Raw genomic sequence first — 137,524 nt, forward strand, 5'->3', positions numbered from 1 at the left:
CTTCATTGGAGCCAGGTAACTTCCGATGAGTTAGCCAGAAACGTCGCATATAGACCCTAGGACCATGAGTCCCAAAGGAACACAAGACTATCTAAGACAGTTCAAATGAAGACGCCACAAGTGGAGTAAGGCTAACCCTTGCAAGGATTTGGGAAAATGAAGAGGAAAAAGGCACATTCAAATCTCATTTTGGATTAAATAAACTAATTGGTCTGTCAGACACTCTTGATCATGAAAACACCAGTTGTTATGCTTCCTCCATATGAAATAGATCATTCCTTGAACAACGATATGGTTTGCTACTTCCACAAGTGTTTGCTACTCCGCTGACCAGAGCCATCTAAATTTAACCCCACTCTCAAGGAAAATTCTCATTTTAAATAAAAACATATAAGCGACCATCTTGATATGTTGTATAAATTCTCGTTTTATATGCTTACATTTTAAATTTTGAACTGACTTGTTGATAAAGTAACTCTAAATTATAAAAATGTCATGATCATATTATATTCAAATAATATTAGCTAATACAAAAACTAATCCATAAAGATATCGTCTTCAACATTATAAGTTGGTAGCTACACACTAATCTTTACACCCACCAAATTTCAGTCGGAACAATTCTTACGGCCAACTCTATCCAGCACTGGACACACAAAGAATTAGGAAGAAACAGAACCACCCCCATGGAGTTCCATTACAAGGATTCATGCCCATAAAAAGAGAAGAAGAAAATATACATATACGCGCACATATATATATATATATATTTATAATTGAAAAGAATCTACAGAAAAGGTAAGTCTAGCTAGGAGCTTCATAGATTATGAGGAAGGAAAACTTGTTGCCCTGTTGAATTGGTTTGCTCCTAGTTTTGCATTGGGCTTGAGAGTTGCCAAGTTGGTTGAATGCCTCAGCTTCTGGTGAAAGGGGCGTTCAACTCCATTGCTTGCATTCTTGATCTTGAGCCTGTCAAGAGTTTCTATGTACTTCTGAACTCTCCTCACCTTCAAAAAGAATCATCATTCAGAAATGGAATGATTGATTTCAGAAGCCAAGCTTGGATATGAATTCCAAGAGAGAGAGAGAGAGTTAATGGAAGAGATGTGTGTGTGTGTGTACCTGCTCTCTCCTTTGCATCTTTGCATCTCCATTGGCTACGATCTCGTCCAGCTTGAGCAGCTTTGTCATCAACACTTCTGTCAAATTCACAACAGCGGCTTCTGACGCCTTCTTCCCACCACAAATCTCCAGTTCCAGAACACTAACCTGTGAAATTTACAGAACAACTCTAACGGGATTAGGTCTCCTGTACCCAAAATCATCTGATTGTGTCCTGTTGAGAGACAGTTATCTGAATCATATATGAATTGAATTTTAGGAGTTATCATATCTAACAAAAACGGTACACCTTCTTGGCAAGCGTGTCAATTTCCAGGCCTATTTCTGCTATGGCTTTGGGCGCCTTGTCCATGTTGTCATTGAGAAGCCGCCTCTCCCGGGAAGTCACATCCTCAACTAGCACAATCTTTGATCCATCAGTCACTCCCGCAACATCGAGGAAAGCCTTCGAATTCCTCTCCTTGTCTCTGTAAATGAGCTTCTGATCCTGAGGGTGCAGCCCAGTTGGCCCGGCCAGCATCTTCTTCAGCTCCCCTGAATCAATCCCAAACACCAAACACCAATTCCCATCACTAAACCAACACCCAAATTCAGCATAACGAATGCAAGTCTGTTTTGAGTTTGAGAATTGAAAGTTGAAGTGGATTACCGAAACTTGCTTGGGGGCTAATGGTGAGTTGATGAAAGGATGATCCGAATTTCACCGCGAGTTTTATCTTGGAAGAGAGCAAGGCGGTTTGATCCGAGTTCCGCTTCTGCACCAGCATTCCCCCAGGCCGGACCTCCCACCCCGCCGCCTCTCCGGCACCTGGTCTCGCTGGCGATGACACTCCGGCGGACACCCTTGACTTGGTCTTCAACATCACTTCACTTAATTTCCAACACAAGCAATGAAGCTCCACCAAATTGAAATTCAAGCACTTGCTAAATTTGCAAGCTAAAGAGGAAAACCAAAGGCGTAGAAAGAACCAAGTTCTTACCCACAAACCCAATTCGGTTTCTCACTGATCACACTGCAAAAGAAGGAAATAAGAACAGGGTTTGTCTTAGTAACTCGGAAGAAGATGATTTCAGAGTATAAAGGCCAGAGAGAGAGACAGAGACAGACAAAGAGACAGAGAGGAAACGAAAAGGAGACTAGACGAGAAAAAGGTGGGGGGGGGGGGGGATTGGTAGGTAGAATGAGCAGGGTATATGGTTAGTTATATATATAAATATTATAATTAGATATAGTTTGCTTGGTTGATAAGAATTGAAATGAATGTGGTGGCATTGCATCAAATTAAGTGAATGAAAATGTCAAATTCTGGGAACATTCAGCTCCTTGCGGCGGGCGACTGCTGTTGGCTGTAGAAAGGCACTGTAGTAATTGCATTTATCCACAGGACGAATGATTTATGGAGCAGAGGGAGAGGGAGGGGGCCAAATAATTGGAGAAGATTGAGACGGACGAAGGCAAAGAGCCAACAAAAGCAGGACAAGCCACGCGGACTAACATGTTTAGGGCTTTTCAGATAACAGTAGCAATTATAAACGAGAGGTGGGGTTATGGCCAGTTCATCGCCCATGGTGGAATGGCCCCAATTCACCAATCCCTTCTGGCACCATTGCCCACCTCCACCTCCCTTGCTACCTTATCCGCAGCACCTTTAATGTTCTTAGAGTTTGGCTTGGCTTAGTGATAAGAAATTATAGTAATCTTTTTGCTGCTATCAGTGTTGAGGGCCGAGGGTTGTTTAAGTTTTCATTTGCTTGTCCGGCGAACATGATTTGTGAGCTATCATCCCTAAGCGGGGGGCTTTAGTGGGAAGAAAGAAAAGGACAGTGCCATGAAACCAACAGCAGTCATTGTTGGACGCCAGAAGGTTTTCAAGGGCATGGCCCGGCATGATATGAGCAATATAGGCTGAGGCTGAGACTGAGCCGTGTTGGCCCGCCAGGCCAGCACAATGTTTTTTCAATTTGGTAGTGTTTGCAAAAGTAAGTAAATTAAATTTATATTAAAATATTAATATATAAAATTATCAAGATATAGCTGAAAAATATTCTAAATTTTTATGACTATTTGTTAAATTTTTTGTAATATATTAGAGAGATATGTGAGTCATTTTTTCTTATTTGTAAAATTTTAAATAAATTTATCTAAAAAAAATGAGAAATAAATTTATTTAAATAATTTCACACAGAAAATTACATGACTTCTTATATCTCGATTAACAAACATTATTTTAGTTAGCGTTTGTTAAAATGAGTAAGATAAAATTTTATCAAAATAAAATTAAAATATTTTTAAACCAAGATATAAAATGATCGAGATAAGAATAGAAAGCATTTTAAGATTTTTATCAAATTATTTGTTAAATTTTTTAAAATATAACAAAAATATATGATTATTTTTTCTTATCTATAAAGTCTAAAAGCTAAATTTATCTAAAAAAAAATCTCATATAAGAAATCATATAATTTTTTTTAAATTATGAAATAAATTTAACAAATATAATAAAAAAATATTTTTTAAAATATTTTTCATATCTCATTTTTTCTAACTCATAAAAACTCATATCTTAATTAACCAGCACTATGTTAATAAATACTTTCAAATAATATCCCAATTCTTTTTTTAAAAAATTAGTTGCAAGTTGTTGGTGACAATAGAAAATCTGGGCAACATTTTGTCCGTTTTAGCTTGAATATAATATAACATTTTATTTTATTAGAATTTTAGCATTTCCAAATTTTATATCATTTTTGTTATTACAAAAAAGGGTCTTCACATAAACTATACAATTTATGGTTCCATTTGTTTTCACAAGTTCAAATCAAAGAAACAATCTACTCGCATTTCTCAATAAAGTTAGTCAAGATCTATTAGCTACAGGACTTGCACTAACACTAGCACTAGCACTGGCACTGGCAGAGCCGATTGTAAAGATGCAATACCACCAAGCCAACAATCCATTAAGAAGTTAAATGCTAACAGAAAGAGTTGAGGAGGTTCAACAAAGTCAGACCTCCGGCTACAGGAGGAAACAAAGAGAGAGATACACAGACAAGACAGAGATATAATCAAATCCGTCCAATCACAAAGGGAAGAAACCTCTATTTGGCAGTGAGAAAACCTAAACCCATCCTTGGACCTGAACCTCCTCCTCCTCCTGCTATCCCTGTACCACTTTGCCTGGAACACTCCATTCCAACAAGCAACACCTGCAGACCTGCAAAGATGTAATTTATGTGATACTTGCTTACCGTTATCTGGGACAACCAATCCATTACAAAATCCGAATACTAGTAGCTACAGCCAAATCCCTACTGCTTGGTGCTTTTTCCCTGTGCCTTTAGCTTCGCTGCCACTTGTTCATCAGACAATGGTAAGTAGTAGATTCGAGGGGTCGCTTTAGTTTTCCTAAAGAGGTCGTCCAAAGTGACGATTGGTGGGTCGGCTTTCTCACTAGGCGGCGGTGGGAGAGGGGGTCGTTCCCTTGCTGGAGGGGGGTTTGACAGAGGCGGCGGAGGCGGGAGAGGTGGTGGAGGTGGGAGTTGCTGCCACTGGACCTGTCGGCTAGGGGCAGCTGGGGGCTGCGAGTCAGATGGAGCAGGAAGCACAGTTGGCCCAGTACTGACTGGTGTTGCAGGTGATTGAGGAGGAGGACCATCCAGTCGCATTTTCACTTCCTGGGGGTCAACAAACTCAGCTACAAGAAGGCGTCCCCCATTTGGAGGCCATTGCAAGTTATATACAGCATTCCGAGTCTCCATGGCTTCTTCAACAGAAGAATACTGCACCAAAATCGTGTTTAGGTTATCCCAAATTCATTTCAAATGCCTGGACCAACACTTCTGATAAAGTAAAAAAACAGAAGCCATGCATCTTATCTTGCCTCAACACAATCCCCAAAATCAATTTTATATCAGACAAAAGAATGGCAAAAACACATGGACATGATGGCATAAAGACAGAGACCTGTGCACATGGATGCATGTATCCAGTATAACTTACAGTGACATAGCAGTGGGTTTTGATGTGGTCCATCCAGAAACTAGTGACATTCCCAGTTTTCCCCAGAAGTTCTTGCACAGCTTTTAGTGTAAATGGACGCAGAAAGCGATCAATTCTTAAAGAATTAGTAGGAGCCTTTGGTGATGGTGGAACTGCCAAACAAATAAAAAAGTGAGGAAATTCTAATTCTCAACAAATCATTTCTGAAAATGTCACGATATTAGATTAAAAAAAACCATGAGAACTCACCCACACGTTCTTTTGGAGCATCTTCACTAGCTGTAGAATTGGATCTAGAGAAGTTGCGCTTAGTAGATGGGATACTGTCCTTAGGAGTAGTAGTAGTAGTAGTGGGAATGTTGCTTACAGGTTCAGGAACTTTAAGGTTTTCAGCATTCCACCTCCTTTGTCTCTTGGAAGCCTCATTGTTACCAACTAGTTCTTGATCTGCAGAAGCAGCTTATCAAGCAAAATAGGAAAAACAGACAACCAAGTTCATGAATACAAAGAAAGCTACTACTAAGTGAACAAATAAAGTGAAAAACAGGTTTCAAATTCCAATAGAAATAGTTGTTGGAATAAGCATTACAGTGACAGTAAACAAGAAGACCCAGATGTATTTGTAGGCATGTCACTAAAATGCGTAAATATTCCATGTGTTTAACAAGGACTAACAATTGGCTACCAAATGTTTCTAACAGAAGAGAGATTATATAGATATGAACTTTCATGGCAAGATAATGATAAGCTAACTTGTAGAGAAATGATACTGAGAGTCCAACAATGAAATATTCCCTCAAATTGATCAAAAACTGGTAGGTCAGATATCTCATCACTTAACATTGCATTAATATCATAAGCATTCCAGGATCAGATAATACATTGCTCACAGCTTTCTATTTGCATTTATTTGTAATTGGACTATAATCTTTATTAAGTCATATATATTCTCATGACTGTTTTGCTTGGTATTGAAATCTAATGTTCTTTTAAACTTGTGCTACAATGCTCAATAAAAATGTTATTTCAGTTCATAAAGAATTTATATATCTACAAATTGAAGGGCACCTTCTACATTGACATCCCTGAGGCATCCATATCATATTACTGCCAAATAAGCATACGCTATCTCTTTTTGTATCGATGCCCCTACATACCCATGCTTATTAGCTCAGTGGTTTTTTTTTTTTGGATCGTATAGTACGCTAGAAAACAATAAATGCTTGAAAATGCATATGGTTTCACAATTTACAAGAAGACCAAAAGTACTGCTCAGCATTGACCCCATTAATATATGAACAGCCAGAAAGGATGGAGTAGATAGAATGAATTTGTAAGTCTTTAACTCTTGCACTCATCTACACTTCAATGCCTGACATCTAAAGTTTTTACCATCAAACCTAGGAACCATGATTAGAACACATAAATCTTAGCTGTTGAATAAAAATGGGGCTGCTTAGCCAAAAGAAAAAAAAAAGGAATAAAAATCGGCCCAAAACCAAAATTTTCTGCACCCATTTCAAATCACTTTTTAATTTTCTCAACAGCTTAGGAAAATCACATAAAATAAGTTTAAGAGAGCACATTAGAGAAGTAAGATAAAAAATGATGTCCCAAATGTGACCAATTTTCAGGAAATTCACTGAAGCAATTTAAGAACCATGTAGTTCAGTCACTCATATAATCAATATGAAACACACAAAATTAGAACATAATCGTTTTTTCTTCGCCGATTAGACTACCAAGAGTCTCAAATGTTATAGGCTCAAAGCTGGAGTCGATGCTCCATTAGTATAGCTCCTCCCTTATGAGCTGTAACGTAGAAGGTGTTTTAGAGGGCTGGCAGAAGTCTGCATGGGATCATCAAATTCACAGACAATATGAAGGGAGATAATTTTTTACCGACACACACACAGAATAATGCCACGGCAACATAATGCTTTCATGATCCAATAAAATAGGATAAAACAACAAAGAATACAGAGATGCAAAACATGTAATTGGAATATCACTGAAAATGGAAAAAAAAACAAAAAAAGAGGCTGAATTTTCTATTTCCACACGCAACAATGTCTTGCAAGCAATGCAAAACGAGATCAAGACAGTTAGATGAAAACCCAAACATATATACACAATTTTGCTAATGAAGAATCACACACGCGTATTGGTGAAGTAAATGAAAATACATATGAGTGAAGAAAATACAAGAGATGGAAAAAGATTACAGAAACAAGCTTACCATGAAGCTTCCTTTTCACAGGGGGTGTAACTGCAACATTCTTATTTTCATCATGAATGTATTTCTTGTCTGAAAGATTATCATCCAGCATAATATCGACAGGAGCTTCCTCCTTCACCACAAGAACTGAAGTTTTCTCACTCCTATCTTCCACATCATCTGAGTTATACTTAGAATCTATTTGTTTATTCTCCAGTGCATCTTCCTCCAAGTAATCTTCACCAGAACTTCGGTCCAAATTTAACTTTTCTGAAGAAGTTACATCTGCACCATCATTTTTCTTGTTCACCTCCGCTTTAGCAGCATTGCTGTCATCTCTCTCCTCGACAGGTGCCTTGGTCTCATGTGGCTCTTCAACATCCATTGGATGTAGTTTGCCACCATCTGCGAGCACATTGCTTGATGATGGCTGCACCATCTCAGGCATAACATCTAATTCTAATTTGACATTATCATCAATTATATTATCCTTTAGTTCATTCTTTTCATTAATTGAGACACAATCACTAGAAATAGAATCAGTTTTTACTTGAAACCCTAAAACAGTGCTGACCTCGGATACCTGGTTTGGATCAGAAGAGTTGAGATCGACTTCCTCATGGGAGATCTTCATTTCCTCATTCTCCAACTGGGATTTCAAATCCCCCCTCTGGTCTTGGGAGTCGTCATTCACAGTCAATGCTGTTCCAGATACCACATTCTCACTTACTGTGATATTGCTAACCTCAGATGCCTCATCATTTGGATCAGAAGAGTTGAGGTCAACATTTTCTTGACTAAGCTTTACCTCCTCATTCTCCCGCAGGGATTTTGAATCCATCTCGTCATTTTTTGAGTCACTGTTCTGAGACTCTTTCACATCTATAGCTATTCCAGATACTGTATCCTCCTCTATTGCAATGTTTTCACCAGAAATTGCGTTAACTACTATATCCTCATCCCTAGCAGAATCAGTACCACCTGTTACTTCTGCCTCTTGAACTTTCTTTTCACCCAATGACGCTACAGCGTCATCAATGTCGGCTTTCTTTTCAGATACCAAATTATCTTTAATTGTGATGTTAGTGTCAAAAGAACTCACATTAACTACTGTCTTCTCCTCCCTAGCAGAACCAGTGCCATCTGTTCCATCTTCCTCGTAAACCCTTTTTTTACCCAACGACATTTCAGTATCCTCAATGTGAGGTTCATGTGTTCCACCATCCAGCTGATTTTTGTTATTACCATGATCCCTTGTGTCCCCACTTGTTTCAGAAACAACTGGGCATGTCACTACATCTCCAGTCCCCACAACTTGGGAACTCCCATCCAAAGCAATAATACCAGTATCTTCCTTAGGAGATTCAGTTTCATTTCTAAGTGCTTCATCCAACCGTTTCACCAGATCTTCTTTCAACCCCCTAGTTATCAATTTCCGCCTCTTAAGCTCTTCCTTTAGTTCTGTCACCCTCCATTGATCAATTGGTCGATTGTCAAGAACGGGATATGTCGATGGCGTCTTCATAATTTCCAAAATTCCTTCTCCAGTAAAAACTCACCCTGATTAAATTGTTGAAATAATCACTTACTACCAAAGATCATACCATTAACAATCAAATATTATCTGATTAAAAAAACAAATATTAAAAAAAGAAGGGTAGAAATTCAATCTGGGTATTATGCATCCGGGTCTCGAATTGTAGCAAGCCACCACAAAATAATGCACATGAACTGGAATTTAAGAAGATAAATTCATAAGAAATTAAAGGATGAGTAGCGGATGTGAAGAGATAGAAGATAGGATGTGAAAAGAATAGGAGATTAGTAAGAGTATTAAGTGTGGATGATATTACAGCACACTAGGGGATCAAGCCATACCAAGAAAACATCTGTTCAAATATCATGGATTAATCATCCAAAAAGACAGATTAATGAGGACATTACCCATAAAATTAAGGCATTATGATTAAAATGAAGATGTGCATCAAACATTTTATGTGATAGTAAAATTACATTAAAGCAAAAAGGAACAAATTTTATAAGAAAACTATAAGACCAAAGCTGTTTCGTGGCACAAAATGTTTGACAATAAAATACTGACATGCAAAATGTAAATGCAAGGAAGATGATGATATTAAGATGAAGATGCATCCATGCAGGAAAAGATACAACCAAATAAGAGGTTATTCACAACTATAAGACCAACTTTGTTTCATGGAACAAAATGCTGACAATAAAATACTGACATGAAAATTGGAAAATATAAGGACAATGGATATGAGGTTGTTAAGAACTTAAGATGGAGATGCAGCCATACAAGAAAAAGACAAATAAAAATGAGGTTATCCATAATAAGGTTGGAGTAGCTCCTACTAAAAATAGGATACATGATACACAATTAAGATGGTTTTCTCATGTGAACTACTATTGATGATAAGACATTTAAGATGGTTTGGTCATATGAGTAAAAAATCAATAAAAGCTCCTATGAGAAGAGTTGATAGAATAGAATAAATATTTGCAAAAGATTTAGAGAAAAGCTTAGCAGAAGACACTTATAAATTATGTGAGTTATAAAGGCTATACAGAAACTAAAATTATAGATAAAAAAGACTGACTAACTAGAATTCATACAGCCAACCCCACACGGTTGAATAAAACCTTCATATGTTGTTCTTGATTATGGTAGTGATTTAAGAAAAAATTGATTTGCTATTGAAAGGGAGCCATTCTCATTTTGTTTGTGTTTGAAAGAAAGCATTCCTTTTTAATTAACCTCCCTTGATAAGTTCATGGGCCTAGATGAGTTAGGTTTGTTTGGACGAGTTATGCCTTAATGCATATACATGGGCTAAATATATTAAATTACCAATACAAGATTCACCTCTTGAAGCATCTTCTTTGCATTTATTCACCAAAAAAATTACAAAGGAATACTAAAACCTTAAAATTCCTAGCAATTAGGATGATTTCAACATTCTAATGTGGTTCCATCGTATTGTCTCATTATAAAAAATCAACAAGACAGGCATGTGACTTGTTCTTCCTAATATATTTCTTGCCATCTAGGAAGAAAAGAACAGGAGCTCAGGTATAAAAAAGATTTAATTCAAGAAAAATTTAAAAGACAAATAACAACTGGCACAATGTTCAAAGTGAAGGGCTCTAGGGCAAAGTGAAGGATGCTGAGGTGATAGGCAGGGGTAAAGGAGTCGATATTTATCTTTTCCAGTTTGTTCTTAAGAGGTGAAGTGGAGGTGCAATTCAAGTGGCGAGGGGGGATTTTCTTTCCCTCCATAATAGGAATAAAGTGGGAAAAAAAGTGACAAGGAACATGTAAAACAAGCAATAGGGATTACTACGGTAAGGAAAAAACAGTATGTCTGGCCAAAAAAAGAGAGAAGGAAATATCATGCTCCCCTAATTCTTCTAGTGTAACAAAAAAATAAAAAAATGGTCACCCCCCTTTGCTTCCCCACAGTCCAAACCAAGTATTACCAGTCGCATGCAGTTAAATTGACATTGACCATGCTACTTGCCACAACTAAGAGTAATCATTTATTGGAAAAGAGAAAAAGTTTCGTCAGAACAAATTAAAATCCAGGCGAAGGCTTCACGGAAAATAAAACTTTCCTTTTTTTTTTTTTTTTTGGGGGGGGGGGTGTGGAGATAAATGGATCTCAAAAAGAATAACCGTCATTTAAAATCTCTACAACGAAGCAAGTGAGTCACACCGCATAAACAATGAAGCCGGCACCAGTACAACCAATTAATCAAACAAAAAAGACAAAAAGAGAGGGAAAAGGTGAACACATATGGAGTTTTGTACTCACAGTTCCAATCTTCTAGCCCTTGACGGCTGAAAACAAAACCAACAGTCCCCTCAGTAGCCGGGAATGGCGATATCAAACCCTAATTTCATCAGAACACAGAAACGACCAATTACAGAAGAACACAAACACAATCGCAGCAAAACTCAGCTTTGGCTCTGTTTTTGTTTTTCTCTGTTCCCTGAAAACAAAGAAACGAAAACATGAAAAAACATAAATATGATCTAGGCTTTGGAGCTATGGCGAGGATATGTGTTGAAGATTTCAGCCGATGCGATGCGCGAATCGAAGAGGGGGACCCGAGAGGCGTTCAGCCGCTGCGACTCGCGAGAGAGAATCGAAGGTTTTTGAAACCCTAACTACGTCAGGGACAGAGAGGGAGTCGGAATGTTTGGAAATCGAAGAGTGAGTACGTGAGGGCGAACGCTTACGTTTTTATCTCCTGCGTGGCAAACTTGTAAATAATGACGATTTCGGGGAAAAATTTATAACTTAAAATTAAAACGGGTCCAACGGATCCTTAAACGGATTTACGCCCCAAACCCGTTTTCACCCGTTCAATAAACTTAAGGTTTTTATCTGCTCGTATATACGTATATATGTACATGTATCACCGGAAAATCACAATAAACATCCGGAAAATGATCAAAATTGCTTACCTTAGAATCAAACTGTTACTCCGATGGGCTGTTGTCGGTGTCCGGGGGACTCATCGGATGTAGACATCGAAATCACAATTGAGGAGATCAAAGTCGATTTTACAGTAATTTTAATGTTGATTGTCCAAAACTCTAACCTACAATTGGCCAAATTAAAGAGACGAGAGATGGAGAGGAAGAGAGAAGGGCGACTTGACTAGGAGTGTGCAAAAATTCGGATAAATCGATTTAATCGAACCGAACTGACCGGTTCGATCAGTTCGGTTAGTCTTAATAATCGATTCGATTTCGGTTACCCATTTAACAAAAAATCATATAGTTGATTCAGTTTGATTATTTGGGTCAAAATAACCGAACCCAAATAACTGAACCACCTACCCGTTCTTAGCCCCAACAACGCCACACCCCCTCCCCCAAACCCAAGTTTATTGTTCAGGCCCTGCACACCCAATAGCCCGAGAGTCGCCCCTTCCCCCACCCTTCAAAGGCGACAGCATCGAACCCTAGGTCCCTAACCGGCTAACCCTCACCTTGTCGTTGCCGTCGAACCCAAATGCCCTCATCGATGTCGTTGTAGGCTTCTCCCCCCCTCCCAACACCCAACCGCGTGCTCTACGTTAGATAGCTCAAGAGTCACCCCCTACCTGTCGAAGGTGAGAGCAAACCGAACCCTAACCGACTAACCCTTACCTCGTCGTTGCCGTCAAACCCAAATGCCCTCGTCGTCGACTTCTCCCTCCCCAACACCCAGCCCCTCTGCTCCAGCCGCCAGATAGCTCTCGAGTCATCCTCCACCCGTCAAAGGCGAGAGCAAATAGAACCCTAACCAACTACCCTTCACCTCGCCTTCGCCGTCGGCTGCCTTCCTTTTGTCCCTTCGTTGTCGCCCCTTCATCCCTTCTCTCTCAAGAGACCGAGAGTGAGTGATTTCGAAACCCTAACCCTAACTTGTTTCAGATTTAGTTTGCTCATTTGTTAATTTGTTTCTGATTCAAGTTTGTTCATGTCTTTCAACAGTGATGTGCTTATAGCATTATATCTTGGCATTGGGGACTGCTGTGATGATCCCTACATTTCTTGTTCCCTTGATGAGTGGAATTGATGTCAATCGGTTATTCCTCCTCTAAATCCTCTTGGTGTAGAATTTGTGTTTTTATATCATTCTCCAAACACCAGTTTTGGTTCATTTTCTGTCACTCAATCTTCGATGTCACACATTGTTGTTTTCGTATTTGGAATAGAGGTAATAAAGTCTTATTCTGAATGAATGTTAATTACTTGGCTACTGGTAATCAAGGTTGAATGAATGAATGTTAATTATTTGTCATTCGATTTCAATTAGGTCGGTTTTTGTGTAGGTTCAGTTTGATTTTTTGGGTAGGCTTTCGGTTCGGTTAGCTCAAATTCATAATTGGTTAGTTCGGTTTTAGTTAATTCGGTTAGTGTAGATTTTCGGTTCGATTCGGTTATAACCGAATGCACACCCCTAGACTCGACTAGGCTAGGGTTTGAGAAAAAACGAAATGCCTCCCCAGCTTTGTATAGCCTGATCTATTTGGGTTAGGCCCAAATCTAAGGATTGGGTTGATATGTGTGGTGGTATTTTTAAGAAAAATGCTATTTATACAGAAACATCCTTACATAATACTTTACATGGATGATATATTGCAATATATTTTGTCTATTCCCTTCTCCCTTTCTCCCTTGTCTCTCCCTTCTTCCCTCGCCCCTGCAACCGACCACTCGCCATCATTCTTCGCCTTAGTCGCCGCCTTGCCTCAGTCGCCTCGCCTCGCCGCTGCAACCTCTGTTGCCTCGCCCCGTCGCTTCTATCGCCTCTACCGCCTTGCCACCTTGCCGCTACCGTCATCTTGCCGCTGGGGCCAATGGTGTGAGAAGGAGAGCGAGAGCAAGACATAGAGAAAGAGATATGGCATTGGGCATTTGGATCATTTATTATAGAGGTAAAATGAGTATTTTCATTGCCCTGTAAATGTTTCTGTAACACACCTTCTGTTCAAATAGCATGACTTTATTTTTAATATAGAACACTCTACATTCAAAAAATAAATATAATAATAATAAAATAAATTAAGTTGTGTTTACGTATAATTATAAAATTAGACGTAGTTTTCTTGTAAATAAATAATAGTGATATTTGGGTTATATTTTTTATAAATATTGTTAGTATTAATTTTTTATTTATTTTAAAATAATTTTATTTTAAATATATTATAGATTTTGTTAGGTTTGTAAATTAGTGTGAAATATTTTCTGTTGTTTGATATTTTTTTATATAATATATATTTTTAAAATTTTAGTATTGTGGTTAGATGATCTATTTGTTTTTTTTTTTTAAGATTTGAATTGAATTTGTGAAAATAAATAATATACTTTCAATTGGAAAAGGGTTTTAATAAACATAAAATAATGTGTGTGTGTGTGTTTTTTAATTAATTTTTAGCATAATACCATTATTGTTTTAGTTATGCACCATTCAATGTTTTCATAGTAAGTGGATGTGTATAATTGAGGTGTGATTGTTGATATGTTTTTTGTTGATAAATATTGAAATTTAAAGGTTTATTATGTTTGAATGGTGATAAATTGAAAATATTATAAATTATGTTTGAATAGTAAGAAATTGAGAATATCATAAATAATAAGAAATACCACATATTTTTATTATTCGCTATAAGCACTTGGGCTATTACAAAATGCATAAATAAGATACGAAGTCTGATATTATAAATAATTGCTAATTGAATTAAAATTTTTAATTTTAAGTATGAATTATAAAAGAGATGCAAATTTTATTAATACGTAGTATATGAATATAATCGTCACATGTCTATACATTTAGACTTGTGTAAAAAATATAATTATTATAATATATACAATTTCAAATTTTAAATGACATAATTAAGAGTAAAATTATTTTAAAATTAAACCTAGACGGAGGCATAGCATAAAGTCAAATCATAATTAAAGTAATTTGTAATTATTATTTTTAAATATTAATGACTTTGATTGTCTTTTTCTGTTTTTATAAATTTACTAACGTAATATATAGGGGTGAATATTCGGTCTATTTAATTATCGATCGCAAAAAATGTTTAAATTAAACAGATCGAATCTTTTAAAAAATTGAACCGAACTAACCAAATAGTTGCTCCAAAAAAAAAAATGATTGATTAATCGAAAAAATTAAAAATTAAAACTGCAAGTTTATAAGAATTATAAATTCATATTTGCTTGAAACTGAAGCCAAGCATAGATGAAAATGACGATTTGCTTATAAGAGTTCATTGGCATTGAGTCGTAGATGTGTGCTTGAATTGGTCAATGGTAGTGAAATACAAAGCATAAGGATGAAGAATAGAAGAAGACGGGAACAATGTTGATAGGCATTGCAACGAGTCATGGGGTGCGTGGGATGAGTTAAGGCAAAAAAGATAAAAACAAAATGAAAATTGAATAAAACATTGGCAAAGTCTAATGGCGAGACATACAATGTCGTGATGGTCAGTCAGTCAAAAGTCAAATAAAAAGAAATAGGAAGAGTTAAGATCGATTGAAGAACAAATAGGAAAGTTTAAGATGAAAGACTCATCATTATCTTCACTTGAATAACTTATTTTTATGTGAAATATATCATTCTCTAATTCTTAATGTGGTAAAAAATGACATTATTTTTAATATTTCGGTGAATATGGTTATTTTAGTTTTTTTTAATAAGAAAACTAAATTGAATCGATATAATCGAAAAAATCAAAATTAAAATCAAATTGAATCATTTTACAAATTGAACCGGACTAAACTACCAATTTTGGCTAATTCAATTTGTTTATTTCTATTTATCCAAAATTTTGCTCACATCTAATGATATATGTATTTTATCAAATTTTTATAATTATTTATTTTAAAAAATAGTTTGCTTTTGTATTATTAAAAAAAAAAAATTTAATCGGGGAAAAAAGAAACTAAATCTAATACTCAGTCGTTTATGTGTTTTGCAGACGAAACAGTTTGTTCTTTTCAAAATTGCAGATCCGTCTTGGGCTTCAAATCCATCTTTACTGTTGAAGCTTCGTCTTCGTCATTATCTGTCTGCAATTCGCCAATTGAGCAGCTGAAGCAAGCCCTAATACTGTCACAGCCAAATGTCTGCAAACGCTGCAGACTCCGAACCCACGAACGGAGCAACCGAGCCGCAAGCAGAAGTAAGGGACGATGTGGATCTGAAATTTTATGACGCAATCCAATCAAATGAAGAACCAGAGGCCACTGACGTCGATTCCAAGCTGGACGAGCCAAAAGACCGATCCGTGGCTGATCCCGATGCGGAGCCCGAGGGGCCAACCTACCAGCCGATCCAATCGAATGGCGCGCCCGTGCATGATGCGGAATCCTCCCAGATTGACGAATCGGAAAACCAACAGACGCTATCTAACGGCTCCGAGAATAAGCGGCCGGAGCTTAAGAAGGACGAGGGAAGCCGCACCTTCACGATGAGAGAATTGTTGAATGAATTGAAGAATGGCGAGGCCAACGATGACTCCGAAGCAGAGAAGCAAGAAGCGAGCTCTCCGTATGGGTTAGTCTTCGTGTTTAATTTGAAACAATGCCAAAATCTTGTGCTCTTTTTTATCAACAAATCCCAGCTCCGACGCTGGGGATAGTTTTTTTCTTTAAATGATCAGAGTAACTGAACATAGTTTAACTAAGATGACTCTGATGATCAATTCGTTAAAGGGGATTCTCGAAATTGCCTTGTGATCGCTACTTTTACGAGTAATGTTACTGTTTGGGTGTTCCCATTATCAACAACAGAAAAGTGGAGGTCCTAACAGAGGTAGGACAGATTTGTTTCATGGTCTTTGCTCTAGTAGAATCCTCCATGCAAGGATTTTTAATAACATTATCGTCTATACCATTCAATCTGAAGATCTCAAATAAATTCAGAAAATTGAAATCTGAGAACACGTTGAATTGTAAACTGTACTTGGTGAATCAGTTATACAACATCCAAGAATCCAAACGCAGCCTTACTTTCAAACCAAATTAGTCATTTTATCATTGCTCTTAATCGTGCATGATTAAAACAAAGCCAGAACTGGTATAATTAGGGATGTAAATGTGTCCCAATTAACCCCATTTAAAGTTAAAACAAGTATAAAAATGTTGATGTAGGCATAAAGGTTATTTGTAAATTGTATTTCAGTTGGATGTAAATGCGGTTAATTGGGGGGATGTAAAATAGCTTGATCTAGAGGCTAAAGGTACAAGTTTAAGTGAAGTGCTTGGTACCTAGCAGTCTTGAAGGCACGAAGGTACCATGTCTAACCAGGCATTGGAGGAAACTAATTTTGCTTTTTCTAAAAATTTTAGCACTGCTGTAATGAAAATTGTAACTGACTTGCACCACATGCAGGAAGGGACCACTTCCCATTAGACTGGTCTTATCCCAAAAGGTTATGCTTGTTTAGGCACCGAGAACATTTCAAATTCTGTTCGCGTACCTGATTAGTCTTATGAGGACATGTGTTTTGCGCTGAATAGCACATGCCCGAATCTACATGTTGGCTGTACCTTACTTTGCCTATAAAAAGAAGTTGCAACCTTCTGTGAACAAAAGAAGACTTGCACAATTTTTGCTATAAAAAGACCCCAAAAGATACCTTCTCCTCCCTTTCTCCTATGACTGTCTTAGTTTTCTCTGCATTTATTCTTCAAGAGGCTCTAACAACTGGTTCTAGCAACAACCTTTGCTCCCTAACACTAGTCTTTTCTTACAATGATTGATCAGTTGTAGAATCCTTCTGAACACCTATTATGGTCCACTGCAAGGTAGGGGACTTGTCCGATATAAGAAATTTAGGCTCTTGGTATGGGGTTTATAACCTCTTGGACACCTTCCCCTTGATAGCTAGCTTTTGGGGGTGAGTTCTACCCAAAGGGTTGTAACAGTGGTATCAGAGCCGGCCCCATGGCTCTTAGCGCAATCGAGCAGCAATGGAGGTGACGTTGGCATTGCAGTGTTCGTCCGGGACTAGCTGGGCTAGTGCATAGCCTGCTATCATGGGCGTCGGGCTGCGGAGTGTGGTGGTATGTTATGGTCTACTGTAAGGTATGCGACTTGTCCCATACCAGAAGTTTAGACTCTTGGCGTGGGGTTTATAACCTCTTGGGCACCCTCTCCTAGACAACTAGCTTATGGGGGTGAGTTTTACCCAAAGGGTTGTAACAACACCATTAGTCCACACCCCACCAGCCTACAAAACAATTCTATTCATTTTTAATTTCTTTTAATGCTAGCGTAGGCTATTATATCACTGATTTTATAGTCAGTGATAGAGTGTCAGTTTGTGCTGTTCTAGGAAGTGGTGATAGTCACTGAAACAAGTGAAAGCTAGAACCTTTGGAGAAGGGAAGAGGGAGGACCAAGGTAGCCAAGAGAGAGGGAGCAAATTGTATTGGATGCTCATGTTTTCTAGCAAATTCTTGTTGTTAGCTAAAATTGGGTACTCCTCTTTATATAGGTAGAGGGGAGTGTGGCCAGCAACTAGATAAGGCTGAGATTATCTGAGTAGGGACATCTGGCCTTATTTGATTAGTTGTGTGGATTATTAAAAATCAAGTCTATTCTGGTGCCTAGTCAGGTATAGCCTTTTCTGATAGGTCTAGGTGTATGGGAACTAAGGTTCCTCCCATGTGGAAAGAGAGAGATGGCTGCAAGACAACCATAACGCCAAGTTTGAGGGAAAAAAAAACTCTAATTTGTATTTTAGTGCCTCTTTCTTCATGGCTGGTTGCTTGTGAATCCTGTCTGGCTGCTAAGATAAGGACATAGTTCTTAGCAATACCCTTAATTTGAGTTTCCAAAGCTCAAGTCCAAATAACGATCCGAATTGAAAGAGAACGACCTTTTTGTTTTACTTTGGACCAAGCTACTTAAGTTGAAGCAACTGAGAGGGGCTGTTGAAGAGGTAATCTAGCTGATGGGAACACCGGAGAGATGCTGAGGGGATGTTGTTTCAAGGAGATGCCAGAAAAAAAATCATTTTAAGGAGATATTCTGAGGCAATGTACCAAAAGGATCTAGGCTGTAGCTTTGAAGAGCTGAGGAGGTTGGCTTTAGTACAAATGGATGCATTGTCTGCACAGCCTTTGATTGAGGCAATCCCTCTCGAAGAGCGGCTCAAGAAAGGAGTATAATTCTATTGCATATCACCTTATTAAGCTGATTCATGATGTTTAGGTCAAGCTTTGAGATAAGCTGGAGTATTATGTGGAGATCCATTTGCTTGACACGTGGTTGGATATGATAAGTGCATCAACACATAGTATATAGTTCCAAATCACGATCATAAATTATCAAATATATGAAATAGATTACATTGAGTGGCTTTAAGTTCCCCTACCAAAGTGATGTCATAATGCTGATCTTATCCTAACCTATTTTTTTGCACAATGGAACACCCACCAAACTCGTCCGATCAGTTTCCTTAGTGTCCAGTTTGAAAGAATATAGCAACCAAGCCATAAATTACAGTTTGTGTATCCTAAACCATTTTTAATATTGAAACCAAAACATACTATAAAAGTATGGTTTAGTTTGATTCAAACCCCATTTTGGACAATGTAAGAATTATATTAATAAAAGAAGCAAAAAGAAAAAGCTATTCAAAAATTTTATGAGAAGTTAAAACAAAAACTATTTTTATAAAAATTTCTATACAAACTTTTAAGCAAAAAAATGGTTAAAAGTTTTATCATTAAAATGTTTTTGTTTTTGGGTGATATATTTTTTAGGTAAAATACATAGTATTTTATATAATATATACTAAACAACAAATATTATATTATATACAGAACGGTTTACAACAGTTTGCGAGTTTGGTTTTTGTTTCTTATGACACAAACCAAAACTAAACGTAAATTGTTTCTCTCAAAATTTTCAAACCAAACCAATTTTTTTAAAAAAACTTAAATAGAACTAAACCAAACCAAACCCAATTAATTTGTTCGATTTAGTTTAATGGTTTGGACCAGACTATGCACACCCTCAATTTTCTGTAGCTTACAGCACGTGTAGCCTACAGAAACTATTACTGAAAGCAGATGCTCAGCTTTTACTATAATTTTACTTCATTTGGCTTTGCCATATCTTCGTAGTTTTCTTCAACTGACATTTCTGCTTTCATTTCTGGAAAATGTGTGTGCAATAAATGTACTGGTGTTTGCATTTGTATGCTTCATTTCATTGATAGTTCAAGTAGCAATATAGTGTTATCCTATATTTATGTTTTTATTACTACAAAAAATAAATGCCTATCCATTTCATGTGTTTGAACTGTTCCAGTCAAGAAAGCACCATGCAACAAGAGCAGCAGCATATAGACCAGAACAATGCTGCCATGGACTTGATGAATAGTGTCACAGGTGCTGATGAGGAGGGTCGCTCTCGCCAACGGATTCTTACATTTGCTGCCCGGAGGTAGTCATTGATTATGTTGTTTCTGTATCAGCTTGTCAGGCATAACTTTTACCCCTCTTTCTTTTCAATGTTTTTCTGCATGACGTACAGCATACTAAATTACCGTATAGAATTATATATTAAAAATTTGAGTTCTATTGAAAAGCAAAGCATATTGAACCTTCCATAGCCAAGTATTACTCTTACAACTTTGGGCAGTTGATCATGGTTGAAGCTTACAGTTCATTCTTGATTCCTTATCTGCCATTTGTCTTTACTTTGCAAGTGAGTGACAATCTATTTTTTTCTTCTCGCTTGAACTTGGAACAAATAATGTTCTTCTCTTATTTTTCTTTTCAGTTTCTATATCTACTATATTGGTATTTATTTTATTTTTCAAATAATAGTTTAATATTAAACTATTGTGAAATAATCAATTAATGTAAAATGTCTACGTGAAATATCTGGAATTCTAAAGCTGATGCTTAATGTCACATGACGATGAATATTGTTCCTATTACTCTACAGATATGCAAGTGTATTAGAGAGAAACCCAGAAGATTATGATGCACTATACAATTGGGCGCTGGTCCTTCAGGTATAACATCATGATCTTGATATTGTTTTGAGACAATATTTTATATTTCAGATTGTTAGGCTGTGCTTGGGATTAGTTTAAGTCACAAAATTTTGTTTTTGTTGGTCCTACTTATCCAAGAAAAAGCTTTTGGAAGATTTAACTCATTATTTAGATTTTTAATGTATTATTGATGTATAACTTATTACTCTTTCCTAACTTTTTTAATTTGTAGCTTAACATTATAGCTTTTCTTTCTTTTGTTGGAACAAATGTTGTGCTTGTTCTAGGCATGGTTTTTTCACTTCCAAAGTGCAATTAACCTGTCACACAGAATTCAACTTGCATAAAAATCATTCTTATGCAGGAAAGTGCGGATAATGTTAGTCCTGATTCTAGTTCACCTTCTAAAGATGCTTTGCTTGAAGAAGCATGCAAAAAGTATGATGAGGCTACCCATCTTTGCCCTACACTTCATGATGTATGTATTCAGATCTCTTATTTTTATTATCTTGTTGAATGCTTAAACAAATCTTAAAAAGTTCACAACAAGGACATTACCCTAGAGTGCCTTCCAGATAACAAATTGAAGAAAAGGCTGGCTGTTAACCCTTTTCTTCCCCTCCCCAAATGTTTTTGGAACATTAAGTTGTTTGGAAAATTAAAAGAGGGTCCTACTGTTCAATTTTATGTTTGTCTCATGTGTACATTCCTTCTGCCCCAAATTTCTCTGAACTAGCTGAGATTCATTTCCCAAAAGAGAAATAAGGGTCCATTTGGCACCAACTTTTTAAGCTATTGTTTTACTGTTATGCTTAAAAAAGGCTGAAGCATTTGGAAGCTATTTCTTTTCTTTTTCTTAAAAAGGGCATGACTTTTTTCCCAAAAAGGGAAAAAGCACAAACAACAGATGTATAAAAAATGATGACTTTTATCTTCTATCTTTTTTCTGCTATTCTTTTTCTTTTGTCTTTTGAAAAAAAGAGCTGGTGCAAAACAGAGAGAGACCCAAATTGCTTGTCTAGCTAGTAGGTCCAACATTTTTTTGGAGGGAAAAACAATGGAATTCCAACTTGACTAGAAACTGAATATTCTTTATATCATTGGGAAATTTGATGACTGTTCTTCCAATTGTTTGCGAGAAGTCCCAAAATTTATATTTAACTTATCAAAGGGTGCCCCCGGTGCATGAAGCTCCCCACCTCCCCACTTTGTGAGGTTCAACGAGAGTTATTTTTGTATGTTGTCTTGGTCTTCCTTTTCTGCAAAGAGGTTGCTTTCACAACTCTAACCTAGAGGAATCTTATACTTATTGTTGCTATCAAGGCTCGCCCTCTTATATATAACTTATCAAAGTGGAGAACATTAGGAGAGTATGACATTTGACTAAAGAGACCTGCAAAAGGAAAGATAACCAACCTAAAATGAGGAGAAAGTATACATGTGGGTAAGGACAAGAATTTGTTTCGGGGGAAGGAGAAACATGGACCTGCATGCTCAGATCATCCTGGTAGAAGGTCACTTCATACCTTCTACTTTTGAAATATAGAGACTTTGTGCCCATCATACTTCACATGAATTGTTTTTCATAACGTTGTTTCACTTCTAACTAAATGAATCTGCCTGAATTTATATGTCTGCACTTTGTTGTCATTAAATGGCAGGCTTATTATAATTGGGCCATTGCAATCTCTGATCGGGCAAAAATTCGTGGCCGTACAAAGGAGGCTGAAGAACTATGGGAGCAGGTTTCACCTTTTACTTGTTTAATTTATTCATACTATGTGTGTTTTTATATATAGAAATCTCTGCTGATTTTCATTGTGACTGCATACTCCCTCCAGCCCACTTTTCTTCATCTTCTTGTCTATGAGAACATTAGGAATTGTGAGATACATTAGGAAGTGAGAAAATCAAAAGAAAAAAAAATAAGGAAAAAAGAAAGGCAGAATAAGAGAATATATGGAGAGTGCCAAATCAGAGCTATTAATAGTTGTTTTAGAGTGTGAATCTGTATGTTCAGTTATTTGATAACTTGTGATGCATTAGTTTAAGTGTGACATGCTGTCTATGACTGTGCTGACAGCAGTTTCACATTTGAAACCTCTGACATTACTTGAGCTCCTGAAAATTTGACATACGTAAGTTTAAAAACAGCTGTCAACAGAAAATTTGAGAGACATGGCCTTCATCAGATCAGCCTACTTGTATCTTCCTGGATATAGAATTTTATCTGCAACATCAGAACAATTCTTTATGAAACAATATGCTACTTCATAATATAAATTGCAATCAGGAAGTTCATGAGGTCATTAAGTGCTAATTGCACCTGATGAAAATTTGCTTCCTCTTATGTTGTTCGACTCTGTTAATGATATTCTCGATCAAGAGTAACACCTATTCTATCATTGATTAATCATCATTCCAGATGGCTAAATTGTTTCTCGTTCTTCGAATTTGCAGGCAACCAAAAACTATGAGAAAGCAGTTCAACTTAATTGGAACAGTCCCCAGGTGAGTCTTTAAGAAATCTTTCCTTTTTCCGCCTTTGACATTTGAGCATGAATATTGGTGTATCTTCTGTCAAGGCTCCTGGTTATTTGCTTGAAAATTTATGTTCTACTTCTTGGTCATAAATTCATGGTCAATGTTTTTCCAGGCACTTAACAACTGGGGACTGGCTCTGCAGGTACTTTCAGTCGAAATGAGTTTCCTGAGAAATTTGTATTTCATTAAGAATTTTTATTTTATTTTATTCTAAGAGCAGTTGCACAAAGGTTTATTTTGCAAATTTGTGGCATTACTGGACCTTTTATTTAGTCTGTAAATGTGCATATCAGGAACTCAGTGCAATTGTTCCAGCACGAGAAAAGCAAACTATTGTTGAAACCGCAATTAGTAAGGTACAAAAATAATTAGGTATATCAAATTGCTTGGATGGATGAAAGAAATAGGTTACTGTACAAGCCTATATGTTTAATGAATGTAATTATGCGTTCTATGCTTTTGATTCCTTCTATTTGTGTTATATTGCAGTTTCGGGCAGCAATACGGTTGCAATTTGATTTTCATAGGGCAATCTACAACCTGGGGACTGTTCTGGTAGCTATACCTTTTTAACTACCATAGTACTAACTTGCCAGTTGCATGTTGCTTTGGAGTGTCTACTTCATCAGAAATTCTGAAATAAGAAATTGATACTATAATACTGTCCAATCTTTGCAGTATGGATTAGCAGAGGACATTTCAAGAACTGGAGCATCAGCCAAAACTGTTTCCCCAACCGAATTGTATAGCCAATCTGCAATCTACATTGCTGTGGCGCATGCACTGAAACCAACTTACTCAGTAAGTGTCTCATATTGTTTTGATCAATTGCTTTTAGAAGATATTGTCATAGAATTTTAGTTTCTAATTTTGTTTTTTGGGTATATCTCACAGACTCCCCTTTGATGCTAGATTAAGAATATTGAATTTCCTATACAATATGGTGTATGTGGTTTGTCCCTTTTATCTGGGTATGCCTGGTTTTGTCCGATCATAGTAATTCTAACTATTCTTGATCTTCTAGCCACCCCCCCCCCCCCTCCCCTCCAGGCGCCCCCTGCATCCAATTCCCTACTCTCCTAAAATGAGAAAAGAAAAGAAGCAAAAAGAGAAATAGTCCAATGATTTTGAAAGAAAGAAAAAGAAAAATGAAAAAATTGTGTCTTTATTGTTTATGTACTCAAAGCATATTTCAATTGTCTATTTCAGCTGAACTAGACACCCTTTCTCTTGTGATGTTTGTTGTTTACAGGTTTATACTAGTGCCTTGAAGCTCGTGCGCTCCATGGTAAATGTTATTATGCTCAGCAAATTATTTGGTTACATTCTGTGAAGTCCGTCCATCTACTGTCTGTCAGATCTCATGGCTCATGGTTATTAAGATAGCGTAATTAATAATTTGTTGCTCATTTGTTTAATTGCTCTTTTTCTCAAAGGATTTTATTTCTTGTCAGAGGAAGTAAGGATGTTATTAAATCTTGAACTGGAACCAACTTCTTATTATGGTTATTGTGCATCTTTCTTCCATCTGAGTAGGGAGGTCTCTCTTGCTTCCCTAGGCCAAGGGATTGATTCTTAAACTTGAAACCCGCTTATGGGAAGTAAATCCTGATTGTGGTTAGCTGAGTGGGCCTACCACTGTGCATGTTGGTGGGGCTAGGGTGATGGGCTCACCCTCCCAGCGGTAGAAGGCCGTTATGGTCATGCCTCCTGTCGGCAGGGGGGGATGGGATTTGCTACACTGGTCACCCCACCCCTGCCTTTTACCTAACAAAATGTGCTATTCAATGTATTGGAGATTGGATGTTTGGCAGTCAACCATGCTTCACCCCCTCACGTGTTCTTTCTTCTGTTATTTATAAACTGTTGTTCAGTTTTAACATAAAAAAACACATAAAATCTTGATCCTGGATACATCTTTTACATGTTTGTCTTATTTATTTATGGTTTAATGGGAAAAATTTCTGGTTCTAATGGGACTTATTCATTGACAGCTGCCTTTACCCTATCTAAAGGTTGGATATCTTACCGCACCGCCAGCAGGAGCTCAAGTTGCCCCTCACAGTGATTGGAAACGTACTCAATTTGTTCTGAATCATGAGGGGCTTCAACAGGTAGAAGTTCAATCTACTAGTAATACTACTATTCCTAAGGCGTTCATATATTCTCTGCATTCTCTGTTCTGATGTTGAAAGTGTACATGATTTCTGTAAAATGTTTGATTTTGTGGTGCAAGATTGACTTCTCATGAGAACCTTAGAACTGAAATGATATTATAATCTCATGCTTGTTAAGACATTTTGGTTCCTGTTGATAAATAATAGACCTGATATTCTGGTATTAATTATAGTCTTGATGCTTCTGATTCAATTTTCTTTGATCCCCTAATGTCTATGAAATTCTCCTAATTGTTACAATTCCACAGTAGAATGAATAATTTTTCTGTACTCAGAATAATGTTTTGATGCTTTGGTTTGTAATTGTTTAACCTGTCTTGTAACCTACATGTGGATTTAATTTTGTAGTAAAAACTTAGGCGGTGTTTTCTTTGTATTTCAGTTTTCAGTTTTGAATTTATTTTCAGTTTTGTATTTTGAGTGTATGTTTTGAGATTGCGGAAAACGTGTTCTTTTTGTCATTCCCAAAAATTGTTTCTCAAAACAAAAAACTAGCAAACACGTTTACTTTGAAAAAATATTTTATCATATTTTATTCAATGAATTTGATTCAAAATAAATTGTAAACATTTATTAGTAAATTGTAAATTTGATTCAAAGGCTTTAAAATGTAATACAAGAGATAACTGATAATCCAACCGTATGTATATAATGCATTGAAATTGCAAAGTGCTTATAAACCTGTCATTGAAAAGGAAAATTAATGGAGAAAAGCCATATTACATATTCAGTTCAGTATTTAAACCAAACCAAACAAAAAAACTTGCATACATATTCTGATTCCCCTTCATTGCTATTGCACAAGATTATTACAACCACATCAAGCTTATAAACCATCAAATTAAACTCTAATTCCAAAATTGAAACCAAACCCCAAATCTAAAACCCTGAAGATTAGGAGTCGCAGGAGGAAGAAATCGCAGAAGAAAGAAACAACCGGCGAAGGCGAGGCGAGGTCGTGATTCTAACGGCGATGGTGGCTAGAGGCGGCAGATCTGGGTTGTCGGTTGATGGCGATAGTTCGGCGGATCTGGGTTTTTGGTCGCGATGCTTGACCGTTTGGTTATCGAACGACGGGGGGTTGTCAACGGCGATGGTGGGCGTGGGCGACAATTGAGCCTTGAAGATAAGAGAAGAGAGAAAGAAGATAAGAGGAGAGAAGAAAGAAGAGAGAAGGAAGAGTTGAACTTGGATTCTAGTCTTCGGGAGGATGGAGAGTGTTTTTCGCATTTTGGATTCAAAGAGTGTGTTTTGGTTGAAAATAACTAAAACGTGATTTTAATGTTTTGAGTTTTGTGTACAATTTTTTTTTTTTTTTTGTGTTTAGGAAAATGCATTTTTAAAAATGGGTAAGTAAACATATTTTGAGTATTTTGAAAAATTGAAAATGGAAAATGGAAAATGACCTGAAAATAGTAAAGAGAACGAGGCCTTAGCAACTTTAAGATATCACAACAAACCAATCTTATAGTCCCCTACCCCCCCACTCCCAAAAAAAAAAATAAAAAATCAAGCATGGCATGTTAAGCTTTTTCTTGGACTTAATTTTTGTTGGGTCTTGGATCTGACAGAGAGGTTCTTCCGTAATTGAGGAAGAACTAAGACTGGGCGGGAAGAGAGAATTCAAGAAAGAGAGGGAAGAAAATAGAAAGAGAATGAGAGAGAACGAGATTGAGAGAATTTGGAGGGAAAGGAACTGTGGAATAATTCTCACATGATCCCCATCCTCGTTTGTATTTTCTTATTTATAGGAGAGTTAGTTACAGTTTCTAGAGAAATCAGATCAGCTCGGGTGGCCATGTGCATTTGGCTCTAATCCCCTACAACACAGCCTCTAGTTACAATCATATAACCCCCCTTCCAATCATATCTACCCAATTACAAGAAAACCCTCAGGCTGTGACAATTTTGTGTATGATCAATAGTAAGCCTACTCTTATTTGGTATGGGACTCTACAATAAGCCCATTCTTATATTAGAAAGCAAGTCTAAAATAAGTTAGTTTGCATTATAAATATTTGGCGAAATGTGCATGATGCATGCTTAGTTTGGAAACAGAATTATCGCAATTTCTTAGAAGAAAACTTGGAAAAGGTACCATTTCTTGTACAGCACACAATTACCTATCCTTGAACTTGCTTTCTCTTCTAATACTTTCCTTCTAATGCAGCTTCATCAATTTGAGGAAACACAGATTTCTAGAAACCTTTCTGGAAGATCAGGAGATACCATGAACACCAACAGACGAGCGATAAAAGTTGAAATTCCAGACATTGTCTCAGTCTCTGCATGTGCTGATCTCACCTTACCTCCTGGTGCAGGCCTCTGTGTTGATACAATTCATGGACCAGTTTTCTTTGTAAGCATCATCTTGACATTTTGACCTTGGATGTCTTCCCCACTTGCAAAAACAAAACAAAAAACGAACATTTTTTGGATGGTTTTGTAATTCTGCTTTTTGTTTGTCACATGAAATCATGGAGACATCTGTAAATCAAGTGCTCTAGAGATAGAATAGAGGGAATAACACTCCTTTGAAAATTAGACTAGGAAAATGTTTGTCGGACCAATAGTAGAGATATGCATAAACAGTTTTATGAATCTATGCTAGCTCCTGTTCCTGTGAAAGGATCATATGTAAAAGAACCGGAATAATATTCCTTATGTGAGACAGATTGCTTATGAGGCTTAGAGTTTTCCTCCTCCAATTGAATGCAAATTTCTAGGCCAGCAGCAATTATGAATCGGTTGTTTGTTGTTTGTTTTCAGTTTCATTACAAAACGTGCTTTAATTTTCGCTTTTCGGTTCTTAGAAGTTCTTGTCTAATGATGAACCTTTTGTCATTGATACTTCAGATTGCTGATTCGTGGGAATCTTTGGATGGATGGGTGGATGCGATTCGTCTAGTTTACACAATTTTTGCGCGAGGGAAGATCGATGTTCTGGCAGGTATAATAACTGCATGACATTTTCATTACCATCTCATATATAGAAAGAATTGCCTGAGGCAGTGTTATAGTGAGCACGACTCACTATGTTACAGAGACACTTAAATTTGATTTGGAAATAAGAGTTTTTATGTATATTACACAATCCAATTGGAAGCTGTAGGAAAACATCTTTCTCTGGGTTTTGTTTTTGGTTTTGCCTGCTGGTGCTGAATGTAGTTTTTGTGGGACTTTCGGACCCTGGATGGACGGGTAGTATTTATTTTGCTGTGAGCATCATTAGAGAAAGGCTTTAAGTATTAGACTCTTTGTAAACTGTCATCTAATGTTACACAATTTTCTCCATATCAAAAGTATCTCGCTTTATTCCAAGGTTTTATATGATAGGACAGTGATATTTTAGCCGACTGGCTGAGAGACAAGGGACAAACTGGATACTTTACTTAGTCCCTTGTTTCGGCAAGCTAAGTCGGTTTGTGTATCTATTTGTTCCTATATATGATTCATTGGATGTGTGGTTCGTATTATCCACATGCAAGTGAAATAAAATATTTCAAATGCAGATTTAATGGTGGTGATTGGCAATAGTAGTTGAATTTTTATTTTTAAGTAAAATTTTAATGAAAATAAGATTTGTTGTAAAATTAAATTAATTTTAAATTAGAGGTTATAAGTTTATATTTTATTAACAGGGTTAGTTTTTATTTTTTAAATAAAAATATATGATCGAGTATTTTAGAAATTCACTATATTTACAAGATTTCAGGACACCAAAATATTGATATGCTTATATAATAGAATAGATGGATAGATATTGGATTTGTTATTTTAACTCATTGATAGTGTAATAGTGAATGTCTTGGGATTATAGTCCCTTGATACGTTGTTGGATGGATAATGCAAAATCAAAATGTTAGTTGGATATTTAAATTTGACATTTTGTATGGATATATTATATTAATATAAATATATAAAATATTAATGTATTTAAAATGTTATATTGGTAAACTTATAATTTTTTTAATTAATATAATTAGACCTTTTATTCATTAAAATGTTTAGAGAACATTCGATCGTTGACTTGACGATGGCAAAAGCAAGGCATAGGTCAATCGATCGACGATGACAGAAAATAAAACCAAGGGTTCGTTGCCCACTGCTATGGCCAGATCCACTATAAAAAATGCGACCAAATCTGTTACGATCACGTATGTCGACAATATCAGACGATGCGGTGAAGACAACAGAAAATTGTCTCATAGCCATGGAATGGGCAGGCATCACGAGATAAGCGAAAAATTGGCCATGGTAGTGGTCGTCAGACACCGACAACAACATGAATGGCTGCAACTATGGGTAAGGGTATTTTATGTAGAAGGCAAAACGTCATTTTGTCGTATACATTGGTGGATTAGAATGGCAAAATGATGATATTTTGTTAATGTGTTAATTATTAGACATATCAACACACCACCTTATCCATCACATATGCATCACCACACACTTGGCTGATTAAGGATAAAATTGAAATCAAAATTAAAGTTTGATAACTAAATAAAAACAATGGTCAAAATTGAATAAAATTATAAAATGATCCTAAGTTTAAGATAAAACAGTTGATTAAGCCTATTGAAAAATATATTTTTAATATTTGTTAACTATATATATGGATCACAAAAATTAATTAATCAATCAAAAGAATTAAGTCAAATCAAACTATATGTTTTAATCCACCATCTATATATGTTTTTCATTCAACTAATTTTTTTACTTGATCACTTTAATATGGTGTTATAATCATTGTTCATAATTATTGTTGTTTTTTTTTGAAAAAAAAATTATAGAATAAAAAATATTTAAAAAGTAAAATAGATGGGTATATGTGAAAAATAGTAAAAATTATAAAAGTTAGAATAAAATAAATAAGTGTGCATGTGAAATTAATTTATAATTTATATAATATACATAATATTGTAAGTTGTAAACCCTAGGTTGACCCTTTTCAATTTGAATTGCTTTGCAAAGCAACTTCAGCCTGCTGAAGGTTTGGAGCAGCTAGAGAGAGACCCATCGCCGCCGACCTGCCTCGCAGCCGACCCTTCTCGCGGCCGACCGCCTCTGCATCCTCCATCTCTGCCGCCGCCTCTCTCGCTGTCGGCGCGTCGCCTTTCCTCTCTCGCCGCTCTGGCTGCTGCCTCGCCTCTCGTGGCCGACCCGTCTAGCCTCTCGCTGCCGACCGCCGCTGCATCCTATATCCCTGCCGCCGCCTCGCATCTCTCGCCGCCGCTGATGGTGCGGTCTTTTGTTTTCAGTAAAATTGATACTCTGATAGGGACATATAGCTGACATCTGATCTTTCTAAGCTATTCTTTATTCAGAATATTAAATAATCCCATATTTTTCTTCAGTCTCCAACCGTGTGTGCTTGCTTTTTGGACCTGTAGAGGTTTTATGGATAGGGAATTTTCCTGTTACTTTTCTGCATGATGTCCTATTTATTTTATGGTTGTAGTGGAAACTGCTGAGACAACATTCTGTCCTTCATAGATTATATTTGGAAAAAACATAATTTGCTAAGGTGAATATCCAAATCAGATTAATCGCAAGCAGGAATGGTGGGTTTGTTAGTACCTTACAGGTTCATACAGAAGTGTAGCATAAAAGTTGCATAATAATTCATTATTGTTTTCGAGTGACAACAAAAATAAAATTGATGATGGTTGCACATTATTAATTTGAATGGTCTTGGAATGCATTACTAAGAACAAGCTTGATGGGGTGCTCCCCATTGGAGGCGGGGGTGGGTCGGTGTATGGGTCAGGATATGCCTTATTCCTAATGGTAGGTTCGAGATTACTATTTTAGATGAGTTAGTTGTGGATCTTCAGTTGTATCCTTTTCGATTATTGCTTCTGGAGTGTATGGTTGGTGGAAAGGTGGCATTTTCTCGGGGCTGTTAGAAGTAGGTGGTGGGCCACTAATATTGTAAGGATGAATTTTTGAAGTTATCTTTTATAACCAGTCCCAATTAAAGGGCTATTGTGTGAATTTAGTGTTGCAAAATGAGTTTAGTTAATATTGTTTGCTGTGGAAATTGTTGGCAGTTGGTAGAGTTGCTTGGATCTTTATTTTGCCAGTTGTGGCTATGCTGTAGTTTAAATTCTTGCAGAAGCAACAAGTTTCAGGTGTCAATTCTGGCTCATTTATTTTTCATTCACTTTTTCTAAAATTCAAAAATTTCATCTAAGGTTGAAATGAAGAAGTTTCAGTCCAACATTGCCAGTTCAAGCAAAATCAAGTTTGATGAGAGTGAAGACGGTGATTCTTCTTCTGAAAATGTCAGTAACTGAAGTTTCTTCAATTCTCATATTTCTCAATAAAAACTGCACATGCAAATATACTTGTATGTATGTGCTTGCATGTGCACACATGCTAGTTATACATGAATGTGATTTATAGTGTTTTATTAGGAGGGAGAGATCCAGCAAGAGCTTGCAGATGTTACATTTGAGGAGCTACAGAAAGCACGCTCTAATGGGTCACACACAGTGTACAGGAAGCCAAATTCAGAGAAAAAAAGAGGCCGAGCAAACAAGAACAGGTATCCATTCTGTATTTTGGTCATATTTGGGACTGTATCTGGTAGCTTGAAGACCATTACAAGTGAAATTCATAACTAGTTTGGTATAACATTTGAACTAGGAAGAACTCCAATTCCACATCCAAGGCTTGGATTCCATGCTACTAAAAGATATATTGTTGAAATTTAGCAAGTACTGTATTAGTATTTAATGAATTGTTATGGAATTTGTGAAGGCCCATGGAAGCCAGTGCCAAGAAACCAGTTAGCAGATTTAGAGAGGTCATTCAAGCTCCTAAGAAGGTGAGATTGCAAGGTGGCCTGTGCTTATTTTATTTTGACAAGACTGATTAGACTGTTCAATCACCTAGCTATTATTTATATATTGATGACATGCTGATGATTCCTTTTTGCAGTTCAATACAATACCCTTCTGATGTTTGATTGTGAGAAAGTCATGAATGAATGTTCCATCCTGGATTTTTATTTTCATTGTTCAGTATCACTATGGACTACTGTTATCATTGTTTAGTATCACCATGGTATACAGTAGTTCAATCTATTGTTGTTGATATATGTGTTCTATTCAGGTGGTTCGTGATCCTCGTTTTGAATCATTATGTGGCAAACTTGATGAAGTAGGGTGAGTTTTCTCTCTTATCTCTTATCACATTGGGAGTTATGGTGGAGTTGGTCTATCAATATTGTTGAATTACTCAATTTGCACTATCATCTGGCCTTGATTTAAGTTCCCTATTCTTTTATTTTCTTTGTATTTTGCCCCTCAAAATAAAAAAGAAAAACATAGATGTTCTTGTCCAAAATAAATAAATAAAATTTGGATGAAAACTGGATTACAGTCATGAACTTGGTACCATAACCAAGTCTTTGAGCCAAATGAAGTTATTTATTGAGATTACCTAACTATGAAAAACTTCCTACCTATATAGAGGCTATTTAAAGTTACTTTCTTAATGCATCCAGAATTTGGAATTAGTGGTATCTTGATCTTTTGCATGTTTTGTTATGCCTATTTAAGGGCTCTATGTGAGATGGGCTGAATGATCTCATTATACCTGACTTGTATATTGTGTACTTCCATGTATCAGGTGTTGTATTCATTCTATTGCAAAGGGTAATATCCTTGCCCAATATCCAAATGCCATCAAGGGGTACCCCCCCCCCCCCCCCCCCCCCCCCACACACCCCCCCCAAAAAAAAAAAGAAAAGAAAAGAAAAAGGCTAAACAATTTGTGAGGATGAAAAAATGTGTTTATGCAATGAAGAGTCAAAAACATCTAATTCATTTTGAACAATATAGGGAAGGAAGCTTTATTGACAATTACACACGCTGGAGAATTTCTAGTTAGGGTGCATTTGATTGCAAGTATAGAACTTACATGGAAAGAAAATAAGTTATAGGCAATTGAATTGGCTAGAAATGATTTGCATGGAAATTATCAATTATGGGTGTTTAATTTGCCTATTTTCTACCTACAAGGTGAGGCGCGAGCCTGGTGGAACTAGACGCAAGTTAATAAAAAATAAAATAAAATAAAAATATAGTTGAAGAAAAAGGTATAAAATAGATCCTAACTTCTAATAATATTTTAACAAGCATGTTATAAAAAAAACCACTCTAAAGACCAAACATTTCTATATTTTCATCATTAGAAGCATCATCTCTAATATCTTCTTCCACATCATCTACTCTTGTTGGATGATTTCTATGGTTTAGAAGTGTGATGATAATTTCATACATTTTTTTGGTAGGTAATATACTAGACTTGAATTTGCATCTTTCTTTGTTTTGGTGACTTAATGTTGCATTTTGTTATTGCATGCCTTGAATTTGTTCAATTCTCCCTATCCATCTTCATCTAGTTCAAATTCAATTGGAGCATTTGAAGTAGTAACATTTTTACTTATTGTCAAATTTGTAGTTGAAGCAATAAATTTAAACCCTAAACAGTAAAAAATTAAATAAAGTAACAAACAATGAAATAAAAAGCTTGAAAAATAGTTAAAAAGCCCAAGGTGTGCACCTTTTCCTAAGGCGCCTTGGGCTAAGGCGCGCTTGAGGCACGCCTTTGGTCTGCACGCGCCTAGAAGGCTTTCAGGCACCCAAGGTGTGCCTTGCGCCTAGGCGCGCGCCTTTAATAACACTGCTCCCTGCCTCCCCCCATCTCTTTCTCTCTTTCTCTTTCTCTCTCTCCCAAATTTCACCTAAATCAAACCTGCCTACCTTCGTTGTTGGTACCAAGCTTCGTTGCGGCCACGCTCCTCCTCGCGGTCACTGCCGGCCACGCTCCTCCTCCTCGCGGTCATTGCCCGTGCTCCTCCTCCTCGTGACCGTCGGCCACACTTCTCCTCCTTGTGATCGCTGATTGCTCTCCTCCTCCTTGCAACCGCCGGCCTCGTTGCTCCTCCTCTCGACTGCTGACGCTCTCCTCCTCCTTGCGATCGTCGGTCTCGTTGCTTCTCTTCCTCATGACCGCCAGCCTCGTTGCTCCTCCTCACGATCGCTGGCCTCGCAGCTTCTCTTCACAACTGTCGGCCGCGCTTCTCCTCTGCCAGATTGAGTCTTCGACGCATATAGCAGAGAGGGGATGAAGACATAGGCTGCTTTCCAATTCCCTGGAAAATTTGATCTACCCCAATCTTTCCAGCAAAAGTGGGAAAACAATTTGCCTGAAAAATTTAGCCAATCAAACATCTCAAAAGCTGAAATGTGGGTGGAAAATGTGGCCAATCAAATGCACCCTTAGACATCATTTAGATGAGTCCATCGAATGGTGGTTTAATTTTTGCATTCTCAACTAGGATAACCAAACATAAGAACTAGCAGTTCCCATCATCTTTATTTTGTTAAGTGATGCCCCAATGTTGTTGGGTGATACCCTGAGGTTTCTATCTCCTCGTCCCATTGAGACGGTGTTTTGGATCTTTATGGAGCAAGTCAAAATTCCTCCTACGGTAGGAAGAAAAGGAAAAGGAAACAATAGAATCTGTTCCTGCCAGGCTGCCCTGGCTGTGTGGCCTTGATGCTGCAACCAGGCTTTATAGTATCATGCCTGATTGACTGTTACCTGCTGGATTAGTGTCAACCATGATAATTAGTTGGCTTTGCGAGAGGTGCAGTTCTCATTTAGTCTCCACTCAGTATTTTGATATCACTAATTTTGAGCAAGAACATGACACTTTCTGGTGTTAGAGAGTTTCTCTCTTGCTGGTGTTGTTGGATGGTTGTTCTACTTAACTATTTCCTAACAAATAAAAAGGTATAACAGGACATACTACAAATTTATCTAATGAATCTTGAATACTAATAATAACCTCATGGATGAATCTTGCAGGTTCAAGAAGAGATATAACTTCTTGTATGAAAATGAACTTCCTGCTGAACGTGAGGTATCTATCCTTCTAAATTTCATATTTTGTGACTTTATATCTTACAACTTTGGCTTTTAACTTTGTCAATTGCTTCTGATATTTGGTAGAAATTGAAGAAAATAATGCAGAAGTCAAATGACCCAGCAGTAATTGATGAATTAAAGAACCACGTTTCTTGGATAGTAAGTGATTTGCAAAGATGAATTGCCCTTTCCATTTCCCTGATCATTTTATGTCTGCAGCCAATTTATTCCTCTGGAAACTGTCGGGTTGATTTTTTACTTATCAAATTTCTTCCCTTCTTTTTGCCAACACCTTCTCAGGACAAACAATTGAAGTCTGCATCAGTGAAGCATAGTGATAAGGGCATTCTGTCTGAGCATAAGAAAAAAGAAAGAGAGGCTGCAAAGCAAGGAAAGAGACCATTTTACTTAAAGAAATGTAATCATCTCTCTCTCTCTATATATATATGTGTGTGTGTGTGTGTGTGTGTGTCTCCTCCTGTGAATCTAGTTTAAAATCAAGGATAATTTGATATTTTTCCTGGTCTTGGTGATAATGATATTCGGTCTTTGTTAAAACATAAGCCATAGGCTCTTACAAAAAGAATTTGATTAACATCCTAACTAACTGATGGATTCTGTTGCAACAAACAGCTTCACATTATGTTATTGGAAAAAATTAAAAGAGAGCCAAAATACTATATGAGGCATTACTGCTATAAAAGAGATTCCTTCTGGTATTTTATAGTTGTTGAGTGGAAATAATAAGTTTTCATGTCATATAATCCCTTTTCCTGTTTTATTTATTTGTTTCTTCACTTTCCCGTCATTTCATCTATGAAATGGTAATTCATGCACAATTTCCTTTTTTCGTTATTGCCTCCTCTTCATATTATCTTTTTGACCAATTTTTAAGATAATTCAAATGTTCTTAAATAATCACAAAATATGTTTCAAAATTGTCTAAATAGACTCTAGCACCACACGCAATCTTTGCAAATTCTAATCGGATTCTTTCTCAGCTGAAATTCGGAAGCAAGGACTTGTTAAAAAATACAAGGAACTCAAGGTATGGGGGTAGATACATATTATGACATGAAAGTTTCGATACTTTCAAGTAGTTAATAACTTGAAATATTTGAATTTTAGAACCAACAAATTACGTTTGTTGTTTATCAGGCATCTGGCAAGCTCGAATCCTATATTCAGAAGAGGAGGTCGAGGAATGCTGCAAAGGATCACAGGTACATGCCATATCGACGCCCAGACAGTAGCGAGCAGCAAACCCAGTGACATTGCCACTCTCTGGCCGTATAATCGACGTAGACTTACATGTGTTCCAGTCTTATTTTTGGTGGTCAATACATGCTCGCTCACTCACTCTTTTGAAGGGTTCTTATTTCTTGGCATAAATTTTGGGTTCAAGGCTGGTTCTAGATATGGGTTTTGGCTCTAGGAGTAAGCGTTTTTCGCCTCTGTTAAAGTGTAAAGTCTGTTAGCCATTGTGCTTTGTTTATTCGTATATGGACGAGACAAATTGAGTTAATTTTATCTGAGTTTATGTAAGACTATTTTTCTAGTTTAGTCATAGTTCTATCTGAGTTAATATAATGTTGTTTATAGTTATTCATGTACACTATATTTGAATAAACGTGAAAGCGAGCGAACAGAACAGAAGTATAAATTATGTAGTGAGTGTTAATGAAAGGTAACACAAATGAATGAAGGCATTTATCAATTTTTTTTTTTTTTTTTGTCTCTGGTTGATGGGAGCAGGGCTGGAAGAATTATGAGAGAGAGAAGTGATTTTAAGATAAATTTTGTGAATCTATATTCCATTTTATAGTTAATATAGCTTGTAAAAATTGGGATTATCAAACACTCAACTAAATTCACACTATAGATGCAGCATTATGCCATCCATCTTTCAAGCCCATTTAAAATGGGGATTTACTTTCTGAACAAATGCAACAAAAACCATGGAAGATAAGGGGGCTTGAAACAAGCAGCACAGACGTTAATATCTATGTCACAAGCAGTGGCTGCTCAATCAAAATATGGCCTCTTCTTGCATCCGTTGAACTGCCATTTCTCTCCCTTCCGCTGGCAGTCTTCTTCAAACAAAAATAGAGCAAAATGCGGCGGCATGGAGAGTAAGGGGGGCGAGTCCATGAAACACTCAACAACATGCTAATATATATACACATTTCCTGTGTCTCACAACGATGGATCAACCACTATTTGGTTCTAAGCTTTCTGATGTCCTCTGCCTATCAACTCTACATAGAAAGGTCAACAGCCACTCAAAAACGCTTTAACCTCTCCCTGAATTCGCTAGGGTATATGGCTACAGAATCTAAACATACCCCTCCTTTGGTGTGTGTACAATCGATCTGAGTCATCGAAAATTTGACTTTTGTTGGTGCAGCACGATGATCCTCAATGACAAAATCTCCCACATGGTAGTGAACCCATTTCCCAGGCTCAACCAGGAAGCACTGAGATATGGATTTTTGACCATCAGGTGTCGAAAGTTGGAAGCGCACTGGCTTTATGTCCCAGCCGTGGACATGCTCCATGTTGCAGATTCGTCGCCCAAACCTCTTTGAAGCCCGCCCTAAATGCAGCCTGAAGAATAGACTATACTTCCCAGCCGGGAACGGGAACTCAACCTCCCCATCAACTTCAAACCACCAGATTTGCTGGAGATAAGCCACCATGCCAAAGCTACACCAAAAAAATCCATACTAATTTAGCTAATGCGATCATTAATGAATGGATATACACTCTAGAATTGCTACAACAACATAGACGATTAGTAGGAAGCCCATGAGTAGTTAAAACAAGCTATTTATCCTCGATTTCTTTCGATGTCTTCTTATGTTTTAAGACTTGGTAACAACACACCAGGTATGGGGTTCGGCTACAAAGATTCTAGCATGCACATCATTGTCATATGAAGACTCAGTATTACAGTGCTTTGTTGCCCTCCATAAATGCACATTTTGAGAAATGAAAACGAGAGCAAGTGCTTCCACAACATGCTGAGGTTAGAAAATGTTAAAATTCAATGGGACTCTGTGATTGCGTAGAATTAGCATTGACAATGACAACTGAACTACCATCCAATTTCAGTATGTAATTAGTGCGCAGCCAACTTGTTCATTATCCCCACAATCTTAAACTGCACAAATGATATAAAGCAGGAAAAGAATAGAAAAGATAAAGCCAAACCAATTCTACTTTCTGGAACAAGAGAAAGAAAAACTCTCACATTCTGCAAGAAGCCATGTCGACTGCAGCAGAAATCTATGATCAAGTAAATATATTGCGGCTAAGAAGCTCAAAAACTAGCACCCCTTAGTCAGAATGCAACCATACTATGTATAGACTATTGACTTTTGAAAATGTCCAGATTCAACTAGAACAAGCTGACACAAAGGGACTAGTCTTATTCCTCCGACATCTTCTCACCTCTTGAGGCAGCGTCCACTTTAAACCGATGTGGACCTGCCCTGGATGGCATCTGAAGAACGATTTCCAGCTGGAAGTCAAGTGCAAGCTAGTCTTCCATACAGCTTTGCTCTGGAACAGTTTGGTAGGTTCCAGTAAATTATTATAACAATATACGAACATAGCGAGGAAACCAAGAAGATAAATAGGCAGAGTATTAGTCCCAACTAAATAGATAGTCAGCCTGGAATATCGATATAAGCACTTCATCATGAGTGGAAATCCCACGCCATTTTTGCATTCCAATAATTCACATGAAGTAATGCTCAAAGCCTTGAAATGAGACGATTTTTCATGGCAATAGCTTGGCTGCTGTTACTGCAAAGTGACTAGAGAGTTTGCACTGTAGTTGATGAATGGCGCTTTTGAATAGGATGACAAGTCTCTATGACACGCTTAATTCCTCTATTTTCCACTTGATCACAAGGAGAAATTTTCTGGAGAATCAGAAGCTAGAAGCATATATGCAGTTTTCGTAAACCATTTCCTTGGTTCCCACTTCCCAAACATTGGTTCCCACTTCCCAAACATTTTTAAAATCTTTATAATCTCTCTCCCTTCCACGCACCCCTCCCTAACACCCCCTTGTCTCAAAAGAAAAAAAAAATGCAAGAGAGTAATATTAATGGAACTGGCGCAGTAACATTATTCACCAAGAACAGTAACAACACAATGTAACAACAACAATAAACTTTATCATACAAATGATGTTACTATTATGGGCATAAGGATCCTTCATAAACTTTGATAAGAAAAAGGTGTCATTTACTGTACTGTCCACCTTAAGCAAATTACCAAAATCAACCTTTTCCCCATTCTCTTATGGCCATATGGCCCTATCTAGCAAGATAGAATTAAGCTCTAAAAATGTAATCTAGTTCTAAGCAAAGATATTCGTAATTGAAAGGCTTGCTCTGCATCAACACACAATTCATTTCTTTCCTTAAAGACCACCAAAGCATGGGAAATAATCAGGACATTTGAATATATGGTTCTTAAGGCGTGCAATAGACATTGAACATCAGATCATCCCAAAATCACATGCTTAATGATGAAATCATAATCCAAAATCACATGCTTTCTGGGATTTCAATGAGGAAAGGCCCCGAACATTTTGATTTGATCAGCCAATCTAAAACACACACCTATCAAAAGCAGTACAAATAGATGCTAATTTAAATAGCAATCACCACACAAGAAACAACAAAAAAACTCCAAAAGTTCTCACCTCGATTCCTCGGTTGGAATCCGATTCCAGTATCTCCGATCGTCGATTCCGGTCACTGCCAACCCTTTGGAAGAAATCGACAAACAAAGCCTCCCTGTACTCTTATCCATCCACGCTTTCTGCCCAGAGTTCAAACAGAAAACCTTAGTATAATAAAGACCACAAGGCAAGGTCTAATTCAACATAAGACGCACTATAACGCTCCTCTCTACCACCAGGGTTCGAATCTCTCAAGGCGACTTCAAACACAAGTTTGTGTGTACGTGAGGCTGAGTTTGGACGCGTTGGGGATGAGTTCATCCATAAATGTTTGTGCGCTTACCTAGAACGTTCGATTTACGAGCTATTATGCATCATCGGTGAAAGAGAAAAAGCTAGCTAGCTAGCTAAGCTAGAAAAAAAAAACCCTATTTTTACAGGAAATTTCTTGAGAAAAAGGTTTTCAAACTCGTTGTCTCTCGAGATTTTCTTTTGTCAATTTGTCCGAAGAACAGGGAAGAAGGGCAACCTTGGTGCCACCATCGAAGGAATTCTGTCGACAGAGCCTGGCGTATATATCTTTCTTGCACAATCTGGACGGAAAATCACTGAAAACCCTCCGAATCAGAGTCTCATAATTTGGGGGCAATTTGGATTCCCAAACAAAATTGGCGGAGGAGGCGCCACGAAAGGCTCGATTCAGCCTCGCCAGCCGGCAAATCTCCGGCGGATCCAAGTAAGCCAGAACGGAGGCCACGCAGCCCTCCGGCAAATCGCCCAGGCTCGGCGGCTCCGGCTCTGGCTCTTGAAGCTTCCCCATGATGCAGGCCGTAAAGAGAACGGAGAACCCAGAACCCATCGATCAGGAGAAGAGACGGGAGTGTCAAAATTCTAGAAAACAAAGTGTTTGCTTGATTGGCTTATGAGAGAGGTGGACGGTGAAGGATTCATAGAAATCTAGAGAGAGAAAGGAGAAGAAACAAGGGAGGGAGGGAGGGAGGTGCCAGTGCCACCCACCCAGCTGGGTCTTGTATACGGACGCGTACGCAAATGGGTTGGCTTCTTTTGTCTGTTTGTTTCGACAGAAAAACAGATGGAAAGTGAGGGAAAGTGGTTTTTATGGAATTCAAGGAGGCTTTGGATTAAAGAATCAAGTGGGACGTCTCATCTCATCTAATAGTAAAGAGTAAATATATATATATATTTACTATTTACTATTTGAGTGAGAGAGAAAGAGAGATAGGGGGAGAGTGGTTTTCATGGAATTCAAGGAGGCTTTGGATTAAAGAATCAAGTGGGACGTCTCATCTGATAGTAAGTAAATATATACTAAAGGAGCAGAGAGAGAGAGAGAGAGAGAGAGAGAGAGAGGGTGGGGGGAGAGGAGGCAGAGGGAGAGGGGTGTCGGATTTGGTAAAAATCAACTCAAACTGAATCAAATGGGCTAAATGAATTGAATGTGGGGATGGAGAGAGAAAGAGAGAGAGAGAGAGGGTGTCGGATTGGGTAAAACTCAACTCAACTAAAACTCAATCAAAGGGGGCTAAATGAATTGAATGTGGGGAGTGGTGGAGAGGGAGAGGTGTCGGATTTGCATGAAAGACAACGAAAACTCAATCAAAGGAGTTGAGTGAATTTGATTTGAAGGTGGAGTTAGATTTATTTATTTATTTATTAATTAGTAAGAAGAATCTCATCTCATCTCCTGTTGATCAAAGTGGGGCAGTCGATCTATTGATACCTAAGTCTTCGTGTATTGAAATCAGTGGATAATTGTCGGATTTGGCTGGTGCTTTAAATTGACTTTTATACCCTCCAATTTAATGTGAAATATAAATTTCGGTCCACTCTTAAGAAAAAAGAAATTAAAAAAAAAATCACAAAGACGTGAAAATGAGAAGAAGATTGTAAGAAGAAAAATAAACTTCAAAATAACTTTTCATTTACTCGTAAATATATTAATTAAAAGATTATGGCTTTTCTCACTTTACTCTTTTTTTTTTCTGAAAATATTAATAATGGAATGAATTTAAAAATTTTATATTTATTTTTATTTAAATAATTATCTCTCGTCTGCCATTTGTTATTTATGGATAAGATTAACCTTAATAGTATGGTACGTTTGATGATAATGAATGCGACCCTCTCATGCAAATGATTATTATTTGATTAAGGAGAGATGGGATTAGGGGAAGTTGTCAAACTTTGACTGTTATTTAGACATATAATTGGTGTGGTAACAAGTATATAATATCATGTGTGTGATTAATAAAAGTGTATAATATATTAATATAAAATTATCAATTACAAGTGTCTTAAGTAATATTTTCAAAAAAAGTATCAATATATAAAATTAATTTGTGATAGGAACGTATCACTCACAAGAGTATTTCACGTCTGTCATTGATGATGAACGCTATTACAAAACCCTTAATATGCTAACTTTCAAAAGAGTAATGATTCAAGGTTTACAATAGAGAGTCTAAAGATGTCCCAAGATGAGTAAGGGCCTATAACCCATCTATTCGGCTCTCATTCAATCGTTCACGTGACTTTATCTTGGCCAACCTTATTGCGCAGACCATCTATGTAAAGGTATAATGCTTCACACCTTCTTCACCGCACTGTGGGGCCAATAAATGGGACTCTCGTGATGGAGCGTCGTCATCTAAATAAAAAAAAAAAGTATAATGCTTCACGAATGAGATAATAAAAATTAAAGTATAATTATTAATGTATTATAAAATATAATAATTGTGATTCGAAATTTAAATTTAAGAGTAATTGAGATACATTTACAATTGAGTTTTAATTCATTCTTTGATCAGATTATAAATTTATATAGATTATTTTTTACATATACCTATAAATGAATATATATATAAGATTCTAAAATTATTATAATGATATCATCGTGGTAATATTTTATTTATAATTTTTTTAAATTTAATTTTTTTATATAAAATATTTATGTTCATTTATTTATTTAATTTTTTTTATTCGCTTATTTGTTGGGGCCTTACTTTATAGCTGGCAGTGGCACACTGGCACCGCCACCACTTGCTGCGCATCGCTCGACTTTCGGTTGGGTTAGCTGGTTTGGATTGCATTGGATTTGATACTTGGTTCAAATTCTCAAAATATTATTTTAAAAATATTATTTAAACATAATATTCAGACATTAAAATATTATATTTTATATTACATTAATAATACACAAATATGTAACACGTTGATACATAATAATAATATTATTAAGTATCTTAATGAATAATAATATTAATATTATATATATATGTACAGAATATATAGTTGTTGTATCGTATGTGAGTGACGACGTCCTGTCTACCAACCAACGGCGCCAATCTGCCCATCCCCACGTGTGCCTGACTCACCCTAACCTGTACTCACTATACCTTTATCTTTATATATATTTTTATATATTTCTTACAATAATGTTATGCAAACACTTCAAATTAACACTTAAATTGATATTTTACCTAAGTACTTGTATTTTACCCAAATGCCAAAATTATGTATCCATCCCTCCAAGAAACCCTAGTCATTCATGGTAGGGAACCATCAATAAGGATGAGGCAAGAGCAACTAGTAATTGATTAGGGGTTTCTTAGAAATAGATTACAAAAGATGGAAAAGTAATTTGGGTATTTGAGTTAAGGGGTGTTCGACCATTGAAAACAAAAATAAGCAAGAGGCCGTTTGGGTAGAGGGTCACTCCAAGTGTTATTGATTTGTTCGAGTTGGTCTCAATCTTTTTAAATTTAATTTTGATTCGAGTTATACTCTTTGACATATTATCGAGTCCAAGTTAAATTATCATGTCTTCAAATTTGTTCTAAGTCAAACTTATAAAAATAATATTAAAGAAACGTTATTTATAATTAGTAAATATATTTTTATACTTTTCTGTTTTATTTATATTTGTTATTTTATGGGTTTATGTTAAAACATATTTTGTAAATCTTAGTACTTTAATTGGTTGCAACTTGCAAGCCTCGTACTATCAAATTTTGATAGTATTGTTTAGATGTTGGAATTCAAGTCGAATTCAAATCAAATTTAAATGCATTGTTATTAAGATACGATAATAAATTTATAATGATAGAAAAATGTTTGTCGTGAAACTCTATCTTTGAGAGACATGTAAAAGAGAAAATAATTAAAGACACAAGATATCTCTTGCACGAACTCTACAATACTTGAATTAGTATTTGAATATAATGCTTAACTTAAGAGTACTCACTGTACATCGATTGAAAAAATCACTTCTTTATTTATAAAAGTTAAAGTGGACATGTAAAAGAGTATTTATATCTTTTAGGATCATTTATTCTAAATTTTTAAACAGAGACATCAAATGTGAGTTAAAATATTATTGGACCCGATAAAAACTAATAGTGTACTAGAGAATGGCCCTCAAGAAGATTTTTTAGGGACTATTTTGTTAGAAATGTCTCTGAAACTTCTTTCCTCGACCTTCTTCATTTTAATCTTATCTTAACCTCAAACACACTTTTCTCATCACAATTATAAGAAGATTATTGTGGATGGCATCACTTCAATAACATATTCTATACAAAAATCATTTATGTGAATAAGGTATACAAATGTTGTTCATTTATTGGCATCAAATGCACTTGGAGTTGGAATTGGCCATGGAGATGGAGATGGCATTCCCATAGTGTGCTTATGTGTAATGATAATCTTCTTAATATTCATTCTCATCCAACACCAACACCCGTATTTCATTACATTATCTAAAATCATTCACTCTCAAATCTTAATTTTAGACATCTAGATTTCTATTAATGCAATCTAAGATAATTAAATTCATCCAATTCGATGAATTATTTGTCTCTATAAGATAATTGAGTACACAAATATCAAAAGTAACTTTGAGTATTTTAACTCACTTCATCTCTAAAAGATTCAAGACAAATATTATCTCTATCTATAATTCAATAAATTCATCCCAACTCAAGATAATAAAGCTTGAAAATCTCAAAAATAACTTAGAGTGTCTTAGTTCACTTCCCTTATATAAATACTTAAATTAGTACATGAATTATATTTTATTGCTCAATATTCATTTATTTTATTAATTTGAGAATTAGATATTATATTAGAAGAACCATTTTATCTCTTTTTTATAGTTACTCATATCAAATTGTTTAAAAATAAAAAGTAAAATATAATAAATATATATTACCTAAATATAAAAATTAAAATCATAATTATTAAATTAATAATTTTTTTATTTACATATATATATATATATGTATTGGTGGGCACATCTTTCAATTTACGTGGTCGATCGGTAGTTGTTGGCCGTCATGAAAGGGACAATCACATAATTAATGCTTGAGATAGAGATATACAGTCATATTTCATATATAAATGTCAGTCGCCATCTTGATGGGACACAAATAGCCATAAGGGCATGTTTGGTATTACAATGCATTTCAAGTACAGTTAAGTTTTTATTTGTTTTTTTTTAAATAATATTTAATAAAACATTAACTAAACGTTTATTACATATTTTAATATTAATAAGTATAACAATACATGTAATTATTTTATTAACACTATTTTTTACACTACAGTCACACCAAACAGGCTCTAAATATCTAATTCCAAAATAATTAAATAGATACATGGCACCGATCACATCACACTATTAGAGGTCATGAGTTCGTTTTTTTTTCTAACATAGTGAGGTAAAGTTTTTACTTGTGATTTATCTCTTTTGTCAAAATCGAGAGCATGAGCAGCGAGCAAATAAGTAAGAACGATAATTCTAAGATTAGATTTGTATTTAATAAATATTCACAAGAGAAACATAATTAAAATAAATAAAGACTGTGAAGGAATCACATGGCCCTATATTTTTAAGGTTAAGATGGTGAGATGTGGCTCAATATGGGACCTTTGACTTTTGAGCCTTCAATGGAAGGAACCATGTGAGCCATTGGCCCACGGGCTTTGAAATTTCAAGTGACTGACCTAAGATTTGGAAGTTACTGGGCCTTTGATATACTTTGGAATTGGGCCCAATATTATGTAAGGCCCAAATGCAATCACAAAAGCCACCATTCAGACAAAATAGCAGTTCAACTGTTCATCTTAAGGGTCATTTACCCAACTGCTCTCTTTCATAATATGTATTAAGGATCTTGAAAACGAGGATCAAAGTCTCACTATAACTGAATCGTTTTATAGGCTTTTCAAACTCGGAATAACTAACGGTGGTATAACGTAACAATACAAGAAATAGAGTTTCTATTCAACAGGTATCCACCATAATAACACCCATAAATCATGTGAGCTAAGGAAGGAAAAAGAGTGCCAAATTAGGGAAGACTGGTAACTGAACACAAACAAACATGCCTGTATATATGTTGAAATAAATTTCATCCCCATGGGTTCAGAATGATACAATGATTCCATGAACAAAAAGAAGAAACAATGAACTGACGACTAAGTGAGAAAGAAATGAAGCAAATACATAATAAAGAATCAAAGAATGAGAATGGACACAACAAGAACAAGAACAAGAACAGATGAGACTCCAACAAAACTACAACTAAAATGAATAATAATCCTAAGCACAATAATATCTCTTCTTATCTGCAACAAAAGAATGAAAGAATGAATAATGCTGATGAACCATTTGATTTCTCTCTACCTACAAAGAATTTGGTATCCTTTCCTGTTGTATGCAAGAAGAAGAAGAAGAAGAAGAAGAAGAAGAAGAAGAAGAAATGAATGAAGAAGAAGAAGACGAAGCAATCAACTTGGGTGCTGAGGGTGTGATGCAGAAGAGCTGCCTGGTAAATCAACAGGTGCCCAGGCTGAGACTGTGTAAAGAGGCTGATCCAACCAGTTCAGTGTTATTGCTGCTGCTGCTGCTGCATCTTCTTCTCCTAATGGTAGCTTGTCCACACTGTAATAGTTCTCACAAGAGTACATCTTCAACAGCATTCTTCCCTGAAGCATTTCCCTCTCTGTAATTCCCAAACATCTCAACCCTCCTTGCTCCATCATCATCTTCCTCCATTTGCCAAACCTTTCATGCCTCTCCACCCTGTCACTCCCCTCACAGGCCACAATGTTCCTCACCTCCCGCGCGAACATCTCCTCGATCTTCATCCTCACTGGGCTGTCCCCCGCCAGGCTGCTGTGATCGATGCAGTCAAAGATGGCCGAATAGTACTTCAATGAATTCGAAAGCCTCGCTTCCAAGCTGACATCCCCGTGCTCGGCTTCTTGCTCTGCCATCACAAGCACACTGGGATTTGTGCTCCGAATTAGCCCCAAAAAGTCCCTGAGCGCGCCTCCACTGCTGTCGTACAGCATCTTGTGCAGCTGGAAGATGCAGTTGACGGCCACGGTTTCGTTGTCCTTGACATGAAGCATCCACAGCCTCACATCTTCCAACCTGTCGACAACTGGATGGAACTCGAAGGGCAGGTTCAACGCCTGGGCAAATCCAGCCAGTCGGTCCCCTGTTTCGATTAGCTCCTGCTTGGACTCACCTATGCCAGTGATCCTAACATGGCTAGGAGGATTAGCCCTAGAGGCCAAACTCTGGAACAAGCTAGGCCATTGAAGGCCTTGCTTGATGTCAAAGTCTATGATGTGAACCCTGTCCTTCCCTTCAAAAGCTCTAAGCAGAATTTCATTTGAAGTGAAATGGATGAATTTGGGAATAGGGCTGACCTGGTTCAGAAGCCTCAGTGCAGTGCCACCGTCATCATCTGCCCGGTCGAGCTCCCTGGGGATTGTGATGTGAAAGACATGAGGCCAAAGCCTAGTCACTCTCAAGGCCAAAGCCTCAGTGAAGTAAGCAGTAAGCCGGCTTATGGAAGATCCCCTTGGGGAGGCAAGCTCCCCCAATTTAGCTATAAAATGGTTTATCCCTGTAATGTTCTTGCAGCCAATTGCCTCAACACAGGCCATGAGTAGGCTAATGAGCTCAAATCCATCGTCTTCCCCGCGGTTACCATTGTCGCCTGGTGCGACCACCTCTGCGCCTTCGTTCGGGTTAGGCAGTCCAGAACCATTGCCTATATCATGTCCCGAAGGGTTGTCATTCAGCTTAAGGCTCAAGCTATGGCTATGGCTCTCAGACGAAGCACTTGATCCTGATGCCTCCTGCCCCGGCCTATGGCTCGTCTCGACATTCTTGTCGCCTAATTCTGTTATCTCTGTCACAATGGAATTCACCCAGGGGGCATTCGATAGAGGCGGCAAAGGCGGGGAAATCACATCACTAGGCACAAAGCAAACCCTGTCTTCCTCCCCTGAACATGAGACAGTGAAAGGGCCAGTGATCAACGGAATGGACCTAGGCACCTCTAAACTTGGCTGATACCAAAAATTCCCACTACTCAATTGGCCTAAACTCAGATCCTCACCACCCTCATTGCAATCATCCGATCTGCTACTGCCCCTTTTCCTCTTAGCCCTATTGATGCAGGACTCATCATCATCATCAAAAGAACCCTGCTCAGCAAACCTCTTCTTCAAGCTCTTCCCCGTCTCCCAGAGCTCATCTTTGGCAGTGGTTGCAGAAGGTGGGAGCCTAATGTTCTGCTTAAGAGAACAGCTGCTGGTCTTTGACTCAAGCGGCTTCTCCACCGAAAGCCCCACAGGCCTAATGGACTGTGACCTGGAGGTGTCTTTCCTGGGGAACCCACATGGCAAGTCTAGTCTCTGTGCGCTCATTGAAGGGAAATGGCAAACCTGGTGGTACTGTGCAGATGCTTCACTTCTCAATCTATGCCTAGGAGACAACAATGTGGAAGAGCACCCAGCCAACATTCTCTATGCCTTTCCACCTTTCTCTCTGTCTTTTGTTCAACTCCAACTCACCCACCCTTTTCTTCTCTATGTTTCTCTCTATTTTCCTCTTTATATATTTATATATATAAATTCTGCTGCTATGTACGATTGATTAATCTATGACTATCCCCTTGAATTCTGATTCAATTTTTCGTCTAATGCATCAAAGAGACACCCAGAGAAACAGTGACTAAGTGAGTGTGAGTGAAGTTTCAACACATCAAGAAGAAACAAATTAAGCCTCAGGAATCCGATGAAATTTTGGGCGGAAGAAGAAAGTGAAAAGAATAAAAGATTTTGTATGTGTGTGTGTGTATATACTACAAATGAATGACCTATATGCAAAGATCAAGAACAGATTCAAACTTCAAACAATACCCACCCCCACCTAAGAAAAGAATCAAAGAATGGAAACAAAATACTGAAACCTACCAGGAAACGATCATCGGATTCCAGAGTTTTCAAAGACAGATCATTGGACAAAACTCACTTGACGTGATTGGAATTTGGACTCCAAAAGCCAAATCGAAACAGCTCAAATTTTGAAGAGTTAAATGGCCCATATTCACCATCACAGCTGACGACGACGACGACGACGATTAATCCACCAATCCCTCTCCAAGCGATCATCAACGGAAGTGAAAACTAATCATAAACCCACTACCCAAAAAGCCATTCTCCAAATGGAAACTGTTTTTTTATAAAACCCAGGCTCTGTAACTATACTACTACTACTGCTGCTACTGCCATTGCAGCTCTGAATCTGATTTTACGTTGGCTTCGAAACGAAATGATAATGATGATGGGTGGCCGTGAAAAAGGAGGGGGTTTTGTTTTGAGAAGTCTTTGGGAGGTGGGTTTTGCGGCCGTAGGATGGAGATCCGACGGCTGAGGGTGATCGGGCGATATGACCGTTGGGGTGTGTCGGAGAAATATGACCGTTGGAGAGGGAGTTGGTGTACGGAGCAGAGGGCGATTTTATTCTTCTTTCTTCTTCTCTGCCCCTTGCTTTTGGGGTGCTCTGCGGAAGGGCACGTGGGCAGCACGTGGCTGTCTCCTGATGGCCGTTCAGTCGACCGTTGGGTTACATCATCATTTGCTTCCGTGAAATTTCCAGGAGATTACCCACCCATTAACTGATCGGTAAGTTAGCACGTGTTGGACGACATATGTTGTGCCACGTGTCATTTTACTACCCACCAAATAGTATGACACCCACCATTATTTTTATTTCTCCCCTCCTTTTGTTCTTTTCTTTCTTGTCCTTATAAATAAAAAATTAAATATTTTAAATAACATAACTTCATAATATGTCCTCTTTACTTTTATAATAGTGTATATATATATATATAGATATATATTTTTTCTTTTTCAAAATTTAAACTTTTTACGACATATTATTAGTACTCACACTTCAAAAGATTTTTGTTTTATAAAATATAAAATATATTTATAATACAAAAAGATTTTATACAATATATTTATTTTTTTGTTCATTAGGTTTTTCCATTGTATAGAATCCCACTCTTTATCTTATACACAATCTTAGGTACCAATGCCTTTAAATACCATAAAAATTATTATATTAAAAGGGTTGTGTTAAATTTTTTGGAATTATCGCTCTTGCATGGTCTCTCGTCGCTTGTGTTCTAGATTTTGACAGAAAAAATAAATTGTAGGTAGAAGTTTTACATCACTGTACAGGATTAAGAATCAAACACGTGACCTAATGGTGTGAATCTCAAATCTCACCTTATCGTGACCTAACTTGTGCTTAGGAGGTAGAATTGTGTTGAATTTCTTGAGATCCTTGACTATGCAAATAATTTTTTTATTTAATTAAGTATCTTATTTATGAGATTAGAAATTTCTTGTTATATATATTTAATAGAAATTAGAGAATTCAATCACACATAGATAAATCATTTATAACAAGTCAAGCAATATCATATTAGACTTTTATGATCACATGGCTAATTCATTCTTTAAATTTAATTGATAGCATCAAAGACCATGTAAAAAATAACAAAAAAATATTTGTGACTACTACTAATTGACTACCTCGTTGATTTTATATATAAATATATATATATATATATATTTAGTCTTTAAACCAACCAAAGCATTAACTTACAAAAAAATAATTACACTCCAAACTTTTTTATTTTTATATATTTCATTTTCATCACTCAAATTAAAAAAAAAAAAATAAGCAGACTCCAAAGTGGTAATAATTTTATTTCTTTTATATATAAATAGACCTCCTTTCTTTTAGGACGGGGGAGATGATGTGTCCTGAGAAGGGGCACCAAACGATAACATCCCAGAGGAAGTTAAAAAGGTGCATGCATTGGCTTCATCATTATTTGACAGACGAATGAACTTTCCTTTTGATTTTGACATTTTCTTTGCCCATCCATTCTCTCTGTCTCTCTCTCTCCCTGTGTCCATGTCCATCGCTTTCAACTTCAGTATGGGTCCATTGGATTCTGGCATTCAGACTGCACCACACCTTCCACTCCCTGTTCATTAAATATACTATGCAAATGACCCAAAAGGGATCGAAAATTTTGTCAAAAAGACCATGTTATTGGTATTTTAAATTACACTTATATAATATATATAGAATTATAAAAATATTCTTTACATCTCACCGACTTACGCTGTCTTATCGACTTGAGTGAGTAATTTATTCATGCACGCCACACTGTTTTATCGTCTTAAATAAAAAATATTTTTATTATTTTACATATATATTATACATCTCAAAATATAACCAACATCAATAACATTTTCCTTGCTAAAAATCACAACCACTTAGATCCCTGAAGGACGGCCACGGCCACCCATTCGCATGTGCTTAGATAGTGATTTATATTCTATTATTAGTTAATGGACACAAAATTCTATTTTCCAAATTTATACGAACCATTAGACAACCATTTTTATGTCTTTAGATGTGATTATAAGTTTAGGGATAATAATTTAGATGATGAGATGAAGCTTACGGAAGACAAGCAAAGTTGTAATTCTGACCTAAGCCATAAAGAAGTCATATACATTCCCCACAAGCCGTCAGTCAAAACACCTAAATTCAAACACATCCAGTTTCTGCTCTTTTTGGCCACAGAAGAAGCACATTTCTGTTTGGCCCCCTGTTCCTGTTTCTGTTTCTGTTCCTATTCCAACCAAATACCACAAATAAAGCATCCAACGATCCCTCTCTAATTGTGTATGTATTTGTAAGGCTTCAAAGAGGACTAGCAATTTTCTGGTGAAATCTTTTAGAGCTTTACAGGACGACCATAATATGAAAGCTAAATCAGCTCCAGAAATAGAGCTTCTTGCTTGCTGGTCAAGCCCACTTCATTCAGAGTCGATGAGCCCTCTCCGTCGCTAAAAGCACGCCGAGGGTATGGCCTCACCTGCCCAACAACCAACCAGTAAAATTCAAGCAGTCATTGCCTAGCGGAGCTCAAGAATTGGCATATAATATATTGTAGAATGAAATACTTTGTCGTTATGGGTCATTAGCTTCACGGACAATATGATAGATTTGCCGATGGGAGAGGCTGAGTGGGAAAAATGACTTTTCTTCATGTGTAGAAATTTTAGCCATCGGATTTAAGCAAAATATGATAAAGCAATAGAAGTATGGCATGGCAAAAGTTTTCTTTTTTAGTGAGTTGAAATGGGTTTACAAATAAATAGATCATTTAATGCACCAAATATACAAAATAATATATCAAATCTTAATCCCCCTGGATGGGGTCGGCTAAATTCACCAACCATGTGAAGAAATTTTTTCCCTTTTTTGTTGTCAGTTAATGTTGTCTATGCAAAAAATACTTAAGTGGTTTGCCACGTTTTTCTTCACTGACTACCGGGTGTTTAAGGCTTCCCCGGTGATGGATAGGGAAGTTGGAGGACAGCCACAGCAGGCAATAGAAAGACAAGTACGGGTTTTTTGGAGGATGTTCAAGACATTGTGGAGCCAATAGAAAAAAGAGGCTAACTAATTAAAATGATTCTTGGACTTTACTGGAAGAATGAATATGTGAGGAAGACATAGCTGCTTAGACAGATCCTTGACACTATTCTTTAATACAGCTTGTACCACTAAAAGTCCCAAAATCCACAGTTATTTCTGTTTCATGTAGCCTAGCGTGCATGGATTGTTTGCCAATATACATGTACTCTCAAAATGATGCCAAGAGTCCAGTGTTTCCGTTTATGACCTCCTACCAAACTTCCATAATTCTAGAGAATCAATATATATGTTGCGGCATGCCTCCAGGCCTATTAGATATCATAAAGTTTCGTAGTGTACTTTACCTTGTAGACTGGCTTATTTTACTTTATTTTATAAGAACCATTATGACTCCTTACACAAGGTCAATGCTTATTTCATTAGTATAACTTTGCTGTATTTTAGTTTATATGATTTTTGTAAGAGCCATTTTATGACTCTTTAAACAAGTACGGTGATCTTTTCATCACTTTGTAAATAACCTCAGATGCTATTAGAAAAAGAATGTAATAGTGAAAGTTTGATTCCAGTTTGTACTGAGCTATTGTATGTTCTTTCAGAGCTAGTAAGACTCTCCTCCTAATGCAATCACTCTTTTTTTGCTCCAGCTACAATAGTGTAATGGTAGAGCTTCACCCCAATTGTACTGAGCTATTGTTAGCTCTTACCAGACCTTGTAAACTTTCTTTCTAATGCAATGGGTACTCCATTTTTGCTCTATCACTCTTCTGCTCTCTTTCTCATGTTTTCTTTAATCTAATTAGTAAACAATTGCATGCTGTGTTCTTGTATTGAATTAGTAATAGAGATAAGTTCTAATAATTTTAGAATTTTAGAATTGTAATTATTCTATGATTTTAGTTATTTATGAACTCTGTGTCACACCCGAGGGTATTATTGTAATTGAGTGTACATGAATAGAGGGAGGGGGGGGGGGGGTTATATGATGGTAACTAGAGGCTGAGATGTAGAGGATTAGAGCCAAGTGCACATGGCCACTTGAGCTGAGTTCCCTACAAGCTATAACTAACTCTCTCTCCTATAAATAAGAGAATGCACACGAGGATACAAGCTATAACTAACTCTCTCTCCTATAAATAAGAGAATGCACACGAGGATGGAGGTCACGTGAGGATAATTCCACAAATCTTTTCCCTCCAAATTCTCTCTCTCTGCCCTCTCTTTCTCGTGTTCTTCCTTTTCTGCTTACTCTCTATTCTTCCTCAATTACGGAAGAACCTTCCAATCAGATTCTAGATCTAACATTTGGTATCAAAGCCAGCAACCTGATCGGTTAACAACTATGGTTGAGGGCACTCGTGCGAAGCAAATGGAATCCAGATTGGATGCCATTGAATTGGGAATGCAGGAGATCCAAGAGCAGGTCGACAATCGCTTGGAGACATTGGAATTCGGAATCCGAAACACACAAGAGGTGATCAGTCAGTGCCGATCGGAGAACGCGACTCATTTGGAGCGAATCGTTGGTGGACTCAGGGAGGAATTTGCTAGACTAAGCCAGCAAATTAACCAGCAAGTAAGCGTCGCCTTGAGCATGTTTGCTCGACAGCCTAATGCTAGCCTCCCAACAGATTTTTCCCCTAGAGCTTCCTCTATGCCAATTCTGACAACACCATGGAATAGATCGAGATCCCATGATCTAGTAGAGGCTGAGGACTGAGTGGAGGCAAAGGAGGAGAATTTCCATAAGGGAGTGGGAGGAATTCACCCTACACCTACAAGGCCTAGAATGGAGATTCTCGCATTTGAGAGGGACAGGCCTAGATGGTGGATGAGACAGTGTGAACAGGTGTTTTATCAGTACTGAATGGCTGAAATGGAGAAGGTAAACATGGCAGTCGTGTATCTCAATGATGCCGATGCTTGGTTCCAGAATTGGCGTAGAGGTAGGATAGAGTGAAGTTGGCGAAGTTTGTGAATGGCCTTTGTAATAGGTTTGGAGAGAAGACTATAATTGATGTTATCGAGGAATTCAACAAACTGAGGCAAAAGGGGACAATGCAAGAGTATCAGGAAAGGTTTGAGGAACTTCGATCCCTACTATCCTTGTCTCACCCCTCCCTGGATGAAGTCTACTTCGTGTCTAGCTTCATTAGTGGGTTGGATGATCAAATCTGGCCCATTGTTAAAATGCTCAATCCTACATTGGTGGGACAAGTGGCTGAGCAGGCTCACCTACATGAGATGGCTCTAGAGGCTTTTGCAAAGAGGCACAAGTTGTCCCCTAGAGGGAGCAAGGAAGAGAACTCTTATGGAGGAGTGAGTAAAGAGAGTAATCGGCCTTGGCCAAAGAGTGGACCGGGGGTAGAAGCCAACTCATTCCATCCCCAACCAAGGCCTTACCATTGGATCAAAAGAGAGAATTGGGGCATTGCTTCCACTATGGGGAGAAATACAGGCCAGGACATTAGTGCAAAAGGATGCTCTTGACCATGGAAGGCCAAGGAAAGGAGGAAAAAGTGGGATAGAAGAAGAGGAAGAGCAGGAGGGGCAAATTGAAGGGGAAGCAGGGGAGATATCTATGCATGCCTTACAGGACTGTGCCTTGGGCAAGGTATTGAAGGTGACTGGAATTGTGGGGAAAAGAAGGTTGGTGGTACTCATTGACAATGGCAGTACCCATAGTTTCATGGATGAAGAAACGGCCACTAACCTGCAATGTGAGTTGCAGGAAACTCCCCCATTGTATGTTCTGATTGCGAACGGGAGCCGTATGGTAAGCCAACTTAAGTGCAAGGAGTTTGAATGGGTGATGAATGGACAAAAATTCTTAGCCGATTTGAGAATTCTCAGGCTAAAAGGGTGCCAAATTGTGATGGGTGGAGACTAGATGAGGACAGTTAGTCCCCTGGTGTTCAACTCCAACACTCTAGAAGTCACATTTGAAATAGGGGGATAGAGGATCACACTTAAGGGTTGTCAAGAGAAGGGGGAGTGTCGGGCCGTGTCCGGAAAGAAATTACAAAAGTTCCTGGAACAAGGAGGGACCTCTATGGGGCAGCTACACTCTCTCCATGCCATAGAGACAACAGTGGATCAGGGAGAAGACCCTCCCAAGGAGAGACAAGGAAGAGAATGGCACCTTATGCCCCGGGCCAGAGTACCAACCACCACTCAGGTACATTCTCACGAACCAATTCAACTATTGTTGATGGAGTTTGAGGAAATCTTTGCTAATCCTTCGTTCCTACCCCCCACCCCGATTCCTTGATCACTCAATTCACCTCAAACCAAATAGTGAACCGGTTAACCTAAGAGCCTATCGATACTCCCTTGTTCAAAAAGCTGAGATTTAAAAACTAGTAAGGGAGATGTTAGGGAAGTCCCTTATTCAACCAAGCCAAAGTCCATTTGCTTCCCCGGTTCTCTTAGCTAAAAAGAAGGATGGCTCATGGAGGTTCTGTGTAGACTACAAGCAACTAAACTCCATAACCATAAAATCAAGTTCCCAATACCCATCATTGAGGACCTCTTAGATGAGCTGACCAGGGCCTCAATTTTTCCAAATTGAACATCACCTCACGGTATCACCAAATTCGAATGAACCCTGAGGACTGCCCTAAAACAGCCTTCCGCACCCACCAAGGACATTATGAGTTCTTGGTTATGCCCTTTGGGCTCACAAATGCTCCTGCAACCTTTCAAGCCCTCATGAAGCACATCTTTGGTCCTTACCTTAGAAAATCCGTGCTAGTATTCTTTGATGATATCTTAGTCTATAGCCCTAACCTAGACTAGCACTTGATCCACCCAAGGAAGGCATTTGAAATCCTTAAACACCATCAACTTTATGTGAAGAGGTTGGAGTGTACTTTTGCAAAGACCAGGATGGAGTATCTCGGCCATATTATATCTGGCCAAGGGGTAAGCACTGACCCCCAAAAGGTTGCAACTATGAAACAGTGGCCTAAACCTAAGACCCTTAAGGAGTTGAGAGGGTTCCTAAGACTCACAGGTTATTACTGAAGGTTTATTAAGGGGTACAAAGTGATCAGTAAACCCCTCACCAATTTGCTAAAGAATAACAACTTCCACTGGGGTGATGAGGCTAAGAATGCCTTTGAGTCCCTCAAGGAGGCTATGACCCAAGCCCCCATATTAGCATTGTTGAATTTCTCCAAGGAGTTTATTCTAGAGATCGATGCTTGTGACACCGGAATAGGGGCAATACTAATTCAATAAGGCAGGCCAATAGCTTATATGGGTCAAGCCCTTGCCCCAAGGCATCTCAGCCTAAGTATCTATGACAAGGAGCTGTTAGTCATATTAATGGCCATTGAGAAGTGGAGATATTACCTGGAAGGGAGGCAATTCATCATCTGGACAGACCACAAGAGCCTGAAGTTTTTGTCGCAACAACAGGCATATAATCAGTTACAAAGAAAAGGAATCACTGAGCTAATGGGGTTTGACTACATAATTCAATATAGAAAGGGAAAGGAGAACCTAGTGGTACATGCATTGTCATGAAGGGAGAATGAGGGTAGTTGCCATGCCTTATCTACCCTGGTGCCTGATTGGGTGCAAAGCATAACTAGCAGTTATGAGCAAACAAGTTGGGTCAAAGAAATTTTGACCAGATTATCAATACAACCCCAGGAGGACTCAAGGTATGCTCTCAAGGGGGGATTACTTAGATACCATGATAGGGTGGTAATTGGAAAGGATGAGCAACTAAAGAAGCGAATTCTACAGTCCCTAGATGATTCTCCCATTAAAGGGCATTCGAGGCTGAATGTGACTTACCACCAAGTAAGACAGCTCTTCTATTGGCCAAGACATAAAAAGATGTGACCAAGTATGTTCTACAGTACACCACTTGCCAAAGGTGCAAGCATGGGCAAATGCCCCACCCAAGTCTTCTCGAACCCTTGGAGATACCTTCCCAAGCTTGGGAACAAATCTCTATGGACTTCATAAAAGGGCTGCCAAGGTCGGAGGGCTTTGACACTATCCTAGTGGTGGTTGACAAGATGACCAAATTCAACCATTTCATCATCCAAGCACACCCGTTTACTGCTGCAGAAGTGGCAAGGAAGCTGATGGACTCTGTGTTTGAGCTACATGGGTTGCCAAGGGCAGTGGTTTCAGATAGAGATAAGGTATTTACCAATCAATTTTGGAAAACCTTATTCCAATGGTTGGGAATTGGATTAAGTTTGTCATCAGCTTACCATCCTGAAACTAGTGGGCAAACCGAGTAGGTAAATCAATGTTTAGAAACATACCTAAGGTGTTTGTGCTTTACAAAGCAAAGGAGTTGGAGTACGTGGATGGCTTTGGCACAATGGTGGTACAACACCAACTATCATATAGCCCATAAGAGGACTCCATTTGAGGCACTGTTCGGATATCCACCCCCTATAATTCTTGTTGTCATGCACTACACTCCAGTCGAGACCACAGCAAATCAGTATTTGCAGGCTAGACAGAATGCCTTGTAAGTGATCAAGAGGGAACTTACTATAGCCCAACAAAGGATGAAGCAAATGGCGGATAGACACCACACAAACAGAACCTTTGAGGTGGGTGAAGAGGTCTATTTGAAGGTGAAAAGGTTTCAACAACACCTTTTCACTAAGGGTCATACATCTAAAATTAGCCCTAAGTACTACGGGCCCTTCAGAATCATTGCTAAGATAGGACCCATGGCCTATTGGTTACAACTTCCGGATGGAGTGGGGCTGCATCTAGTGTTCCATGTATCCTTCCTAAAGAAGGCAATGGGAACAATTGAAGGAGTAAGCGAGGAGGTACCCGAGTTAATTGAAGATCACATAGTGGAAGTGGAGCCCAAAGTTGTGCTAGAGAAGAGGGTGATCTACCAGGACTCCCTTCCTCTCACACAAGTCTTGGTGCAATTGACCCATTTGCACCCCGATAATACCACTTAGGAGTACCTCCCAGACCTCCTCCAACGGTATCTAAGGGTGGCCAGACTTCTCTAATATCTTGGGGACAAGAAATCCTTCAAGGGGGGGGCGGTTGTCACAACCTGAGGGTATCATTGTAATTGAGTGTATATGAATAGCCCCGGGGGGGGGGGACACGATGGTAACTAGAGGCTAAGATGTAGAGGATTAGAGCCAAGTACACATGGCCACTTGAGTTGAGTTCTCTAGAAGCTATAACTAACTCACTCTCCTATAAAAAAGAGAATACACACGAGAATGGGGATCATGTGAGGAGAATTCCATTGATCTTTTCCATCCAAATTCTCTCAAACTCTCTCTCTCTCTCTCTCTCTCTCTCTCTCTCTCTCTCTTCCCTCTCTTTCTCGTGTTCTTCCTTTTCCGCTTACTCTTTGTTCTTCCTCAATTACGGAAGAACCTTCCAGTCAGATTCTAGATCTGACACTCTAGAGATACTAGAAAGTTTGATTTTGTTTCTTAATTTAATTTGCATACCTATCTTGCTAGTTGCTAGGGTTATGTGAGTGCATAGGTAACTCACAGTGTTTCAATTTCATAAGATTGATTTAGTATGCAAAATGAATTACTAATCTCCTCCTTTGGTATTTTCTATCTTCTTCTCTTTCTTCTTCTGCATCTTCCTGTCACTGTCAGATCTCTTTTTCCTTTTTTCTTCACCTAAGTTTCCAATCCTTGAATGCTTCCACATAATTGGTCAGGCCAAATTTCAATCCACTCCGATTATCACAATATCACAGCACCATGGCATATCATCAATAATCAGCAGTATCTAATTAACATCACATCTCTCCCATTAACTTTAACAAAAAGTCCAAGCCCACTCAACAAGGAGACAATTAATCCACTAACTGCCAACAGCAACTCACAGCCAGTCCTTGCCTATCACAGAAGCTTGTCGCGACCTACGCTACTTCCAAATAACAGGTGACCAGCACATGGCAATCAACATCCCCTTATGGATTCTGTGTCCACCTTACACCCTTGTGAAGGAGACAAGAGGTGCTTGGATATAGGAGGCACTTGTATATTCTAGAAAGAGAAAGATACACGCTAGTGAGAGACCCTCTCTAGGACCACTCAAGATCTTCTACGATTTCCAGAATACAATACCTAAGGTACATCAATTAGAATCAATGGCTAAAATTATAATTCTACAACATTCTATGTATAAATATCTAAGATATTTAGAAGATAACATTCTAGAACCTGAGGTACTAGAACCATCCTGAAAAACTAAAACTAGAACCTTAGACTCTCAAGTCTCCACAAAGGACTAGAGAATTCTGACAGCTTCCAATAACCTCCAATACTTGCTTATTTCTCATACTGCCTTGCATCAAACAGTGTGGGGCATGACAAGCTACTAAAATCCAAAGCCCAGTCAGCCCCTTGACCATTGTCTAAGAACTTGGGAGCAATCAACAATCCTTCATAGAAGTCGTCAAATCCACACTGATTCTTGAAGAAAACACCATTGATACAATCTTAGATGGTTTGAGTTATGATATTTTTTAACCCTCCAAAGTTTCTCCTAAACCAAAAATAACTATAAAAATCGAGGATGAGATGAGGACGAATAGATGAATGTGTAGCCATACAAGAAAAAACAAAATTAGAAATGAGGTTACTCATAATAAGGTTGAAGTAGCCTCTTACTAAAGATAAGATGCTTAAGACACAATTAAGATAGTTTGGTCATGTGAAGAAGACCAATAAAGGCTCTCATGAAAAGAGTGTATGGAATGGAAGAAGTATCTAGCGAAAAGAGTAAATGTCAACCAAAAAATGGTGTCATTGTGTGCAATCATAAACCTTATCCATCTTCGAGCGTTGTATGAAATCACAAACCCTATCCATCTTCGAGTTAACTAGAAATGTATCATTCTACTAAGAATTAAATTGAATATAGAGAACAATGAGATTTAAATCTGCTATCCATCTTAAGTTCTGAATTTTTTTAGTATTAAACTTAATTTTTCTCCAAATAATGTTTCAATGAGAGGACTGACGTATCCATTTTGAATAAGAACTTGGGACCCATTATCTTGTACCATTACCATTGTCATATCTAGTGGACATCTAAGGAGAAAAAGAGAGTTCATATAACCCTCCCACAATCTAACAGTACCAGAACCAACACAGGTAGATTGGTGGGAATAACTTCATGACTTGTGGGGACCCTATCAAGTCTAAAAGGATGAGGGTAGGCAAGAAGGGTGCCCCTAATGAAGTTGTCAAGGTTTATGCAAAGGGAGTATGCCACAAGGTCCTATGTGGATGTCTAGTCTCAGGCCAAGTGGTTCTTGAGCCTATGGGTAGACAACATCATCCAATAATTTACAATGTTGAGTTGGATGGCAAGTGCCCAAGACATGATAACTAGTCACACTCACTCAGTGTGTTTAAACTTTCAGCTTGGCATGGCATAAAGAATAGGAACATACCAATCTGTAGGTGCCAGGCTTGACTGCCCTGCCAACATCAATGAAGTCGAAAAGGAACTGCAAAGCAAATCACTCAAGCTAAGCAATATAAACCTACACAGGAAATGACCATTTAATCAACAAAAGTTAAGTCTTCTGCACTAACTATACCTGTAACTTATCAGACCTCAGAAACCGACGACCATGTCGACTGCCATCTGGCATCCTCACTAGAAGATTTACAGCATTCTCATCATCTATAGTTGGTTCATGAGGAAGAGAACTTTCCTTTGCAGCCAGTTGTCTCTCAATCTCCTGCAGAGCAAATAAATAAATATAATCCAGGCATCAATACGGAAACTGTGAAAGTCTAGACTGGAGTCTGTCCTCCCCATCCAGTAGGAAGCTTGAAAAATGTATTAAGCAAACTGTGGTGGAAGTCTTGATGCAGGTGTACCAATTTCATTAGAAGGATAACATCAGTAGGGAAAAAAATCTCTAAAAGGAAATGACAAGTTCAGTATCATTCATGATACACCAAGCTTACTAGGTTGGGCTGTCTAAGATAATTTGTAAAATTAATAAAAGAAGAAAATTGTTGTTGGCATAGCTATAGCAACTGCTTGAAAACTTTGCTTCCAGGTGTCCAATGTAGTTGCTCTTTGACAGATGACCAAGAAATCCCACATGTAATTTCATTTTGACAAGTGCACATGCCACCTTAAAACGAATGTCAATGATGGTTGTCTTGGCTAACTATTCCCCTTTTTGCTACTTATTAAATTGGTAGTGCAGCTGATAACACAAGCTAGCAACCTCAGCATGGTAAGTAAGTAAAAGAGATTAGGAGAATGTAACTGTCCACAGACTCACCAGTCATCTTGTATTTAACAAAGATGTCATTACATGCTTGCAGCTGCATCTATCAGAAATGGCTTGTATGTAGAAGTTCGGGCAAACACGTGACATCTCACAGAAGTGAGTAAAACTAAGCTGTTTACACTCTCACAACAAACTCATACGGGCCAGTAAACTCACGTCAACTAATTTATTCCAACTCTGGAAGGTTTACCATTTTAAGGAAAACCCTCTGGGCCCAAGGTTGAGGAATCTGGTTGCTTTCATAAATAGCCAAAAAATACACTGTAGGCGGATTTTGTCAGGAATTGAGCTCAACTCTTCAAATAAAAAACGATAAAGAAGTTTCATGTGATTATTAAAAAGTGCTTGTATCCAGGGATGAATAAGACATCCATAATTGAAATTGTAAAATACTACCAGCAGTCAAGAATCAAAGTGCTAGCACAGTTCCCACCACCCGTTTCGTTCTTATCACTTCGGGTTCTGATCTATATGACCTCCGGGTGGTACAAAGTAAACCTCTTCCATAGAGGCAGGTAGTAACCTATGCTTTAAGTGTCTGTTCAAGGGGGGAGCAAACAAAAGAACACTTCGGTAGCATATTTCCACCACATTTAACAGCAAAGGTCTTTATAAAATTTCAGAGAAGGAAAAAAAAAAAGAAAAATAATTATAGACAAACCTGTGCTAAATACTGTACCTAGCCATGTCATTGTCAAGCATTCAAATAATATAGCCAGCATCAACTTTCACTTTTTAACACTAACCATGCATAAAATATAAAAAGAAAAACATGAAGAATCTAAGCATATAGTTCATTATGGGGTTTTATTCTCTTTGATAAATTATATTTAATTACAGGGTTAATAACTATTGTTAAGTTATAATAATAAAATAATATATATATATATATCAGAAGCACCCCCAAGCAGTTCCAACTAATTATGCTACATTGACAGCAATAAATTTTCAATTCTCTATTACCTGCTCCTCCTGCAATTTTCTACGTGCCTCTTCTTCCTTTTGCCTTTCTTCTTCAAGAGCAGCTTCAGCTTCTTGAATCGCCTTCAGTTCTTTTTCTCTATCAGCTTGCAGTGATGCAAGATATTCATCATCCTGAGCAGTTTGAAGAAATAAGAATCAATTATCATACAATAATAATTTACTTACAAATGCCGGTTCAAGATCCAACCTGTTGTTCCCTAATCAAACGCTGAGCTGCAAGACCAGGTGATGGGGGACGAGGTACTCGCTGAGGATAAAGGTCTGAAGTTCTATCTAAATCATTATGCATGAGTTGATGAGGGCCATGAGGAAAATGATATCTGCTCCCTTCAGGAATTCCGCCAAAGAGTGCAGCCTCCAGCATAATTGCTTCATCATGTTCCTCAGATGAGATGCCACCCCACTTGAAAGCAAAGTACCAAAAAATAAAAAGTTCATATATTCAGAACTTGCTGATTCAACACTATCACACATATATGATTTAAATTATCAAGAATAATTGGCAATAAAGATATTTGAGCGGGAAGAAAAAAACCTCATCAGACTGAAAATCATTCCCATTGTGCGGTGGATGATCAATACTACTACGCTGTCCAGCACTCAATGGGGGCGTAACATCAATTTCCCCAATTTCTTGGTCAGGGTTAATGGAAGCAGAAGACATGCGCCCACTTCTATGCCTGAGCAGCGGCTGCTCTTCCACGTCCTCAGCTTCCCCTTGGACAGATGAGCTTCCTATGTCCAACCTAGATCTCCTTGAAGTGTGCCTGTCAAGATAACAGCTACTTTGCCAACATTAAGTACCAGCAGATGCCAAAAAAAAAAGAGGCAAAAATAGAATTGTCACCAAGTAAACCTAGAAAAATGCATCCATCGCAACACCACATAGCAACAAGCAACATATACCTTCCATTTGATGATATCATTTTCCCCATATTTTGCAGCTCCACAGACTTAGACGCTTCCCATTCTAATGCTCCAATGTTTTCTCCCTGCTCGCGCAAAGCTTTCTCTTGCTCCGCTGTCTTTAAAGTCAATTTAATTAAAGCAGGTGAAAGATGTGAAAATAAAAGGGATTTAAAATTTGACAAACCTTCAATGATAAAGAAACTGCATGTGCAAGTTCATCATCCTCTAAGTGAGTTTGCCTTTGTTGAGTACCAGGGTTGCTTACGTCCTACATCAAGATGAAATGCATCAAACACATAAAACTGATGCAGTATATAGAAGAAAACAATTCAGAGGTTAGAAGGTCCCATACATCATGAACATCAAATTGCTGATTTGGATAATCTTTTATAGCTTCCCTTTTTGATGCTTCAATAGCAGCACGAACCATTTCTTCTTCTATGTCATTGCTGTAGTCAGGCGAGTTATCAATTTGTGGGGCACTTGCCCTATGATCATGAGAATTACCACCCAGCACATCATCTTTCTGCTCATTTGAAAGACCAATGTGTCCAGATGGAGCAGCTGGAGAATCTTCATCATTCTCGTCAATTACAACAGTCCCATGAGTTTCTGGGCCAACTGCATGTTCAGTTCCGGTAACATCCTCTATGGTAGGTGCAAGGCCTGAATGACCTGATCTTTCACTCCCATCCTTTACCTCAATTGGAATCTCTCTAACTTCTCTTGGATGGGAAACAAATGGAGAACGGGAACCAGGGCCACTGTCAAATAAACTTCTACCGAATTCGGGATCAAGAATAGAGAAAGGACTCAAATTTCTAGCAGAAGGTAAAAGCGAGAATGGAGGTCCCCGTGACCCAACTTGAATAGGTTCATCTATTTCCATGGCATCATTCTCAGGAGCAGCAGTTGATGCTTCAGGTAAGCTGAGCAATGAAAAATGAACGACAATTACCATCATCAAAAAAAGAAGCATAAGAGCACTTAGAGCTTTTCTCAATTTAAAGAGAGCACTGGGTAGAAAATAAAGCAGGAACAGGAAAAATAAAGACCGACATTCTTCTGTCCCCTTCATTAAAATGTGCATTAACAGCTGCATTGAGATCTCCAAGATGTTCCTAAAACCATAAAGAAAAAACAGACGCATAGGAAGTTAAGAAGAAGTACAGTATTTTCTATAACATTGCTAAAGAAAACTACTCAGATGCAGCAATAACTACTTAAGAGCTGAATAAATCACATTCTTAAATTCACAAATAAATATTCCCAACATTCTCATTAGTAGATGCACAACAGATAGCAAGAAAGATCTCATGAAATGAATAAGTTTCTTCAATTGCATGAAATTTAGCTGCGCCTCCTGGTTGATCAAAAAATATATACACCATGGGCAAAAGATACAATAATTTGCAACAGAAAAAACAAACAAACAAGGATAAGGACAAGCAGGGATAGCCAAAAATATATTTCTATTACCTATGTCCAATTGCCCATAAAACAATATTGGCAAGAGCCAAAAGCATTAAAAAATTAAAATTCACAACTTAAACATCACTGAAGATAAAAAAAAGTAACATTGTTTCATCAATCGCCTACCATTACAAACATAAAAATCAACACATATGATAGGAAAAAACAGCCAAAACCCAGTGCTCATACAACAGATACAAAGACCAAAAAATATATAAACATTTGATATTCCAACATTCAAGAAAACCCAATCTCAATGAAGCCACCATAACCCCAAAAAGAAAAAATTAACATGGATGTTTCAAATTTTATGTCAATATCCTTTCCTTTTTCTAACTCAACAGTATAGTTGCTCAAAGGCCACGGGTTTGAGTTGTGGAAACAAACATGCAAAAAAGTAAGGAAAGGTTATATGCAGAAAAACTCCGCCACCGATCCTCACAAAGAGGGGAATTTCATACACTGAGATGCCCTTTACCCTTTTTCTTGTTCAACAGAAACTAAGGTAATTACTAATTATGCTGTGGCTATGTCCATGATGAACCAGAAGTCATACTTACCTTCAATATTTGCCCAAAATCTATGGAGATAAACTAATTTATCTGTCAAGACAGAGTAGTGAAAGAGGGATAAACCTTGATGGGTTGGCAAAAGAGAAATAATTAGAAAGAAGCCAGGACTAAGTCCTTGTTTAGAATATTTTCAATATGCTCAATGTGCGTATAATCTTTAATTTCTGCCATGGTACTTCATATATTCAAACCTTTTTTATAAGTAACAATAAAGGAAACAAAAGGATGCCTTAAGGAGCAAACCCTCCACAAGAGCTAAATGAACTAAGCTCTCTATCAAAAACAACAAAAACAAAAGGGGCCATTTATGAAAGAGGCAAATGAGGAAATACAAAAAGAGGAAAACGCGGATATGGCAAGCAATTCTAATTCTTACTTTTATTCATTCTTTTCAATAAACAGAAGGCAGAAATACTTGCATGAAAAAATAGAAACAATAAATGCCATTCAAAAAATTTAGGGTCAACATAAACTAGAAGCATTTTGAGATCAAATAAGAAGAGACACTTGAGGGATGAGATAATTAACAAACTAAATACCAGATCCTAAAGGAACACAATAAAAGAAATGAATAAATAAAATTACAATTAATAAACAAATGTAATAGCAAAATTGAAAGCCTAGCCATAGCCCTCATCCTCCTTCTTGCATGTAAGGGTGATTAACGTGAGAAGGGAGCCTATAGATGCAACCACAATGGTTCTATTGATAAAATGCTGATAAATGTGTTCCATTGATGTTGGGTAGAAAATGAAATGGCACGTTTACTGGGTAAGTATATGCACATTAGTAATCTTCTTTTTATTATTATTATTATTATTATTATTATTATTATTATTATTATTATTATTATCATCATCATCATTATAGCTAGATAAAGATAAAAATCATAAATTTTTTAAATGTTCACATTGAAGAACCATAATTGAGTTGTAAAGGCCTTATAAAAGATCCAGCCATATATAGAAATCATTGGCAACCTGGTAATCAAGTAACCAACCCCACATAGAAAGATTTAAGGCTTGATATGTTGTTGTTGTTGTTGTCGTTTGTTATTTATTGAACCATAACAAGATATTAATATAATCTGCCTTAAAGTTTGCAAGAATTTTATGGTTGAGCTTCAACCGGTTAACCCAACAGTGAACCCCCTCCAATGGGTGTATCTCTCAATGGTTAATATTAGATTAAGCAAAATAATTGTATGCCTTAAAACATTAATTTTCTAGCACATACTCCTCTTTGTTGTATGATGTGATTCATTTTTTTCATTATATCATTTTCTTTATGAGGTTTTCCATTGTGTCTTCTAAGTAAAAATAAAGCGTTCTAGATCACATGTGGTCTGTATAAAAAGACCTAACAAAACTTAAAAACAAACAAAAAGATCAATAAACTTTACCCCAGATAATTAACTTTTCAATAGTGTGTATGGCAGAATCATAATTAGTAGATTTCATGCTTAAGTTAATCTCACAATTCCTTTTGGAGCCAATGGCCATTGCTTTTCCAAAGGTTTCTCCTCCTGTATTCATGGACAAATTACATGTCAAGCGCAAGGCCCGGTTGACAAGCTACATTGTTGACCCTAAACCCTTTCTTTACATTTGGGCGAGTAGCCACTGATTCACTGCTCTTAAGTGAAAACCTCAACCAACCAATGACCATAGTAGATATCAAGGCCCTGCTGTTAAGCCCAAAATTCTCACAGAATGTCAGGATTACTCTGCCTTTTTTGAGCACATAAAAATTCAGTTAATTGTCCATCAAGCAATTAACCAAACCATTATGAGCAATACAATAATAAAGAATGAAATCCACTCCTTGACAACAATCTAGCTTCAATACCCTCAGCCACCTATGTTCAGTATGCTACATTAACCCTCTAGGATAACTGAAATTCCTTTTGGACCAAATGAAACATGTGCTCCAGTTGCTTCAGTATCTCGAATCTTGCATTTCACGATGTTACTGAAATTTGGAAGCACGAAGGTCCAATCGACGAGCTAAAAAATAAATCTTTAACTTTGAGAGGCAACACAATTCCAAACCAAAAAGGACACAAATCAAGATTCCAAGATCGCATTTCTATCGAGACTTCCTAGGTTCCAAACAGGCAGTCACACAGCATTAACCATCTACAGGCGACAATGATGAATTCAGTAGAACGGCATCCAGAAAACAGTCCGTGACCGAATCAATCAATAAACTAGACACGAGGAATAACAAGAAAAACAAATACCCAACAACTAAAAGCTGATAGTTACGATGTTAGGCAATCCAACGCGCAGCGCAACAACGTATCCGCGATCAACGAATAGAAGCCTCGGACTACCAATCGCATTAAATCGGGGAATTTTAATCGGTAAATTTAGAGAAGGAACAAAATTCACTCACCTCGAGTTTCTGAACGGCGACGTCCTCGGACACGCCGGTGATGCTCATGAAGGTGTCGACTGCTTCTCGACTAGGTGCAGCCATTTCGGCAGTCCACAAATTTGCAGAGAGAGAGAGATTCGAGGATTGATTGCGCTTGCGTGCAGAGAGGAGATATTTGTGTAGAAATTTACCTGGAAGCGGTAGGGGTTGGCTTTATGGCAGGCTGCGGAGGAGACGTGCAGTTTCGTAATTAAGGCGAAAGTCCGGCCCGTCTAAGCAAATTCGGTAAATAATTGAGGTTTTTACCACTTTATTCTCGCTTTTGGGCCAGGGTTGTCTTGTGGCCTAAGTAGCATCAGAAAATCAAGCAGCTCTTAAGAGAGCCAATGTTGTCTTGCCATGTGTCCACATTTTTTTACCAATACAAAGTATATTTTAAAAATATAATTAATTGAATTATTAAATTACAATAAATGCAAACAAAAATAAAATTAAACAACAAATCATAGAAAATTTTTAAACACGACATGAATGAAACCCGAGACCTCTAATATTAGACGTTGCAGTGTTAAAAGAGTTTACATTATGTTTTCATCTTTATAAAAAATAATTAAAATCAATAATTCATGAATTAATGCCAACCAGTAATAGGGTCGAATTAACATCTCAATCAATTTAGGCCTCGTGGAACAATCTGACAACAACATGATGTAAGAATTTTCTGGGGCCTTCCCAACCCAAAATGATTAGTCGATACTTGAGTCAAATATACGTCAAGAGCCAAAAAACATGGAGAATAAATGAATTAAATGAGTAGATAGGTAATGGAAATGAACGTATACTATTTTTTTGGAGACAATTTGATAGAGTATATATTTTGAGAGCTTATGGCGCTTTTTGGTTATATAAATATATATTTGTCGGTATAAATTATAGTGATTTATAGAGGCGTTGTACTTGTTTATTTGGTACATAGGTTCTTTGTTATTTTGAGAAAAACAACTGATCCAATCTCTATTTTTTGCTATTGCACCCAATCCATCCTTAATTTGGTGACGCATGAGATACCCTAATAACCTATAGGTTAACTTATTCAGTCTTGAAAGCTTTAGGGGTAGGGTACATGGCATTTACTTATGAGTTGAGGCATTTATCACGCCAATTACATTATTACATTGAATCGTTATTGTTTTTATTATTTCAATTTGATATAAACATTATGAACCAAATAATACAAATAGTTAATGTGAATTATTGATCATCGAGTTGTCAATAATAATATCAAAATACAACAATATTAATCATTAGTTTTTTATCTTACTAATTATTTGTTTAAAAAATGAAGTTATACATAGTAAAACGGCAAAATAAATGAGGTAATATAGATGTTCTTAATATTACTTTATTTGATAAGAATAAATAAAAAATGAGATTATTGTAATCTCGCTTTCTTTGGATATAAAATGAATAAATGATAGAGTGACAAAGTAATAAAGACGAAACGACGATTACACTATTTATTTTGCTCTAAATATCTATAAATATTTTAAAAATAACTAGTGGTCACACAGGCGATGCATGAGAGGTGTAATTACAATAAATTTAAAAATTAAATTTAATTAATATTAAAGAATTCATATATTAGTCTTGAAAATATAATATCTTAAATCTTAATTAGTATTGAAAAACCAATGTATTAGTCTTGTATTAAATTAAAGACAGTGATTGATTAATTATTAAAGTAAAATTATTTATGATATTATATATTTATTTATAAATTATAAATATAAATATAAATTAAACCTCCTAAATGTGAGAAAGTATGGATTTTTTAATGCAAATTAAAAATTTACTTTAAATTTTTAATTTTTGATAATGAAATTTAATTTTTGCAGTAATAATAAAACTTTGAAAAAATGAATTTTAACTTATTTTTCTTTCACTATGTATTAATTTTCTTCTATAGTCTTGCAAAATGTGATATGTTAAATCTTAATTAATATTGAAAAACCCATATATTAATATTTATTTTTTAACAATTGAGGAATTAATCAAAAATAATATTATAAATATTTTTGATTAATAATATTTATAAAAAAATATTTATTTTTAATTCATTGAGAAATTATATATCTATATATGACATAATTAATAATTTAAATTGTCTATTCAAAATTTCTATTAATAATATTTATTTAATTGATAGTGAAAAATTCTAAAATACTTTATATAGGAGGTCTCCAATTGCTTTGCAATAATAGTACTAAATGCAAATTATTTTTATTTTATATAAATGAACAATTTTCTATGACTTAATTAATGGTTTAAGTTGTTTATTTATATTATTCAAAAATAATATTTATTTTTGATTGATTGAGGGATTAATTGAGAAATTAATCAAAAATAATATTATAAATATTTTTAATTAATTGATGAGAAAATTAATTGAGTTTAAAATTAAATTATAAATAAGTATTATAAATAGTATTGAAACCCATGCTTAATTTTTTACTTTAATTATTAATTATAATTATCTTTAATTTAATACTTGGCAAACTATTTAATAACTAAATATTTATATACACATAATAATGCATTAAAAAATCCATACTTAGAAGTTAACTAACTAAATATTTAAATGGATGAATAAATAATATACACATTATAAATAGCTTTTAATAATTTTTCAGCAAGTTAGCGGAAAAAATTATAAAAAATCAATATAAAAGTGATATTTTGGCTATATCTTGTGTAATTTTTTTATGTGTATCCATTCTTGTAGATTAAAAATTACTTACGTACATATGTATATTCATCTATTTAATTGTATCCACAACAAACTATTTACTAACTAAATATTTAATATACGCATAATAATGTATTGAAAAACCCATGATTAACATTGAAAAACTCATGTATTGGAAATTTTATTATTAATTTTATAGTAATTATTAATAACTACTACTTTTAGTAATAATAATTTAATTATTATTAATACAAGTTTTGGAGGATTTTTTTTTTTTTTGCAGATTATCCCCCTTTTATAATAATAATAATAATATAAAGATAAAGATAATTTAATTATTATTAATGCAACTTTTGAGGGGAAAAATTATTTTGCAGACTATCTTACTTTATTATGTGTATACTAACTAAATATTTAATATACACAAAATAATGCATTGAAAACCCCATAATTAGTATTGAAAAATTCATGTATTGGAAAATTCATTATTAATTTTACAGTAATTAATATTTTTAGGAATTAATGCAAGTTTTGGGGAGAAAAATTCTTTGCCAAACTATTTTACTTTTATATATATAAAGATGATAAAAGACCGAGCAAATTATTTATTTAAACTTTTTCTTCTCCATTCATACATATCAAATTATGATATCGAAGATTGGGATTGAGATCAATATAGAACTTTTACCGAACAAATGATGAGTTTTATTTACTCGCCTCTTCATTTTCCATTTATAAGAATTACAGGGTTTGTTTACTTATATATAATGTTTTACGTTTTCTATATCCAATTTTTATCTATGTTTCTACAGGAAATAAAAGAAAGCTAGAAAATATGTTCTCTTTTGTCAAATAATTAAGAGTTATGAATTTGGGTAGTTGAGAGTAAGTTTTTCTGTTACTTTGTCTTTCTTTATCTGTAAGCACCATCGTCCGGATATTCACAATCACCCTGACTACCCGAACGGGAGCGCCTACGAAAGAGAAAAAGAATGAAACACAAGACCAAAACCACCCTGCATGCATACATAAAAGTAAGAACAACGGAAGCGAAGCTAAACACGTGCATGCACTACGGGTACCTCGCTAACCCAGCGGTCACATGATAAATAAATAAACATAAACTCATGTGCCAACATACACGAGACTCGAGAAAAGACTTGGCACAGTACAAAATAATAGAGTAAACCCTACTCAGACATCAGAGTTGATTCGGATTGACGGGACTGCCTGTACACCATACCGACTCTGCCGCTAAAAGATGACTCCTTGCGATGGCCCACGCTCCCACTACCTGGAATGATGGAACGCAAAGTGAGTCGAGAGACTCAGCAAGCATAAGGAAAGAAAAGCTAGAGGCTGGACATAACCAGAAAACTCTTCCCAGAATAAACCCCCAGGTACACACAAGCCATGAGACGCTACAACACAATAACATAACATAATAAAATCACATACCGGTCCTTAGGGCCCACACAAGACACACGGCACCTGATATTTTATTCTTAGTAAAATAGTTTTGATAATGACTATATGAAAATCAATCTCTATGGATTATATGAATGAGAAAACAAATTTGTAATATATGAATTTTGAAGCAAGGTATGAAATTCTATGGAAGAAATATTGAGTATGGTTGAGTGAGGTTTTATTTCAAAATATATTTTTGATAATCCCAACTTGCTTTCAAAAGAATCAAAATGAGGTTTTGTTAAGTTTTCAATGTTTTCAAAAGGATAGTCGACTATGTATTTCATTCTGTTGACTATGCTTTAGAATAGTCGACTATGCTGTTAAAGATAGTCGACTATGCAAAAGGATAGTCGACTATGTTGTTTTTGATCTGTCGACTATTTATGACATCTGTCGACTATCATATTAGGATAGTCGACTATGGCTTTTCATCTGTCGACTATTTTTGTTCTTAGAATTCAAAATTTTCTTCACATTTTTGCAATAGTCGACTATGCATATATATCTGTCGACTATGAGATTTTTGTGTTATAAGATAGTCGACTATGCGTTTTTGTCTGTCGACTATGTTTGGTTTTATTTGTAAAAATAGTCAACTATGCATTTTCTTCTGTCGACTATATCTTTTACAGAAAGCTTCCAACGGCTAGTTTTCAAACTCCAACGGTCACAAACGGCTACATTTCTCTTCAATCTCTTGGGAAGCTTATAAATACAAGTTGTGGATGATCAAGAGAAGGCTAATGGATGGGAACGAGTTAATCTAAAGAGTTCAAATCATTTTTACTCGAGCTTATATATATTTGCGCTTTCACTGTTGTATTTTCTCTCCAAGGCTTCATTGTTCTATTATTGTAAATTTATTATTAAGCCTTGTTTTAATTGTGAGAGAACTTGTAACTAAGAGTGTTAACTCTTAGCTTCTCTCTTTACATTTGTATCATTCTTATTTTCCTAGCTTTGTGCTAGAGGACTTGCTTGTTGAAGCAAGGGGCTGTTTTCCTAGCTTGTGTAGCTAGAGGGTCTACTTGGTTTAAGTAGGAGGTTGTATTTCCTAGCTTGTGTAGCTAGAGGGCCTACTTGTGTAAGTAGGAGATTTTAGTGAATTGGTTCAAAATCCTTAGTGGGAGCTAAGGTAATGGATTAGGCTTGGTTTAAGCCGAACCACTATAAATTATTTGTGTCATTTATCCTTCATACTTTTACATTCATTGAGCTTTATATTTGTCATTTCATATGTTTAATGTTTTAAATCACTAAAACCTCAATTGGGTTAAAAAGATTTCAAGTCCTATCAAGATTTTTAAAATAAGCAATTCACCCCCCTCTTGGTGTGTGCCATAGCACCTCCCATTCTAACAGCACCCAAGTCCCATACCAACCTGTCGCTGCTCTGAAAGGCAACATGAATCTCCACAAACTTGCGCGCGCTATCCTGGGTCAGTACTCCCGTCACCCGTCCATGTCGGTACTCCCGACGCCCGAGCCATAGGCTCTCTCGGAACGGTACTCCCGTCCAAGAACTATATACTATCAGTAGCCATGCAATGCACATAAAAATGCAATGGCGTAATAAGCATCAACGTGATACACTGGCGCCCATACATCCAGGCATCATGCCATACTCTGCCCACATAGTAAACCCACATGCGATGCATATGCCCATGCTGGATGCAACCTAACCAAACTAGAATGTCCATGTCCAACCATTCTCAACAAATGAATATCCCAATATGCAACCCGTACTCATGTGCATATCAAATCATGAACAGTAATATAATGAATCTAGACGTGCAGTGATTCACATACGGGTAGAGCTAGTCAGCAGTGCCCGGCACTGGTTAACGGTCAGTGACTAGGAGTGTCCACCCGACGGTCCACTTCAGGGTCGTACAATAGTCTACCTCAACGTCACCAACAACCGACCCCTGTCCTACTGCTCGATAGCTCTAACCGAACCATAAATAAATATGAGAAAAACTGTAAATAAACCCGATAAAATCATAAATAAACCCGCACGTCTAAGAACCTAGTTCCCAGGTTGGTTCAACATTATTCCCAAAAAGAGTGGGGGCGATACAAACCCCCGTAGGCACTCAACGAATAAAACTCTAGAAGTCTCGGATTTATTTAAATTAAAACAAATGAATAATAATTCAACAAATAAGGCTAGGCGCCAAATTAGAGTAAGGGAGATGATAAAATACGAGAAACTATGAAGTCTCTCACGGGAATTAAAGATCACGAGGAGAGGGTTAGGAGTTTGCCTTACACGGCTGTTTCTTGCATTTCTTGCACTCTCGCTGCGAAGTAAAATATTTAATAGCGATTAATAAATCCATAGCTCGCATTAATTCAATCTAACCATGTAATATAAATAATTTAACCGTCTAAAATTCTATGTAGGCGCACCTCAAATAAAATCCTAATAAATCTCATATTTATTTTAAATTAAATAATGCAAATAACATCATCCATTTGTATATATAATTAATACGTGATACCGAAACGAGTTAAAGGAAGATGAAGGATTCATAAAATGGAAAGAAATTGTATGGATAGATAAGAGCTTGCCTGTATCTAGTCGTTTACAGCGTTTCCACGCTTGAACACCACCAAATTAATACACGCTGTAAAATATAATAACTCCCAAAATTAATAAAATTGGACCCAAAATAAAATTCTAACCGTACAGAATGATTGTTACATATTTATTTACTTACCTGATTAATTAAACCGCGATTAAACATAGTTTAATCTTCAATTTTTTCTCCAAAAATTGGCCCTTAGCGCTGCTTCTTCTTCATTTTCTTTCCTTAATTTCCTTTCTGTTCTGAGCTAAAATTCAGGCGAAACTTCACTTAAATTGGCTTTTAAAAAGCCAAAGAATTGGGCCACCAGAAGCTGTCGCGTGGCAGCCAGCTGGTGCCACTGCCTAGCCCTGGGTTGCTGATTAAAATCAGCGTTTTTCCCCCAGCCCGCGCCTGCTTTCCCCAAGCCTCAAACCCGCACCAGCCACTTGCACACGCGCATGCGTAGCCGCTCGCGCCCGCACTCACCTTCAACCATAGTATGCCTCCAATTAAATTTAAAGTGACTTCCAGTCACTTTCTGAATTTTGTACCAACACCACTGAACTTCTGAAAACCTCACTTGCACCCCTTATTTAATTACACAAACACCCCGAAACTTCTGAGAATCCCACTTTTATCCAAATTTTTAGAAATCCAATAAATTAATTTATTCTACTATTTTCATAAATACTCCCAAATAATTTAATTAAATATCTAAATTTCCTATTTCCTCAAAATTACATAATTAAACATTTTTTCTTAATTCTCCAAATACCCAAATAAATTAATATTTTCTTTTTAACCCACAAATAATCAATAATCACCATAAATAAATACTTCCTCTTAACTTTTCAAATATTCCATAATATCCTCAAACACCGATTTGAATAATTATTATTTATTTTCAAATTTTAGGATATTACATTATCTCTTTCATTTCCATATTTACAATTCTAATTAGACTTTTCTCTTACTATTTACTTTATAGATGTTAAAAATTTGAATATGACAAAAATATTCTTACATTTTATTTCCTTCTTTGTCTTTTTTTCTCATATGACAAACTAACTAGAATTTGGCTTTCATTCTTTTTGGTTCAATGATAGTTTAGTCATCACCAAGTCATAAAAAAATTGCTAGTTCGCCGAACAAATGATGGAAGATTAATGAATATGAAGAGAACATGCGACAATGTCGTATTAATAATTTTAAAAATAATAAGGGTGTGTTTAATTGCATTATCTAGAATTTAATTTTAAGTAATATTTGCTTAGAAAACAAAAACCACCCCACCCTTTGAAAAATAAATTCTATTAGAAGAAGTTTTAAATACTTGTATCATACACATTTTTCCATATAAAAGTTAAGAATATTTGATTGCTTCCATATAAAATATTGTAATAATTATACATTTTTCATGATAAATGTGTGCAATCAAACACGCTCTAGCAGACAAGTGTAGTTAGAGTTATAAAGTTAACAGTGGGTCACTTATAAATGTCATTGAAAATTTATGGCCTTATTTATTTGTAAAAAACTATAGTAGTTTTTTGAAAAATATCTCTACTAAGATCGAAAATTAAAAATTGTGTTTAAAACAGTTTATTTTTCTAAATTAGAGAATAGAAAACAAATTTTCTATTTTCTATAATTGCATTAGATTTTAAAAAAAAAATCTTAAAGATGCTATATGCTATTTTTCTTTATAAAATGTTTATCATTTTCCACTTATTTTGTAGAGAAAAAATGTTGCTTTTCTAATTTAACTCCTTGCTTTAAATCATGTTAATGGCATTTTTCCTCTCTTGATTATTTTTTTCCCCACAACCCTTATTCCTTCATTTCATATTCACAACCCTTTTTAACTCATGATTTGAAGACATTTATATTTATTTATTAAATTTGTGGGTATTAAGTGCAAATTACTCTATTTTTTTGAATAACTGTAACATTATTATTATTATTTGGAATTAGATCTCCAAGTTTCACAAATTTTCATATGAGACTTGTATTTTTACTAATTTTAATTTCACGTATTCTAAATTTTACTTAATTTAAAAATTTTAAATTCTAAGGTATTCATTGCTATAAAATAACACCAAATTATAACAGGATCGCAGCTAATAATTTGAAAAAAATGATAAGAATGAAGAAAATAGAACACACAGATTTTATGTGAAAAACCTCCAAACAAATTAGGATAAAAATCACGAGTAAAGATAGAATAATTCACTATAAAAAAATGATAGGAGTTACAACATTCCCTCTAAATTACAAGAAAATAACAACAATTTCTCTTAAAAATATGAGAAATACTTGGAATATTTCCAACTCTATATTTTTCTATATTTGAATGGAATACTTGGGATGGATCAATTGAGTTTGGGAATGCCCCAATTTTTAGACCTCCCAGCGCATTTAAAACGCATTAATTATCAAGGGAGGCGTCGTATTTTCGCACCCTATTATTCCAGGTTATAGTTTATTCTTTTTTTCTTTCTTTTTTGTTTTCTTTCTTTATTTTGTGTCTGGCCACCTCTTCAATGTTGTGACTACTTTCCAGCCGTAACTTTTGACATAACAATCTTCACACCATTTTTTCTTCCTTGTTATTCCTTATTGTTCATGTCTCTGCCACGCTACTAGAAGATCGACACCAAACAAACTTGTCAGTATTGACCGTCTTTGTCATGAAATCAATTAAGTTGTATTTAGTATGAATTTTCTACATATCCACTATTCTTTCCCCCATTTTCTCACAACGAAGCGGTATTGAACTTGAATGTGTTTTGTTTTTGAATGAAAACATGGATTCCTTGCAAGATGCAATGCATTATGACTATTACAAAAACATATATAGAAATCTTCTATTGTTTGTGCCTGAGTTTCTCTAATATCATTTTCAACCGTACTGATTCTTTACTAGCTTGTGTAGCTGCTACATATTATGCTTCTGTTGTTGACGTAGCCACAACTGACTAAAGTTTTGAAACCCAACTTACAGCTCCACCAACAAGAGCAAACACATATCATGTGGTGAATTTACTTTTGTCAAGATCACTTGCACAATCCGAATCAACATATTATCTGACAATAAAGTTTGATCCCTCATAACACAATGTAACATTTGTGGTCCTCTTAATGTATCTTGGGACCCTTTTCACAACATTCCAATGTTTTTTACCAAGATTCGTCATATACCGGCTAACCACTTCCACTACATGTGCAATGTCTGGTCTTATACAAATTATAGCAAACATTAAACTTCCCACTGCTGATACATACAGTACTTGAGACATCCTTCATCATTTCTGCCTCACTATTAAGACTCATACTGGAGGATAACTTGAAATTAGTAGGAAATGAGGTATAAATTGGCTTACAGCCTTACATGTTAAAGCGTTGCAAGACCTTCTTCAAATAATTTTTCTGAGAAAGCTATAATTTCCTATTATTTTTGTTTCGGTGAATTTGCATCCCTACAATTTTTTTTGCAGATCCCAAGTCCTTTATTTCAAACTCCCTAGCTAACTGTGCATTCAATTCTTTAATACGATCTTTGTTGGGACCTATTACCAACATATCATCTACATGTAATAGCAAAATAGTGTAATCACCTTCACCAAACCTTTTGAAATATGCACAAGGGTCTGAATTAAGTCAGTTGTATCCAAAGCTCGTTATGAAGAAATCAAATTTTTTATAACAACATCTCAGCGCCTGCTTGAGACCATATAGAGATTTATTCAACCTACAAATCAAGTTATGTTTTTTTTTTTTTTCTTCAAAACCCTCTGGTTGGAGCATATATATATATATATATCTTCTTCAAGATCTCTATAAAGAAAAATAATCTTCATATTTAGTTGTTCTATATGTAGGTAAAATATAGCACATATTGCCAGAACTATTCGAATTGTAGTAATTCGAACAACAGGATAAAATATTCCATTAAAATCAATCAATTCTTTGTGAGCATATCCTTTTACCACCAGTCTTGCACGATATCGCTCTACTTGATCATCGATATTATGCTTGATCCTATACACCCATTTGTTACCAATAAACTTTATTTCTTGTGGTAATGAGATAAGTTCCCAAGTTTTGTTCTTATGAAGAGCTTTAATTTATTCATACATTGATGCCATCCACTGAGATGCATCTGAACTGTTCATTGCTTCTTAAAAATTTGATAACTCTCCATCATCTGTTAGAAAACAGTACACAACATTGCTCTCAATAGCATAATCCGAGTGCCAACCTGATTGTCTTATCAAACGACCTGACTGATGAATTTTTAATGCCTTTGACACAACTGGTTCTTGTTCCTCATACTTTAGTGCTACTTTAGAATAATCATTTTGTTCAAATTTATTTTTTACATGTACCATTATAGTTTATGGATTTTCTTTCACCATGCTATCATCACATTATTTTCTCTACTATCTTCTACAAAGTTAGCATATTTGTTGACTATAACCTTGCAAACAGTGGAATCCCATAAGCAATACTGTTGTAGCATATTTTTTGGTATATGAGAAAATTTGTTTGATGAAAAACCATATGAAAATCTCATATTTCGAATTAAGTATTTCATATTTAGAAACATGCATGATTAGTGTTTTGGCGCCAAAGGTCAAATGTTTTAAAAATCCAATTTTTAAGTATCATGTTTCGAAACTATGTTTCAATGTTTCGAAACATAGTTTTTTTATATTTCTATATATATTCGAAATGCTCTTTAATATATGTTTGAATAAATTCAATTTTTTTATGCATCATGTTTTGAAACTAAGTTTCCATGTTTCGAAACATCAGTTTCCATGTTTCGAAATGTATATTAATAAGGTCTCAACTTTTGCTAAATCTATATGTTGTATTTCAAAACCTTTTTGAAAACTAAGTTTATGTTTCGAAACCTATATAGTATATTTCGAAACCCTTGTCAGCAGTGTTTTTAAAATCCTTGTTTAACATGTTTTTGAAATGTTTCTGAAGTATGTTTCGAAACATTCCTTTTATATTTCGAAACATCTGACTCTGTCAGAAGAATATTTGAAGATCTGTCATGCTTTTGCTTTTTATTTCGAAAGTTATTTTTTTAAAAGCTTAATTTTAAAATATCCCCTATACCTTGATGTTCAAAATTCAAATATGTTTTAAGTGGAGAATAAAACCAAATCATTTTGTTTTTAAATAAATGTCTTCCACTCATTTTGTCTCTTGGTGCATTTCTAGCTGTAAAGGCTGTATGTTTCGAAACATATTATGTATGTTTTGAAACCTCTATGTAAAAATGTATTATTTCGAAACCTGATAAGTATATTTCGAAATCTATTTTTTTATCTTGTCTTTAACGGTTATAATTAGCCAAAAGTGTATCCTTTTGTTATATATATCAGCTCTTTGAGGACAAGAAAGCTTTCTCTCAAGCATACTCAATTTTACACATCTACAAGAGATTTTTGCCACAAGCACAAGTGAATAAAACTCTTCTAACAAACTCTCAAAGAAGTTCTTTTCAATCATTTCTTGGTGTGCATTGTGGTACAAACAGGAGAAGCAAGCCAAAACCAAAGCTCTCATTCTTTCAAGCTCTCATCACTCCATACAAATAGATTTGTTATAACTATTTGGTAAGGTGTTTTAATTACATTCAAATGTTGGGTTGTAAAAGATAAGTGTTATTTATCTTGTTGTAAGGTTTGAGTTGAGCCCGTAAAAACTGAGTGTGTAAGGTTTTAGGGTGAACTGTGGTAAAATCCTTGGTATCATTGATCACTAGTAAAAGTGACTGTGGTTTGCAAATCCTTCAAATGGGTAAACTTGAAGGTAGTGGAGTAGGCAAGTGCCAAACTACTATAAATCTTGTGTGTACTTGATTTTTCATTCCTACTTGTTATCCTTGTTTATGTTTTTAAAATAATCATTTTTTTTTTAAATGTAAAGGAGTTTCATTATTTGCAAATCAGTGAGTAAGGTTTCGAAACATACCTTAGTAGGTTTCAAAACATACCTGCCAGTAAGTTTGATTTCGAAACATACTCATCTATATTTTGAAACATACTTAACAAAAAGGTTAGTTTCGAAGCATATTTCCTCAAGTTTTGAAACATAGTATCCTGCAAGCCAAAGTTTTTTAAGTTATCGAAAATTTATGCAAATCCCAATTCACCCCCCTCTTGGGATATTCTTGCCATAATATAGAACTAAAGATACCCTTTCACTCCGTTAGCATATCCCAAGAAAAAACATTTACTGGATTTTGGATCCAATTTTGTAGTTTCTTAGGCATTGTACATCACGTACATTGGACTTCCAAATATATGAGTTTTGAATAATCAACTTTCTTCCCAATCCACATCTCCATTGGTGTCTTCAACTCAATTGCAGTTGACGGGATTTGATTTATCACATAACAGGCTGTACTAACTATTTTTTCCTATAAAAACTTTTCTAAGCCTGCAGCTCCCAATATTGCTCTTGTTATTTCTAACAATATTATGTTCATCTGCTATGTTACTCTATTTTGTTAATAAGTGTATGTCGTAGTAAACTATTTTTTAATATTTGCCTGATTACAGAATTTAACAAACTCATTGCTAGTATATTCTTCTTCATTATCTGACCTCAAACACTTTATATTCTTTCCAGATTTAAGTTCCATTGACGCTTTGTATACTTTGAAGGCTGGAAACACATACGCCTTCCTCTTGATATGATACACCCAACATTTTTTCGAATAATCATCTACGAAGTACACAAAATATTTTACTTCTCCCAGGGATGAAACTGGTGTTTGCCATACACTAGAGTGAAGCAATTCTAGAATTTCTTTGCTTATAGAATTCGACGTGTTGAACTTCAACTTGTGTTGCTTACTCGTAACACAATGCTCAGAAAAAGGTAAAAATATCTTTGTGAGACCCGAAAATAGATTATGCTCTACAAGGATTTTCATTCCTTGTTTAGATATATATCAAAGTTTCTGATGCCACACTGTTGTAGATCTTTCACTTAGATTACTTGAAGCAACTAATGCTTTTTCTTCCAACAAAGTCTCTCTCTCTTCAACATGTATAACTTCGCAGTCATATTTTCTTCTTTCATTAATACAAATGCTCCTCAAATCACTCTCACGATCACTTTCTCAACCACAAATTTGAAGTCAAGTTCATTTAGTTGTCCTAAAGACAACAAGTTCTTTCTCGGACCTTCTACATGCTGCATTTTACAAACGATGCGCATTATACCATCATGGAACTTCAACTTGATGGTTCAAATACTGACAAGCTTTAAGGCATGATCATCACAATTGTACACAAATTCTTTAGAGATAGGTTCATAATGATAGAACCATTCTATTTGAGAGGTTATGTGAAATGTGACTCTAAAATTAATGAACCATACATCAACAAATCTTGTTTTGCCTTCATAAGTTGTCGTTGCGTCACAACATAGTGTATCATTTTCACATGAGATACTTGCTACATTTCTTTGAGGACTGTAATTTTTTTTGTTCAAATTTCAGCAATCCTTCTTCAAGTGACATTTCTTGCCATAGTGGTAGCACTCCAGGTTCTTTTTACTTCTTAACTTTTATCTACCATGATTTTGACTCTCACTTAGTCACGTTCATTTGATCTCCTTCTCACCATCATTAGTGCCTCTGCTTGTTATGAACTAGCCAATCTGTTTTCCTTGTTTTTGCGCTGATTTTCTTATTCCATAATAGTAACTGCAATATCATCAAAGATTAGGATTTTTGTTGTGGAAGTATTTGTCAGATTGATAATGAGTTGATCATACGAATTTGATAGACTTTGAAGTGAAAGTTTAGCATATTAATTTATCTTTACTTTATAACCCAAATATGTGAGTTGAGAAAATATAGTATTCAAAGTGTTGATATGCTGTGTCACTGAAGTAGATTCTGACATCCATAAAATATACATTTTCCTCTTAAGGAAAATTTTGTTGTGAAGTATTTTGACCTCGTACAATTTTGTAAAATGATCCCAAATATCATTTGTCATTTTTTTCTATTCTATGCTAGACAATATTTCATCTGTTAGTGCTAGATGAAGATTTGCAACATCATTCCCGTCCATCTCATTCTACTTGTCGTTATCTGTGAAGTTTCCGGCTTATCGCTGAAAGCCGCCAAACAATTATCTTTTCTCAAGATAGTCTTCATCTTCAATTTTCATAGTGAGAAATTTCTTCCATTGAACTTTTCAATCTATAATTTTATTACCATTGCTTATATCATGAGCTGCTTTGAGCACAAAATTAGTTTTCACTATTTTATGTAAACAGTAATCGTACGTGTAAATAGTACCCCTGTATACGTGAATAGTACCCAGTACATTTCAAAAAAGCGATTAATAATCTAACTTATTTTCTGACGTGGAGCATCCACTTTTATAGCGGCAATCACAAAGCATACAATAAGTAGATATATAAACACTTTAATATAGGTTCTGATACCACTTGTTGTAAAATAATATTGGATTAGAGTAGGGTCGCAACTAATAATTTAAGAAAAATAATAAGAATGAAGAAAATAGGACGCACATATTTTAAGTGAAAAACCCCCTTAAAAAATAGGATAAAAATAATAAGAATTACAACTTTCTTTTTAAATCACAAGAAAATAACAACAACAATCTCTCTTGAAAATAGGAAAAACACTTAGAATATTTCCAACTATTTATTTTTCTTTCTTATGATGGAATACTTAGGATAGATCAATTGAGTTTGGGGAGACCAATTTATAAGCATTCTCAGCACTTTTAAAATACATTAATTGTCAAATAAGGTACTATATTTCGATGCCATATTCTTCAATATTATAACTTATTCATTCATTTATTTTTTTTATTTATTTTGTGACTGGCCACCTCTTTAATTTTGAGATTACTTTCTAGTTGTAATTTTTGACCCAACATTCGCTTATTACTTATTTATTTAACTCATGAGTTTCATCGATGTAGATAGTATTATTTGCAAATAACAAAGGAGGAGCATTATTGTAAAATTAAAGAAAAAACAAAAGGAGGATCAAATGCAGTATTTTTAAAATATTGGGGTCAAAATGAAAAGTACATGCAAAACCTAGAGCGGCCAAGGAGTATAGACGAATAAAACGACGTCGTCAAGTGAGTCGTTCGTTCCTCGACATCGCTCGACGCAAAACCCTCGACACTGGTTCTGTTTCTGGATGCCAGCAAGTCTCTTCTCAAATCCGATCCAATCCGAAGGAAATGGAGGAAAAGCGCAGCTCCGAGTTGAAGAAGAAGCTACAGTTTTGGAGCTGGGGGTTTGCTTCTATAATCTTCAGACTAATACTCATCTTCTTCCCGAAAAACTTCAATCTGGCCTCTCGTCCTGAAGTCTCCACTCCTCTCACGAGTCTTCGCCGCCGTACTCTCCATCTTTATGTAAATGAGTTATGTTTTATGTGGATTGTGAATTTCTGTGCCTTCATGTTTTCTTCGATATTCTGCAGTAGCTGAAGGTTACTGGTTGAAGCAGTCTTCGATCTCGCCGTATGCTGGTTTGTTTCAGTTCACTATTATTAGCTCACATTCTTATGGACTGATTATGAATCATGTTTTAGTAAGCTATGATGCAAAAATTTTCGCATTTAGGTTCGATGTATCATGGATCTCCGCTTTTACTCTCGGTTCTTGGTCCCCTCACTGTTGAACGGTACATTGCAAGTTCAATTACCCTTTCATGTGTATATTGATAGTTATGCATGCGACAAAAATCATTTGTATGTTGGCAGTGCTACTTAATGTCATTTTGCTGGGTGCAGGATTGAAGGGCCAGCCAATCATATTATTTGCAGGTAGCACTTTGTTTTTGACACTTCTTATTGATCTTTGTGTATATACATATATATATATATATATTATTTTCTAGTTAACTGTGTGATCTTAACCTTGTTTTCTTGTTTGAAGTTTTCCGTTTTAAATTTGATTTAAGAAGTTTTTCATTGTATCAACTTTTCTAGGGGAGAGTTTTTTAGATGTTGTGTGTAAAACTATAGTTAGGGGATGCCATTGCTCAGGCTGGCTGAATATTCCCAAATGAAGAGACTTAAGGTCAAGTCGAGTAATTATCTACTTTGCCAAATATAAGAAAGTAAAATTCATAAGCTGGTGTGTTGAAACTATGTGAAAGATATGAATTACCAATGGTTATGCTTTACTTCTATTATCCACTATGCTGTTAAAATTATCAGAGAGGCAGTTTTTGATAATATTGCTAGTTACAGTCTCCAATATAGGGATGATGTTTGGCTGTATTACTTTTCTTGGCTCTCTCTCTCTCTCTCTCACACACACACACGCATCCAAGTTATATTTTAATACCAAGTAGTATTAAGAGGTTCATCAAGTTGGATAAGCATTGGATGCCATACATGTTATTTAACCATCTCATTGGAATTTAAGGAGCTAGAAGGCGATGTCACAAGAAGGGCCCTTAGCATAGCTAATTTAAATTTCTGTTACTTTTACTGTTGTAATTCCTATTGTAGAAGTTAGTTTAATTACTTTTACTACTGTAATTCCTAGTGTCGAGGTAGTTACTACCATGTGTAGGGAAGTTAGGGGAATATCAAGTTTGTTAGGTTGTAGGGCCCACCTTGGCAGGAGAATCTTTCCTCTCAAACGCTAGTGTATATTCTCCTATTTGGGGAATGAAGGAAACTATCGAAAATATCAAAATTTTGCAAGATCTCTCTTCTCTTCTCCCTGTTCTCTCTCTCATTCTTCTTTCTGTTCTTCCTCATTCTTCTATCTTTTTCTCTATGTTTTGGTGTTTGGTCCTTCTAATTCATATCAGATTGGAAGGAAAGGCATTGTTAGGCTCAAGCAGTGACAATCTTGGTATCAGAGCAATCTTGGTATCAGAGCAACGATTCTCGGCTGGTGCTCTGTGGAAAGGTGCAATGGTGGAAGGAACCCGCATGAAGAACCTGGAGTCGCAGCTGTAGCAAGCCAGCTCGACGATGAACAACTTCCAAAATCAAGTAGATCAACTGGAGTTCGGGGCTACTTGGAACCATGAGGCGATCATGGCCATTGATTGCAAATTGGAAGGTTCGATGGAGGGATTGGAACAAAGATTGGAAAGGTCGATCGCGCGAGCGTGGGAAGAGTTGGGAGCTCAAGTGTAGCAGTTCATGGTGATGTTCACTTGCTAGAACTCGGCAAAGGTCTTTCCTGATTTCCCTCCTAGAGAAAGGAATGAGCCAATCTTGCAAGGGAATAGGATGAACAGGGGAAACAGACCTCTGAGATCGAGGTAGACCCAGAGGAGGAGTTGGAAAGGATGATGGGTAGAGATAGAGACGAACCACACCACCCTCATCATCTAGGGATTCCTATGCCCTAGATGGAGATTCCAGTATTTGAAGGAGTTAATCCTCGATCATGGTTGAGGAAATGTGAAAGACTGTTTGAGTGGAATAACATACTGAGGATGCAAAGGGTGAGCTTGGCCATTGCGTATTTCAATGAGGTAGTGGATGCCTGGTATCAAGGGTGTTTAAGGGTGAGAAGAGAGTTCACCTGTGAAGAGTTCTCTAATAAACTCTGTGAGCGCTTTGGGGAAAGGAGTATGGTGGACACCATTGAGAAATTTAATAAACTAAGGCAAACAGGGAGTGTAGGAGCCTATCTACGTAGGTTTGAGGAACTTAGGTCTTATATGATCGACCATAATCCTCACATTTCAGAAGCTTACTTTGTGTCAAGTTTCATGAGTGGCTTGAGTGAAGAGCTACGACCAATGGTCAAAATGATGAAGCCCTAGGTGGTAGAACAGACATATGAGAGTGCTCGCTTGCAAGAGATGCTACTAGAGGCCCTAATTAAGAAACAAAGGCAGCAACCAAGGGGGTGGTTGCATGAACATCCAATATGGGAGGCAAGGGCTATAATTGAGATCTGGTGAAGGGGGGCAGCGGAGTGAAAAATGTGATTGGGTCAAGTTCTGTTCCCTTTGGGGAGCAGCTCGGGGAGCAAAGGAGGATTGCTGGCCTTTGCTTTTGATGTGGGGATAAGTACCATCTTGGACATCAATGCAAGTGGCAAATCCTGTTGCTGGAAGGTAATGAGGAGGATGAACAAGAGGAGATAGAGGAAGAGGATCGTGGGGATGTTGGGACAGAAGACAATGGAGAGATCTCTATTCATGCATTGAAAGGAGTAGCTAACAACAAGATCATTAAGGTGGAGGGGCAAGTTAAGGGCAACAATCTCATGATTTTAAGAGATAGTGGTAGCACCCACATCTTTCTTGATGAAAGCACACCAAAAAAGCTGAAGTGTCAACTCACAAGAATCCACCCTTGAGTGTGACAATAGCCAATGGCCAAAGGGTGTTGAGCAAATCAGCCTGCAATGGCTTTTGCTGGGAGATGCAGAGGGAGAAATTTGAAACTGATTTGAGGTTATTATAGTTGGGCGGTTGTGATGTGGTTTTAGGAGTGGATTGGATGAAAGGGGTGGGCCCTATTAGCTTTGATTTTAACATAATGGAAGTATCTTTTGAGAATGAGGGAAGGAAGATGACATTATCAGGGGGAAAAAAGGTTGGAACGTGCAAGATGATATTAGGGAAGAGATTACAGAGGGTGATTAAGGGAAAATGGAGTCAATCGGCACACCTTTTCTCAATTGTGGAAACCAAGGAGGTACAAGGAGGTCAAGCACTGCAAGGGTAGATCTACCTAATAGTTAGCACACCTCAGGGGATGGCAGATCAGGTATATCACTTAGATCTCCTTAATAAATTACTGGTAGAATATGAGAATTTTTTTATTGAACCCTGTTAAAAGTTGTCTAGAGTATAGGATAAGAAGATCAGTGAAAACAATGTTTTTTGAAGGCAAATGAAGTATTAAGTAGAAGTTGTAACCCAAAACTGTAATTAGTAAAAGTTATGGGGTGAAACTGTAAATATTTTATATCTTCATTAGGATATCCACCCACTATTTTAAATAGAGGGCAATGGGTAGCAAGAGAGAGAGAGTTCTCAGTTTTCTGTTTGTAAGAGTACTGATTGCTAGAGAGAAAGGCTAGAGTTTGATAGCTTTGTAATCTTGGGGCGAAGGCTTGGTGTACTCGGGAATAGAATGGAGAGAATTCAACTGTGTAACTGATCATTCTTTGAATAAAGAAGGTTGCTTGAGGGGGTTCAAGACTGGATGTAGGGTTGTCCAAAAAGGCAATCTGAACTAGGATAAAATCTGGTGTTTGTGGTTTGTGTTTCTGTTTTTTGTTTGTTTTAATTATGTTTCTATTTATCGTTTCTGTTGAATTCATTGAATTTGTTCTTAAGATCAAACTCATGAGTGTGAGATTGTGTGTGGCATAATTTCTGTCCAAGAAAATAGTTCCAACGATTCTAGGTATAACAAATGCCAATCACTCCTTCCTACCAGAATGTTTGACCACTCTATTGTCACGAAATGATTCAATTACTAGCACCTATTTCTGTTGTATTTTTTAATTCTGCATTTATCTTATTTCTATACTAGTTTGTAGGCTAAGCACTGCCATTTTATTATTTCTGTATTAGCCGAATTAGAGGAGAATCGGCCAGGTGTAAGGGAGTCAAAGGGAATATAGTTTGTTAGAATTGTACCAGGTGTGGGCCCACTTCTGATAGGAGAATATCTCCTCCAAAGGCCCATATATATCTGCTTCCCTCCACAATGAGGGGGGCATGAATGAGAATATCGAATTTTGTTTTCCTTCCTACTTTATGTTCTCTCTCTCTAATTTCCTTTCTTTCTACTTTCTCTATTCTATCCTCTGAATCGCTCCTCAATTCCTACCAAAATAGGAGTAATTCCTATCACAATAGTGAGGTCGTGACAAGTTGGTATCTAAGAAAGATGGCAGAAGGGACTCATATGAAGGACATGGAGACACAACTCCAGCAACTGCACCTGGGATCGGCAGTGACTGAATTCCAGAACAGAATGGATAGGACGGAGTTTGAAGCTAACCGAAACCACGAAGCATTGGTCGCCATGGATCGAAAGGTGGAAGACTCCATGGAGGGACTTGAAAGGAGATTGGAAGGGTCGATCGCTCGGGTACGAGAAGAGCTGGGAGCTCAAATCTAACAATTCATGGTGATGTTTACCCAACAAAACACGGTCAGGTTAGCTCCAGATTTTCCACATAGAGAGGAGAATGAACCCTTCTTACGGAGAGTTATGATTAACTGAGAAAATGGAGATCAGGAGATTGGAATGAATCAGGAAGAATTAGAAGGGATAGTAGGAAGAATAAGAGAAGAGCAGAACAACCATCCTCTGGGGTTTCCTATGTCTCGGATGGAAATCCCGACATTTGAAAGGATTCATCCTCGTTAGTGGTTGAGGAAGTGTGAGAGGCTGTTCGAATGGTACAACGTACCAAGAATGCAGAGGATAAGTTTAGCCACTGCATACTTCAATGAGGTGTTTGATGCATGGTTTCAAGGGTGTTTGAGGTTAAGGAGGGAATACACTTGGGAGGAATTCTCTGAGAAGTTATGTGAACGTTTTGGGGAGAGAAGTATGGTGGACACCGTTGAAGAATTCAATAAACTAAGTTAGACTGGGAGTGTGAGATCCTATCTCAGGAGGTTTGAAGAGCTTAGGTCGTATATGGTCAGCGATAACCATCACTTCTCAAAAGCTTATTTCGTATCAAGCTTCATGAGTGGGTTGAGTGATGAGCTCAGACCAATGGTTAAAATGATGAAGCCTTAGACAGTCGAGCAAGCTTCAGGGAGCGCTCGCTTGCAGGAAATGATGGTAGAGGCCTTAATAAAAAAGCAAAGACACCTGCCTAAGGGAGTGAATATCAGAATGACCAGTATAGGGGCGAGGGGTCACATTCGTGATGCTACCAGAGGAAGCACTGGAGGGAAGCAATTGATGGGAACGAGCTCTATTTCCTATGTGGAACAGTTACGGGAGCAAAGAGGAATGACTGGCCTATCCTTCAGATGTGGGGATAAATACCATCTGGGACATTAGTGCAAGAGGCAGGTCCTGTTGTTGGAAGGAGAGGAAGAGGAGGAACAAGATGAAGCAAGGGAAGAAAATATTGAAGAGGTTGAAGAAGAAGACAATGGAGAGATATCCATACATGCCCCGAAGGGAGTGGCCAACAACAAGATCATCAAGGTAGAAGGCCAAGTCAAGGACTGCAATCTTATGATTTTAATAGATAGTGGGAGCACCCATAGCTTTCTTGATGAAAGCATGGCCAAGAAATTGAAGTGTCCGCTCATGGGAACCCCTCCCTTGAGCGTGATAGTAGCCAACGACCAAAGGGTGTTAAGTAACTTCGCCTGCAATGGTTTTTGTTGGGAGATGCAAGGGGAGAAGTTTGAAATCGACTTGAGATTACTATAGCTGGGAGGGTGCCATGTGGTCCTAGGAGTGGACTGGATGAAGGGGGTGAGTTGCATTAACTTTGATTTCAATAGGATGGAGGTATCCTTTGAGAAAGAAGGTAAGAGGGTGACCTTATCTGGGGGGAAGGAGATGGGAGCTTGTAAAATGATATCAGGGAGGAGGCTACAAAGAGTGTTGAAGGGCAAGTGGAGCCAAATAGCACACCTCTTCTCAGTTGTGGCAGCAGAAGGAGATCAAGGAAAGCAAACAATGCAGGGGCAAATGGGGCTGACAGTAAGCACACCCCAGGGAATGCAAGACTAGGTATGCCATTTGGATTCCCTTAATAAATTGTTGGTGGATTATAAGGATCTTTTTATGGAACCCCAAACCTTACCCCTTACTCAAATGTTTGACCATAATATCAACCTCAAACTAGATGCTGAACCAGTCAATATTAGAGCATATCGTTATCCTCCCAACCAAAAGAATGAAATTGAGAAAATGGTTAGAACCATGCTCGAACAATCCCTCATTAGACCTAGCTAAAGTTCATTCGCTTCTCTTGTCCTTTTAGTAAAAAGACGGATGGAACATGTCGGTTTTGTGTCGATTACCGACAACTAAATGCCATGACCATCAAGGACAAATTTCCCATACCCTTAGTGGAGGACCTATTAGATGAACTTAACCATGCCAAATTCTTTTCTAAGCTAGACCTAAGGGCGGGATATCATCAAATTAGGATGAAAATTGAAGATATACCTAAAACCGCCTTTAAAACCCATCATGGGCACTTTGAATTCTTAGTGATGCCCTTCGGGCTCACCAATGCTTCGACCACCTTTCAATCCCTCATGAACAGAATTTTTGAACCTTATCTCTGCAAATTTATATTGGTATTCTTTGATGATATACTCGTTTACAGCCCTACATTTGATCAACACTTATCCCACCTTAAGCTTACCCTAGAAATCCTAAGAAACCACCAGCTTTTTATTAAGGAGTCCAAATGTGCTTTTGCCCAAAGGCATGTGGAATACCTAGGGCACATTATATCAGATGGTAAGGTAAGTACTGATCCAAAGAAGGTGGAGGCAATGGTGTCCTGGCCGAGGCCCACAATAGTGAAGGCCTTGAGGGGATTCCTAGGGCTAACAGAGTATTATTACAGGTTTGTGCAAAATTATGGAGTTATCAGCCAACTATTGACTAATTTGCTGAATAAGGGAGGTTTCAATTGGGGGCCGAAAGCAGAGGAAGCCTTTGGGAACCTTAAGGGTGCCATGAGCAGAGTACCAGTGTTGGGGCTCCTAGATTTTGATAAGCCCTTCATTTTAGAAATTGATGCTAGCGGAACCGGGGTAGGGGCAGTGCTAGTTTAAGAGGGGAGACCGCTAGCCTTCTTGAGGCAAGTATTGAGTCCAAAACACTTAGGACTCGGCATCTATGAAAAGGAACTCTTGGCTGTACTTATGGCTGCAGACCGTTGGAGACATTACCTGGAGGGAAAGATGGGTCTAGATTATAGGATTCAATACTGGAAGGGAAAGGAAAATAAGGCAGCCAATGCATTGTCCAGATGTCATGAGGAGGGAGATTTATCAGCTATGACCATCATGGTACCCGAGTGGTATCAAGAAGTTATTGACAGTTATGAAGGAGACAACAAGATTAAGGCGATGTTGGAAAAGTTGACGATGGGAGCTCAGGAGATGGGAGGCTATACATTGAATCAAGGGTTGCTGAGATTTCGTGGGAGGATTGTAATTGGGGAGAATTCAAGGATTAAGGAAAGGATTTTTCAAGCCTTGCATGAGTCCCCATTAGGAGGGCATTTGGGAGAGCAAAATACTTATCTTTGGGTTAAACAAGTGTTTCAATGGCCAAAAATGAAGGCAAAGATTAAAGAGCTTATCCGAAGGTGTGACACATGTAGGAGATGTAAGTCGGAGACAGTGGCCTACCCTGGGTTACTACAACCTCTGCCCATCCCAGATCAGACTTGGTTTAGTCTCTCGATGGACTTTGTGGAGGGACTTCCCCGATCCGAAGGTAAGGACATCATCTTGGTTGTGGTAGACCGGTTGACTAAATTTATCCATTTCATAGGGCTGACTCATCCTTACACGGCTCAAGATGTAGCTAGGATTTTCTTAGATCGGGTGATTAAATTGCACCGGGCTCCTAAGATTATAATCTCTGATAGGGATAAGATTTTTACCAGCTTGATGTGGCAAGAGCTGATGAAATCTCTGGGAACAAAACTGAATTTTTCCACTGCATATCAACCTTAGTCTGACGGGCAAACCGAGAGGGTGAACCAGAGCCTTGAAACATACCTTAGATGTGTCTACTTGCTGCAACCTAAGGAGTTGCATAGGTGGTTGTCCCTAGCTCAATGGTGGTATAATACCAGCCACCGTTCGTCGATTAAGATGTCCCCTTTTGAGGCCTTATTCGGGTATAAACCACCTATTCTACTGGTAGTAGGAGGAGGCTCTAATGTGGCTTCAGTTGAGGAGTATTTACAACGGAAGAGGGAGATAACACAACAGTTGAAGCAAGAGCTAGCCTCGGCCCAAAATCGTATGAAGCAAAATGTTGACCGAACGAGGAGCGAGAGGGAGTTTGAGGAAGGGGATGAAGTGTATCTAAGGTTGAGGTATAATCACTTAAAGTCAATTTCTCGAGGAAGGGTCACTAAGCTTAGCCCCAAGTATTATGGACCGTTCCCTATTGAGGCCAAGATAGGGAAGGTGGCCTATCGGTTGAAGCTTCCCCCAGGGTCACAAATTCACCTTGTTTTCCATGTTTCACTCCTGAAGAAGTCGGTGGGGGCTCAACCAACGAGTTCAGTATTACTAGCTCTTCCCAAAGAAATAAGTGCAAGAACTGAACCAGAGGCTGTTATCGACAAACAAGTATTGTATAAACACGAAGTTCCACTCATCCAAGTACTGGTCAAATGGCGAGGTAACACTTCGGAAGACAGCACATGGGAATACCTTCCGAAATTCCTCAAGCAGTTCCCACGAGTTGCCTACCTCCTCAGCATTTCTTGAGGACAAGAAATGGCTAACGGAGGGGAAGTTGTCACAAAATGATCCGATTACCAGCACCTATTTCCGTTGTATTTTTTAATTCTACATTTATCTTATTTCTGTAGTAGTTTGTAGGCTAAGCACTGCCATTTTGTTATTTCTATATTAGTCGAATTAGAGGAGAATCGACCAGGTGTAAGGGAGGCAAAGGGAATATAGTTTGTTAGAAATGTACCAGGTGTGGGCCCACCTCTGACAGGAGAATATCTCCTCCAAACGGCCCATATATATCTGTTTCCCTCCACAATGAGGGGGCATGAATGAGAATATCGAATTCAGTTTTCCTTCCTACTTTCTATTCTCTCTCCCTAATTTCCTTCCTCTCTACTTTCTCTATTCTATCCTCTAAATCGCTCCTCAATTCCTATCGGAATAGGAGTAATTCTTATCACAAGAGTGAGGTCGTGACATCTATTAACTTAAAACCAAACACTGAGTCTGTTAACATTAGAACTTATTGTTACCCTCCAATTCAGAAGAATGAAGTTGAGAAAATGGTTAGGGAAATGCTTCAACAATCCATCATTAGATCTAGCTAAAGCCCTTTTGCTTCTCTTGTCCTATTGGTTAAAAAGATTAATGGAACATGGCGATTTTGTGTGGATTACCGCCAACTAAATGCTATGACCATCAAAGATAAATTCTCTATACCCTTGGTAGAAGATCTTTTGGATGAGCTTCACAATGCCCAATTCTTTTCTAAGTTTAACATACGCTCGGGTTACCACCAAATTAGGATGAAACCCGAGGATATCCACAAAACAACTTTTAGAACTCACCATGAGCATTTTGAATTCTTGGTGATGCCATTTGGGCTCACCAATGCCCCGACCACTTTCAATCTCTCATGAACATAATTTTTGAACCCTATCTTGGAAAGTTTATATTAATATTCTTTGATGATATACTCATTTATAGCCCCACTTTTGAACAACATTTAACCCACCTTAGAACTACCCTTGACATACTCAGATTTCACTAGCTTTTTATTAAGAAATCTAAGTGTGCATTTGGTTAAGGTCAAGTGGAATATTTGGGACACCTTATATCAAAGGGAGGGGTGAGTACCAACCCCCAAAAGGTAGAGGCCATGGTGTCCTGGCCAAGGCCGACTTCGATGAGAGCCTTAAGAGGATTTTTGGGGCTAACAGGGTACTACCATCGGTTTGTAAAGAACTATGGGGTAATTAGCAAGCCCTTAATCGAATTGTTGAAGAAGGGAAGTTTCAGCAGGGGGCCAAGAGCAGAAGAGGCATTCGAGAATTTAAAAAGGGCTATGAGTAGGGTGCCAGTGTTGGGGCTTCCTAATTTCAATAAGGCCTTTATTCTGGAAACAGATGCAAGTGGAACAGGGATAGGGGCAATTTTGGTGCAAGAAGGATGCCCTCTAGCATTCTTAACTCAAGTGTTGGTTCCTAAACACTTAGAGCTCAGCATATATGAAAAGGAATTCTTAGCAGTGTTGATGGCTGTTGACAAGCGAAGGCACTGCTTGGAGGGGGGAAATTTATAATCAGAACGGACCATGAAAGTTTGAAGTTCATGTTGCAACAGAAACTTCAAACGTAGTTGCAAAGGAAGGGGATGGCCAAACTCATGGGATTGGATTACATAATACAATACAAAAAGAGGAAGGAAAATATAGTTGTCAATGCACTTTCAAGGTGCCATGAAGAAGTGAGTTTTGCAGCTATGACAATAGTGGTGCTCTAGTGGTATTGGGAGGTTATTGACAGTTATGAGGGGGATGAGAAGCTTAGACCCTTACTGGAAGGATTGGTTGTTGGGGCCAATGAGGCATATGGGTATACTTTAAATGGAGGAATATTGAGATACCAGGGGAGAATAGTGATTGGAGATAATGCAGACCTCAAAAAGAAGATATTTCAGGCCTTGAATGAGTCTCCCTTTGTGTGTGTGTGTGGGGGGGGGGGGGGGGGGGGGGGGCATCCAGGGGAACAAAATACTTACCTGAGAGTTAGGTGGATTTTCCATTAGCCAAGGATGAAATCAGAGGTTAAGGAATTGGTGCAAGCATGTGACATTTGTAAGAGATGTAAATTAGAAACGGTGGCCTACCCTAGGCTACTACAGTCTTTGCCTATTCCCGAACAAGCTTGGTCAAGTGTGTCTATGAACTTTGTGGAAGGATTGCCCAAGTCGGAGGGTAAGGACAACATTCTAGTAGTAGTGGACAGATTGACTCAGTTTGCCCATTTCATAGGGTTGACTCATCCCTACATAGCTCAGGAGGTAGTTAGGGCTTTCTTGGATCGGGTGGTTAAGTTACATGGGACTCCTAAGTCTATAGTTTCAGATAGAGATAGAATTTTTACTAGCATGATGTGGTAGGAGTTGATGAGGTCATTGGGAACAAAACTGAGCATGTCCACTGCTCATCACCCTCAAATGGATGGACAAACTGAGAGGGTGCACCAGAGCCTTGAGACTTACCTAAGATGCACCTGCCTCTTACAACCTAAGGAGTGACATAGGTGGTTAGCCTTGGCCCAGTGGTGGTACAATACTTCCCACCACTGCTCAATCAAAATGACCCCATTTGAGGCCTTGTTTGGGTACAAACCACATGTTCTGCCTGCAGCGGGGGAAGGATCTAATGTTGCTTCAGTAGACGATTATTTGCGGGAAAGGAGGAAAGTGACACAACAACTGAAGCAAGAGTTAGCTTCAGCTCAGAATCGTATGAAGCAGTTTGTCGACAAGAGGAGAAGTGAAAGAGAGTTTGAAGTAGGGAATGAGGTGTATTTGAGACTGAGGTACCCTCACCTGAAGTCTTATCACCCGGGGAAAGGCAACCAAGCTCAGTCCCAAGTACTATGGGTCATTTTGTCATGTGTCTCGAGTAAGAGGGGTGCTTATGTAATAAAGATATACTATGAGTAGAAGATAGTATATTAGGAGTTTGCATTAAAAGGTTGTAATTAGTTTGTTGCCGCTTTGGGAGTAGTACATTCCCAGCAACGGCATTCTGTTACGCACATGGGCGCTGGTGGCTGGCTTTATAAGCAGCTGTCCAACTCGTGAATAGGCATGAATGAATATTCTTAGAAGTTTCTATTCTCTCTTTTCCTTTCTCTCTTCTCCCTACTGATTCTCTCTTCCCTAAACCATTCGTATCATTCTATCGGAAATTCATAGTCAGCTCCTCGGAAGCTGACATTTGGTATCAGAGCGGTCTTCTTGGGCGCAAGCAGAGGCAGAGAAGAATATCCATATGGCCGAAGGGACGAGGATGAAGCAGATGGAGTCTCAACTACAGCAAGTGGCTACAACAGTGGTGGAGGTGCAGACGAGAATGGGAACTCTCGAATCTTCAATTGGAGCAGGGGTAGATGCTTGGATTGATCAGGCCATGGAGAGGTGGCGGGGTGAGAATCGAGAACAGAATGCTCGGTTCCATGAGCAAGTAATGGAACAGATGTAGCAGATTATGCGAATGTTCTCAACTCAACAACCGGTGAGACTTTCCGCTGATTTTCTGCAAAGGGAGTAGTCGGAACCCATTCTTCAAGGGGTAGGAATGGAGCGCCGACAAGTGGGAATGTCGGAGATGGAATTCGAGCCGGAAGGGACTGGCGATAACATAAGGGAGAGAAGAGCGAGAGCTCAGGGGGATCGTTATCAACCAAACTTTCCGGTACCCAAACTGGAGATTCTGCTCTTCGATGGAGAAAATCCTAGATGGTGGGTAAGGAGGTGTGAACAGATGTTCGCCTTGTATCAGGTGCAAGAACAGCAGAAGGTCACCCTGGCCTCTGCCTACCTGAACGACATGGCTGATGCATGGTACCAGGGGTGGCTGGCGGAGAAAGAAGGCAGCCCATGGAACGAGTTCGCGGATGACTTGTGTGAAAGATTCGGAGATCGGAGTATGCGGGATATAGTTGAAGAGTTTAACAAGCTCAAGCAACTTGGAACGGTACAGAATTACCAGCTCAAGTTTGAGGAGCTGAGGTCCTTAATGATGATACACAATCCCCATCTATCAGAAGAGTATTTTGTATTGAGTTTTATTAGTGGCTTGGGAGATGAAGTAAGACCCATGGTGAAAATGATGCAGCCAACAACAGTGAGGTTGGCTGCCGAGAGTGCAAAGTTGCAAGAAATGATGATTGAAGCACTGTTAAAAAAGCAGCGCAATCAAGTGAAGGGGGTGATCACTGGGGGTTGGCAGACTGGTAGCAGGACTCAAGGACGAGATGCGGTGCACAGTGGTAAGGGGGTCCTGGCATTACCTCCTGCAGCCCTTAATCCGACAACTGGAGGAGGGTTAATGGACGCCAAGCTAACCTATGTTATAGGTGCGGGGATAAATACTTTCCGGGACACAGATGCAAACGACAAATCTTGTTGCTGGAAGGGGAGGACGAGGAAGGACTCGTGGAGGAAACTTCAGGAATGGAAGAAGGTGATCAAGGAGAAATCTCCCTACACGCCCTAAAAGGGGTGGCACATAGCAAGATCATCAAGGTGGAAGGGCAAGCTCACCAATGTTCGCTAATGGTACTTATTGATAGCGGAAGCACCCACAGCTTCCTGGATGAAGGCATGGCGAAGAAGTTGGGATGTGAAGTCTCAGATGCCCACCCTCTCTCGGTAACAGTCGCAAACGGAAACAAGGTACTGAGTCAATCCTCGTGTTTGGGATTTTGCTGGGAGATGAATGGGGAAGCATTTGTGGCAGATTTGAGGCTGTTGAAATTGGGGGGTTGTGATGTGGTACTTGGGGTTGATTGGATGAGGGGTGTGAGTCCCATCAGCTTCGATTTTAACAAGATGGAGGTGACCTTTGAGAAGGATGGAAAAAAAAGGGTGCTCAAGGGCAGCCAGGAAGCAGGTATGTGCAAAATGATAACGGGAAAGAGACGTCAACGGTTGCTCAAAAGCAAGTTCTCCCAAGTAGTGCTGCTGTTTTCTATCCAGGCTTTGGAAGTGTTCGAGAAAGAACCAGAATAGGGAGGAGAATTGGCAATTACAGTGAGTAGCCACCCACATGACCAGTTAAAGGTACGCGAAACTAACGCTCTTAACATGCTATTATTTGAGTTCAAAGACCTCTTTTCCGAACCTAGCTCATTGCCTCCAAAAAGGCCCTGTGACCATACCATCCACCTCAAACCCAATTCAGAACCAGTGAACGTTAGGTCCTATCGTTATCCTCCCAAACAGAAAACTGAGATAGAGAAACTCATCCAAGACATGTTACAAAAGTCGATTATCCAACACAGCGATAGCCCTTTCGCATCTCCCGTACTCCTTGTCAAAAAGAAAGATGGTTCATGGAAATTTTGTGTGGACTATAGGCAACTCAATGCCATAACCATCAAAGACAAGTTTCCCATACCCATTGTAGAAGACTTGCTTGATGAATTGAAGCACGCTTCAGTTTTCACTAAGCTGGATCTTAGAGCAGGGTACCACCAAATTCGAATGGAGCATCGGGATATCCCTAAAACCGCTTTTAAAACTCATCAAGGGCACTACGAATTCAAGGTAATGCCCTTTGGACTCACTAACGCCCCAGCCACTTTTCAAGCATTAATGAACCAAATATTTGAGCCCTACTTGCGTGTATTCATTCTAGTCTTTTTCGATGACATTCTGATCTATAGTTTCACTTTCATTGAACACCTAGCCCACTTGAGAACTACCCTCAAGGTCCTTCGACTCAATAAACTGTATGTTAAGAAGTCTAAGTGCTCCTTTGCACAAAGTCATGTGGAGTATTTGGGCCATATAATATCTCATGCAGGAGTCAGCACCGATCCTAGCAAGGTAGCAGCCATGGTGGAGTGGCCGAGGCCTCAAAATGTCAAAGGCTTGCGGGGATTTCTGGGCTTAACTGGCTATTATCGCCGGTTTGTCAAGGATTATGGAGTTGTTAGTAGGCCACTAACGGAATTGCTGAAAAAGGATGGCTTCCAATGGAATGGCCGGGCTGAGGAGGCTTTTGTTAAACTAAAGGGAGCTATGAGCGAAGTACCAACATTGGGCTTGCCGGATTTTGACAAGCCATTTGTATTAGAGACAGACGCCAGCGCTGTTGGAATTGGAGCTGTCTTGGTACAAGGAGATAGACCCTTTGCCTTTCTTAGTAAGGCATTGGCTCCTCGGCATCTCGGGTTGAGCATTTACGAGAAGGAGCTGTTAGCGGTGCTGATGGCAGTAGAAAAGTGGAGGCATTACTTAGAAGGCAGTAAATTTGTGATCAAAACCGACCATGAAAGTCTGAAATTCCTACTTCAACAGAAATTACATACACAATTGCAACGAAAGGGGATGACTAAGTTGATGGGATTGGATTATGTTATCCAATACCGGAAGGGAAAGGAAAACTTAGCTGCAGATGCCTTGTCAAGGTGTCATAGGAAGGGCATTCTGCTGCTCTTACGGTGATGGTTCCAGACTGGCACAGGGAAGTGGCCTCGAGTTATGAAAATGATGAGAGTATGCGAGAGCTGCTACAACAACTGGTGGTGGATCCTAGTGCTAAACCAGGTTACACCTTGACTAATGGGCTTATCAGAAACAAAGGGAGGCTGGTAATAGGAGATGATGAGAATTTGAGGAAAAAAATTGTGGAGACGCTGCACAGTTCTCCAATAGGGGGCCACTCCGGAATAGTTGCTACCTATCACAAAGTTAAGCAACACTTTCATTGGCCCGGGCTAAAAAAATATGTGATGGACTGGGTGTTGAGTTGTGATGTTTGTAAACGGTGTAAATCAGAATCGGTAGCCCACCCCGGGTTATTGCAGCCACTAAGTATTCCAGGAGGGCCTTGGGAAAGTATCTCAATGGACTTCATTGAGGGTCTACCCAAATCGGAGGGGCGAGATTGCATAATGGTGATAGTGGACAGATTCACCAAGTATGCCCATTTCATCGGATTGGCACATCCCTACACAGCTCAAGAGGTAGCAAAAGTGTTCCTAGACCAAGTGGTGAAGTTACATGGAACCCCTAAGACTATAGTGTCGGACAGGGACAGAATTTTTACGAGCCTCTTGTGGAAGGAATTGACTGGAATATTGGGAATTCAACTCAGCATGTCGACGGCCTATCATCCCGAATCCGATGGTCAGACCGAGCGAGTAAACTAATGTTTGGAGACCTACTTAAGATGTGCTTGCTTCTTACAGCCGAGGACTTGGCATAAGTGGCTCGCATTGGCACAATGGTGGTATAATTCTAACTACCACAACTCCATAAAGAGGTCCCCGTTTGAAGCCCTATATGGTTATAAACCGACCTTACTGCCAGACCTGGGAAGTTCTTCGACAGTGGCAGCCTTGGATACTTACCTTCAACAGAGACAACAAGCCTTCCAGTCAATCAAAACGGAATTGGCCAGCGCTAGGAATCGTATGAAACAATTTGCTGATAGAAGGAGAAGTGAACGGGAATTTCAAGTGGGAGAGTGGGTGTATCTTAAGCTTCAGCCAGGCCATCTGAAAGCTCTACTTGGGAAGCCCAGTTCAAAGCTCAATCCGAGGTATTATGGCCCTTTCCTGGTGTTAGCTCGAGTTGGGAATGTGGCTTATCGTTTACAGCTGCCGGAAAATTCCAATATACATCCGGTTTTTCATGTGTCCTTGCTAAAAAAGGCAATTGGGCAGCAAGCGGTCAATCCAGAGCTACCTCGCCTTCCAGATTCAAATGACAGCCCAAAGGAACCTATAGCGATACTTGACAGGAGAGTGATATACAATCAAGGAGCTCCCATCATCCAGGTGCTAGTGCAGTGGTCTAATCTACATTCCGACAACAACACTTGGGAATACCTTCCAGATATTCTCAAACAATTTCCCAAGGCAGCGGGACTTCTCACCATTTCTTGAGGACAAGAAGAATTTAAAGGGAGGGGAGATTGTCATGTGTCTCGGGTAAGAGGGGTGCTTATGTAATAAAGATATACTATGAGTAGAAGATAGTATATTAGGAGTTTGCATTAAAAGGTTGTAATTAGTTTGTTGCCACTTTGGGAGTAGTACATTCCCAGCAACGGCATTCTGTTATGCACATGGGCGCTAGTGGCTGGCTTTATAAGCAGCTGTCCACCTCGTGAATAGGCATGAATGAATATTCTTAGAAGTTTCTATTCTCTCTTTTCCTTTCTCTCTTCTCCCTACTGATTCTCTCTTCCCTAAACCATTCGTATCATTCTATCGGAAATTCATAGTCAGCTCCTCGGAAGCTGACATATTTCCCATAGAAGCTAAGGTGGGAAAGGTGGCATATCACCTGAGAGTCTGAGACTACCTGCAGGGTCACTCATTCAGCCTGTATTTCATGTTTTGCTCCTAAAGAGGGCAGTTGGTGGACAATCAGTGAGTTCTACATTACCTACCCTTCCTAAGGAGGCTGGCCAGACAGTGGAACCAGAATTTATTTTGGAGAGAAGGGTGGTATACAGACATGGGGCTCCTCTCATTCAAGTATTGGTCAGGTGGCAGGGCAGATCATCAGAAGACAACACCTGGGAATACTTTCCAGATCTTCTCAAGCAATTCCCAAGAGCTGCTAGCCTCCTTAGCATTTCTTGAGGACAAGAAAATGATTAAGGAGGGGGGAAATGTCATGAAAATGGCCCTTACCATAGCTCATTTAAATTTTTGTTACTTTTACTCAAGTTTGTTAGGCTGTAGGGCCCACCTTGGCAGGAGAATCTCTCCTCCCAAACGTTGATGTATATTCTCTCCTATTTGGGGAATGAAGGGAACTAACAAAAATATCAGAATTCTGCAAGATCTCTCTTCTCTTCTCTCTGTTCTCTGTCTCGTTCTTCTCTTCGTTCTTCCTCATTCTTCTTTCTTTTTCTCTCTGTTTCTGCTCTCTTTTTCGATGTTTGGTCCTTCTAATTCATATTGGATTGGAAGGAAAGGCATTGTCAGGCTCAGGCCGTGACAGGCGAGAATGCTAATGACTGCTTGTCTTCATGTTTTCTAAGTTATCTCCTTGGGATTTTGGTGAGAATTGTTGTTGTTTTTTTTTTTTAAAGTCAATGGTTAGTGTCTACCATTTAGTTATTGCTGGTGAACAATGTGAAATAATCAAAGTTTTTAAATTCCAAGTTCCTGTGAGACTTGAATCCTTTTAAGTCTTTTTTTCTTCTCTCACTTTTTCTCTCTTTTAACTGGCTTAGATTTTCTTCCATTTTACTCCATGTTAGATACGTGGTTAATATCAACTCATTTCGGATACAGTTTGGTTTTTGTGATTGCAGATTTTTTCACTGCAATGCTTATTCGTTTGATTGGCATGAACCTTCAGATTGCTTATAATCAAAGCTTGAAGTCACTGGGCCTTGTTGGATTGCTAGAAAACAAAGGTAATTCTAAAATATTATTTGTTATTGGAACATGTCCTACCCTAGTAACTTGATGAATTACACTATTCAAACTTTTATTATTATTATTATTATTATTATTTTTTTTTTGGCAGAGGTTCTTCCTTCTGGGGATATTGCTGCACTTGTGTACTTATGGAATCCTTTTACCATAGTCACTTGTGTGGGGTTGTCTACATCTCCACTAGAAAATCTGGTTGTTGTACTGTCCCTTTATGGAGCCTGTACACGTAAGAAGTTATTTGGTTTTTTTTTGTCCTATACATTGGTACTTTAATGCCTTGCACGTTGTCTGACTTACTCAAGTTCCTTTTCTGCATCTCCAGTTGAATTTATCAATTCCTTAGTACTGACTCTTTGTCTTTTGTTTCTTCTTTCCTAGTTGTGGATTCAACTACATTTTTCTTTTTTCTTTTCAACAGTTGTTGTCTTTGCTCCTTTGCTAATGACTTGCTTGTGAATCCTAGGCAGTTGATCAAGGATAAAATAATGCATATCCATTTAAACTGAGACAACAATCACTTATTCCCTTTTCCTTTTACGAGTGTGATATGCGGCCAATTCATAGATAGTTTCTAGTTATATCACTTTTATGGCATCAAGAACTCATATTAAGATATTTTTATTTATTTATAATAATTGTTATTTTTCTTCTACTATACCCATATTCCTCTTGAAAACTAGTGAGTTTTTGTACATTACTAATGATATCATATGCTACTCAAGCTTCACTATGTTTCTTGAATTATCATCTAGCAAGATTTTGATACCTTCTAGAGCTTGGTTGGTAATTAAATATGTTGCTTAATAACAAAGGAACAAAAATAGCACTTTTTCTATGACATAATGATATTATTAATGAGGTCATTTCACACAGTTAATGGGAATGAACTATCCCTCATGTGTGCCTTAATATATGCTACTTAATTAATATTATTGTGACTGAGATATTGACGGGCAAATGCTTGTTTAAAACTCTGGTTGTGGTTACCATTGGACATTTGCCTGTAAAGGCATTATTCATTCCCTGTCCTGATCAATTGCAGAAAAAATTCCTTTGGCTGCTTTTGGATGGGTCATAGCTACACATTTATCCCTTTATCCTGCAATTTTGATCGTACCGGTATGTGTTCCATTCCTCTTTTGCTTGTAAGGGACAGTAGGTTCTTCATGCAGCATGTAGGTCAAGACAGTAGTAAAAATTCTGGATTAAATTCTGTTTGCTCACCCATGGACACCAATTCTGTAATTTGATAACTTTTATTTTCCAGGTGATATTTTTATTAGGTTATGGTCCAGATACTCCCCCTAGGAAGTTGTTCCTGCAAGTGAACTCCTGTAAATTTGGAGATAATTCTTCAAGTGATACCTCCTGTCAACACAAGGATCTGACAAGTCAACAACTTGAAACAATTTATTTCTCATGGAAAAAAGTTGTGTATTTCTTCTTGTGGGCATCTATGTGGGCATTTTATGTGTTAGTTCTATGTGGAATTTCTGTTAAACAGTATGGAGGTCTTCGGGAGATGTTTAAGAGGTAAAAATCTCACATCATTATATCTGGTTGTAATCTCTAAGAATTTGCAGTTTGAAATCGCATGCTTATTTTTCTCATTATCTTTTTGCTTTAGCTTGATGAACGTTATAGCTTGGTAGCTAACTACCTGATAATGGTGCCCTTGTTCCAGAAGTATATTTCTTATCTGGCGACTCCATTAGAAAGTTGTTTAGAAGTTGAACCTGTCACTTTGCTGAAAGTAATTTTTTTTTTTCCAGTTTTAAAGTGATATTCAGTTATGATTTGCCCCACATAGTCGGATAAAGGCTTGATATGTTGTTGCATTCCAGTTATGACTCGACTTTATTTTAAGCCTTTGCAGAGGAAGTTAACTGTCTCTATGGAAAGTGATTTTTGTTACTGAGTTGATCGTATCTCTAATTTTGAACCAACCCACAACACATATCCATGATGAATACATATGTAACCTAATTCCATTTTCCATCTATAACCCATTTACCCTTTGTATGAAATACATAAGACGCCTATTATTTTTCTGTCAACAATGCTCATCCACATGTGCAAGCAATTGGGATGGAAACCTTTTTCTTTCTTTCCATGTGTCAGATTTTTGCAAATTAGCACCTAGGTATCATAAACATTAATTTACTTTGTACAAGGTTGATTCTGTGTGGACTATCCCGAAATGTTAGTTTTATGAAGTTATGTGGGGCTAGTGAAACAGCATCTACTAATTACTATATAATTGCATTTTGTTGTTTTTTCTTTTCCAATTTCCTTGTTATCTGCTTCAAAGAGTGACTTAATTTGGCTATTTATCTAATGATTTTGCTAGTCATATTTATAGTTGGTGTTTTGCATGGATAAATTGTGCAGAACTTATGGGTTTATTTTGACAGTGGAAGATTTGTCTCCAAATATCGGTGTTTTGTGGTAAGTGAAAAGTTCCTTGTGGGGTTTGTTGTGTGTGAAGTATCCAGTTCAATATTTTGAGGTTTTTCACTGTTATGATCTATATACTTAAATGCAGGTACTTCTTTGCAGAAGTTTTTAATTTTTTCAGGAATTTCTTTCTGATAGTGTTCCATTTAAATATTCTGTTCATGATATTGCCATTAGCCATACGGCTGAACCACAGGCCTTGCTTTCTGGCTTTTGTGTATATATCAATCTCCTCAATGCTCAAATCGTACCCTTCTGTAAGTTCTCATCTTTCCGTTCCTGATTGACTTTCACTAAGTGAGTTGTTTGTGTGATTAGTAGAAAAATAGTCCTTGATCTATTTTTCTCCATTGCACTTGATGTAAAATTTATTCTTCATGCATGCCTGTTAAGGATCTTCAGATAATATTTGTCTACCTAACAGATAAAGATATGCTTTTGTCAAAATCCAGTAACATATGTGACTGGAGAATGCACACTTTCATTTCATTTCCCAAACTAATATAAAGAAAATTTAGAAGGAAAAAAAGTTGAGGAGTTTGTGTCATCTCTGATGAACAGTGATCTTTGCCAATCCATAGCCAAGGCTATAATTGAGATTATTAAACAAAATGTGTTGTCTTGCCTTAGTTTCTGTAAGCTTCCATGTTTTTGGTGTTTCTCAACTGCCTGTTTATTTCAGATGCTGGGTTACTATGGGTGTCTACCTTTTGTATTAACTGGAGTCAAGATGTTAAAGGATATTGTAGATGTAATCTGATTGCAATTACAACCTGAGGTAGTGAGGTTAGAAGGCGCAACAACAATTGGAGTCACATCAGTAATCCAATATAATATTCAAAAAGAGTTTTGAGAAGTCCAGTTCTCCAAAATCCTTGGTTGATTTTTTCTCAAGATGCTAAATTACTTAACCTTTGGTTCTGGATATTTTGATATTAATATGGTAAGACTTTCTTCTTTGCCATCTATTGTCTTGCACAGCTGATAGCTAGCTAAAAGAGAGAGTGCAAATATGAACTTCCTGGAAATTTGTAAATGAAATCAGGAATTTGCTAATTATGAAAATATTTATCTTATTAATCATTAGGTCAAGCTATAAGAACATTCTTACTTATCTGCCAGGGGGTGGGGGGGCTGAAAACCTATAAGAACAGTAACTTAGTGGTTGAATCTCCCTTTTCACCATACCGGATAAACCAAATACAATATTGTGGCTTATTTTTCTTTGGATATTCCAAATGGATCAGGTTGGAGATTCGGCTTTGTACCTTGGTTTGTTGGGCTTATTTGTCAATGAACTAGCAGGCAAGTTAGTTGCACCAGGTTTGTTTGTCATGGATTTTAATGTATTGGCATCTTAGAATTTCTACCCACAATGCCTTGCAGATTTGCAGTTCTCCTTTTTCCTCTTTTGTGGATATGTGGGTGTTTCTCTCCTTAGCCCTGTGATGCACAACCTGTGGATATGGAGGGTATGTTTTTACTTCTTTGTTTACACATGGTTACCCATGTAAAAGTATCGTCTTGGATCCCATGACTTACAGAGTGAAATTTGCAGGGTACCGGCAATGCAAACTTCTATTATGCTACTGCAATGGCTTACGCTTGCTTGCAGGTTTGTTTATTTTAAAATGTTGACCCTTTCTAAAAAATTCTGCTCCCACCTTATATTATTTTGGGTATGGTAGTAAGTTTATGTTGAGAAGATAACTTCCGATGATGATTTAGTAACTCCTCAAGGTTCAATGAGATCAAAATTTGCGAGTGAAGTTCAGAGACTGTGGACACAGAATAATTTCAAACTTCGCATGTCTGTTTTAAAATTGAACCTTTATTTTTTTTTTTCCCAACCAGGTTCAGGTGTAAAGGTTAACTTTGTTGTTGGAATCAATTAAAATGCTTATGTCTTATTTGATAGTGGTTTTCCTTACTGATAGAGCAGGTCTATCTCTGGTTATTCTTGATGAGTATATATTCCTTCAAATACTTGAACAAGATGGGGTCCTTCCAATTTTTTGAGTATTTCTGTTTGCTGGTGTTTTTGATTTTGCAATTCATTTTTGACAAATTTTTTTGGGTGAAAATTGGCTCAAAGTCGCTTTCTGTGGAAGTTTCTTGCCCAAAATCTTAAACAAGAAGAGATTGCTCTTGATAATTGTTTATCTATTAATTGATTTATGATAATCATGTAACTAGTTTATCTTCCCTGTATCCACATATAGTTGCATCAGGTGTGGACTTTGACTAGGCTAAAGCACTTCTCTTTTATTCCTGCATTCACACCTTGTACTCATGCTCAGTCTAATGAGGGTCAGGTGCAGAGGGTTACACTGTTGACCGAGACTAGAAATTATGCTGACTTATTTGCAAATGTAGAACACCATAGAAAATTATGCTGATTTAGCATCTTGATTTCTCTATGAATGTGTATGTATATATATACATTGAAATATAGAATCTGAATAACAGAAATTGATTCACGTTCTACTTCCAGAGTCAGTTGTATTTGCCCAAATGTGAACTGCAGATGTCTGTCCCGTGATTCTATTCCTTTTCACTGTACTTTTTGATCAAACCAATCTAAATTGGAAGGGTCATGCTATTTGTACATCATTTATGTACACTTTGGGCTACACAAGGCACATAAATGACATAAATACCCCACGCCTCATTGCGTCTCACCGCCTTGGGTGAAGGCATTTTAGACATTGATACATCATTGTGTAGCCCAAGGTGTACACAATGATGTACGAATAGCATTTTCCTTTAGAAAAGGGAAGGGAACTGTCAGCTTATGAGGTAGTGGGAATAAAGGAGGCAGAAGTTTACAGTATATTTGGTACTGAGAAAGCAGAAACCAAGTAATGTGGAGCATTTAAGATGTTTTCCATCTTTCATGGAGATACTGTTGGACTGAGCATAACAATGATTCTCATGCATTGCTTGCATTAACCTATGAAATAACTAGGGGTCTTGCTGTCCTCATGGTTTGTTCTGGTTTATTGTGCAGATTATTTTGGTGGTGGAGAGTGTGGGTACCATGCTAAATCATGACAGGAAGATAAGGAAGTTATCAGCCACGAGTACTTGAGATTATGGATTGTCTAGAACATGCAAAGGAGCTTTTTATGATGGTTTGCTTTGGCTTGCTGTGATGGAGGCTGCTACAGCAGAAAAAACTTGGAGGCAGCCACTTGAAATATGGTCCTCCTGACCTTACCAAAAATTGAAATAGATTCTTGATTATCTTTTGTACGTGTTCTTGATATAAAATATAAAGGGTTATTGGCAATGCCAGGCAAGATTTTTATGGTTCTTCAGTCTAATAGTTGAGTGTCCTGATGGATTTAGTGCAGAAAATAGAATATCAGTTTTGCTTTTAGTATCTATCCCTCATTTTCCGGGATGTGCTTGTATTTCTCTGAGATTATCTTTCTGGAAAATGTTATACGTTACCCAACTGATCTAGGTATTTGGCTGAATCATTGATTGTGATTGATGTTTCATTGCCGAGTAAATCCACATGCACATCTTTTACTACGCTACTCTCATACTGTACTTTGGTAAAATCACTCTTGGAACTCCCTCTGATGGTTTTGGGTCTTGTGTAGGTAGAATCTGCTTGCTGCTTAATGAAGATGCATACAAAGCACTACAGAACTGGGCCATGACTTGCTAGTTCCAGGCTTGGCTTAGTTGTAAGATTCTTCTCATTATCCCATTTCTATCAAGTTGTAGAGATCTTTATTTTGACATTGTGGCCGTCAATTGAGTCCGTCTGGGAACTTTGTTATGATAATAATAAACCAGACTGCTTTGTTCAAGTCAAACTAGTAGAGTTAGCTGAAACCTTTGGAATCATCTGTTGAGGGTTGAACTGTTGAACAATCCATCTTGTTCAGAGTGTATTTGCCAGTTACTTATTAAACTAGTCCTAGTTTTGTGTGTGTGTGTGTGTATATATATATATATATATATATCGAGAGAGAGAGAGAGAGAGAGAGGAGAGAGATTGGGGTTTGGCTGCCATTGGGAACAAAGTCATCTGCAGTTACTTGCCAACTGGGATAAGGATTCTATGTAGTGTGCATTAAGTTAGGAGATGGCTTGTTTCAACAAGGCTCAATCAGTGTTTTGTTTATTGGCATTTTACAACCTAAGCTACTAGGTTCATGGTTCCTAGGCCATATTTGCAACATCCCTAGATCATGGTTGACCTGACCATATCAAGCTAATTGCTTTACATTAATCCCCTACTTGTTTACTTGTCACACAAAATTAAATGCGAGAATTTATGTTTAAGCCAACTAAGCTACAATATGCATGCAAAAACTAAATTATTCATAAGGTATCCCCGTGTAAATGATCGAAGGAGAGTTGTTTTATATGGAATATTTATTTTGTTTAATAAAGAGGTCATCTTTACAACTTGAATCCACGACCTTCGCTTTACAAAGGAATGACCTTATCATTACTTTCAGCCCTTGCTCGGAAGTTAAATTACCATTAGCCTTGTGTTTTAAAAAAAATAAAAATTAATTAAACTAATTTTAAAATTTAAGAATGGTTGAATTAAATAATTAAACTTCAAAGGTATATCCTCAATTGAGGGCATGGGAAATTTAAGTTTGACTATGCATGGTGGGAAGCTTTAAAATCAATTCCAAGTAGTAGAAAATGAAAGATCTCACTACTTTGAAAAGCTAAAGACATGAGACTTGGTGATTTGTTTGATCGTAGAATGGGCAAATCTTCAAGCACTTAAAGCTAGTTAGTTTTTTTTTGACTTAAATATATAGATAAATTCATCATGAATTGAAGTTTGGGCCCTGACCCTTCATATAGATATGGACAATTACATAATTTCATATGGAGATAAAATTGAAGTTATAATTTTGCGGTATTTTAAACTTTTAAATATGTGCAGTGGATCGTCTACACTATCTTGAGGAGTCTGTATAATGAGTTTCATAGCTTGACATGTTAGAAGAAATTATTAATTGGTAATGATGGGAGAATTTAACGGATTTTTAAATTCAAATGATGTGTTAAATTTTAATTAATTTAATAAATATTATATGTTAAATGTTACCTATAAAGTATTAAGTTTGAGAATTCATGGACTTCCTCAATTTTTATCCATACAGGTGGAGCCAATTTTGTTCTACCTATAAAGTACTAAGGAATTCTTGGAATTGAACCCAATAAATTATCCAAACAAAATCCTTATTTTATACAAATCAAGAGTCCTCACCCTTTATGTGACATGAAAGGAAAGGAAAATTAGACTCCATGACAACTAATTTTGTGAACACTCTCATATACATGGCTTTGTTTTAAAACATAAAATAAAAGTCAATGATCTTTCATTATTTAGTTTTTAAGATTTAACAAGTATATATTGTTAATTGCATAAATAATATTTGAGTGTATCAAAAAATCGTTCAATAACTAGTTTCATCAAGCGAAACTTAATAGTTAGAGCGAAGGATTATGATTCTCCGTTTGCAACCCTTAAGGGAGCCTTATATGCCTAGCAATTAAGCAAAATGTGTATAAAATTTATTTTAGTAATTTTAATTCTTTAAATATTATTCAAATACTTAAATTTGATATTTTTATTAATAGTTTATACAAAAATTAATATAAAATATTAATAAAAATATCAAATTTAAATGTCTAAACAATATTTTTGGAACATTAAAGATTCAAAACTATGAGAAGAAGCAAATCATGGGAAGAGGGGGTAACTTTATCTCTTCTCTAGTGCTTGTATGTGTTATTTGAGTGGATTTCACACATTAAATGCAGAAAACAATATTGAGTGTGTCACAAGATTAGAAAATCCATCAAATCTGCAGTATTAAACATGCATTTGAGAGAGAGAGAGAGAGAATCTCAACACCCTTTAAAGATAAGCAATATTTGGAGGAATTAAACAAAATGTTATTTTGACTACATTAATGACTTGCACACAAGGTGTTAAAAGAATCATAAACCCTTACATCAAATGAGATATCAATTTTTTTTTCTTTTATCCCTCGCTCTAGCCTTAGATGATTAAGTTAATTAGTTTTCAAGAAGTAGTTAAAGTGAATACTACTAATAAGTCTTTAGAAATAGATGTTAAATATGTTATCTATAGAAATCTTACTCTTTATGTTGGGATGAGACGAAGCTCAACCCTAAATCAACCATTTATAAAGTAAATAAACAGACCGATTTCATATACGAATGAATGGATAGAATCATATACATAAACTTAAAACAAATTAAAACAAAGAACACAAGCAACTTTACTGTGGTTCACCCGTTAAAGAGAGCTACGTCCACGTTGAGCTCCGGCAAAGGAAGTTCACTGCACTATTGGGAGAAAATCTGTTTTACAGCCTTGGATTACATACAAAACACTCTCTGATCTCACTGTACAAAACTGACTCTCAAATTAAATTAGCCACACAACCACAGGCTACAGATTAGAGGTTTACACCTTAGAGAGAAAATGAATGAATCATCTATACAAAAAGAATAAACCAGAGAATGATTGAACAAACCCTAAATGAAGCAGATAATCGAAGGTTGTCTTGCTTACCATCTCGAGACGACGGTAGGTGATATAAAGAAGACACAAGCGATGTAGATTGCATCGTATATAGGCACAACAGAGCATCGACGATCGGGGAAGAGGCAGGCTAAAAGACAAAGAAAAGCATGCCAAATGAAACAGTAAAGGCGGTTGCCGTTTTGGCCCTCCACTCAAGACCCAAAACGCTGCCGTTTTAGGCAATCATAAAGGTTGTCAAAAGACCCTCCTACCCTTTCACAAAATGCTGCCCTTTGAAGCTTCACTTAAATACAATACTTTATATAGGTTGAACTCCTAAAGGTTGAGCAAGATTCTTAGCAATATCATTCTTCTAGATTTTTAGACTTTGAAAGAATAGACAGTTTCTTCTGGTAGCAAAGGGCCAAGCAAGCCACATGTTACATGTTGACAGGAAGGGCACGTGACATGTTATGACTAACAAGATACATGATATGTAGTGATTTGTTATTTCTTGAAAAAAATATAAGAATAAATTTATAAATAAATATTGTTCTTGAAAAAAGTATAAAGATAAATTTATAAATAAATATAGTATCAAGTACTGCTCATCTTTTAAGTATGGGGATGAATTTATAAATAATATAGTGTCACTTCATTTACTTTTCTCCTCCCCACACCATTGTGATAAAGAAGTTGCTTATAACCCATTAAGGAGTTGCAGACTAGTCATGGAGAGCCACTAGTAGAGAGATGGTGAGAGAAAGAATAAATATAAAATTAAAACTAAAAAAAAAATCCAAGTAGTCAATACCATGCTAAATTTTTATTTTTGTATTGAAAACAAAAAAAAGTGATCGCATAAACAAAATATCAAATCTTAATCTCATTATATAAATTCGACTATATAAATTTTTACTTGCTAATTATTTCTACGTCTGGCTTTATTTTCTATAAAGTCTGTTAACTCGCATAATTAATATCTAAAAATTTCCTACTAAATTTTTCTTAATCTTGCTCTACTTTTACTAAATATTTATTCTATTTCATTTACTCTTCTCGTTGAGAATCTCGATCGATCTTTTTTATATATAGCTAAAATATCTTAATCATGTCTCAATCAACTCATAGAAGATCGCCCACAAAATGTTGGTGACCACCTCACCTCTGAGCTCACTGTTGATCCCAAAATTCCTATCTGCTCATAAATCACCCTACATGCTAGAGTAGAACTGAACAGTAATAAACAAAGCACATATAATTGTTCTACCTACATTGGTGAGTTACAGAAAGAAGAGCAGACAAGATAGCAGAGATGGCTTATAGAATTAAAGAATTTGAACAGATAGAGAAGAGCTAATAAGATCAAGGAAGATATCTAAGTCTATAAAAGAAAGAAAGAAAGAAAGAAAGAAACTACTTGGCATCAACACTGGTAGATGCTTTATTTTACTATGATTCTGCAAAATCTCCATAGAAAATGTCAGCTTGCCGTTCTCTGGCCCTCCAATTTGGTGTTGCATCGGTACACTAAACAAATCATCCTTTTGGCTTTCTCACCATGCTAGCCAGGCTTTTAATATATATATATATATATATATCTAGAGATGCTATTGACAAAATATATATAATGGATTATCCTGGCTATTCTGTTCTACCTCCAACTACTTGGAACAGCTTTTTGACTCAAATACACTATTATTGTAACTGTTGACCCTTCCTCATAAATACTCAAGCTACATGCAAACACTTCCTCTTCATAGTCTTCCATCATCCCCATTTCCCACCTCAATTTTTCTCCTCCACTGTCATATGCTTCAATTTCTAGCAACCCCATCAAGCATTACAACTCTCCTCAACCCAAGATCTTTTCGTCAAGAGTAGAAATGGGGTGGTCGGTTGCTGTTTGCGTTGTAGCTTTCGCAGTTATATGCATAGTTCATTGGGTATACAGATGGAGGAATCCCAGATGCAATGGAGAACTCCCCCCAGGTTCAATGGGCTTGCCACTTGTAGGAGAGACTCTTCAGTTTTTTGCACCCAACACCTCAAATGACATTCCTCCCTTCATTAAGACACGGATGAAAAGGTATTGCTATAGCATTTACATGTCCAATGAGTGCAAAAATCAACATCTCCAAGGTTATTTTACCTGTATTGCTCACCTTTTCAATTGGGTTCGAATACTTTCAGGTACGGCCCAATATTTCGAACTAGTTTGGTAGGAAGGCCAGTGATTGTATCAACAGACCCGGATTTTAGTTATTTTGTTTTCCAGCAAGAGGGGAGATTGTTCCAAAGCTGGTATCCAGAGAGCTTCACAGAGATCTTTGGAAGACAGAATGTGGGTTCATTGCATGGGTTAATGTATAAGTACCTCAAGAACATGGTGCTCAACTTGTTTGGTCCGGAGCACCTGAAAAAGATGCTCCCTGAAGTCGAACAGGCGGCCAGCAGAAACTTGAGAAGATGGTCAAGCCAGGAGTATGTTGAACTTAAGGAGGCCACTGCAATTGTAAGTTCAGGCTAACAACTGCCTTTTCTTCTGATTAAAATGCAATTCACTCTCCCTTTTTTGATTGAATTCGTACGATAATTTGGTGTTTGCAGTTGATATTCAACCTGACTGCAAAGAAACTCATCAGCTATGATTCACAGAAGTCATCCGAGAATCTGAGGCAGAATTTTGTTGCTTTCGTTCAAGGACTAATTTCCTTCCCACTGGATATCCCTGGGACATCATACCACAAATGTTTGCAGGTATATGACCACACAAATCATCTTCCAAACTTTGCGGGAATGCCCAGATTTTATCTTCACTCTTCAATTTGTCGTTGCTCTTATGGAGAACTGGATATACAGTTGAATTTGAACCTTCTAATTTTGGTCAGGGAAGGAAAAAGGCAATGAGGATGCTGAAAAGCATGCTACAGGAGAGAAGGGCAAAGCCCAGGAAGCAGCAAGGTGATTTCTTCGATTACGTCCTTGAAGAGCTTACCAAGGAAGATACAATCCTCACAGAAGCAATTGCTCTGGATTTAATGTTTGTGCTATTGTTTGCCACCTTTGAGACAACTTCCCTAGCTCTAACTATGGCTGCTAAATTTCTTTTGGACCATCCTTTGGTGCTGAAGGAACTAACGGTCGGTGAAAACAATACATTTCAACAGAATATGTTGTTTCGATCATGTCTTACATTGTCCTCCTAACTGCCATGTTCTATACCCCCCAGGAGGAGCATGAGGCAATTCTAAGAAGAAGGGAAGATCCAAATTCTGGACTTACATGGAAAGAATATAAATCAATGATATTTACATCCTGGGTAGGTCAACAGATTTCACTTACTCCTTTCAAAGGCCATATAAGTGATTTTGATAAATTTCCCACCTGTGGTTCTGCAATGCTAACTTCAAAGCAAAATTGTAGTTTATCAATGAAACAGTCAGGCTGACAAATATAGTTCCAGCAATTTTCAGAAAAGCACTAAAAGAAATCAACTTCAAAGGTTCGTATCTATATGAAGAATCGGTTAGTATCTAGCAATGGTGTTCGAGTTTGTTCATAGGAATAAGATACATCGATCCATCGTGTACCTTCATATAAACTCAGGGATAAATGCAGGCTACACCATTCCAGCTGGTTGGGCTGTTATGATCTCTCCTCCATCTGTACACTTGAATCCTGCCATATATGAAAATCCTCTCGACTTCAATCCATGGAGATGGGATGTAAGTTTATTGCTCCAGATTTGCTACTGGATTTTCGACTTTGATCAGTTGAGGAAGTACCTGTCACGTATTGCTTATACTCTTGAAAACTCTACTTTTGTCACGTACAGGGAATGGAACTGAATGGCGCCTCCAAACATTTCATGGCCTTTGGTGGTGGGATGAGATTTTGTGTGGGAACAGATTTTGCCAAACTCCAAATGGTTGTTTTTCTCCACTGTCTAGTTACAAAGTACAGGTAAAATGAGATCCATATTTCAAAGTGTCCAAGGAGCAATGCATTAGGGAATGAGAGGAAGAGACTAACCAACCAACTTTACATCTGATTGTTAGGTGGCGAGCAATCAAAGGAGGAGACATTGTCCGCACTCCTGGTCTGCAATTTCCAAATGGTTTTCACATTCAGATCTATGAGAAGAATGTACCAAAGCATAGAGTCCAGAAACAACTATATTTAGACAAACCGGCTGGTGCATGGTGAAGCCATTTTTATGGCTAAATGCAGGTACCCTGAAGCACTAAAAGAGATGATCATCCAGAACCAGAGTACACTCAAACCTGGATAAATGGGAGAAGCAGTCACAGTGATTTGTTTCTCCTTAAACTGTGAGAAGTAACTCAAAAGCATTTTCGCTGCGAACCTCAACACAAGTTCATGAAAAAAGAAAGGGGGAAGAAAGGAAAATAAAGATCATGTAAAAGGTTTACAAATAAAAGCCAATATAGGAATCAATTGTAACAATAGATGTAAATGTTTATGCATTGATCACTTCACTTGTTTGTAGATAATACTCTCCTTGTTATATTAGACTATTCGTCTATTACCTCTGTGGATAGCTCTGCATTACTTCAAACAGGCTTCAGTTCTGCCATTTCCCTCCTCCCAAACTAAATAAAATCACAAAAAGAAGACATTTTTGCTTTGAATTATTGAGATTTCTCTCTCTGAAAAGCAACCCTAAAACCAAAATATTCTTCTATTGTGGTTAAGTAGTTATTTACAGGGCTGAGAGCTGTGCCATTCAAGCAAAGGCACTGCTGAGTACTCTCTGTATTGCTTGCACTGCAAAGAGAGGAAAAATCTCAGATCAAAAGATTCAAAAAAAAATACATGAAGTGATGTCTCTGGCAGGCATTTTTACAAACAACTTCGGCGCATGACAGCTTACATTCAAATGAGACAGATAACGACTACTGGAATTTCTTAAGCTACCCAAATAAATCAATTTTGATCACTGAAGGGAGATTTGTATCGATATATAATAAAAGTTTATGATAATACTATTTCAGTATGGTGACATAGAATCACAATTATATTGATTATTTTTTTTTACTACTTACTATGACCAAATTAGTTGCATGTGGAGCAAGTCGAGAAGTCAGTCTCATAATCATAGATAAAGCAACCAATTTCGTTATTTTCCATCCTCAGCTTAGAGAGGTACAAACTCAAATAGAAGTACAGTAGGCTTAAAAGGCTTTTAAATTGAAAATTGAAGTTTGACTTCTCCTATGGGCCAACCCACAAACTAAGCTTATTTATTCACAATTTTCTCATTCTCCATTAATGATATAAGACTACCAATTTAATTTTGATCATATTGTAACTGCAAGAAAAGAAAAATTATCATACAAGTTAATAAATTCATAAAATTAATAAAAAAAAAAGTTCACTCTTAAAAGATATGAATTTTTAATATTCATTTATTTGAAACTCGAATAAAAAAAATTAAAACTTAAGAAACTCGAACATAAAACTTTTAACTCAACAATTCAATCATTTAAAATATCATTTTCTATCGTTATTACAACTCATTTCAAGTAAAGTGTTAAAACTTATGTTGAGAGAAGGGTTGAAACATGGGGTGGATAATGTATGGGTTGATGTCATTTGATTGACAATGACCTATGCCTAGCTGGAGTGTGCCACAGTTGAGTTTGAATTTGTAGTTGAGTGCAAACTACCTAACCCATCCCACTCACCACCTTATTTTCTATGTTAATATCAATTACAATATCTATCATCTTCATTATATTATATATATATATATATATATTACAGAAAGGTGATCTTACCAAAGAATATTAAAAATTTTAAGTGAAAAATTGTTAGGTGATAATTAACTTATAATTATTTTAAATTTAATTTTTCAGATAAAATTATAAATAAAATGATTCTTAATGTAATAATAAAATTATTTTAAAACTTAGTTATATGAGATATTTTAAGAAAACTCTTCACCAATAGGGTTCCTAATCAAAACATAATGTTTACTTGTATAATCGTAGCGATATATAAACAAATATTTTCTATTTCAAATCAAATCTCTTCTATCATCTATTAAAAAATTTAAAAAAATTGTAATAGCGATTTGAATTTATTTTAGTTATATGATCAATTTATGTTGTTTCAATCTCTAATTTAACAATTTAAGAGTGTAGATTGGTAAATAGAAAATTAATGAAATTTAGAGACTATATCATTGTCTTATATTATGTATTATATTAATACAAAATGTTAATAAAAGTGTCAAATTTAAGTCTTTAAACAATATTTTTGTCATAAGTTTATCTAAATTTAGAGGTGAATAGTTTTATATAAAAATATGATTGATTTAAGAACTCTTATTAAGACATGTTAAATACACGTTATTTTCAAATAAAATACAATAATTATATATTACTTTAGGTGCTCAAGCAATTCTTTTGGCCAGTAAAATATTTTAAGTTACGATATATTTATTAGATACCTAAGATTGGGAATAATACTTAATAAATATATTTTAATTAAAAATAAAATACAATAAACGGAGGTAACTCATAAAAATAAAGCCTATGGCAAATCAGCAATAAAATGAGACAAAAAGTACCCACATATATTACATCAACAAGTCATATCATCACTCAATTTCCAAGTTCTTAGCAAATCACACTTCATATGAATTGTTAACGCTATTTAAATATAATATTTTAATAAATAAATAATTATTTTATAAATAAATATATTTTATAATTTTAAGATAAAATTTATATTTTTTATGATCATTTTATTTTTTTTATATGTAAGAGTATAAAGATTAAATTAATTTAAAAATATAAATTTAATTGTGTAATTAAAATAATAAAAAAATTAAGTTAACATAAGAGAAAAAATCAAAATCCATTAGAAAAATACAGATTTGGATAATCCGATTTGGATCGTTTGCTCACCCCTTGGGACATCCTATCCTAGCGGCATACAAGGGGGGATGCATGTTCCAGAAGTCTTTGGCCACCACCTTTGATGAACATTAATTAAACCCCCCATGACATTTTGTGCAAATCCGGCCAACATCGCTGCCGCCATGGAGGCCGAGGAGACGCAGGGCGGCGTGTATCGTGTTTTGGCGGATCGGTTTCAGAGTTTGGAGGCGAGTCACGCGAGTCTGAGAGAGCAGTTTAATACGCTGCTCAAGGAACAGGGCGAGAGGGGGCTGACCGAAGATGGGTCGTCAAACTCCGGCGAGGTGGCGCCGTTTTCCAGCTGGAGTTACGTCCCGGGAGTGTTCTCGCCGGGGAGTCTCCACCGGAACGTGTTGGAGTGCATGGGTCACGCCGTTCATGTCTGCAGAGTTGCGTCTGAAGAGATCATTTACTGGTAATTGATTTGATTCCGCCCATTTTTTACTTGGCTTAATTCAGCTTTCTGTTGGTTTTTGTCATCATTGACTTGTTGGTTTGTTATTGGATTTACCAGTTTCTGATTGTTGTCAGTGCTTGAATTTCGTTTGATGAAAGTTTTGCATTCAACAAAAGTCAAACACTTTGGGGGCATTTATTTTCTTCAATCAAAATGTTTTTCAGTACCTTTAAAGCGCGTAAATCATAAAGAATTTCAATGCTGAAATTTAAGGTGTTTGGTCTGGGAATATTGTATTTATGTTTGGCAAAACTGGAATTTGTCAACAGATTAGTAACTTTTGCTATGCAACTCTGTACACTGGGTAATTTCAAGTAAATAATCAATCTTTAGAACATGTTCGAGAATAGTTCACATCAGAAGTTAGTTGCTGCAAAAACGACGAGTTCATTCAATCTCTTTTATGTAATTTCGTATTCGATAAGATTTTTGATAGAAACAGCTTCAGTTCTTGGGCTGTTTTCTTGATGTATCATTAGATTGAGTGATCCAATTGCACCATGAAGGCATCTAAAAATTTGGAGGTTCAATGATCATATCCAAGATCTATTTGTATCTTCATTGGTGTAAAAAATGGAAGTTTCGACCTTGAAGGCAGATTAAAATGTCATTTTTGGTTCTGTGATCTCTTTATCATCCTAGGCTTTCCAGTTTAGTTGTTAGTCTTAAACAGCTCAGTAAACCTGTTGTATGGTTGATTAGCATTGACCTGTCATTTGTCTTGGTTATTCTGTCTGTGTCTCACATTCAGTAGGTGGAATTGTAGGAAGAAAATTTGACAGCTCTGGTTCTCATGTGAAATTGTTTTATTAATCAAACATATTAATATTATCAATACTGTTACCAACATGTTGCCCCATCTAACAGTAGGAGTGGATTGAGGAGCATTAACATTTGCTATCCCCTGAAGATCCTCGCAGGTCCAATTCCGATGCGTTGAGATCCGTTGTGAGTTCATATGAATTCTTCTTTTGTTCCTTGTAGCTTTTTTTTTTTTTTTTTGTCTCCACCAGTTCCTCGTCAATTATATGTGTTTAAATAATTTTAGAGTGCATTTGACTGTTAGATATGAAGAAGTAAAACCAGTGGGAATGAGTTCAAGAGGCACTTGAAGCCTAACATGTGAGTCACCCTTGTTCAGTTGTGTCATGGGTTTTTGTGAATTAACACCATCCTTGAGTTTATTTGTATCTGTATTGATCACTTTCATTTGTAATTCCTAAATGAGGATGAGATAGAGATACTTGTACCTTAAAATGGATCTGGAGAAAGATAAAAAATTGCATTTCTGCAGGACATGTGGATCAACCTTGAGATGCAAAAAGTATATATTATTTTCTTTGAAAATGAATCATTCGTTGGTGAATTGTCTAGAAATGAGATAGGCTCTTGCATGGTTGTTTGGATTTGTTGCACATTGAACTATGACATTGAAGATGTGAAAGACTGATAAATGAATTAAAGGCTACGCCATTGCCTTTTACCAGAACAGGCGTTGTATTTTGGATATAAGGTAATGTTTTCATGCATAATTTAGGAAATAGATTGCAAATTTGATTTGTCTAATTTCAATACCATCGATCTCAGCATAAATGTCATAGTTCAGTACTAGCTTCAAGTTCTTTGACCTGCCAAAGATCCAATACATGGTTCAACAAAGTGCATCACTGCATCCCCATCATTGTTTAGCTTTCTTGGTAGAGTGCACGTTTGAAGGAAAACAAATAAATGCCTAAGACCATTAGCCTCCAAATGAACTAATAATTCTTAAAAAGTGCTTGTAATTTTAATTTGATCACAGATCACAATTAGCAGAAGAAAATTTCCCTTTTCAGGAATCGATCAGCTGAAAAACTCTATGGATATAAGGATTATGAAGTACTTGGACGAAGGGTTACAGACCTGCTTGTCCATGAAGAGCATTATGCCTCTGCAAAGAAAGTCACTGAAAGGTTGAGACATGGTCAATCATGGTCAGGTCAGTTCCCTTTCAAGAAGAGGTCCGGTGAGATATTTATGGCGATGGTGACAAAGAACCCTCTGTATGAGGAAGGTGAGCTTGTTGGTGTTATCACTGTTTCAAGTGATGCAGCTGTTTTTAATAAGATAAACTCAGGAAAACGAAGAACATTTCAAGATCATGTTAATGGCCGACCTAGAGTACGTGGATTAGACTTGAAAAGAATTCAGTGGCACCCACAGCCACCAATTCCCTCGTCTGTTTCCAATCTGGTGCTTATGTGTTACCCATTTATATTTGGGTCTCATTTTTCTTCTTCTTCTTCTTCTTCAATTTCCTCTTTGTTGTGGTTTGTGAATGAGTGTGGTACACTTCAGGCCTCCAAAGTTTTGTCACGGGGACGTGCAGACAATACATCTGATGCATCCACATTTTCTAAGGACCAAGAGGTGACAATAGTGGATGACAAAAACACAAAACTAGAGAAGCCACCCAAAATGACAGTAAGTCTTTCTTCCACCAGTAATTTTACTTCTAATTTCTGGTCTAATGAAAATAAATTTTTAAGGAGAATCTTTATGTTATAGACAGGGAAGCTTGGTTTCAATCTGCACATGGGGAAGGGCGCAAGTGATGGAGGGAGCTCTCAGAAGGATGAATCTGGATTTGAATTTGCTCAGCCCTCTAAACATGTGCTTATCGCTTATCTCCCTTATTTCTTAAAATTCCTTTGCTGCCTTCCGTGATTCTAATTGGCAGATATAAGTTTTAAGAATTATTTGTGGTGTGAACTCATTGGGATATAATTCTAGTTGTCAAACTTCTGCTTTAAGAGTTAGAAATAAACTAAGGGAAGCAACTTTGTAAAAAATTGGAATGTACATCGGAAAAAAATTTAAGACTGATTCTGAGGAGAGATTTTGAAGTTAGAAAGGTGGAAAATTATACGAGCATGGTGGGTTTGTGTTGGTGAAGTCATTACTAAAACTATAGTTGATTAACTTAATTTGTACGAAAAAACTTGTTAGGATGCTAATTACCTGAGAAATGTGCTAATTTGATATCAATTAAGGCATAGTTAATTAGATTATGTTATCAAAGTGAAAGTAGAGTGAGTTCTGTATTTACTGCTTGTTTGATTCTTGCCTTGGTTAACGGTCCTGCTAAGGTACTTATTTTGGTCACTCTAGGCGGCAAGGCTATTATCAAAATTGAACCTTGGGGGGGCTGGTAACCATGGCAAAGAGAAAGATGAGAGCCTGGGACAATATGGTTTGACTGATACTCCAATAAGCAATAAAGTAACAGTCCAGCCAAGTTCTTCTAGAGATGTAAAGGCAACAACTTCATACCATTACTCCACCAACGCAAAATCTGAGACAGGGAAGGCGCCATGTGCTGCTCGAAGGAAAATTCCAATTGTAAATGGCTGCCAAGTGCCCTTAGGTTTTGAAGAAGTTTCTTCTATTGAAGCCTTTTCAAGAAAGTGCAGTGATGGTTCTGAGGCTCTCAAAGCAGCGGATCACTTAAATAGATTAGGGTATTGTCACGGTGCAAAAGACTTGGAGCTGGATTTACAGAATCTAAAAGCTGTGGAGCTTGAAAATGTGGTACAGCAACAGCAAGATCCTCATCAGTTTCCAAGCTTAGGAGGAAGCATATGTAGCAGCCATGGAAGTTCATCAAGCAGAAGTGATAATGAGTCAATTCTGCTGGTAGATTGTGAAATTCGCTGGGAAGACTTGCATGTGCGGAAGGAGATTGGGCAAGGTAAACTGTAGGAAATTCATGTTCTATAACATCTATTTCTGTATGATTTTAAGCATCCTTTTATATGCATTAGTAAGTGCAAATGATCTGTCTCTGCTGTAAGTTGTTCCTGTGAAATTTCAATTCACTTTGTTTCTTAGGTATTATATTTTTTTTTTTCCTAGTTGTAGTATATAGTTAATAGAGCTATGATGTCTTTGAACTCACACTAAAAGTTTATTTATCTTTCCTTTCAGGTTCATATGCTGTTGTATACCATGGAATTTGGAATGGATCGGTACATTTGTGAAGTGTCACGTGTTTATTTATATTCTTATTTGATTTTGAACAAAAACAAGAATCTAAATTTGGAATTGTAGTAATTTTTGTTCATATTCATCAGGATGTTGCCATAAAGGTTTATTTTGGGAATGATTACAGCGAGGGAACTTTACTTGAATACAGAAAAGAGGTAATTGTGCTCAGAACAAACAGCTATTGTTTTATGGTTGCTACTGCCAGGAAGTGCCTGATCCCAAAATTTCGTCCTTTCAGATTGACATAATGAGAAGACTGAGGCATCCGAATGTTTTATTGTTCATGGGAGCCGTTTATTCACAGGAAAAGGGAAAGCTTGCCATTGTTACAGAGTTCTTACCCAGGTGATATATTTTTGTTGGCCAAAGAATGCAAAATGATGCATGTTATATATGACTTTTGCTTGCATTAAAGGGTTTACCACAAATGAAACTGCTTCCAACAGAGTCTCAATCCTTGATAATTGGTTTCTTTATCCTCATTCCAGCATCTCTTCAGGTTGATGCTAGAACAGATATGCTTCCTTTTTGTAGGGAGACAATAAGCTGGTTGCTTCACACACAATATTTGTTTCTATTTTCAGGGGAAGCCTTTTCAAAACACTTCACAAGAACAATCAATCATTGGACATCAGACGGCGTCTGAGGATGGCTCTCGATGTTGTATGCCTCTTCTCTCTCTCTTTGTCTTTGAATGTGTGAATGTAATTGGTATGTGGGTAGGACAATCTCGTTTCACATTTCTCTTTGCCTGCAGGCGAGGGGCATGAATTATTTGCATCACAGGAACCCACCAATAGTACATAGAGACTTGAAGTCTTCAAACCTTCTTGTCGACAAAAACTGGACCGTTAAGGTAATGTGTGTTGGGAAATGTCTTTCAATGATTGTAAACTACTACTGCCCAAGTCAACAAATTTCAGATCGCAGCTTTTCCCCCTAGTGGATTGACGCTTGTGATGATGATGATGATTTGCCAGGTTGGAGACTTTGGCTTGTCGAGGTTGAAGAATGCCACTTTCTTAACAACAAAATCTGGAAGAGGAACCGTAAAGATCTTTTCTTTTATCCTTCTGGTTTTTCTTGTCCGGGACAAAAGAAACACCCTTCAAATTCAATAACATTTATGCTTATTATGCTCTAATTTGTTATCATGTGGTGTGATGCGTATGTATATATATATATATATATAGACTTGACTTGTTATGTCAAATGCAGCCTCAGTGGATGGCACCTGAAGTGTTGAGAAATGACCCTTCAAACGAGAAGTAATCTCCCTCTCTGCATACGAATCCAATATTTTTTTGTCAATTCCAAGTATTTTGGAACTATATTTGTTCGAAAGCACCATTTTCTTCTAGTAACATTGTTCCATTCGCTCCAATCGGCCCAAGAAAATGGTGCCAAATTTTGATAACTCGCATGCTGATTGCCTAGGACTTCCTTCTTCTGTGCCTGAAAACAGATCTGATGTCTTCAGTTTCGGCGTCATCCTGTGGGAACTAATGACCGAATCTATTCCATGGAACCACCTGAATCCCATACAGGTAACCCTCTCTCCCCTTGACATGCGAAAGTATAATCCCAACTGGAAGAACCACTGACAACCTTCATCTGAAAGGTTGTTGGAGTTGTCGGCTTCATGGACCGGAGGTTAGACCTGCCGGACAGCCTGGATCCCGGAGTTTCAGCCATCATCCGAGACTGTTGGCAAAGGTGGTGTTATCTGCTACAGATTGTTTCAGTTCGCTCGCCATCTTGCTATACTGAAACTAAACTGTCTTGTTTCTCCAGCAACCCTGGAAATCGTCCGTCCTTTGAGGACTTAATCCCGAGAATGACAGACTTAATCCAGACAGTTGGAGCTGCCATTAGGAGGATCTGAGACTGAGAGCCTTCAATAGACTCGTTGCCTCGTCGATCTCATTCTGGTTTATGGTGGGTAACTTGAAGAAGCCATAATTGGCAGAGCTCTAGGCATTAGAATTCATTCACTTGTTTTCTCTCTTTTACTTGCATTGATTCATAGAACTTGCATTTGCATGCATGCTTTGGTTGGTTTTTTTGGCCCCATCTTCTCTCCACCATCTTATAATCTTAATGTTGTTCTCTGTTCATCCATCAGCTTTGCTTTTCTTCTTCAAGTTACTATCTTTCATCAGTTATAAAGATAGGTGGAAGTGGAAAGTCTGTATCATGAGATGTTAATAATTTTTTTTTTTTCAGTTCTTTTGTACCAAGTTGTTTTACAGAAAAACAATTCAGTATTACCAATAACAGTTTTTGTGATTTTGGTTATCTGGGTGAAGTTTTAAGGTGATTTTCGGCGTAAGGGTGTTCATTCGGTCTCAAATTGAACCGAAAGAGAATTGGAATTTGTAGAGATTTCAAACCAAGATGTAAATAAGTTAAGGGTGCCATAATATTAAAAAAACATAAAAATTTAAGTGTGTAATTATGCATTTGGCCCATGTCTGAGCTCAGAGGGAACATCTGCATTGTGGGATGTGGTAGAAGTGGAACTTCCCGAGGAATATATGGGAAATCCATAGCAGCTTGTAATGTGAATTATGTAATGATGTCTGGTCTGGTGGGTTCCAATGCACTGAGGCAGTGAGAGTGCGAGTGACAGTGATTTGAGGGCTGTTTAAGTTATTCTTATAGCAGACTGTAGACTCTGTAATATAGTCTGAAGCGTATGGTCTTATCAATGAAAATGGTAATGCATTGCCTGCCGTATGAAGGAAGGAAGCCAGCCAGCCAGCAAGCAAGCCAGCCCACTCCTTTTTGTGACAGCGCCACCTCTGCCACTATAGGCAATGCATGCGGTAATCTACTTTTAAGTGCTATTAATATCACAATATTAATTTAAAATACAAGTTAAGATTGCAAATGATTCCGTGAATCCATGTGTGAATGGAGGAGGGAAGGAATGGCGATAGGCGTGGAACGTGAAGGAAGCGGGCAGGGGGAGGCAAAGCGTGTTTTGTTGACGAGACGACCCGTACGTACCTGCCGCCGTTGAACATGCGTGGACTTAAACTAATGCCATGTTTGACTGCTTGTAAAGGGTTGTTGACTGTCGGTACCATTAGTTTACTTACTCCTCGTCCTCTCCAATGACCTCCTGTTGTTACTGTTACGTTGAAAATTATTCAGATTACGACCGGATATATATTACTTTCCGAAACATTGAAGATAAAGCAACTGGGAAAAAAAAAAAAAAAAAGGCCCAATTATGAATAGAGAATAGCCATCAAAAGAGATTTTTAAGTCGAGGGCACTGAGAATCGTGTAAGAATAATTATTTAAAAAAAAAATTAAAATACTTTGTTCCTAAATATAGGTGAGTTGGTAAAGATGAGTGTTATGTCGGTGTTAATTCAATAAAACACAAGTTCAAATCTTCTCTTACGTAATATAGAGATGTCAAAAGGGTCGGCCCAGCCTGGCCCACGGACTTTTAAAAGGGTCAGGCTGGGTCTAGGCCCTTTTGCCATTGATAGGGCCCGGCCCGGCCCACGGCCCCCTTACAAAGGGGCCGGGCCGGGCCCTTAGCCCATAGGGCTAAGCCTGATGGGCCAGGCCCTTTTTTCCTTTTTTTTAAATATTTTTTTTAAAAATAATACATGTAACATATACATATATAAATATCAAAATAATACATATATAAAAATCAATTTTTTTCTTCTTAAAATATTTTCTATCTTAAGTTTTAAATATTATTTCATCATTTTATATTTCAAAATTTTATATGCCTTATAAATTTTCTCGTGAATTGATATGAAAAATAATGTACATATAAAAAGGAGCATGTTTATTTATAATTTAAATATATAAAAAAATTAACTTAAAAATTTTAAATAAATTAATAGTTATTATTTATATATATTGCGAAATTAAATTTTTTTAGTATCCAATATCAATAATTACTAAAGAATAACAAAATTAAAAAAAAAATAGTAAGGGCCTAACTGGCCCATAAGGGCCTCATGGGCCCGGCCCAACAGGGCCATGGGCTGGGCCGGGCCGTGGGCCCAATTTCTTTGGCCCGGCCCGGCCCCCTATAGGGGCTGGGCTCGTCCCGGCCCGTTTGAACAGTAACGGGCTGAGCCAAAGCCAGGCCCGTCCCGGGCGCGGGCCACCCGGCCCCTTTGACACCTCTAACGTAATGAGATAAAATTTTACGTCTATAATTTATCTTTCTCACATAATCAAAGATATTAGCATTTCAAAAAAAAATCTTAAAGCACCTACTTAATAAACTCTCACTCAAAGGGAATTAATAAAGGACAAGTTCTAGATGTCATATGTCTTGATTTTCATGAATTAAAGACAATAAGTTTCTTTTTTTATTTTTTTTGTTATTTTTAAATTGTTTTGAGTTTTTTTTAAATAATAAAAAATTATTTTATTTATTTTCATCACAAATAAATATGCTCAAAATTTTCAAAACGTAAAAAATGTTATAGGCAAAAAAAAATACATTTTTAACAATCTCAAAATAAGTATTTAAAACACAAAATTAAAAATAAATTCAAAACTCAAAACTAAAAAGTGAAATACGAAGAGAACAACCTCTAAATTTCATTCTCCCTCACTAATTTCAATCTAAATTACTCATGAAATCAAGAAAAAATAACTAATTTTATGTGATATGGACGAGATTGACTAATTCTCGTTGTAATCTTTATCACGAATCTCAACTCGAGAGGTACATAAAAATCTCAAAAAATAAGTTAAAAGTAATAACATTCTACATTCTTCTCATCGATCCATCTATAAGTCATCTCTAGAATTTCATATTGACTTAAAAGTATGAAAGTGACATTATTTTGGTTGAGTTCCAGGGCAGTCATGTTTGTTTCACATGTGTAAGAAATGCAAAGCTGAATTAGTTCATGAGAGGGTTCAATGGGGGTTAGTTTCAAGGCAATCAAATATCTCGCTATCGTAAGTTGAATATAATATAATATTTCAATCCCTTAACATTCACATTTTTTTTATAATCATTTAAAATTTTTTATTATTTTAATTATATCATTGAATTTAATTTTTAAATTAATTTTTTACTTCTTTTTTATGTGATAATTCAAATTTTTAATTATTTCAATTACACCCATAAATTTATATTTTTTATTCAATTTAACTTATGTATTTTTATGTGTAAAAAAATAAATAAATAAAGATAACAAATTATATATCATATTTTGTTCACTTCAAAATATACGAGTTAAATTAACTCAAAAATATAAATACAAGAATATAATTAAAATAATAAAAAAAATAAATTATTATATAAAAAATATTAAAATATAATAATTAAATTAATTAAAAAATATAATTAAAATAATAAAATATTCAAGCAACGATACTAAAAAACAAAAAACATAAAGGTACATGCACAACAGTATAAGTTTGCCCAATATTTAACATAAAGTCAAATAATATAATTTTTAAAGTTAATATGGCAGTATTTATGCTTTTTTTTAAATAAAAAAAAGGAAAATGCTGACGTGTACAAATATTTGCGTCCGTGACATGAGACAATTGAGTTTTCACCTTTAACCAGAGCCGTAAATTCCAAAAGTTACAGCTGGTGGGGTCATGTCTTCAGACTGGACAAATGAAATATGCATTTTATATGATCGATATTCGTTCGATACATGAAGTGGGAGGGAAGAAGATCTCTGAGAGATTCCAAGACGGATCACATGGCCGGTTCTTTCCTTTCCCCCCACCCTTTTCATCGGTTGTCCCTCCCCCCTAAACCTCCCTTTGGAAATTATATTTATTCATTTATTTACCTATTTTTGTCCATAACTATATATAGATTTTACCAAAGTACTATTTAAATATTTTTAATTTTAATTAAGAGTGAATAACATTTTGATTAAATCAATATAGTTGAATCAAATCGATTAAAATTGTTTGTTTAATTCGATTCAAATTATAGGTTAATTTAGTTTTATTTTTAACTTTGATAATTTTGATTATTTTAGTTTTATATGATATTTATATTTAAAAAAATTAAAATAACTAAATTGGACGAATTATCAAAAATGATATCGTTTTTATTTTTTTAATCAGTTTATTTTTTGATTTTTATTTAATTTTTCAATTTAAAAATGTATTCAGTTAATTTGATTTTATTTTGATACAGATTCAATTTATTTAGTTTGAGCAATTTGACTACTTTGGTTATTATTATTTATATTAATGCGATGTGTATTATAATATATAAATATATAAGTATTATAAAAAATATTAAATTAGAATGTTAACATATTATTTTTATATTTACTTTATTTTCCATCATAATTAATGATTTATCTTTACTTTATTTCGTCCAATTCAATCATTCCCCTAGTTTTTAGGATTGTCAAAACGGTCCGAATATTTCTTAACTAAAAATAGTTGGGGTTGAGGCGAGAATTAATAAGTGTTTTGATCGATATTAGAGTTAAATTCGAATATTTTTCAATTAAAAATAATCAAAATCGAGATAGAAATGGTATTAATATTTTAACCTAATCTCCTTATCTCGCTCGCTCTAACCCAACCTCATACTATTTATAGATATATGTATTATAATTATATATGAAAATATGATTTTTATATTTTAATATATGCTTAATTTTAAAAAATAATTATATTAATCTATTAAAAATATAAGCAAACGTAATGGTGGTGTTACCAGTCAAGGATTTTCCAATTTTGCCAATCAACTGGAAAGTTAATGTGATAATCAAAGTGGGTGGCTGCCCTCATTAATTAGGAATGTTCAAGGGGTTGTACATTTAAGTTCTTGTCTTCCAATTCATTTACTTTCTTATCTTATTTTTTAAATATTTAGTTATTATATTTTTTGTCAAACTTGTATTGATTTGGTCGATTCTTCTTATATTCTCCATTTCTTATATTTTTCTTTATTTTAATTCATCTTGTTTGTAATTATTGGGATTAGTTGAAAAAGCAACAATTAACAGAAGACTCGATCTTTCTGTTTGAGTCGTTAAGAAACAAGAGACAAGATCAAAGATAATGGTTGAAGGCAAAGGGAGAAAACAAGAAGAATGATTGATTTGGTCAATTTTTCTTATTTCATACTCATATTGTGTGTAACTCATGTATTATTTTAAATTAATTTAAATAGTATAAATTATAAATATTAAATATTTAATATATCATATTTAAAATTCAAGAGGATAATATTGTATTGGTGTATGAAGGCACCTAAATTGATTTTTTATTATAAATATAATGTATAATTTAAGATTATAATTAAATAATCTAAAATTAAGGTATTAAGTATATTATATTTTGTTACATATAGTAATACAAATTAATTACCAATAAAAATAAAAAAAATCTCAGAAACTATGGTCAATTCCGACTCTAATTGAGGCCATTTTACAGCTCACAAGAGGGCAAAGTTGGAATTTCCTACACTATTTTCATTTTTTACATTAAGCCCGTCAGTATTTAATAAAATATGTATTTTCCCGGGTTTGCCATTCAACTGTGTGCGTGCGTGTATATATATACAACTATTTATCTCTGTGATCGTCATCTTCGTCTCTCGCACTCTCGCTTCCCCTCATCCTCTCTGCAAATGCTCGGCCCAGACCCAGAGCCAGAATCCTTCGCCAGTTTCTCCTCCAGTTACTGGAACTGATCCATGGGCCGAGCGGTCCGGTGGTTCCGAGGCCTCCTCGGCCTGAAGAAGGACGACTCGGCGCCGCCGTCCGGGTCGAAACCTCCGAAGAGGCGCTGGAGCTTCAAGTCACACAAAGAAGCAGACTCCAGGATTGTACCGCCTCCGGCCCCGGCGTACGCCGACGTTGGCGCCGGCGACCCGAACAAGCACGCGATCGCGGTGGCCGCGGCCACTGCTGCGGTCGCTGAGGCCGCTGTGGCGGCCGCTCAAGCGGCTGCGGCCGTGGTGCGGATGACCAGCAGCGGGCGGTGCACAGCTGCTACCTCCGCCGCTTATGTCGGCGGCGCAAGCGGGGAGTGGGCTGCGGTTAGGATTCAGGCGCACTTTCGCGGCTATTTGGTTTGTATTCTCTCCCGATTCTGGTTCTATTGTTCCGTTAATGATGCCAATGAATTTTGCCCTAATTACGAGCTTGATCACCGATGAAAATCCCGGCGTCTTTGTACGACGTCGTTTTCCAGTTGTGCCGGTGGGGGCTATGGCCCTCTATACGGTCTCTTTCACATGAGTTGTCTCGTCTTGTCGTCTTTTCCTAGTTTAGGGCTAAAGCCACAAGCTAATAATGGTTCCAAGCAGAAGAAAACATAAAGAAATTGCAGTTTATAGGCATCAAGTTCCATGTGACCAGTGCTTGAGCATATGCTTGTTGGTTTTGCTTTGAACAAACTTAGCAACCCAGAGGTTTATATGCATCGAACATTCTGCTGAAATCATCCTGTATACTTTTGGTTAGTTCCAGTCCTAGTTCTTTGATGGGTTCATCTCAGACTCTTTTTGAGGTTTGAATCAGTAATTTGCTATATTCTGGTCTCATAATTTTTCCACATTAATCATTCCTCTCTGTGCCAAGATCCTGCTTATTTAAGATTCCCGTTTATAATTATTGTAGTAAAATCCTTGCGATATAAGTTGGAGAGCATAAAAACTTGAAAGCAACATCAAATCTATAGCTGGGGCTGTTGTAACTTGTAATACCTCTGAAGGAAATGGTGTTTGCAGGACGACAATTTAGAGAGACAGACTAGTTGAAGTACAGGTGGTCTGCATAAAATTTGTTCAAAACCATATGATGATATACTTTTGGGGTTTTAAGTTACCATAGTAAGAGGCTTTGGAAATGTCAATAGCTAGCTGATTAGGGGTGGACAGGCCATGGGTCTATCATGGCAGAATTTGCATTGGCCCATCTCTGAAGCTAAAAACTCTGGGTCCTCCAGTGTTTGGGGTTATACCCGCCTTGCGATCAATGGGGCTTCTAAAGATTACGTGATTTGTCCAAATCCTTGAAAAGGGGTTTGGGTAATGATATTTAAATATAACTTTTATCACAAAGAAAAGCTCATCTTAAATGTTTTCTATAAAAAAAAAAATTTAGTAAATTCCATAATAGAACAAAAGTTGTATATAAAAAGGTAAACTATAGAACCCGGAATTCCACGGGGGAGTTTACCCACAAGTTTGTTAAGCTATCCACTTTGTTGATCTTTAACATAACACTATTCTGTAGTGTCCGTGCCCCTGATGCAAGCAAAATGTTCGGTGTTAAGGGGTGCTGAATCTGTTCTCTTTGGGAAAAATTGTACTTGTTTCTGGATAAAAAAAAGGTTGGTTCGGTAGGCATTCCCAGTGACCAAACATTGCAGGTAGTGTAGAGATTGAGTCAGAGGCTGCTGCATAACTTTTCCCTTTTCACAAGGCAAGCAGATGAGATGTCCCAGTCTTCTTAAATGTCAGGCTTTTACTTTTGAGCTAGGCCAGGAAGATGGATGAATCTTTCAACGCGCCTCTGACCTTTGAATTTTTAATATTGTTGAAGGTTGAAGCCTTTTGGCGCCCTAGTTAGGGAAGAGTCATTTACTACTAATTTAAAGTTGTAACAGTGATCCAGTGGGTGGTAGACCGATACTTGATTGCCTTGCAGGTCTCGGTGTCATATGATATTTTTAGCTCTTGTTTCTCTTATTAATTACTTTGCCCTGCGTTATATATCTGCGCTTGGTAATATCCAATTACACAAGTATGGCTAATTAAAAACTTGAAACTCTTTTTGCATATATTTAATGTAAAGCTTTGTTCAGTAAACTAATATTACTACTAATTAGTCATAAAATCATTTTTTATACATAGTTTAGCACAAACCTTTTTATCTTCATATATCTATTAAGCTTACATTCATGTTGAACTAGTACTCGTAGAATTGCAAGATCCATTAGGCGGAGTTTTTTCTAATGGTTTGCTTAATGACACTATTTTGTGGCTATTTGAAGGCAAGGAGAGCTCTGCGAGCATTGAAAGGACTGGTGAAGCTACAGGCACTTGTTAGAGGTCACATTGTGAGGAAGCATACTGCAGATACCCTAAGACGGATGCAGGCCTTGCTTCGAGCCCAAACACGAGCCCGTGTAGGGCGAGCCCATATTTCTGAATCTCCTCATTCAAGTGCCAAGTTGGCTCAATTCCACCATCCCGTAAGCAAGTTCTCATCCTTCCCTCCAATTGCACGCTTAAAAATTTTGAAACTGTACGTGCTTCAAGAGATATACAACAGGGCCCAACCACTCATTACACAATATCCCTTTTCATGGCTATGAGTTCGTACAAAAACATTTACTTCTTCAGATTGTTGAAATGATGAGAAAATTTATCTTTGAACTCAGGGTCCTGCAACCCCAGAGAAATTTGAACATGCAATACGGTCAAAGAGCACCAAGAACGATCAGTCACCAATGCTCAAGGTACCCAATATATTCTTTCTGGTTTTAAGTTATGCTACATGCCATACGGTTAAAGTAATGGAATCCTATATGTATTTGCCTACGAATGCAGAGAAATGGCTCAAAATCTATTGGTCGGGTGATCATTGATCAAGACAAGGTGCATAATGGTAGAAACTGGCTGGACCGCAGAGCGGAAGAAGGATCGTTGGACCAAAGAGGGCCTTCCACGAAAGCTGGCCAGACCGATGATGAAAAGAGCGACAAGATCCTTGAAGTGGATAACGGAAGAATCCACGCCACACCCAAACGGAGAACTCTCTTCCAATCGTGCCACCACCATGCGTTGGCTTCAGACCAATACAGTCATAGCTTCACTACTTCTAAAGATTCCACAGCCCATCAAACGGTCCCAAGTACATCTTCCTGCGAAGTTCACTCTGTAAACCCGTTGAATTTTGGTCAGGACGGCGACGAAAGCCCCTTCTGCACAGCCAACAATAGCCCGCAGTACTACTCGTCTTCATCCAAGGGCGGTGTTTCTAGGCGAAGCCCTTTTACGCCCACCAGGAGTGACGGCTCAAGAAGCTTCTTAAGCGGGTACTCGGACCACCCCAATTACATGGCCTGCACCGAATCTTCAAGGGCCAAGACGAGGTCCCTCAGTGCCCCAAAACAGAGGCCACAACAAAATCAAATTGAGAGGTCCGTTTCCACCAAAAGGTACTCCTTTTATGGGTATACCAACTTCGCCAACAAGGCTTATCCCGGCTCGGGCCGCCTGGACAGGCTCGGCATGCCGGTGAACGAAGGAGGCTACGGAAACAGATACTAGAAGTAGAAGACCATCATCCCTTTCGGCTGGGTTTGTTCTTCTTGTTTGGCAAACTAATCAATCAATCAATCCTTCCTACTAACTAACGTATTTTGTTTTTAACACTTGGGGTCTAGTGGTTCCGTTCAATGTTCCACCACTTATTCTGAATCTAACTATAACTAATGTCGGAAGAGATCATCATCTTGTAACAACTTGTGTTATCATATATATATATATATATATTGACTACTTGTGGACATAATGCAGCAGCCTTAAGAGCTCGTTGTACCCTTAGCTCCCTAAATAATTATTGTGTTAGGTTAAACCTATACTTTTGTCTTGTATTTTTATTCTATTTTTTTTGTGATCATTTATTTATTTTTTTGGTTATTTTGATTATATCTCCAAAGAATACATTTGAGTAAAACCTCTACTCCCGACATTTTTAAAGTGTGCCATTCCAAATTTTAGTTGGTTGATTGCACTTTTGGATAATATATTTTGGAGTCATTTATTTTTTATAAACAACAATATATCCAGTCTTTATCTCATTATGTGAGGTCGGTTATATGAATTTTAAATTTTCATGTATTTCTATTTTTTTTTGATATCTTCGTTGAGATCTATAATAAAAAATTTGAAAAAAGATCACCATAATTTAGCCACAAGGTCAAGAGTTTATAACACTTATATTATGGTTACCAAAATATACATGCATTGATTAATATTTTGTATCATATTAATAATGTTTAAGGCAAGAAGCTATCAGTTTTAAATTATTTAAAAATAAAATATATTTATTTTGATTATTGTAATAATAAATAATAAATGGGGATGGGTATACTTTCATATCTACGATGGCCTAAAGTGTAATTAATTTATTTAAGTGGTTAAAAATATTTTTTTTAAAAAATAATTAAAAATAATTATATCTATTTATTTTAAATTAATTATGAATTCATCCCGACTTAAAACGTGAAAACATGGAGACGACAGGCTCACATGCATTGACCCTGAAACTAGAGCACATCAGTGGGACTGGAAATGTCGGTTGGGTTGGCGGTCAATCCACGATGCCATCGGGTCAACCCAACCAACCAAATTCATTTACTACTACTATTCCCCACGCCAAAATGCTTCAATTCTAATATTTTCTATGATATTAATATAATATATTAATAAACAAATATCATTATAAAAATATTATAATTAAGTGTCCCAATAAGATTTTCGTTCTTCACGTGCTTTCCACCCCTTTCCGGACCCTCCATTGTGACTTGGGTTGTTGTATACAATATTATTTGGGTAATGCTCGTTAATTTTTAAAGGATATGGTAATTATTAAGTTATAATAAATAAATATTATTTTTAAATAAAGTATGATTATTGTATTTTATTTTTAGTTTTAAAATAATTTTATTAGTAAATAAAAAATATTATTATTATCGTTCGAACACAACAATAAATTTAGTTACTGGAAATATTGTTGTCAAACTACTTAGAATTCGTATAAAAAAAAAAAGATAATTAGAAAGCATATGACAATTTCGATACAAACACTCTGATTATTAAATTAGATACTTATTTGTAGAAGACTTGCAGGTAGTATTGAAATTGGTTTAGAGACATATATTGTTTGAAATGAGGGTTTATCTATTTATAGAGGAGCGTGAAAGTTCATGACAATCATTTTTGGTATTTTGAAATCAATAAGAATTATGACTTTTATAAATAATAATTTTGTTTACAAAATTCTTAAAAAATATTCTAAATATCGGAGTTTATCATATTCACGTTTTGTTCAAGATTTTCTTACAAGAAATGGAGGTTTTTGAGAGACCTTCGAGTCTCCTAAAACCTTTCTCCTTAGCCTTCTTTCCAAGATTGTCGATAGTCTCTTAGGTTTGACATATATACATTTTCCTCTTCTTAAATATGGGCTTTGTTTTTAAGTAGACTTGATATTTAATACATCAATTATAAAACACAATAACTTTATCATAAATTAATGAGTTTTGGTAACGGATGTCCCAAAGCCACTTATTAAGGCCATTTAATATACTTTGTTTTCAACACTAAACACAATTAATATGATTAAACTTAATAATGGCTACAATTAAACTTTAATAAAATATACCTTATTTTTAGATAAAATGCATTATTCTTAATTCCAAAATAATTTTGTTAGTTGATAAAATATTAAAAAACACGATACATGCATTCATGATCAACTAATAAAATTATTTTTAAAATTTTAATTATTTTTCAAACAACGCTCAACTTTTAAATTACTACTTTATTGATGTAATTTTGTCAATTAAAAATAATAAAAAATAACCAAAAGAGCCTCAAACAAGGGTCCCGGTAGGGGAGAATAAAATTAGGTTTACGCGAAGTAATTAAATCGAAACTGATTGAATTTATTGG

The 137,524-nt window shown here is 36.8% G+C and overlaps 11 protein-coding genes and 1 long non-coding RNA gene across 22 annotated transcripts; 6 read left to right on the plus strand and 6 right to left on the minus strand.

The window, feature by feature from the left end:
• Positions 1–507: 507 nt before the first annotated feature.
• LOC127813331 (BAG family molecular chaperone regulator 1-like) lies at positions 508–2,481 on the minus strand. Of its 2 annotated transcripts, XM_052354258.1 has the most exons (5): positions 2,103–2,481; positions 1,772–1,992; positions 1,412–1,656; positions 1,123–1,269; positions 508–1,007 (listed from the first exon to the last, which is right to left on the minus strand). In XM_052354258.1, exons 2-5 carry the CDS (start codon positions 1,983–1,985, stop codon positions 825–827), a joined length of 789 nt encoding a protein of 262 aa, XP_052210218.1. In that variant the 5' UTR covers positions 1,986–1,992; positions 2,103–2,481; the 3' UTR covers positions 508–824. The 2 variants fall into 2 exon arrangements, with proteins under 2 accessions (XP_052210218.1, XP_052210217.1); XM_052354257.1 differs by having other exon boundaries at positions 509–1,007; positions 1,772–2,479.
• Positions 2,482–3,935: 1,454 nt separating this feature from the next.
• Positions 3,936–11,583, minus strand: LOC127813002 (actin cytoskeleton-regulatory complex protein PAN1). 2 transcript variants are annotated; one of them, XM_052353651.1, is made up of 6 exons: positions 11,174–11,583; positions 7,362–8,900; positions 5,372–5,569; positions 5,123–5,274; positions 4,436–4,902; positions 3,936–4,337 (listed from the first exon to the last, which is right to left on the minus strand). In XM_052353651.1, the coding sequence occupies exons 2-6, from the start codon at positions 8,863–8,865 to the stop codon at positions 3,995–3,997; spliced, it is 2,664 nt and encodes an 887-aa protein (XP_052209611.1). In that variant the 5' UTR covers positions 8,866–8,900; positions 11,174–11,583; the 3' UTR covers positions 3,936–3,994. The 2 variants fall into 2 exon arrangements, with proteins under 2 accessions (XP_052209611.1, XP_052209610.1); XM_052353650.1 differs by having other exon boundaries at positions 5,372–5,581.
• Positions 11,584–15,856: 4,273 nt separating this feature from the next.
• On the plus strand, positions 15,857–28,959 carry LOC127813624 (protein HLB1). Its single transcript, XM_052354674.1, has 14 exons — positions 15,857–16,426; positions 20,195–20,329; positions 20,837–20,906; positions 21,253–21,366; positions 22,550–22,633; positions 23,349–23,399; positions 23,545–23,574; positions 23,726–23,788; positions 23,922–23,987; positions 24,111–24,233; positions 24,685–24,720; positions 25,427–25,546; positions 27,780–27,968; positions 28,466–28,959. The coding sequence occupies exons 1-14, from the start codon at positions 15,993–15,995 to the stop codon at positions 28,574–28,576; spliced, it is 1,626 nt and encodes a 541-aa protein (XP_052210634.1). The 5' UTR covers positions 15,857–15,992; the 3' UTR covers positions 28,577–28,959.
• Positions 28,960–30,541: 1,582 nt separating this feature from the next.
• On the plus strand, positions 30,542–37,117 carry LOC127813148 (uncharacterized). The gene is made up of 10 exons (XM_052353945.1): positions 30,542–30,850; positions 31,807–31,896; positions 32,029–32,159; positions 32,375–32,441; positions 32,729–32,781; positions 35,495–35,549; positions 35,639–35,713; positions 35,855–35,972; positions 36,556–36,602; positions 36,713–37,117. Exons 1-10 carry the CDS (start codon positions 30,848–30,850, stop codon positions 36,824–36,826), a joined length of 753 nt encoding a protein of 250 aa, XP_052209905.1. The 5' UTR covers positions 30,542–30,847; the 3' UTR covers positions 36,827–37,117.
• Positions 37,118–37,572: 455 nt separating this feature from the next.
• LOC127813147 (F-box protein PP2-A12-like) lies at positions 37,573–41,266 on the minus strand. Its single transcript, XM_052353944.1, has 3 exons — positions 40,783–41,266; positions 40,275–40,393; positions 37,573–38,260 (listed from the first exon to the last, which is right to left on the minus strand). The coding sequence occupies exons 1-3, from the start codon at positions 41,110–41,112 to the stop codon at positions 37,837–37,839; spliced, it is 873 nt and encodes a 290-aa protein (XP_052209904.1). The 5' UTR covers positions 41,113–41,266; the 3' UTR covers positions 37,573–37,836.
• A 5,400-nt stretch (positions 41,267–46,666) lies between these two features.
• LOC127812475 (scarecrow-like protein 28) lies at positions 46,667–50,062 on the minus strand. The gene has a single exon (XM_052352872.1). The coding sequence runs from the start codon at positions 49,095–49,097 to the stop codon at positions 47,064–47,066; it is 2,034 nt and encodes a 677-aa protein (XP_052208832.1). The 5' UTR covers positions 49,098–50,062; the 3' UTR covers positions 46,667–47,063.
• A 2,060-nt stretch (positions 50,063–52,122) lies between these two features.
• LOC127813173 (plant UBX domain-containing protein 8-like) lies at positions 52,123–68,944 on the minus strand. 3 transcript variants are annotated; one of them, XM_052353982.1, is made up of 11 exons: positions 68,743–68,944; positions 65,360–65,421; positions 64,653–65,229; positions 64,485–64,568; positions 64,298–64,416; positions 63,927–64,173; positions 63,579–63,794; positions 63,371–63,502; positions 61,697–61,840; positions 61,547–61,603; positions 52,123–52,543 (listed from the first exon to the last, which is right to left on the minus strand). In XM_052353982.1, the coding sequence occupies exons 1-11, from the start codon at positions 68,824–68,826 to the stop codon at positions 52,436–52,438; spliced, it is 1,830 nt and encodes a 609-aa protein (XP_052209942.1). In that variant the 5' UTR covers positions 68,827–68,944; the 3' UTR covers positions 52,123–52,435. The 3 variants fall into 3 exon arrangements, with proteins under 3 accessions (XP_052209942.1, XP_052209943.1, XP_052209944.1); XM_052353983.1 differs by having other exon boundaries at positions 63,927–64,158; positions 68,743–68,942; XM_052353984.1 differs by lacking the exon at positions 65,360–65,421 and having other exon boundaries at positions 68,743–68,881.
• A 15,740-nt stretch (positions 68,945–84,684) lies between these two features.
• LOC127813220 (uncharacterized) lies at positions 84,685–109,693 on the plus strand. 2 transcript variants are annotated; one of them, XM_052354083.1, is made up of 14 exons: positions 84,685–84,942; positions 85,028–85,075; positions 85,170–85,230; positions 85,340–85,372; positions 103,266–103,390; positions 103,504–103,638; positions 104,455–104,531; positions 104,680–104,945; positions 105,804–105,860; positions 105,958–106,126; positions 107,117–107,174; positions 107,256–107,341; positions 107,428–107,484; positions 108,880–109,693. In XM_052354083.1, the coding sequence occupies exons 1-14, from the start codon at positions 84,783–84,785 to the stop codon at positions 108,958–108,960; spliced, it is 1,413 nt and encodes a 470-aa protein (XP_052210043.1). In that variant the 5' UTR covers positions 84,685–84,782; the 3' UTR covers positions 108,961–109,693. The 2 variants fall into 2 exon arrangements, with proteins under 2 accessions (XP_052210043.1, XP_052210044.1); XM_052354084.1 differs by having other exon boundaries at positions 84,842–84,942; positions 103,286–103,390.
• A 4,606-nt stretch (positions 109,694–114,299) lies between these two features.
• Positions 114,300–116,624, plus strand: LOC127812646 (cytochrome P450 87A3). Its single transcript, XM_052353134.1, has 9 exons — positions 114,300–114,502; positions 114,607–114,928; positions 115,024–115,173; positions 115,305–115,556; positions 115,646–115,735; positions 115,840–115,918; positions 116,035–116,141; positions 116,252–116,379; positions 116,475–116,624. Exons 1-9 carry the CDS (start codon positions 114,300–114,302, stop codon positions 116,620–116,622), a joined length of 1,479 nt encoding a protein of 492 aa, XP_052209094.1. The 3' UTR covers positions 116,623–116,624.
• LOC127812647 (uncharacterized) lies at positions 115,528–117,646 on the minus strand. Of its 2 annotated transcripts, none has more exons than XR_008025971.1 (5): positions 117,144–117,646; positions 116,606–117,029; positions 116,449–116,517; positions 116,202–116,362; positions 115,528–116,094 (listed from the first exon to the last, which is right to left on the minus strand). It is a non-coding gene; the product is annotated as an uncharacterized LOC127812647 (long non-coding RNA). The 2 variants fall into 2 exon arrangements; XR_008025972.1 differs by having other exon boundaries at positions 116,606–116,699; positions 116,967–117,646.
• Positions 117,647–119,373: 1,727 nt separating this feature from the next.
• On the plus strand, positions 119,374–125,970 carry LOC127813654 (uncharacterized). Of its 5 annotated transcripts, XM_052354741.1 has the most exons (16): positions 119,631–119,778; positions 120,688–120,768; positions 120,887–120,942; positions 121,656–122,283; positions 122,368–122,472; positions 122,971–123,550; positions 123,787–123,827; positions 123,933–124,001; positions 124,085–124,191; positions 124,431–124,509; positions 124,604–124,702; positions 124,827–124,895; positions 125,065–125,114; positions 125,312–125,393; positions 125,468–125,562; positions 125,641–125,970. In XM_052354741.1, coding segments are annotated over exons 3-16 (2,097 nt in total). In that variant the 5' UTR covers positions 119,631–119,778; positions 120,688–120,768; positions 120,887–120,940; the 3' UTR covers positions 125,732–125,970. The 5 variants fall into 5 exon arrangements, with proteins under 5 accessions (XP_052210699.1, XP_052210697.1, XP_052210698.1 ...); XM_052354738.1 differs by lacking the exons at positions 120,688–120,768; positions 120,887–120,942 and having other exon boundaries at positions 119,380–119,778; positions 121,656–122,052; positions 122,158–122,283; XM_052354742.1 differs by lacking the exon at positions 120,887–120,942.
• A 5,430-nt stretch (positions 125,971–131,400) lies between these two features.
• LOC127813775 (protein IQ-DOMAIN 22-like) lies at positions 131,401–135,454 on the plus strand. The gene is made up of 4 exons (XM_052354919.1): positions 131,401–131,905; positions 133,834–134,034; positions 134,224–134,301; positions 134,393–135,454. Exons 1-4 carry the CDS (start codon positions 131,528–131,530, stop codon positions 135,113–135,115), a joined length of 1,380 nt encoding a protein of 459 aa, XP_052210879.1. The 5' UTR covers positions 131,401–131,527; the 3' UTR covers positions 135,116–135,454.
• The last annotated feature ends 2,070 nt before the right edge of the window (positions 135,455–137,524 follow it).

The sequence above is a fragment of the Diospyros lotus genome, chromosome 11 (genome assembly GCF_014633365.1).
Source record: "Diospyros lotus cultivar Yz01 chromosome 11, ASM1463336v1, whole genome shotgun sequence".
Classification (NCBI taxonomy): Eukaryota; Viridiplantae; Streptophyta; class Magnoliopsida; order Ericales; family Ebenaceae; genus Diospyros; species Diospyros lotus.

Excerpts from the sequence above, each read along its gene's own strand:
- LOC127813331 (XM_052354258.1), bottom strand. The coding sequence starts at position 1,985 with ATGTTGAAGACCAAGTCAAGGGTGTCCGCCGGAGTGTCATCGCCAGCG. Across the intron at positions 1,657-1,771 it reads TAGCCCCCAAGCAAGTTTCG|GGGAGCTGAAGAAGATGCTG; the intron begins GTAATCCACTTC and ends GGATTGATTCAG. Across the intron at positions 1,008-1,122 it reads AGATGCAAAGGAGAGAGCAG|GTGAGGAGAGTTCAGAAGTA; the intron begins GTACACACACAC and ends TTCTTTTTGAAG.
- LOC127813002 (XM_052353650.1), bottom strand. The coding sequence starts at position 8,865 with ATGAAGACGCCATCGACATATCCCGTTCTTGACAATCGACCAATTGAT. Across the intron at positions 5,582-7,361 it reads TGTGAAAAGGAAGCTTCATG|CTGCTTCTGCAGATCAAGAA; the intron begins GTAAGCTTGTTT and ends TTGCTTGATAAG. Across the intron at positions 4,338-4,435 it reads CAGGGAAAAAGCACCAAGCA|GTCTGCAGGTGTTGCTTGTT; the intron begins GTAGGGATTTGG and ends ACATCTTTGCAG.
- LOC127813624 (XM_052354674.1), top strand. The coding sequence starts at position 15,993 with ATGTCTGCAAACGCTGCAGACTCCGAACCCACGAACGGAGCAACCGAG. Across the intron at positions 16,427-20,194 it reads GAAGCGAGCTCTCCGTATGG|TCAAGAAAGCACCATGCAAC; the intron begins GTTAGTCTTCGT and ends GAACTGTTCCAG. Across the intron at positions 20,330-20,836 it reads CTTACATTTGCTGCCCGGAG|ATATGCAAGTGTATTAGAGA; the intron begins GTAGTCATTGAT and ends ATTACTCTACAG.
- LOC127813148 (XM_052353945.1), top strand. Across the intron at positions 32,160-32,374 it reads GGCCGAGCAAACAAGAACAG|GCCCATGGAAGCCAGTGCCA; the intron begins GTATCCATTCTG and ends GAATTTGTGAAG. Across the intron at positions 36,603-36,712 it reads AAAAATACAAGGAACTCAAG|GCATCTGGCAAGCTCGAATC; the intron begins GTATGGGGGTAG and ends GTTGTTTATCAG.
- LOC127813147 (XM_052353944.1), bottom strand. The coding sequence starts at position 41,112 with ATGGGTTCTGGGTTCTCCGTTCTCTTTACGGCCTGCATCATGGGGAAG. Across the intron at positions 40,394-40,782 it reads CCTTCGATGGTGGCACCAAG|AAAGCGTGGATGGATAAGAG; the intron begins GTTGCCCTTCTT and ends AACTCTGGGCAG. Across the intron at positions 38,261-40,274 it reads ATTCCAACCGAGGAATCGAG|CTTTGGCATGGTGGCTTATC; the intron begins GTGAGAACTTTT and ends TTTTTGGTGTAG.
- LOC127812475 (XM_052352872.1), bottom strand. The coding sequence starts at position 49,097 with ATGTTGGCTGGGTGCTCTTCCACATTGTTGTCTCCTAGGCATAGATTG.
- LOC127813173 (XM_052353982.1), bottom strand. The coding sequence starts at position 68,826 with ATGGCTGCACCTAGTCGAGAAGCAGTCGACACCTTCATGAGCATCACC. Across the intron at positions 64,569-64,652 it reads AGCAATTTGATGTTCATGAT|GACGTAAGCAACCCTGGTAC; the intron begins GTATGGGACCTT and ends ATCTTGATGTAG. Across the intron at positions 61,841-63,370 it reads GAAAATTGCAGGAGGAGCAG|GAGATTGAGAGACAACTGGC; the intron begins GTAATAGAGAAT and ends TTTGCTCTGCAG.
- LOC127813220 (XM_052354083.1), top strand. The coding sequence starts at position 84,783 with ATGGAGGAAAAGCGCAGCTCCGAGTTGAAGAAGAAGCTACAGTTTTGG. Across the intron at positions 85,076-85,169 it reads TTCGATCTCGCCGTATGCTG|GTTCGATGTATCATGGATCT; the intron begins GTTTGTTTCAGT and ends TTTCGCATTTAG. Across the intron at positions 107,175-107,255 it reads ATTTGTCAATGAACTAGCAG|ATTTGCAGTTCTCCTTTTTC; the intron begins GCAAGTTAGTTG and ends AATGCCTTGCAG.
- LOC127812646 (XM_052353134.1), top strand. The coding sequence starts at position 114,300 with ATGGGGTGGTCGGTTGCTGTTTGCGTTGTAGCTTTCGCAGTTATATGC. Across the intron at positions 114,929-115,023 it reads TTAAGGAGGCCACTGCAATT|TTGATATTCAACCTGACTGC; the intron begins GTAAGTTCAGGC and ends TGGTGTTTGCAG. Across the intron at positions 115,557-115,645 it reads TGGTGCTGAAGGAACTAACG|GAGGAGCATGAGGCAATTCT; the intron begins GTCGGTGAAAAC and ends TATACCCCCCAG.
- LOC127813654 (XM_052354737.1), top strand. The coding sequence starts at position 119,447 with ATGACATTTTGTGCAAATCCGGCCAACATCGCTGCCGCCATGGAGGCC. Across the intron at positions 122,284-122,367 it reads AGAAGCCACCCAAAATGACA|ACAGGGAAGCTTGGTTTCAA; the intron begins GTAAGTCTTTCT and ends TTTATGTTATAG. Across the intron at positions 123,828-123,932 it reads ATGGAATTTGGAATGGATCG|GATGTTGCCATAAAGGTTTA; the intron begins GTACATTTGTGA and ends CATATTCATCAG.
- LOC127813775 (XM_052354919.1), top strand. The coding sequence starts at position 131,528 with ATGGGCCGAGCGGTCCGGTGGTTCCGAGGCCTCCTCGGCCTGAAGAAG. Across the intron at positions 131,906-133,833 it reads CGCACTTTCGCGGCTATTTG|GCAAGGAGAGCTCTGCGAGC; the intron begins GTTTGTATTCTC and ends GGCTATTTGAAG. Across the intron at positions 134,302-134,392 it reads ATCAGTCACCAATGCTCAAG|AGAAATGGCTCAAAATCTAT; the intron begins GTACCCAATATA and ends CTACGAATGCAG.